The sequence below is a fragment of the Sorex araneus genome, chromosome 3, assembly GCF_027595985.1.
Source record: "Sorex araneus isolate mSorAra2 chromosome 3, mSorAra2.pri, whole genome shotgun sequence".
Lineage (NCBI taxonomy): Eukaryota > Metazoa > Chordata > Mammalia > Eulipotyphla > Soricidae > Sorex > Sorex araneus.
The window spans coordinates 69,759,100-69,903,278 of record NC_073304.1 but is presented as its reverse complement, the minus strand read 5'-3'; the positions used below and the strand labels follow the sequence as shown (position 1 = coordinate 69,903,278).

Below are 144,179 nucleotides of genomic sequence, written 5' to 3'. Positions count from 1 at the left end.
CATATTGAATACGCCACGGGTAGCTTATCAGGCTCTGCTGTGCAGGTGAGATACTCTCAGTAGCTTGCCAGCCTCTCCAAGAAGGGCCGAGGAATCTAAATATATATATATATACAATATATATACACATATATATGAGTATATACATATTTTTACATTTGTATATAAATATATAAATAATTATAAAGTATATATAATTTATAATTTTAGAAAGACTGGAGTGATAGCACCACGGGTAGAGCATTTGCCTTGCATGTGGCCGACCCAGGTTTGATTCCTCTGTCCCTCTCAGAGAACTTAGCAAGCAACCGAAAGTTTCCTGCCCACACTGCAAAGCCTGGCAAGCTACCCATGGCGTATTTGATATGCCAAAAACAGTAACAACAACTCTCACCATGGAGATGTTTACTGGTGTCTGCTGGAGCAAAGCTATGAACAGTGATTTCATAGCAGTAATGACAGTGCTTCAGTGCTACAATTTTAGAAAGTAGTAATATACTAATAGGATTGAATTAACAGGTAAGTCTATTTATTTATTTATTGTTTTGGGTGAGAGGGGCTTTCAACTGAAAATAAGCTCTCACTTTCTATTGCCTTTGGACATTTGTTATTCCCCTACAATATTTCTTTATATCTTACCTATGAAAAAGATCATTCTGTGTCTATTCCTTGCCTCTGACTAACTCTACTCGATGTAACTCTTCAGATCCATCCACATCTATATAGCAGTAACTAACATGGTTTTGTCTTTGCAGCATGTAGTACTCCATTGTGCCTGAGTACCAGTTTCTTTGTCAAATCTTCTTACCTTGAACATTTGGGTTGTTTGCGAATTTTGGCTTTTGTGAATAGTGCTGCAGTGAACATTGCAATGCAAATGTTCTTCTGAATAGTTTTTGGGCCCATGGGGTAAGTGCCAAGAGGTGGATCTGCTGGATCATGTGGAGCCTAATTTTTATTCTTTGGAAAGAACCTCACTTTACACTCCAGAATTAGTGTAATGCTTAGGGGACCATATAAGTTCTCAGAGGGAGAACAAACCTGAGTCGACTTGTGCAAGGCAACTGCTCTACCTACTGTACAATCTCTGCAGCCCTGGGAAGAGATTTTTTTTCTTTTTTGGTCATACCTGTGATGCTCAGAGGTTACTCTTGTCTCTGCACTCAGGAATTACCCCTGGCGGTACTCAGGGGACCATATAGGATGCTGGGAATCGAACCCAGGTTGGCCTCATGCAAGGCAAACGCCCTACCTGCTGTGCTATCGCTCCAGCCTGGGAAGAGATTTTTTAAAGAGGGGGACTTCTATAAACAAAATTCAGAGACACTCTGTATTAAAATGAATAATTAAATATATAGATTACAACATTGAATTTTAAAAAAGAACAAGGAAATAGGATTCTAAGTACAAAAAAAATGGTCAAATGAGTTATTGAATTTAGAAGGTATCATCATTTTGCAGCCACCATAGAATATCTATTCAGAAAAAATAGTCATCAGTTAATGATAAAAATACTGCATAAAGTAAATTCAAAAAATGTATTACTCATACAGGCTCCATATATTTCACAAATTATTTACTTTAGGAAGGGAAAAATAATTTCAATAAACAAATTTTTGATGATCATTTAAATCATTTGAATCAAATACCTAAAATTAATTTTACCTTTAATGTTACAAATTAATATCACATGTTTAGCTACCTTTTTAGCATTCCGACTTAAATTAAAAAAATATAAATGGCTGTTGATTTTTGTTATGGAGCCACACCTGGGAGTGCTTAGATCTCTTTCCTGATGGGTTCAGTGGACCTTATGGGATGCTTGAGGTCAAACCTAATCTGGGCACTATGCAAGAAAAGCAGTCTACTCTATGTCCTAATATTCCAGCACTCTAAATTTCCTAATGAAAATATAATCATGACAAGAAAGAGAAACAATTAAAATTCCCAAACTGAGACTTATTGTAAATCAGTCTGGAATAGAACTTCTAAAATGTCATTAATGGTCCCTTCGTGTGCTAACTGCACTCACTCCCTCTGGCTCTCTCCCTTGATGGCAGCTTCCTACCATGGACTTGCCTGGCCCTTGTTTCTACTATGTTAGCGTATCATTTACATACATTGTGTTTTCATCAAATAAATTGCAAATTATTCTCATCATTCTATGTTTGTCCCTCTCCCTCTGATTTCATTCAGCAAAATACTCTCCATGTTCATCCATGTAGAAGCAAATTTCATAACTTCATTTTTCTTAACACCCATGTAGTGTTCCACTTTGTAGATGTGCCATTGATTCTTTATCCACTCATATGTTCTTGGGCATGAAGGTTGTTTTCAGATGATGGCTATTGTGAACAGTGTTGCAATGAATATAGGAATGCAGACAATGATAGTTGGAAATGATGACTCTGAATACAAACTGAGTGCTGAAAGAAAGTAAAGTCAAATGCATGACACTGGGGATATTGTTGGTGGGAAAAAAATGTGCACTGGTGAAGGGATGGGTGTTGTAAAATGTTACAATATTGTTGTAAAATAAGACTGAGATTTGATCATGAACAACTTTGTAACTGTATTATATGATACTTAAAAAATAAAAAGTCAAAAGTTTTAGTTAATAAAATGAGGAAATAAATGATGACTGCATAGAATGTACAGTCCTTATTTGTATCATAAATCTAAAAATATTTATAAAATATGTTATTGGTATAATTAATAATAGTTTAATATAATTTGTATTAGATATTACTGTCATGTCAATGTTTAACATCACTTCTATGACAATTTCATTATGGTTAAGTAAGATAATATTCTTATTCTTAGATGATTAATGTTTTATATTGAATTAATTAGAGCTGAAGTGTCACAATATTTGTAATGAATCCTGAAATGGCTTATTAATGAATAAGAGGGAGACATGGAGGAGGGAAAGAAAGAAAGAGTGGAAGTGAAAGACAGAAGGAGAAAATGAGTAAGCTATTAACAGCTGGTATATACATAAAAAACAGTACATGCTGTTTTTTTTTTTTTTTTTTTTTTTATTTTTTTAATTTATTTATTTTTAATTAGAGAATCACCGTGAGGGTACAGTTACAGATTTATATACTTCTGTGCTCACACTTCCCTCATACAAAGTTTGGGAACCCATCCCTTCACCAGTGCCCATTCTCCACCACCCGTAAACCCAGTGTCCCTCCCACCCTCCCCAATCCCATCTCCCCCCCACCCCACCCTGCCACTGTGGCAAGGCATTCCCTTCTGCTTTCTCTCTCTAATTAGCTGTTGTGGTTTGCAACAAAGGTGTTGAGTGGCCGCTGTGCTCAGTCTCTAGCCCTCATTCAGCCCGCAACTCCCTTCCCCCACATGGCCTTCGACTGCAATGTAGTTGGTGATCGCTTCTCTGAGTTGACCTTTCCCCGGAACGTGAGGCCAGCCTCGAAGCCATGGAGTCAACCTCCTGGTACTTATTTCTACAGTTCTTGGGTGTTAGTCTCCCACTCTGTTATTCTATATACCATAGATGAGTGCAATCTTTCTATGTCTGTCTCTCTCTTTCTGACTCATTTCACTCAGCATGAAACTTTTCATGCCCATCCACTTAACTACAAAATTCTTGACCTCCTTTTTTCTAACAGCTGCATAGTATTCCATTGTATAGATGTACCAAAGTTTCCTCAACCAGTCATCCGTTCTGGGGCATTCGGGTTTTTTCCAGATTCTGGCTATTGTAAACAGTGCTGCGATGAACATACATGTGCAGATGTTGTTTCGATTGTACTTTTTTGATTCTCTGGGATATATTCCCAGCAGTGGTATTGCTGGGTCAAATGGGAATTCAATATCTAATTTTTTGAGAGTCGTCCAAATTGTTTTCCAGAAGGGCTGAACCAGTCGGCATTCCCACCAGCAGTGAAGAAGGGTCCCTTTCTCCCCACATCCTCTCCAACAGCGGTTGCTTTTGTTCTTTTGGATGTGTGCTAGTCTCTGTGGTGTGAGGTGGTATCTCAAAGTTGTTTTGATCTGCATCTCTCTGATGATTAGTGATGCAGAGCACTTTTTCATGTGCCTTTTGGCCATTCGTATTTCTTCCTTGGTAAAGTTTCTGTTCATTTCTTCGCCCCATTTTTTGATGGGGTTGGATGTTTTCTTCTTGTAGAGTTCAACCAGTGCTTTATATACCATTGATATCAACCCCTTATCTGATGGGTATTGTGTAAATATCCTTTCCCATTCTGTGGATAGTCTTTGTATTCTGGTCACTGTATCTTTTGCGGTGCAGAAGCTTTTTAGTTTAATGTAGTCCCATTTGTTGATCTCTGTTTTTACTAGATTGCTTAGTTCCGTGTCACCCTTGAAGATACCCTTATCTTCAATATCGTGGAGGGTTTCGCCGACCTTGTCTTCAATGTACCTTATGGTTTGTGGTCTAATGTTGAGGTCTTTAATCCATTTTGATCTGACTTTTGTGCATGGTGTCAGGTCAAGGTCTAAACCCATTTTTTTGCATGTGGTTGTCCAGTTGTGCCAGCACCATTTGTTAAAGAGGCTTTCCTTGCTCCACTTCACTTCTCTTGCTCCCTTATCAAAGATTAGATGGTCATACATTTGGGGTTGTGTGTAGGGATATTCCACCCTGTTCCATTGGTCTACGGCTCTGCCTTTGTTCCAGTACCATGCTGTTTTAATTGTTACTGCTTTGTAGTAAAGTTTGAGGTTGGGGATGGTGATGCCTCCCATCATCTTTTTCCCAAGAATTGTTTTAGCTATCCTTGGACGTTTGTTATTCCATATGAATTTTAGGATTGCTTGATCCATTTCTTTGAAGAATGTCATGGGTATATTTATAGGGATCGCATTGAATCTGTATAATGCTTTAGGGAGTATTGCCATTTTGACAACATTGATTCTCCCTATCCACGAGCAGGGTATATGTTTCCATTTCCTCATGTCCTCTTTGATTTCATGGAGTAGCGTTATGTAGTTTTCTTTGTAAAGGTCTTTTACTTCCTTGGTTAAGCTGATTCCGAGGTACCTGATTTTCTGGGGCACGATTGTGAATGGGATTGCTTTTTTCATGTCCCTTTCCTCTGCCTCATTGTTTGCATATATGAAGGCCATGGATTTTTGGGTATTGATTTTGTAGCCTGCAACTTTACTGTATAAGTCTATTGTTTCTAAGAGTTTCTTAGTAGAGGTTTTAGGCTTCTCTAGATATAGTATCATGTCGTCTGCAAATAGTGAGAGTTTGATTTCTTCCCTTCCTATCTGGATGCCCTTAATCTCTTTTTCTTGTCTAATAGCTATCGCAAGTACTTCCAGTACTATATTGAAGAGGAGTGGTGAGAGTGGGCATCCTTGTCTTGTGCCTGATCTCACAGGAAAGGCCCTTAGTTTTTCCCCGTTGAGGATAATGCTTGCCGTAGGCTTGTGATAGATGGCTTCGACTATCTTGAGGAAAGTTCCTCCAAACCCCATTTTGGCGAGGGTTTTCATCATGAAAGGATGTTGGATCTTGTCAAATGCTTTCTCTGCATCTATTGATATGATCATATGGTTTTTATCTTTCCTTTTGTTGATATGCTGGATTATGTTGATTGATTTCCGAATGTTAAACCATCCTTGCATCCCTGGGATGAATCCCACTTGGTCGTGGTGTATGATCTTTTTGATGAGTTGTTGGATCCTATTTGCTAGTATTTTGTTGAGGATCTTCGCATCGGTGTTCATCAGGGAAATTGGTCTGTAATTTTCTTTCTTAGTGGTGTCTTTGTTTGCTTTTGGTATTAGGGAGATATGTGCTTCATAGAAACTGTTTGGGAGAGTTCCTGTTTTTTCAATTTCCTGGAAAAGTTTGAGGAAAACAGGCAATAGGTCTTCTTTAAATGTTTGGAAGAATTCGCCAGTGAAACCATCTGGGCCTGGGCTTTTGTTTTTGGGGAGGTTTTTGATTACCGTTTCAATTTCCTTAACATTGATGGGTCTATTCAGGTATTCCAGGTCTTCTTTCTTCAGTCTTGGGAGATTGTAGGAATCAAGGAATCCATCCATTTCTTTTAGGTTCTCCTTTTTTGTGGCGTAAAGACTTTCAAAGTAGTCTCTAATGATCTTTTGAATCTCACTGGTTTCTGTTATGATGTCCCCCTTTTCATTTCTGATTCGATTTATTAGAGTTTTCTCTCTTTCTTTCTTTGTGAGACTTGCTAGCGGTTTATCAATCTTATTTATTTTCTCAAAGAACCAACTCTTTGTTTCATTGATCTTTCGGATTGTTTTTTTGGTTTCGATGTCATTAATTTCTGCTCTAATTTTTATTATTTCTTTCCTTCGGTCTGGTTTGGGGTCCTTTTTCTGGTCCTTTTCTAGGGTCTTGAGTCGTAAAGTCAAGCTATCTATGTGGGTCCTTTCTTCCTTCCTGAGGAATGCTTGGAGAGCTATAAATTTTCCCCTTAACACGGCTTTAGCTGCGTCCCATAGGTTTTGGTAGCTCGTGTCTTCATTCTCATTTGTTTCTAAGAATCTTTTGATTTCTTCCTTGATTTCCTTCTTGACCCACTCATTGTTCAACATGGAATTGTTTAATTTCCAGGTGTTTGATTTGATTTTCCGTATTTGTGGGTGGTTAGCTTCTATCTTCAGCGCATCGTGGTCTGAAAAGATGGTTGATACAATTTCTATTTTTCCGATTCGATTGAGGTATGTTCTGGGGCCCAGTACATGGTCTATTTTTGAAAATGTTCCATGTGCACTGGAAAAGAATGTGTATTCTTTCTTTTTGGGGTGTAAGGCCCTGTATAGGTCTATTAGGCCTCTCTCTTCAATTTCTTCATTCAGGGTCAGTGTTTCCTTGTTGAGTTTTGTTCTTGTGGATCTATCTAGAGGTGATAAGGCCGTATTGAAGTCTCCGACTACAATTGTGCTGTTAGTGATGTCCTCTTTGAAGTCTGTTAGGAGTCGTTTTAAATATTTAGCCGGTCGTTCGTTAGGAGCATATACGTTTAAGAGTGTGATTTCTTCCTGTTGTACATATCCCTTGATAAACAGAAAATGACCTTCGCTGTCCCTTTTGATCTTTTTCATCCTGAAATCTATGTTGTCGGATACCAGGATGGCCACTCCAGCTTTTTTCAGGGGGTTGTTTGCTTGGAGGATTGTTTTCCATCCTTTGACTTTGAGTCTATGTTTACTCTGTTTGTTCAGGTGTGTTTCTTGCAGGCAACAGAATGTTGGGTTTAATTTCCGGATCCATTTAGCCACTCTGTGTCTTTTGATAGGTGCATTTAGGCCATTGACATTGAGAGAGATTATTGTGATGTGGTTTTGTGTCATCTTTCTGTGGGATTTGTTGTTCTGATGGGGCTCCTCCTTGTCTTACAGTAGCCCCTTTAGACCTTCTTTCAAGATTGGTTTTGAGTCTATGAAGTTCCTGAGCTGTTGTTTATCCGAGAAATAGTGTATAGTTCCTTCGAGTTTGAGTGAGAGTTTAGCTGGATAAAGTATTCTTGGTGAGGCATTCATTTCGTTGAGTTTTTTCACTATGTCCCACCATTGTCTTCGGGCTCGGAGGGTTTCTTCTGACAGATCGGCCGTAAATCTGAGGGGTGCTCCTTGGTATGTGATTTCCCTCTTTGACCTTGCTACTTGTAGAATTGTGTCTCTATCTACAGCATCCGCCATTCTGACTATGATATGCCTTGGAGTCTTTTTATTTGGGTCTCTTTTTGCTGGCACTCTTCGGACTTCTTGTATCTGGACGCCTGCCTTCTCCAGCTCTGGGAATTTCTTAGCGATGATGTCTTTGACTATGTTTTTTTCATTGGGGTTACTTCCCTGTGGTTCTGGTAGTCCAATGATTCTTATGTTGTTCCTCTTGAAGTCATCCCCCAGGGCTCTGATTCGCTCTATAGCCATTTTGAGGTCTTTGGCCATGATTTGTTGCTGTCTGTAAGCTTTCTGCAGCTCATCCTCAAGCTCGCTGATTCTGTCTTCGGCTGTAGTCATTCTGCTGTTGAGGGCATCTAGTGAGATTTTTATTTCATCTACCGATAGCTTTATTTGTGAGACTTCGTTTCGAAGGTTTGAGATTTCTGCTCTCATTTCTGCTCTCATTTCTTCCTGTATTTTCTTGGTAGACCGTTCGAGCGCTTGATTCATCTCCTCCCTTAATTTATTGGATGTCTGTTCCATATTTGCTTGGAGTAGGTCGACTCTCCTCCATATTTCCTCTCTGAATTGTTTATCTGAGAGGTCGTAGATGTTGGGAGACTGTTTTGAGGTTTCTAGTATCTTTTGTTCTCCCTCTCTTGGTGGAGGGGATTTTCGCTGTTTCTTCATATTGTCACGGAGGTGCAGAGTTGGAACCTTGTAGTTATTTATTCCTCTTCCTTTTTGTGGGAAGAAGGGGCTCCGATTGTGCTAAACTTCCCTTATTCACTGATAGGTTTTATACTGTCAGCCTAAGCTAATGGGTATTTTGCGTAAATGTTTGAGATCGCAAAAGTGAGTTTTCAAAGGAATACACAGTAGGGATTGAGCTGAGGTAGCAAAGAATAACTGCGGCCGCGTTAGCGGCCGCCGCTCCGGAAAGAAGCCACGCCCACTTTTTAGGCCACGCCCCCTGAGATGAGGACACGCCCCTAAGCAGCAGAGTGGGGATTGGTCAGGATCCGACGGCGGCGGCGGACAGGTGCCAGGCAGGGGCTTCAGGAGAAGCCCCGAGCCGCGGCGGGCAGGGGGCGGGGAGGGGACTTCTCCGCGCTGAGGCAGGCTCTCCAAGGGATTGCCTGTTTACCTGCAGGATGGAGATTGGTCAGGATCCGACGGCGGCGGCGGCGGCGGACAGGTGCCAGGCAGGGGCTTCAGGAGAAGCCCCGAGCCGCGGCGGGCAGGGGGCGGGGAGGGGACTTCTCCGCGCTGAGGCAGGCTCTCCAAGGGATTGCCTGTTTACCTGCAGGATGGAGATTGGTCAGGATCCGACGGCGGCGGCGGCGGCGGACAGGTGCCAGGCAGGGGCTTCAGGAGAAGCCCCGAGCCGCGGCGGGCAGGGGGCGGGGAGGGGACTTCTCCGCGCTGAGGCAGGCTCTCCAAGGGATTGCCTGTTTACCTGCAGGATGGAGATTGGTCAGGATCCGACGGCGGCGGCGGCGGCGGACAGGTGCCAGGCAGGGGCTTCAGGAGAAGCCCCGAGCCGCGGCGGGCAGGGGGCGGGGAGGGGACTTCTCCGCGCTGAGGCAGGCTCTCCAAGGGATTGCCTGTTTACCTGCAGGATGGAGATTGGTCAGGATCCGACGGCGGCGGCGGCGGCGGACAGGTGCCAGGCAGGGGCTTCAGGAGAAGCCCCGAGCCGCGGCGGGCAGGGGGCGGGGAGGGGACTTCTCCGCGCTGAGGCAGGCTCTCCAAGGGATTGCCTGTTTACCTGCAGGATGGAGATTGGTCAGGATCCGACGGCGGCGGCGGCGGCGGACAGGTGCCAGGCAGGGGCTTCAGGAGAAGCCCCGAGCCGCGGCGGGCAGGGGGCGGGGAGGGGACTTCTCCTACATGCTGTTTTTTAACATCAAAATATTTCTGCAAAGTTTTGTTAGTCTTTCAATGTAATATTTGTGAAAAAAAGTTTTAGCAATATTTTAAGTGTTCTATGTACATCAAAAATTAAAAACAACTTTAACAATGTTGTGTGTATTGCTTGTAATATGAGAAAACAATATCTAACAAAATACTGCAATTTGTTATCAACCCAAATAGTCAGAAATGCATTGTTAAGAATTTTGAGTTAGAGAATAATAATTTACTATTTACAGTGTGTATCTCTTCATTTGTTCTCACCAGTCATCATTTAACATACTGTAGTTTCAGTCAACTTAAAAAGTAAAAATTAATCATTGCAAATTGACTTTTGTTGATTTAACTTTGATAATTTCATTTGCCATTTAAGTTTTGTTGGAGCAAGCAGCATGAAATAAATTTGTTATATGCCTGGCAAGGAGGACCCTGAGGACACTGGTGGTGAAATTAATGTTGGATGCCTGAAATAATTTGGTTATGAGCAACTTTTGAAATCATGGTATCTTAATAAAAAATAAATAAATATTTTTTTAAAAATGGAAAAATTAACCTTCCAGTCCAACCAAAAGTCTGCTACAGATGCCACTTACTCTGCTGTCCTCTTTGTCATTTAAGCTTCTGCTTTTAAGACCTAAGAATCCTTTCACATAGGGTACCTACACTCTACTAAAAAGACTTATCAATGGCATCAATGAGTCCATTGTTGCTTGATCCAATGGGTAATTTATAGGCTTTTCTTGCATACCCTCTATAGATCATTTAACAAAGTGAACTTCCTCCTTTTAAAGGTAAAAATATCAAAGTGAAAAAAAGAGAAGAAAAATTTCTTTGGCTTCAAGACTTCTCATTATTGCACATTTATCATTATTTTAGGTCTCTTAAGGTCAGCAGATTTGATTCTATAGGTGCACTGTTGCTTAAATGTTTGTGATCAAAAATGTCTGTTCTAGCGATTTTTGAAATTATATTTTAGCTGATCTTATGTTTTCAGTAATCATTTATATGCTGATGACTATAAAATAGTAGGTCTCTAAAAGAAAAAAATTTAAAAAAGGGGCTGGAGCAATAGAACAGCAGGTAGGGCATTTGCCTTGCATGTGGCCAACCGGGTTTGATTTCCAGCATCCCATATGGTCCCCCGAGCACCCCCAGGAGTAATTCCTAAGTGCAAAACCAGAGTAACCCCTGAGCATTGCCGGATGTGACCCAAAAAGGAAAAAAAATGAAAATAATAGGTCAATAAATATCTGTCTAATTAAATACTTTTAGTATATCAGAAGCTATTTGATAACATCTTACATATATTTCAAATTAAAACTCTTATTGTGTAATAAAATTTTAACCAAAAATATCTATAAAGACCTTATATATACTATTTTCATTCATTCATATTCTATTATACTCCTAGTTATTAATTTCCAAACTGTTTTGATACATAAAAATATAACTGATATTTCTATATTAATACTCAGAGAAATTAAATACATTATGTAACAAAGATCAGAATTATTAAATTATAATATAACCTGGGTTGCTTTTAATTTGTTAGTTTTTCTGTGATTATGATATACTGCAACCATTTTTTTATAGCAATAAGCAATCATCAGAATCAGTTTAAAACCCATTGTTGCATGCTTAAGCCTATGCTGATTGATCATTTAAGTTCATATCAGTGACTATACTTCTGAAATTCAATTAGCACTTTCCAACACTGAAAATCCATGCCCCTCCTATTAAAATTCTCACAATTTTCACACAGTTTGTTTTTCCTTCTAAAATCTCATACGGGATCAATTATTTGCTTTATTCAAGACACTTCTTTCTTTATTAGAAAAAATAAAGCACAAAATTATTTTCTGGTATAGAATGATGAAATCTTTTTAAATTTCCATCTTTTTAAAAAATTTTTTTAAACTATGCGTATATATTAATCATATACACCTGAGTTATGCAACTGCTTCTTCATGGCTTCACATAGTATTATCTTTTCCCCTTAAATATATTCTTTAAAACTCAAGTATTTGAAGGCAGAACAATAGTACACCAGTAGGGTGCCTTCCATGCACTTGACCAATCAAAGTTAAATCCCTGGCATTTCGGATTGTCCTTTGAACCTGCTAAGAAAGGCCTGAGCAATTCCAGGTATGTCAGTGCTCCAAAATAGCCTCAAATAATTTTTTCTCTGGTGCCAGTATTGACACCAGAGAATATTTAAAACAGGGAAATATAGGCATGCTGAGGAAATTGCCTAGGAGTACAAGGAATTAAGTTAAGTATAGGACTATGAGGACTTAACTCTGCAGACCATATTATATAGCACAGAGGACCAGATAATAAGTATCTTAGCATCAGTTTGCTTTTGTCTTGACATTGAAGTTTAAAGGGACACTGGAGACTGCAGACTGATTATCGTCTGGGCTCAATGAGAAGATAAAGAAGTGCTGGTTCATCTCCTTATTACAAAAGGTATAAAAAGTAGAGCACAGCTCCTCCACACAGGATTTTCTGCTCTATGAACCAAACTCCTACACAATGGAGATCTCCTGGCATTTGTTCTTTCTCATTCTAATAAAAACTGAACTTGACCATTTTATTTTGTCTGTCTTGTTTCCAAACTCAAGTGGATAGAGATAAGATCCTGAATGTGTTAAATGCATTACCTCAAAGATTAATCCAGGCAAACTCATTACAAGAAAATGTGATTATATATCAGTAAACTTTATGAAAACAGATGCAGAAATTACCAATAAAATACTAGCATACTGAAACCAACAAGCTATTAAAAGGATTACATACCATAGCCAAGTGGTAAGTATCCCTCAGGATGATGGACTAGTTCAGTGTACGAAAATCAATCACCCATAATCTACATCAATAAAATAAGTGGGAAAGTAAATATATTCAATTAAATTAAAACAGATAAAACATTTGACAAAACCCTGACTATTTTTATTATTAAAAACATTTAAAAAGCTAGAAATATGAGATAAATACTTTGATTCTGTGAAAGAATCTATGGAAGACCATAGATAACATGTTCCATGTGAATGAGTAAATACCTTCCCTCCAATATTAGGAAGAAAAGAGATGTTCACTCTACTAGAGCATAAAAGATGTTTACTTGCATTTAATATTGCACTTGATGTTCTAGCCAGTACAATTAGTCATGAAAGAAATAAACAGCAAGAACATTAGAAAGAATAAATTAAGCTATTTATCTAAAAATGAATAATGACATTAATTTCACAAATACCATTCAAGGAATCCTTAAAATAAAGTTTGAAATGAGTAAAGAAGCTCAACAAAGTTTTAGGGCATAAAACATATATAACCTATCTACATATATAATGTTACACAATATACATACATTATATATAATCAGTGGGATGGAGTGATAGCACAGCAGGCAGGGTGTTGCCTTGCATGCAGCCGACCTGGGTTTGATTCCTCTGCCCCCTCTTGGAGAGCCCAGCAAGCTACCGAGAGCATCTTGCCCGCAAGGCAGAGCCTGGCAAGTTACCCATGGTGTATTCGATGTGCCAAAAACAGTAACAACACGTCTCACAATGGAGATGTTACTGGTGCCCCCTTGAGCAAATTGATGAGCAATTGACAATGACAGTGGTGGACTTGGGGCAAAATCGAGGAATAGGTGCTGGCAAGAGAAGCCATTACAGTATATTACAGGATAATCCTCACCTGCTTTGCCTAAAAAGACCTTTTTCATACCTGAAAGTGTGTGAACTCTACATGGAACAGAATTTGAGGAGAGAGATCAGTTGGGAAAAAAAACAGTCCAGCTTTCAGTGAGTAATGAAAGTCTGTGCTGTTGGTAAACACAAGCCTGAGATAAATAACAAAAGCGCGTCCTCGTGCTTTAGGCTAGCTGGTTCTGCTCTTCCCCAACACTGGGGATTAGTTACCTCCAGAGACTGTGAGGTGGGGGACTGTTGGCAGGAATTCTGCAGAAATTGAGAACAAGAGTGGCCATAGAGGCCAAGAAGCGGTGTTGATCTTGCCCGCTGGCGTGTACCTAGCCAATCCCTCTCCAGTGGCCCTGTGATCAATCTAATGAAGTTTTAATTTTATTTCCTCATTGCCATTGCCCTACACCTCTTCACTCCTGCACCACAAAATAGAAAGAATGAATCTCAGCACTAACATCACAGCGCCACCTACAGGAGAGCAAAAGACGCTGACCCGGATGTGTATGCAGAAAAATTGTGTAGGCAACTCCTTTATAAATAAATGGAATCCGTCAAAGAAAACATGTTTCCAGAGGGAGAGCATAGAGACAGACAAAGATTTAGAGGTGGAAATGAATGATAAAGATCTATCAGAACAAAACTTAATGAACCTTGAGAATCTCAAGTAAACATATGGCAGCAAGTATAAATATAAATATATATATATACACATATATGTATAAACCTATAACAGCATTGAGTATATCAATAAGAGACTAAAGATATTAAAATACTTAAAGAAAGAGTTCACAGGGGCCAGAGCAATAGCACAGCGGGTAGGGCGTTTGCCTTGTACGCGGCCGACCCGGGTTCGATCCCCGGCATCCCATATGGTCCCCCAAGCACCGCCAGGAGTAATTCCTGAGTGCAAAGCCAGGAGTAACCCCTGAGCATCGCTGGGTGTGACCCAAAAAGCCAAAAAAAAAAAAAAAACAAAGAAAGAGTTCACAGAGCTAGTAGCTAGTAAAAGATTGAAACACTTTGCTTACACACAACAGATCCTAATACATTCCCAGTTACCACATATGTACATCAGCTCCACTAGGAGTGATCCATGAACCCACAACCAGAACTAAGCAAAGCAAGGAGGTGTGCCACTTCCCGCTATTTTTTTAAATTTATGATAGTTGTGGCAGGGGATAACATGCTTGTCTGGTATGTGGCTGACTTTGGTTCTATTCTAGGCAAAATATATAGTTCCCCAAGCACCACCACAGTGACCCTAAGAACAGAGCCAGGAGTAAATCCTGAGCTTCTCTGGGTCTGGCTCAGAAAATAAAAACAAACAAAACATTTTCTGGTTTTGAAGGACACATTGAAAGAAATTAATTTAACATAGAAGGCATACCAAATAGACTCAATGGTATGGAGGAAAGAATATGAGAAATTGAAGATGAAGTCACAACAATTTTTCAGTGGAAGAGCAGAAAATAAAAACAGAAAATAGAAGGTATAAGAAATATCATTTTAAATAGAAGGGTGAATATCAGAGTTATGAGAGTGTCAGAAGATGGCAAGGGCTGTGGGGAGAGGAGAGATGGAGAAAGCGAGATAGAGAGAGGAAGAGAGAAAAAGAAGGAAAGAGGAGGAGAGAGAAAGACAGAAAGATATTATATGTGCCCCTTTTAAAAATTAGGCTTGACTGTAATCTTGTAAGTCAACAAGTTAGGAAGTGCAGGGATAACAAGTTTTTTTGTCCTCTCAGATATTCGAACTTGATGGGGAATGGCTCTCCCATTGCCGCACTCCTATGGACCAGCAATCTTGGTGGTAATGCATATCAAGTTCAGCCTCTTTCCTAAGAAGCAGTAAGTGGGGCAGGTTTTGAATATCAAACTTGGCTGTGTACCTGTAAACTCAGGGAGGTTTAAAGATTGCTCAGCAGATCGGCTGTGCTTCCTCTAATCTTCACTGTGCAGGAGGAAACTACATTTAAGACCCATTCTCTTGGTTATTCTCTTCCAGAGTGTCCACAACAGCTCTCCCCATGGTGCAGTCTTCCAGCCGTGCTGCCAGAGGCAACCAAGTTTGTCTGTCACCTCCTTCTTCACAAGACTGCTTCCTGTCATCCTCATAGCTCACCTCTCAGATTTCCTACTGAAGAATTTTTTCATCTGCCACACTTTGGGCTAGTGCTCTGCTACCACCTGCTCCATTTCCTCTCCTTGATTAACCTTTGTCCTGCTCCATTTCCTCTCCTTGATTAACCTTTGTTCCTGCCCCCATATGGGTTTCCAGCACCAGTGGAGTTCTATGAAGCAACCCAGTCCAAGCTTCTGGACCCAAATTCTCCCTCAGTCTACCATATTTCACCACAAAATCACTACTAACATCATAATGTTGCACTTTCTCTTTTCATAAGGGCCAACACCCACACACACACACTTTACATAATAGTTGCACCTACTTTTTCACAAAAACTGTCATAAATCTACAGTGATTTGTGAGGGACATAAGTCTGAGCTGTCCTTCATATGACCATCTTGTCTCTTCCTACAAAACAGCCATTAATAGACCTCAAGGGATACAGTCGCTTGGGTGAAGATACTTGTAAGTTATGACTATAAACTTTTAACTATAAATAACTTGCAACTTACAAATGTCACTTGAAAATACCGTAGTTAAAAAATATATGAGCACCAAAGTAGGAGTGTGGGAGCAAATGTATGAACACCACAGTTATTTCCAGTAAGTAATTCAACCAGAATTTGGAGAAGCACCACAACTGAGTGTGTCAGCTAGCAAGAAATATTTGCAGAGAAAACCAACAAACCACTTGAAGCAATACTCAGATTATACAGACAGAAAGCCAATAAATAAATAATGGCATTAAATATATAATTAAAAAGATAGACATAATGAACTGAAACTTCTGTCTGATCAATAAATACATACATTTTTTTCAATTTTACATTTAATATTATCAAGGACACATTATATGTTGAGAAACAAAAGCAATAATACGCAAAGATTGAAATGATACTGATATTCTTTTCAGGCCACAATGGCACAGCTAGAAATCAGCAACAAAAAGGAAATAGAAGAAAGTATAGAGATTAATAATAATAAAAAGCCCTTATGAATAATGCCTGGGCAAAAACTCAATTGAGAAATTTTTAATAATTACCCAGAGAACAACAAAAAAGAAGGAAGAAATTGTCAGACCCTGTGGGACTCAGCAAAAGTGATATTTAGACAGAAGTCACTATATTCAAGTCCAAACCAATCAACAATAAATGTCTCAAATAATATCACCTTGACACTGAAAGAGCTAGAAAAGTTGGGACAAACAGAATTAAAAAGTTAGCAGAAAGAAGAAAATAATAAAAATTAGAGCAGAAATAAATAAAGTAGAAATTTAAAAAGGCAATATAAAAGACAAAATAAATTAAAAGCTAGTTCTTTTAAAGCAAAATAAAATTGAAGAACTCCTTTATAGCTAACCAACAAATTAAATCAAAAGAAAATAAAGATTAAAAGAATTGGAATATGGTGCTGGAGAGCTCGTATAGCAGAAAGAGCACCTGGATTGCACATAGCCACAAGTTTGATCCCTGACATCCACTTAGTTCATCAAGTCCCAATAGGAGCAATTCTGAGCACAAAGCCAGGGATAAGACTGAGTAATGACAGATATGGCAACACAGCAAAGAGAAAAACTAGAAATTGAATATATGTGGTTACAAGTGATCATATAGAAATACAAAGGATAGAGCCAATGATAAACATGCAGACAATCTAGAAAATGGACATATCTGTACAATCAGACAAATGTCTAAGATTAAACTATGAAAAAATAGAAATCTTGAACAGGTCAGTCACAGGTACAGATAATGAAATCGTAATTAAATGTTTTCTTAAGAGCAGAAGTCCAAGACCAGATGATTTCATCAGTGAATTATACCAAGTCTTCAATCAAGAGCTTATATCTACATTGGAGGAATGGAAAGATAGTACAGAAAGTAGGCACTTGCTTTACACTCGGCCATCCCAGGTTTGATCCTGTACCTCATATGGTCCCCAGAGTCCAACAGAAGTAATTCCTGACACAGCCACGAACACTGCTGAGCATAGCCAGGTGTGGTCCAAAAATTAAAATAAACAAACGAAAACACCCAGTGCCTCCTTATATCCATTAGTTTATATAGGAAAATGATGTGTTTCCAGACCACCTAAATAACTGACTCCCAAAGTCCCCTATATAATGATCTCCATTTATATTGAGGGAGCCTGTAATAAAAGCATCTAATATTTTCCAGGTGAAGTTATGTTATTAAAATTGTAACACAGATGGTTGGATAATAATTTAAGAACAATGGGCTTTTATGTAAATAAAGAAACTTACTAATTATGCTTGATTAGTAGTAGTCATTTGTTAGGTTTTGCTTGGTTGGTGATTAGTTAATGTGATATGTTCACTTATGGTATACTAAAGTTTACCACATAAAAAAATCAATTTGATATAGAATCAATGGAGAAAGTCATACAGACATAAAGACAGCAACATTGCACAGATTGATTGGTCTTATTCTAAGGAATTGGTTCATGTAACTGTGAAGGTTGATGAATTCTAAGATCTTTAGCTGTCAAGCTACAGACTCAAGAGAGCTGATGTTATAGATCCAGTTTCAATGGCAGCAATCTTAAAACTTAAAAGATCCAATATTTTAGTTTAAGGAAAAAAAAAACAGTAGCCAGATTGAAAGTAGTAAGTAGTAAGGTAGGAAGAAGTTTCCCATTGTTAGGCATAAGTCTGTGTTTTATTTAGGCTTTTGAAGAATTGGATGAGGTCCTCAAATTAGAAAAGAAAATCTGCTGTAATTTATCACCAAATAGACTCACCAAGCACCTGTAATAAGTGACCAAATAACTGGGCACCCATGGTTAAATCAAGGTAACACATAAAATTCACCACCATGACAAGAATTAGTATATGCATCTATTAAGCTATTTGGGGGGGGCGGTAGGAGTTTCATTCTATTGTTATTAGTTTGCATAGAAAATGTTGTGTTTTATTATTAATGTTGTGTTCTAATACATCTATTATATATTACCTTTTTATTTCTTTTTTGGAGGACAATTGTTGGCAATAGGTGAGTTTCCTAGTGCTTCAGTTTTCAGACTAATATATATGGAAAGTAGGGTTATAAATTAACCCTCAATGAGCCAAGCCATGCTCCCCTCGCCCGCTTTTCTAAAACTATATTTTGATCTTGAGTGTGAATTGTATTTGTGGCTTTCTTCTGGTCCATTTATTATGACAAAAGGAAAGTGAAAGTAACTTCCTGGACAATGTTGTTCTGCATCATAGTCTGTCTTAGCTGACTGCAGTAACAATTTCTCCTTGCAGACCTTCAAGAAGTAATCTTAAAGTAGAGAGAAATGTCAAGGAATTGTGAGGGTGTGCAGTGACTGAGAATATGACTCTACTGAAGATGGTAAGAAAGCAGAGACTAATCCTAGAACTACAAGAACTCAACATTTTTAACAACTGTGTGAGCAGCCTGGCAAATCAGAAGACTGGAACTTTTAGAAACTTTGTTTCTCAAGCAGAGGACTCAGAGAAACAATGCCTTGATTTCTGACCCATCAGAACCAGAAAAATAAATGCATGCTGTTCTAAGTATCATGGATTTATAAAAAAAAAAAATGTTAAGCAGCAATGGATAATTAATTTAGTATCTATGCCTCCAAAAATGCTTTTGTAACTTTAGTATTTTAAAACTTTTCTGGGGCTCAAAGAGAAAGTAAAACAGGCAAAATGCATGCCTTGCACAATCCCACCCCAACCCCAAACTCAGGGTTCTCTTCTCATAAGAGCAATTAGTCTAAGCAAACAGAAACAGTTTTCAGGTCCCTTAAGAAAACAATTTCTCACTTATGAAAACTGAGATAGAGTACAACAAATTTTGAGACCCCAGTATCACTGTTAGTTTTAGTTAAATTTGGGTCACAGATTTCTGTTTTCATAATCTACAACAAACTAATTTCCTTGGCATTTAAACATTACGGCAAAAGCTCTACAGTGAAACTCAAAATAAAATACAAAATCACAAGAATGAATAAAATAGCTCTTTGATTCCTTAAAGCAACCCATGTGTTTTATAAAATTCAAACTGGTCTGGGAGTTTCTGGCTGCCTGATTGTCACTGAGTACCCACATCGTGTGTCAGAGTGGTGAGAAAGGATAAGAATTCTGCACTACAAGACAGAATTGACACCCAAGTCCTTGGTGCTAATGTAAGCAAAATGTTCTGAACAAAATCGAAACTTTTATCACAATATAACCTAATGCTAATGATGGTCAGCTGCTCAACTCATCCCTAACTGAATCAGTCTATTTAACATTTGTCTCTCAAATTTTTAACTACCCTCACCTTATTGGTTTGTCAGATACTCTTACCTTCTTTACCTTTGTTGGATGAGCAACCCTAGAGTTTCTTTGGCACATTTAGTTTTACATTTTCCTAGTTCAGGAAGCCAGAAACATTCATTAACATGTTTACTGGAACATGTTGATAAATGTTCACTTTGATAAATGTTCACTGAGAAATTCTCAGCATAAACTTAGTATCGAATACTCTCATAAAACCAAGATAATACGTAAACAATATGAGAGAGCAGGCACATCGGGATGAAAACAAAACAAAACAAAACAGGCTAGGATAAATTTGTTACGTTAGCTCTCCCTGTCTCAGGTCAGACTGTTCCAGGAAGAGCAATTTCTTTCAGAATCTGTTAAAGAACTAAAAATGTGAAAGGATTTAGATGAGAATAGGAGGGTTATAAAGGGTGATAATGAGAAGATGGAAAATTTTAGCATTATCAGCACGTAAATATATTTAAACCCATATCTTTCTGAGTGTGAACTTTCCCTACTGATTCTCAATACCTGTTTACAATGCCATCCATATTCCACTGACAACTCTACCAATATCTCTTCAACAGAATTCATTGTTTTATCCTCATATTTAGTTTTACAACTTCTTAACCACCTCTCACATTTTTATGAACATCTTCCAAGTAATTCAAGCATAAAAAGAGAATTGTTTCTAGTTCCTTTCCCTCTTTCTTGCTCTCTAAATTCAGTAAATCAGTTCCATAAGAAATAACTTTATATGCATTGTCATCATCTTCCTTCTATGGTATTATTTCTTATAAGGCTGTTGAAATTATATTTTAACTGATTCTTTTCTTTCTAATACTCCTTGTCTAGTAGTCAAATTAGAAAAGCAATAGGAAAACTTCTTTTAAGGCCCTATGACCTATTTCTGAATGTCTCATCAACCCATTGTCATCCTGCACATTTGTCTCTCAAATTTTCAGGTGTTCCTGCTTGCTTCTTAGTGGCCTTTAATTTCTATGCATGAATGCCATCGTCTCCTGGTTAAAGAGTTTCCTTGACTTATGTTTACAAAGCTTACTTTTTGTCTTTAGTTTATACTATAAATATGCTTACTTAGTAATAACATAATTTTTAACATATCTTGTAAAATATAATTTTAACATATCTTTAACATATATATCCACTGTATTTTTTTTGAATGAAACCCAAAAGTTGATTATTGTAAGTGGCCAACAAAATTAAGACTTTAAAAATAGTTATAATAAGTTTTTAATTTCCCCTCTAACTTTTCCTCTTATGATCATTATTCTCACACTGTGGGTAAGAAAACACATGTGGAAAGTTAAGTACCATATTTACATAAGCTTATGTTTAAAAAAGTATATGTTTTAGAGTTGATAAACTGAGTATTCTGACTGTTTCAGGAAAATTATTCCTTGTGTATGTACTTAGGTGTGCAAATAATTCATTCAATTTATTCCTCATACGCTAAAGCTCATTAGTAAGAATAAGTTCCTCATATAGTAGTTATTGAATATTATAGAAAATATTTCACTTTTTTATAAAGAAAATTCTCAAATAATTTATCTATGTTTAGTATAACAAAAACTGTGCTAAAAATATCTTTTCATAAGTGTTCACTCCCTCTGTACTCCTGAGTACAAAAATAGTCACTCTCTATACTAAATTCATGGTCAATGGGGACTGCTTCTTTTCAGAATTTTCTTATTAAGATGTCATTGGTGGCAAGAAGGCAATTTTTTAAAGGGTAGTGTGTTACTTGAAAAGTTACATGATTTGTCTTATGTACATATATTGACTTATGTAAAAAGGTATTTGCAGTAAAGGAATTGTGTACTTAAGAATGCCCTATTTAAGGGAGGAGATTAGAACTTAGAGCCCAATGTTTCTAGGTGAATTTCTGATATGCACAAGTTTTTAAGTGTTATCTTAAACGACATCTGTAGAAGATGTAGGTAAGTCTATTTAGCTAGCTGTCTACACCGGTGTTGAACCTTTTGTGAATCATACCACTGTTTTTAGAGCTACGTAAAATTTTAGCAGGTTTCCAAGTAGCCATTGTACAGGACAGTCAGACTATCATTTCAATGATTGTGGACATGATTGTTTCTCCATCATATTTGAAAAATTGTATATATATGTTTGAGTGCATTTACTGGCACTAGGACTTTATTTAGGAAAGGTTTATTATCTATATTTTATGTATTTTTCATAAATAATTTCAACACTTTTATAACCAATAGTGGCAAAATATTATATTTTAGCTTTTCTTTTTATTCAAATTTTTTGTTAGAATTGCATCGCAGAATTCCAGATGGAAAGGGACTGATTTTTGGCTCATGCATGGAAGACTGCCAAAGAAGGAGAGGCTGCATTTTAAATTAGTCTTTGAGTGGGGTGAGGAATACCTCACAATGCCCTAGAGGATGCAAAAAACATATTTACACCTCCTGCTTTGCCAACAGTGACAGCAAAACAAGTCATTGCTCTGTACAGACAGAGTAATAGAAGCATATTTAGCTGATGACAAGTTAAAGACAATGTCTAAGATTACAACATTTCTTACCCTAATTTTTTCACTATTCACAGAATATTCCCTATGTTATTCTCCACCTCTTCCCCATTCCCAGAAAAAAATACACCTTATTTTAAAAAAAAAGGCTTTTCAGTTCATCTCCTTTCCCTTAAATTTACTGTTATTTAAGATATATTATAAACCAACAGCAATATATATTTATGACTGAAAGTTTTAGTTTTTTAAATGGAGACACATTTTAATGACTACCAAGTGCTGCTGATAAAAAAAATCAAGGCCTTAAACATAAACATTTATGTATTCCTATTCACATAGGAAGTCTTTCTTATATTTCTTTATGCTATTATTCAGTCCATATAATAGCTCTTTTTAGCAAATCCTCTCTTTAAATAATATTCTTGGTTTTTATCAAGTTTTAAATTCATAAAACTGTAGTCCATAAAATACAATCAAATTAGGGAAATGTACTACTTAACTAGTTATTTTCAAATATGCTAATTATGTATACATGAAGAAAATTTACATTGAATATAACAATTATTTATCTAAAATGAATTATTATGCACTTTAAATAACTTTTTCTGCAATTGTTTGAAAAGTTAAATCTTTCTGACTAACTCGCATATGTGCTTGGTGGAAATGTTGTCTGATTCAGCCTCTATGGAAAGCAATATGGGGATCTATCTAAAAAATGTGAATAGAACTACCATATGACCCAGATCTTGTCATCTATCCCCCAAATACAAGAAAGTTTATTTTAAAGGGTATATGCATGTAAGTACAATAGCCAAGGTATGGAAACAACCCAACTATGGATGAGTAAATTAAGAACAGTGTATATGTACACTGTACATACAATGGAGTACAATGCAGCTCTAAAATAGAACAAAATCATTCAATTTGACTTCAAATAGGTAGGATTAGAGGATAGCATGCTTAGTGAAGTCAGAAGGAAAGGGATAAATACAGAAAGATCTCTTTCATATGTGGGATATAAAGATACACAGCAAAATAGTAACAAGAGTTCAAAAAAAGCAAAAAGGGGAATAACTGATCAACAAAAATTTTGTTGATTTCCTTCAAATTGCATGATTTCCCCCTTCTTCTCTTGGACTGCTACCTATATCTTCTTTGCTTCTAGATTTTAGAACACTGAACTCAGATTAAGATATATACTACTGATTTTGCTGGATTTCCACATCGGAGAAGACAAATCATGGGACTTCTCAGCTACTATAATTATATGAACCAATTTTTCATAATCAATCTCTCAATATCTTTGTCTCTACATCTGTTTTTCTATTTCTCTGGAGAACTGTGACTAATGTGAATGGCAAATTACTTCAGAAATCTGAAAAGACCATTTGTACTTAGCAATCAGCAAAGCTGATAGAAAAAAATTCAATATACTCTGGAGAACTTCAAAGGACACCAAGAACCTTTAGAAGTGGTAGAAAATGTGGACCTAAAAACCCAAAGATTGTCGAATATTTAAAGTTTAATACTTAAAGCTGAACCTTTCCTGTTTATTGTGAGCCAGTACTCAGATGCCAATACTATTTACATAGTCATGAATTATATAAAGTTCACATATATAGAGCATTGATGTAACTTGAAAGACAAATATAATCTGACAAGATGAAAATGAAGTTTTGGGAAAGGATAGTCAAGTAGTGACACTGAGCAAATAATCAGGAGGTAAGCCTTGAGCAGCACCAAGTTAGACCACCTCTCCCCCAGAAGAATGAAAATGCTTACAAGTAATAAGTTTAAAAATGAATAACAACCAGGGACAGAGAGGGTGGAGCAATATTTCAGCAGGTAAGGTGCTTGCTGACTTGAGTTTGATTCTTGACATCCCATATGGTCCCTGAACATCACCATGAGTAATTCCTTAATGCAGAATCAGGAGTAACCCCTAAGCACTACTGGTTGTGACACCAAAACCAAAACAAACAAACAAACAAAACCAACAGGGGCTGGAGCAATAGTACAACAGGTCAGCATTTACCCTGCATGCTGTGACCTGGGTTCAATTCTTGACATCCCATATGGTTCTACAAGTCCACAGCAGTGATTCTTGGTGTAAGAGCCAGGAGTCAGACACATGGGTGGGTATGGCCCAAAACCAAACCAAAAAAAGGTGAATATCAATATATGTTTATTTATATACATAACTATATACCAAAAGAGTATATTAAAGTATAAACTAAAACTGTAAACTTTTTATACTACACTTCAGTTTAAACTAGGAAAGTAGTTGTCTCTGGAAAGAAGCAAATTGAAATGCAGTTTAGGAGACTGATGCATTTTGTCAGAAATCTTAGTGTATCCCTTGATTCTTTCACCTATGTGCTGCTATTGTTGCTTTGTAGTACTGTCGTCCCATTGTTCATTGATTTGCTCTAGTGGGCACCAGTAATGTCTCCATTGTGAGACTTGTTGTTACTGTTTTTGGCATATTGCATATGCCGCAGGTAGTTTGCCAGGCTCTGCTAAGTGATCAGAATATTCTTTGTAGATTCCCAGGCTCTCTAAGAGGGACGGAGGAATTGAACCCAGGTTGACCTAGTACAAGGCAAACACCCTACCCGCTGTGCTATCACTCCAGCCAAAATGGATTCAACTTGGCAGTGGTGGGATTTGAACCCACACCCCCGAAAAGACTGGAGCCTTAATCCAGTACCTTAGACTGCTCGGGCATGCTACCTCCTATTAAATTAAAAGTACATGAAAAGAAATAACATCAAGTTTTCATTAATTGATTTTCTCAGAGAAGTATATTTGAAGTGCTGGTATTGCATTGCATTCTATTAAATTTTAAGTAAATTATTGATTTAACATTGGTTTATAACAATGTTGAGGAGTAGAACTTTACTCATCTATATGTATATAAACTGTATCTACCACCCACGGTTATGCCTTAACTGTAAATTTGTATCCTTAGCTATCACCTGAACTAAAAGTGCATTTCTGCCCTTATTTGAGTCCTCTTGATTTCTCTACCAATAAAACTAATATAACCATGTGCAGTAATATAGGTCTTGCATTATACTCGACATACCACAAGATAAAATTGTAATATTTTTAGATCAATTGTAAATAGTTTAACTTTTTATATCATTTTATCAATGTTGAGAGAAAAAAATACTAAATAACCTTTAGAAGTTAGTTATTTGCCTGAGGAATTTCTACTAGCAAATAATTCTAATGATTGGGACAATCCTTTAGAACTGTCCTATGCTTTAAAAAAACCAATTATAATTTATTTTATTATCTTATTAAATCCAAATAAAAATAGGACCTGCACTTAAATTTTAATTCAGACTACTTTCTTGGAGATGAAACAACACATCTATAGAAGTGATTGGAATATTTCATCAACATCTTATTGTATGACAGTTTCATGAGCTTAATTTAAAAGTGTCAACATAGGGTCAGAGCTACATTACCAAAGTTAAGGCACTTGTTTTCTATAAAACTGTGGCCAGGACAATGGTTCAACTTGGACTTTTTATGGTTTCTTGAGCACCACGAAGTGTAACCACTGAGCATTGAGATGAGTTTCACTCCTGAGCACCTGAGTGTGACTGGGCACCACACTCAAACATCTCTGATTAATGATGTTCTTATAATAAACCTAAGAGACTTTTTTGATATGTTATTGTTATATTCATCTCTCAGTACCTAGCTAAGTGATGGCCATCAGTTAGTGAAACTAGCTAAAGATCCTCCTTGATCTTCCTACACACATGCTCAATAAGTTTCCTTTATCATCAGCTTCAGAAAATACTATTTATCAAAGCCTCATTTTAGGGGAGAATGAGGCCTAAATACTCCTTAAGAGTAGAGAGAAAATCTAGTAGAAATAAACACTAAGGAGAATTTCAAAAGAAGATATAGACCACAATGTGCTTATGTGAAAAAATAGAAAAATATAGAAAATATGACTTATGCTGTACAACTAAGGCTTATGAATTTTAACTCATTACAGAGGGAAATGTAGTTATCTCAACTTCTCTCCTTAATACTTCTATACATGCTACTTATTGGTAAGAATATTTAATTTATTCAACCATATGATTTCGTCTTGACAAAGTAATGTTATTATGTATTCAATATTTCTACCAGATGATTGAATAAATGCATTTTTCCTTATCTATAAACAACAAGTAAACTGTACTTACAATTAGCAGAAAAGATTGGCTAAGGTTAACCCTCTTTCTTTAAAGGATCAGCGAACAAATATTATCAGTTTTACTGACTCTATAATTTATTTAGTACTTTACTATTGCAGCATGAAAGCAAGAAGAGGTGATGTGAAAACAAAAGGATATGTTTAGGAGCCAACAGACCTTTATTAACCATGAAGGCAATCAATAGAATTTGGCTTACCATCCATGAGTAACCCATAGAATTCAAAATATTACACTCTAAGAGTCAGATATGGCTAAATCTTGCTATTATATCCACTACTTTCAAGAATCCCTCAGAAGAATATACACAGTAATTATAGATATACGATGATGGGCATTTTTCAATGCAGAGTAATGAATGATAATCCATGAATTCAAATGAATTTGTTTTATAGAGCTTGGTGATTGTAACTAGCACTGAATGTAGATTAACAGATCATTTGCCTTTTGATCATTCAGAGGACCAATTCTTTTCCAAAGAGGTGAGATAGAATAGGATGTGCATTCGAGACCTTACCTCAGCTTTAATCACAAATATCTTTTATTTGCTCGAGCTTATGCTTACAAATACAGAAGGAATCTGTGAGCTACATGTCCTTGAACAGTATATCTTAGAGTACTTCAGAGGGACGACATTAACAGAAACTTTCAGAAGGAAGAAAATTAAACCATTTTGTGCCAAGATGGATCCCAGGATTCACCCTTCACTGACATTTCTCGATTTTATACTGTAAACCACACCCAGGGGTGGAGAGTTAATATGCTAAGAAGACATGAATCCAGTGAAGACTCATATTCTAACCTTGTGACTGCATGCCGAATTTTTTTATTTACCCACCTTTGCAAGCTTAGAGGTCACGCCTTTTACAATTTTTCCCTTTGAAAGCTTTTTTTTGTTGTTGTTCAGGGAACCAGTCAAGACTCACCTTTCTGTGCTATCTCCCTTGTGCAAATCTTCAAAATAGTAAAGACAGACTGAGTATTTTTCCTTTGTATCTTGTCCATTTTTATCAATATTGAAAACAAAAGAACTGGAAAGAAAGAGAGATAGAGAGATAACAAGATTACAAGACAAAAATAGATATTTGCAAGGAACATTTGAACACAATTCCCAAAATTTGGTAGTTCTCAAAAAATAGTACATTTTATTCTCTTACTCTAACCTTGACCTCAAACAGATATGAGAACTTCACAAATATTCCTAGATCTAGTTTTGTCATATATAAGATGTGATATTAATCAATATTACTAAATAACTTTTACCTTCACTCCATGTCAAATTCTGCAGAAAATCCTGGCTTGGTCACTTCCTGATTAAAAAAAAATAAGTGTAGCATACATTCTCATCATTATATCTATAATTATGTAATGTATCTCTGTTTTTAAAAGCACACAATTATCCCAATGTTGCTCCATACTCAGTTATTTAGTTATTTGATTAATCTTTATTAATTTTAATAAAGTAAGATACTTTATTTCCTCCTTAAAATAGATTTTTAAAATTTAATTCCAAAATAATTCTAAAGAATTATTGTCTAGATTTTCAAGATCAAAAAAAAAAAAACTATGATTTTTTTTTAGTCTATTATACATTCATGTGTTCTTTCATCTTGCAGTGGTGCCTGGCTGTCTTCACCAGGGCCCCCTTAGAGGGTGTGGGTTAAGCTTTCCTCCCCACCCCAGCAGAGACCCAGCAGCCGAAGACCTCCAGAACCCAGCCACATCCATGCTCAAGGGCCCTCTCCACACATTCTGATGAGCCTCATGCATGAAGGAACTGGCAGAGGAACCCAGGTGTGTGGGACCTGGGACTGATCTCCAAGCCTGCTCGGATGGGGACTGGGTCTCTTCCACCCAGATCCCCCATTTTCCAGTAACCAGAAGGTCACACCCAGAGCCATGTAATCCCATCAATGACCAACATCCAGAGACTATAAAACCAAGCTCCCAGAAGTGTGCAGTCACTTTGGGCCGTGCAACATCTTATAGCCTAGTTCTCCCTTTGGAGAACCTGGCAAGCTACTGAGAGTTTTCCTGCCTACACAGGATAGCTTGGCAAGCTCCTCGTGGAGTATTCATATGCCAAATACAGTAACAATGATGGGTCTCATTCTCCTGACCCTGAAAGAGCCTCTAATGTAGCACCGTTCGGAAGGACAAGTAAAGAGAGGCTGCTAAAATCTCAGGGCTAGGACGAATGGAGACGTTACTGGGCCCATTCGAGCAAATCGAGGATCAACGGGATGACAGTGATAGTGATAGTGATAGTGTTCTTTCATGTTTATATGCATTAATCATGGAATCACTTCCACTTGTATGAGGTTACTAACAAACCATGACCCTTATGACATGGGCATAGATCAGTGGAATAACACTATCTTTTGGAGCATAAAATCAAGAGTAAAACAGCAATACATGTTAAGGCCAGAAAAATAGTACAAAGGTTATTGCACTTGCCTACTATAAAACTGGCTGCTATACCGGCTTCAATCCCAGCTTCACACAAGATCCCCCAAATACCACCAAGGGCACCACTGGGTGAGGCCCACAAACAAAATTAATATATTAGAGTATGACTTAAGAGAAGGAAATAGCTAATATATGTTAATATGTAAACACAGATTTTGAAATGATTTAAGAGACAAGTGTAGATTTTTGTTAGCATACATAATTAATATATTAGCAGATTAACCTAGTTTGTGAATGATTTGAGCAGGCTTTGAAGAGGAAATGGCATTTATGGTTATATTTAAAGGATAAAATGCAGTGGTGAAAAGGCTATGAAATGAACAGATAGATTATAAGTACACAGAGTACATACAAACATGAACAGCACCTAACATATTTTCCATAAATAACAATGAAAAGTCTAAAGTGTTATTAAAAAGGCATTTATAAGATAGTTTTAAATTTTATTAATAGAAAATAGTTTATAGCTTAATTGATTTTTCCAACTCCCTATTTTAGAACCTTTTATTGTAGAAGAACCAATGGTCTAAATTTCTGCTTTCTGAATTTTAATAGGGATAATTTGAGATATAGTATTCTCCGTTCTTTAGTTTCTTTTTCTCTCTTTCTTTCCTTCCTTCCTTCCTTCCTTCCTTCTTTCCTTCCTTCCTTCCTTCCTTCCTTCCTTCCTTCCTTCTTCCTTCCTTCCTTCCTTCCTTCCTTCCTTCCTTCCTTGTTCCTTCCTTCCTTCCATCCTCTCTATATTTTTCCTCTTTGAGGCATAATAAAGAAAGAATATTGGCTTCCAACAAAGTTTTTAAATTTTGAAAAATTCAAATACTTTGAATTGAAGGGAGGCCAGTCTAAATTGTACACTATTTTAATATAATTAATTTGTGTTACTTTTTAAACTATACTCAATGACAAATGGAATGTTGGTACTCTATGTAGGATATTTCTTTAAGGACAATACAGGAATATTCTCTAAGTAGAATAATTTATAAGATCAAAATCATTTTGAAATAGTTAAAGTGGGTATTCAAAATTACTTGATCTAATAATCTATAATATTTATTGTTACTAATCCTTTATATACAGGGAATTTTTTTTTTTTTTTGCTTTTTGGGTCACACCCAGCGATGCTCAGGGGTTACTCCTGGCTTTGCACTCAGGAACTACTCCTGGCGGTGCTTGGGGGACCATATGGGATGCCGGGGATCGAACCCGGGTAGGCCAGGTGCAAGGCAAACGCCCTACCCGCTGTGCTATCACTCCGGCCCCGAAAATTTTTGCATAATTAGTAAAAAACTCATATTTAACTTAATATTTTGAATTATCTGAGTTATAACAAATTTTTACACTTGTAATTTTTTATGTTCCCACTATAGAATGTCACCTTTGGTAATTTGTTTGAATAAAAACAAGTGATTTTAATGCATACATGATTTTTACCAAATAAGTTACTAAAAGTCAACACCGTTTGACAGTTTTCCTGCTTTGTTTAACTCTGGCTCTAAATATGGACATTTTTTGATGGCTAACACAGATGGCTTTTTTCCTTTGAAGCAAGTGAGTCATTGAATAAAAAATACAATTTTGTTTTCACTTTAAAGTAGCATTTTGTAGGCTTTATAAACAAACCTTGGGGAGAAGAAGATGCCCCTGGGTGCTGAGCTGTCAATCCAGAGATAATAATACATGTATGTGGAAAACTGCTGGCTCAGAGATGTTATAATGTATCAGACATAAACAGCCTAACTCATTCTGGTAGTTTTATTGCTTCTGGCATGTTATGATTAGGGATGTGTGTGGCTTTAAAACTAAAAAGATTGAAATGCTTAACACACTATGTATTGGAAGACCTGGCCAAATGGAAGCTTAATCAGCATTTTTCTTCCTTCTAAATGTAAATGGTATGATGCAGTGTACTGTAAATGATGCTGTTTATCATATACTGTCAGAAGATGCTGCTGAAAGATGCATTTCCATTTGTTTCCTTACTTGAGTTTGATTTGTAAAATCTGATTTAAATAGTGGATGAAACTGAATCTAAATTTCAAGGACAGGCCACCTAATGTTATTTATCATAACTAGAACCAAGTTTAGAATTAGATATCCCAACTTCAGCTTCTAGGATTTGAAAGAACAATGTGTCTTTATTTTAATATCTGAAATAATTAGACTCCAAATATAATGAATTTATGATAATTATAGGAATCAGCATTGAAGGCCTACTTGCAGCCAAAGTGTTCATGTGCGAACAGTAGTTTATATAATGGGCTATCAGGCAACCTCTTATTTCATTTTACATATTTGCTGCACCATGAAAAGTGTTGAATATGATAGGTATATGATTTTGAAATTTTAGTGTTTATATAAAGGTTACACTACACTACAGAAATGCCAGACTGGAGCGATAGCACAGTGGGTAGGGCTTTTGCCTTGCATGTGGCTGACCCAGGTTCGATTCCTCTGTCCTTCTCAAAGAGTCTGGCAAGCTACAGAGAGTACCCCGCCCACATGGCAGAGCCTGGCAAGCTCCCCATGGCGTATTCGATATGCCTAAAACAGTAACAACAAGTCTTACAATGGAGACATTACTGGTGCCTGTTCGAGCAAATCAATGAACAATGGGATGGCAGCGCTACAGTGCTATATAAAGGCTATAATTCTTATTTTCATTATTTTTGTGCCACATCCAGAAGGATTCACTCAGTTTTGGGTTCATTCCTGAAAATACTCAGGAGAACATTCCTGGCAATGCTCAGGAGAATATGCATTGGCAAGGACTGAAACCAGGGCCTCACACGAGAGGCAAGTGCTCTAACATTGAAATACATCCCTGCCCTGGATTATAGTCCTTTCTTATGTGTATTCTTTATTAGCTGGAAGCAAACATGGTTATATATATATATATATATATATATATATATATATATAAATTATTCTGACTTGTGAAAGCAATCTGAAATCCATAATTTACCTTATGTTTTGTTATACCCATTCTGAATTTAATGGATATAAATTTTGCGTTTTAGAACACTAAAAGACTTTGGCATGCATTTTGCATTTTAGAACACTAAAAGACTTCATTATGATTTTTATTAATATAACAAATATATTTATACTTAGAAGTTAGCACAGTGCCATTGTGTATGTATCTGTAGCAGCAGCAGCATACTTTAGAGATCCTCTACAAATCACAAACACTGAAACACAAAGGCATTTAATTAATTTAAGAGTGTTTATTTTTATGGAATTAGGGCCAAGGAGATAATATGATAGGTAAGGTGCTCATAACACACATGATTTCATGAGCATGACTGGGAGTAATTCCTGATCAGAGAGCCAGGAGTAAGCCCTAAGAACAAAAAGGTGTGTCCCCCAAATAATATATAGTACTGTAAGTAAAAATAAAAATATAGAATGGTACACAAAATGAAAAGATATTTCATGCTCATTGATTAAATCCATATGATTAAAATGGCTGCATTACCTAAGGCAGCATTACCTAAGGCAAGATTTTTATAGAAATTTTATTAAATCTGAATGTTGTTGACAGTATTAAGGATTTAAAGACCAGTACCATTTGTTTGGAAAAATATCAGGGAAATGTATATTTTATGCAAATGAAATCTGTTAATATAAATTTCAACTAATATTTTCTAAGATGGAAAATATAAGAATTTTTTATCTAGACATTCTTTTGGTGAAACTAATTTTTCTATATTATGCAGTTTTAGAAATTTCAGAATTTAAAAAATTCAATATTTTATAAATTTAAATTATGCTCATAAATTTTATTCCCATATGTAAACCACATCAACAGGGTTTACATCATGTATTTTAAAATATGATATGGATGCCTTGAAATATAGGCTTATATAATAATGAAAATACAAATATAAAGTACAATTTATTTCACAAGCATATTGCCTACAATGGTGATAACAATTTTATCTTTAGTATTTTATGACACACAAATAATGAAATAATATAAACATATAAAGAATTGGATAATTTAGTCAAAAACTAATAACTGATTCAATGCTCAACTATAAAAGAGCCTTGAGAATTTAGAGAAAGGAATGACATCACTTGCTTAAGAGGAATCCTGAAAATATTGTCTGTTGTCAATAGAGTTGATGTTGGATATACAAACTGCTTTTGCAAAGTTAGAAAAAGTGGTAAATCACTAAAAAAGTAGTCAAACACCTCAGAACTTTTACTGCTTTTTTTATATTTTGGGACCACACCCTGCAATGCTCAGTCTGGCAGTTCTTCGGGGACCCTATGCTGTTTGGGCAATCCAACTTCTGTTGACCATGTGCAAGGCAAGTGCCCTGCCAACTGTACTATCTCCCTGACACCCCTTCAGAACTTGTTTAAAACTGTTGTGTCAAAGAAAGCTTGTCAGGAAAACTGAAAATTTTAATTTGTTTAAAACTAAGTGGAGGGGAGTATGATGGAGGGCAGTAGATAATAGTGAGACATGAAGGGGAAGGCATCAACAAGGTGGGTTAAGATCAGAAGATGGCTATAAAAACACAAGACAAGTGACATGTTTTTCCCATGAGCCTTGTCACTTGTCACTTGTCATCCCATTGCTCATTGATTTGCTCGAGTGGGCACCAGTAACATCTCCATTCATCCCTGTCACATGCTAGTGTAGCCCAATGGTGTCTGCTCACTCCAGGAATATGAAGAGCCTCAAACCGTTCATTCAGGGTCTCGATGAAGAAGTCTGACCATCTCGTAGGTGAGTGGCCAGGCATTCAGGATTTAGGAAAATATTTCTCAATGGAGATTATACATAAAATCAATGCAATGTCATACATACATATGAAAAAAAAATATGAGCCTTGACAGAGTATATAGCATTAATTAGGTAGTAACAGATCAACCACAAAGAAAACAATAAAAGTATATGGTGCTATTCAGAAAAGAGGCTGTGAAGACTTGAGGTTAAGCAGTCACAGTCAGTTTTGGGGGAAAATATAGTATTTCACTTGTTTCGTTAAAATCATTTATAGAAAGTGAGTCTCTGTGGGCTATTCATTGTATAAATGTGGTACAGGTAGAGTTTCAATTTTAAGTTATTTATAATGTAAGTTATTTACTCTGGAATATTTTGAAGATAAAAATTTAAGACACCAGTAATGGAAACTCTGTGTGCTCACAGAGAGGATTAGAAAACTAGAAATAATTTATTTCTAAAATTAGGGTATTGGAGAAATAGCTCAGCATGTTGAGTAGATGTTACGCATACAAAAGGTTGGGTTCAATCCCTAGCACTGTGTGGTCCCATCAGGCCTACATGGTTTCCCTAGCCCCCCTGGGGCCAATCCCTAGATCACAGAGCCAAGAATAGCCCTTGGGCACTGCTGTGTGCAGATTAAAGAAAAAAAAGTCATAATTTTTGTTTGGAAGACACAATTTAAAATTTTGCATACAGAAGTGAATTTTTTAGAGGAAGAAGAAACTGTTCATTTAGTGACATGTTTGATGTTACCTGTGTGTTATAACATGTCTCTTTTAGGTCCAGCAATGAATTTCACTTTCTTTCAGGAAAATGATTGGAGAAAATTTAGATTTGGAAGTTAATATCTTAGCAAGTGTGTGCTGACTTATAGCATTAGAAGAAAATTACTTTGGAGGATATATCAGTGCTATAGTCAATAAAATACCATTGTTGGGTACACAGAGAGAGGGAAGGGTAAAAGTATTTCAAATGTCAAAAAAAATCAAGAAAAAGTGTTATGACAGAAGTATAATAGGGTTTGAGAAACGTAAAATATTCACTGGATACCAATGGTAGATAAAGCATATTATAATAAGAAAAATATGAGATCCTTGTTCTGAACAAGAATTGTTTGGTTATTTAAGCAAAAGTAGATATAGCTTTAATGAGTAAAGATTCTCCTCCCCTCTCAGAGAACCCGGCAAGCTACCAGGAGTATCTCGCCCGCACGGCAGAGCCTGGCAAGCTGCCTGTGGCTTATTCAATATGCCAAAAACAGTAACAACAAGTCTCAGGATGGAGATGTTACTGGTGCCCACTCAAGCAAATCCATGAGCAACAGGATGACAGTGACAGTGACAGAGTAAAGACTACAAGAAGTTCAAATTTTATTTGCTCAGAAATCTATGATTATTTATGCCACCGGGAGAGAAAGATATAAAGAAACCAGTTAGAACAATATTGATAAAAAGGCTGGTTTGTTTTGCTTTTTTTTTAATTTTAACAGGAGAATTGAACGTGATAGAGAAGCCAGAGATGATGGCAGCTACCAAAAAAGGGAGGTATTATTAACTAGACAAGATCTCAGAGGGATGGCTGAACAGAATAAAGTCCAATGAAAAGGTTTACTAGAAGTAAAAAGAAAAAATCACCTTTCCTTTGACAAAAAGAAGCATTAGGCAGAGATCATTTTAATGCATTTTAATCTAAAATTCATAGAAATGTTACTGAGTAAAAACAAATTGCCTTCTTTAAAAATGCTCGGAGGCTGTTGACATCCTATTCCAGCTACACAATTAAACCACATTATAACAAGGACATAGGCTATGGCTGTGTTGAGACCTTTATATATGCTCTCTCAAATGCTGGGATACATTTTATGTATTAACGCATGCAGAATGAAACTGCATGTAAGCCAAGATTTCATTAGCTGCTAATGAGAATTTATGTTCACACCTTCCAAATACTACTTTAAAGTTCATGATTACATTAGTATTAATGGGAGTATAGGAAAAATATACAAGATGATGATGCCATTTTGCATAATCCACTGCAGCAATAATAAAACTAGGAAGCTAAATCTGAATATTACTCATTTGGTAAAAGTCTTTTGATAAAAAAAATTGAAAAACCATTTCCAAACATTAAGTGTATTTTTTAAAGTTATCACACTTAAAAATAGTTAGACATGGCTATAGGGATACAAATATTGTCATGTAAAAAAAACTAAATTCACAAAAATTCTGTAGTTCTGATGTTATTATAGCACGAGAGACCATCAGTTACTCCATAAATGGCTTCATTGAAGTGACCTACTGCACTTATACTTCCATAATTTGCTTTTACTTTGTTTTCTTTTATTGCATATAATTTTTTACCTAAGTTCATTTTTAAACAAGTCAAAAATAGAAATGAATAAAATAACATGCTTGTATGAGTTTTGCATTCAATTTATGAATGCACATAATGTTATTTATTCATTCTAATGAAAGTGAAGATTGGTTTATATCAACATTATAAATAATCCTGCTGTGAATATTTTCTCTACACATCAAACATACATAGACATTTAATGTGTTATTTTAATATCACTAGAAATTTATGTACTATTTTTCAAAAGTAGCTTTACCACCTACAGCGTGTCACAATCATTCCCCTACCTTACCAACACCTGAAACTGTATTACTTCTTCATTTGCTCTTAAATTGGTTGTGTTGTAGTGCCTCATTGAAATTTTAATTTTTATTATTATGAAAATAACAAATGAGATACATGCAATTTGACATGCTGCTTTTCTTTTAATTTCAAGCACTTACAGAACAACGGAATTTGGTTTAATTTCAGATTGGTGAAGTTTACACATTCTAGAGATTCAACTGTAAAAAGGTCTGCCATTCTGACAAATATCAGATGACTTTACTCATCTGTGGACTATGGAGGTATAAAGCAAGGGATAGCAAGTATTAATTCATTACAATCCCTTGACCTTGAAAAACAAGATTAATTTGCAATCAGAATAAGAATTATTCCAATTTGCAATTTGGAATAAGTTGTAGGAATGAAGATCAAACAAGAGATAGTAGTGGAAAGCTGTGGATACTTTGGAGGTGATGGGGTGCCATAATAAATTTTTACATCCATATCATATACCTTAACACTAAGGTAATTATATTGTCTAAAATTAATAAAAATTAAAAGTAATAAAGATTATTAATAATTAGCCTTCCCATTCCTCAATTAGCCATTCCCCATACATATATTTTAAGGTTGATTAAATTAAGGTTTTTCACTCTCAAAGACTATACCAGTTCCAATCCTTATCACTTAATATTATTTTCTAGAACGTGGCTCGGATTAGATTACTTCCTTGATTCATAATAATAACAAATGGGTTTAATTTATGATCTAAATGAACTTAGTTCTATAATAAGTTCCTCCCCAGTTTGAGATTTATTTTCCCCTATTACTTCTACTTTCTAATAAACCTTTCTATATATATGTTTATTAGATATAATAAATATTATACAATATTATACAATATAATATTATACAATATTATACAATAAATATTATACAATATTATACAATTATTATATACAATTTATAATACCACCTGTATCACCTGTCATCCTGTTGATCATCAATTTGCTAAAGCAGGCGTCAGTAACATCTCCATTTGTCCCTATCATATGCTAGTGTAATCCAATGACGTCTCTGCAAGCTCCAGGAACACAAAGAGCCTCAAACCGTTCATTCAGGGTCTTGACTAAGAAGTTCAAACATCTAGTAAGTGGGAGGCCAGGCGTTTTTTGACATCCCATGGAATCCAGTCGGTAAAAGCTCCAGTCCAGCAGTCTTCTCCAAATCACATTACATGTCTAGCCTATCTGATTTTCGATGCCTTGGAAAACGAGTCAGCATCCCTGATCTTCAACTGTCAATGGAGGTTTGAACTTCTGATTCCTTCTCTCACTTAAGTGAAACGTGATACTGCAAGCATAGCTCTTTCGATTCCTCTTTAGGAGACCCAAATAGCATTCTCATCCTCTTTTCATAGGGCCCAGGTCTCTGAGGCATATATTAGTGCAGGAAGAACAGTGGAGTCAAGAAGATATGCCCAGAGCTGGAGGTTCTTCGTCCTCTTAATAACTTCTTTGACACTCTTGAAGGTATTCCACTTGGCTCTCTTCCTCCTGCACAGTTCTAGTGCCAATTTGTTAGTCATGTTGAGTTCTCAACCTAGGTACACATACCTGCATTTAGAGATGTTCATTCTGTTGAGAGCAAATGGGACATCAGGAACTACTCTGTTTCTCATGAACATTGTCTTCATGAGATTCAGCCGTAGTCCTACCTTTCCACACTCATGGTAAAGTCAGCCAGCATTTATGCTGCATGGCTAATGTTTGGTGTTATTAGAACGATGACATCAGCGAAGTGGAGGTGGTGTAGTTGCTGACTGTATATCTTCACTCCCATTTCTTCCCACTCCAGTCATCGTCATCACATGATGTTTTCGAGGGTGGCACTGAAGAGTATTGGTGAAATGGTATCACCTGCCGAATCCTCTTTACATCATTGATCGTTCACCTTGAAGAATGGTGAGATCCTGGTGGTGAATCTTTAACACAGCTCTTGAAGGATCCTGATATACTGAGTTTGAACGCCCTGTTAATCTTGGGCTCTGATGACCACTTCAGTCTCAATAGAATCATAGGACTTCTTTAAATCGATGAACGTTAGAGTGAGCGGCATCTTGAACTCTCGAAAAACCTCAATGAGCTTGATCACAGTGTGGATATGGTCAATCATGCTGAATCCTTTTCAGAACCCAGCTTGCTTGCATGGTTGTCCTTCATCTAGTGCTCTGCCTATTCTATTCAGGATGACTTGAGTGAACAACTTGTAGATGATGGACAACAGGAAGATTGGGTGATAGTTGCCGATGTCATGGATGTCTCCCTTCTTGGACAATAGGACAGTACTGTTGGTTTTCCATTAGGACAAAAACTTGCATTCAGACAAGAGTATGTCAGGAGCCGAGACAGTGTATTGACGAGTACTGGCGGCAGATTCTTCAGGTGTTCAGGTCTGACCTTGTCTGGAACTGGTCTGTATGCTTCTTTACCAATGAAATGGCATATTGGATATTGGAAGGGAGAATGCTGGGAATGACATATTCATCCTGTGTAATTTTGTTTCTGGGCTGGTGAAAGGGGCTACCAAAGAGATTCAAGTAGAAGTTATGGATAACCTCCATTGGCCTTCTGGAAGATATGATAGATCCATCAGGAAATCTTGTTTTTATAGTTGGAGAAGGACAAGGGGGCATTGAGAATATTTTTTTGGCATCAGCCAACACTGTTGTTCTTCTCTCTTTGAGGTCTTCCTTTATCACTTCTCTATAGAGCTACATGAGCTTGGATGTTAGCTTGTGATTGCCTGAGGCTCGCTCCAAACCACAGTAGCGAATGAGCTCGAGAATTTCCTACGACAAGAGTCTTTTTGTGGCTTACTTAGTCTCAGCATTCCTCACACAATCATGGAGGTGCTGAACCAGTCCATTGTATTCCTCGTTGATGTTGTCAATGATGGCATGCTCCCGTATTGCTGCAATATTACCAGAGCTCCCAGTTGGTGGTCGTTCTGGGAGTTCTCATCTTAAACTTTGCTGCCCTTTCTCCACACTCCAGTGGAGTAGAATTTCACACAAAGGAGATGGTGTCTGATCCCGTTTGGAATTTTGGGACAACAGAGACATTGGTCAGGCAAAACCATTTGTTGAATATGATACGGTCAATTTCATTGTGGAGCTGTCCACAGGTAGACTCCCATGTCCAACGTTTAGATTCAGCATTCTGGAACTCTGAGTTACCATGGATGGCCTTGGTCGAAATGATGAACTCAGATAATCTCTCATCCTGTTTGTTCCATTCTAGGCCATGGGTCCTGATGTGGAATTTTTTGGGTGACCTTCTAGGTCCTGTCTTGGCATTAAAATAACCAGCAATGACCTTGTAGAAGGTGTGGTCTTCTTTATAGAATTTCTCCAGCCCCATGTAGAACTTTTCAGTTTCTTTTTCATTGTAGTTGGATGTTGGTGCATAGATGACAAAGATAGAAACTGAGGGCAATGAACCACATCTATTCAAGTCTAAGTGTCTGATTCCGGTTATTAGGCATTCGAATGAATGGATGCTCGTGGCCAAGTTCCTATTGACAAGGACACAGAAATCACTGATGCCTCTACTGTTGCATGTTCTGAGGTACAGTTTTTCTCATATGTCGAAAACATCATGATGTGTTCGATGCCTTCTTGTGTCTGTCAATCCAATGATGTACTTGATCTTCTGAGCTTGTAGCATCAAGTCCTCAATGGATGTTTCCAATGCCAGCATACATGCATTAAAATTGCAGAAAGTCATTTTAGTCCTTCATTTTGGCATCCTAGTTTGGCCCTGAGATTTTAGCAGCCTCTCCTTACTCATCCTTTCAACGCTGCCGTGTTGAGGGCTCTTCCAGGATCAAGGGAATGAGGTCCATTTATGTTACTATTTTTGCATATCGAATACACTGTGGGTAGCTTGCCAGGCTCTGCCATGTGAGTGGGATACCCTTGGTAGCTTGGCAGGCTCTCTGAGAGGGACAGAAATTTTAGGGATAGCCTCTAATCACCCTAACAGGTGATTCCAGTCTACTGAATGCAAGCTTTTGTTCAATTGTCATATTGAATCGATCCGCACATTGACAAACACACACATGCCTGAGTCTCTGGGCAGTAACTATTGGTTCACTTTTTGCTGGTTGTCCCTGTTGCCATCCCCCTGCCATGATGAAGTGGTGAACCATTGATATATATATATATATATATATATATATATATATATGCGTATATATGTATATATACACATATGTATATATATATTCCCATTGTTCATCAATTTGCTCGAATGGGCACCAGTAACATCTCCATTTTGAGACTTGTTACTCTTTTTTGGCACATCAAATACACCACAGGTAGCTTCCCAGGCTCTGCTGTGTAGGCAGGATACTCTCAGTAGCTTGCTGGGCTCTCTGAGAGGGACAGAGGAATCAAACCTGGGTCAGCCGCGTGCAAGGCAAATCCCCTACATGCTGTGCTATCGCTCCAGTCCATATATATATATGTAGCACTGTAGCACTGTCATCCCATTGTTCATTGATTTGCTCAGGTGGGCACCAGTAACATCTACATTGTGAGACTTGTTGTTACTGTTTTTGGCACATTGAATTTGCCGTGGATAGCTTCCCAGGCTCTGCTGTGCGAGCCGGATACTCTCAGTAGTTTGCCGGGCTCTCTGAGAGGGACGGAGGAATCAAACCTTGGGTCGTCTATGTGCAAGGCAAATGCCCTACCTGCTGTACTATTGCTCGTACTATAATATGTATACTAAAACATAAGAAAGCAAATCAAGGTACAATGCTTATAATATTTTCATTCAAGAAACTCTAAATTATAATAATAATATAAAAATATTACTCAATATGAAGTAAGATTAGAATAATAGATCCTATACACTTTATAGAAAATAAAAACATGAAGATAAGCAAACTGAAATGATCAAAATTTTTTAAAAATGTGGACTTGGCCTGAATGATAATGAAATGAACAAGGTCCCTGCTTTGCACCACCCCATCTGGCACTTCATTACAAGCCTGAGCCCTTCCAGGAGAGCTCCTTGAGAGCAGGGCCAGGAGTATGCCCTGAAAACTGCCAAATCTGGACCAAAACCAAAAAAAAAAATGTGGGTGTAGCCAAAGATATAGCTTATTAGTCCTGAAAAATATCAATAGATGCTAGATGCTAGTAACTAAGAGATAGTAGAGGTAGGTATATGAATTGGGGTTGGACAATAGAAGTATTGAATCCATGAAGGAGTAATAATGTACCTTACCTTGACACCTCTCTTCTTGTCTGATCATGACAGAAAATAAGAAACAGAAATAATAAAAATAAAAAAATAGATCTCCTCAAAATTCCCTAATGAACAAATAAGGTTTTGGGAGTAGAATAATGTGGTATCTGCTCCATAGACTAATAGAATTTATATGGTGTTTTATTTATATTTTGAGTTTTGGAATGTTCTATGTGATAACTAAATTCATGCTAGCTCACTGTTGGTTAAAATCCAGGAAACTGAAAATCTTACCCTTTGTAAAAGTGGAAGGATATTCAAGAACTAACATGTTAAAAAAGCTTCCTTTTTATTTTCATTAAGAAAATTTGAGGGGCTGAAGTTATAGCATAGCAGGTAGGACGTTAGTCTTGCATGCTGCTGACCCGGGTTCAATTCCCAGTATCCCATATGGTCCCCTGAGCACCACCAGGAGTGATTCCTGAGTGCATGAGTCAGGAGTAACCCCTGTGCATCGCCAGGTGTGACCCCCTCCCCCACAAAAAAAGAAGAAAATTTGACCCTAGAGTAGAAAGGTAGTATAGCACATACAAGACTTGTTTTGCATGCAGATGATGTAGGCTTGATTCCCAATATTCTAAGAACCCGCAGAAGTAGTTCCTGAGCACAAAGCAAGGAGTAATTCCTGAATATAGTTGTTGTGACCCAAAAGTCTGAGAAAAAAATAGTTGACTCTTAATTCTAAATGATAATCCAAACATTGCAGAAAACTTTATCTAATGATGCCATCAAAATTAAAATCTAGATGGTATATTGCTATAAAAGAAGTAATTTATGAAATGTCAAAAATTGAGAAAAGAAAGAACTCTTAAATTTGGAGAGTTAAAGCTATAGTTCATTATGTTAAGTAGAAAAATAACTCTTGGATAACATTAGTTTATCTTTTCTCCTCTGCCGCTGGGAGAAGTTTAGTTGTATTGAGTTACACCCATCACTGTGCTCCTGAGGCACTCCCATTTCTCTGTGTTTATCTTTAACTTCTCCTCTGTACTCAGTTCTTCCCCTATCTGTTAATCACTTATATACCCAAATCAGACCCTGCTACTTGTAAGGTCAGATTATTCTAAAGTGTCTGGATTTTGTATTTGTAAGTGAAATATTACATTTCTCTTTCCCTTATGCCCTTTGCATAGTTTACTTTAGAGCAATCTCTTTTTTGTATAGACACAAGAAGACAATTAATGCTAGACTTTTGTAACTTGGGAGTTAATTGACTCCGAATAATATTTACTCCTAGGCATCTGTTATATTTAGTCAAATTAAGCATCAGTTGCCCTTAGTTCCTAGGACTCCCCCCAAAGAGTGTCCTAGCGAAAGACTTGGACGTACCCAGGGCAAGTTATAAGCTACCCTGGCATTGGAAAGGGACAGGCCAAGAGCCATAAAGCTCATAATAAGTTCAGAGCAAGGTCGTGGACAAACTCTATCATGACCCAGAAAGAAGTAACTGGATGAGGACACTGCTGGGGTTAGGAAGAACTAACTAATCTGGCCTGAGGAGTGTAGTCTGGGATCTATAGTGAGATATTCCCAGGAGAGCCACCCTTTAAGCTTAATATATCTCTTGCTGTGTCCATACAAAATGACTAAAAATATTATTAAGAAGTAAATTTAAGATGACTATTTAAATTGATTTGGACTAAGGGAAAGGAAAAGGACTAGATGAAATTCCAGAGGATTCTTGGGCAGATCTTCTAGCAGAATGAGATTTTGTCCAAGCTTCCTCAGTAAGGGCTTTACATATGCTGATTATGACACCTCACCTATGTGTATTTGCTACCCCCAACTCTGGGGATTGGGTGGATGACTAAGGCAGTAAGACTGGGCGGAGGGAGAGGGAAATGGGGAACAATGTGAGACTGGATTGAAGGACAGAGTAGGACTGGAATAGGGCACACAGTGAGACTGGAATGGGCTGGCAGGGAGAATGGAATAAACGGTGGGTGGGGATTGTAATGAAAGGCAACTCATCACCAACCAGCTTGGCAGCCCTGTTCCCTCCTTCATGTGACTGTCTGCAGCAGTGACGGAGGCCAGCCAGGGTAGGGAGGCAACTCATGGACACCGAATGAACGCTATAAGCCCACACTTTTAAAATACACAATAACAATTTCTAAAAAAAACCTGAAATATAGTGTGTATTGTAAGAAACTTCAAGGTAATAAATCTTCTTACAGAAGGCTTAGAATGGCAGAGACTTAGGATGAATCTCTATCTCTGGGGCTGGAGAGACAAAGCAGATAGGGCCTGCCTTGCATGTGGCCCACCCAGATTTGATCCCAAATCTCCCATATGGTCCCCTGAGCACTGCCAGGAGTAATTCTTGAGTTCAGAGCCAGGAATAATCCCTGAGCATCTCTATATAAGGCCAAAACCCACCCTCCTCCCCCCCTAAACTCACACATACACACATACACATACAAACACACACAGAAACATACAAATATTGACTTAATGTTTTCACATTAACATTTCATTGTAATATTTATTATATATCATGTCTGATAAATATAAGAAGTAACTTTTTGAAAAAAATCCTGAAGCAAAAGAACACAAAAAATGCCAAAATATAAAGTAAATGAATAATTAGAATGGCATCAGAAAAGAAACGGTTCCTAAAAGATAATAGAAAATGACTACTAACTTTTAAAGAAAAGTAATTTTCTCTTTAAACTATATTCCCATTTTACTGATTTTTTTAAAATTTTTGTTTTATTGAATCACTGTGACAAAAGTTACAAAGCTTTCAGGTTTAAGTCTCAGTCATATAATGATCAAACCCCCATCCCTTCACCAGTTCACATGTTCCACCACCAAGAACCCCAATATACCCCCTCCCACACCCATTCCCCCACCCGAGTGGTAATTATCTTCACTTTATTCTCTCTATACTTTGAATGCATTCAATATTTCAACAGAGAACTCACTATTATTATTTGAAAATTTCCCCCAACAATCAAACCTGTAAAAAGGCATCATTTGATAATTTGTTTTCCATTGCTGAGAATGAAGATTATATGAGTTCGTGCAGCCGAGACAGCGGCAGCAGGCAGCACAGTTTTGGATTTCTGTTATTTTATCTCAGTTCACAGTCTAGATGCATTTCTATCAGAAGCCAAGGTGTGCCAAAAAGGGTTAGTAGACCTTCCAGATCATAGTCTTTAAGGAGCAGAGGGGCCTGTGCTGTGTGAGACTTCTTCGGATCTCATCTGGGCGGGGAGCGTGTATATTTCCATTTTAAATTAAAACTCAAAAGCATAGGTAAGTATATGAGTAAGTGTATAAAAGTAAATGTCAAAAATATTATCAGCTTGGGGCCAAAGGGTTAGGACAGATAGTAGGGTTTTGCTTTCACGTATGGTTAACCCAAGTTTGATCCTGGAAACCCCCATATGGTCCCCAGAGCACTTCCAGGAGTGATCCCTGAGGCAGAGTCAGGACTAAACCCTGAGAACTGCTGAGTATAACCCCCAAACAAACCATCATTACATGGAAAAATTGCTTGCAGGCACACACCACAAAATGAAAGAATAAATAGAAAAGGAGAAAGATAAGGTCTAGAAAAGAGGAAATAATAACCAGAAGAACAATAAAAGGAAAAAAGAACTATAGATGTGCAGAGTTACTATCTAATTAAAAGCAAAAGAAATAATTTTTTGATAGTGTGGGGTTTTACATCATTAGGATAATGTACAGTGAGAATAAAATATAAAATAAAGCAATGAGAATCTATGAAAATTCTATTAAAATTACTTAATTTTATATAACTCATGAACTATCAAACTTTATTTGAATCATGTATGTATGTATAACCTTAAAATTGGAAACTTAAAACTATTTCCATTACAAGCATTCTAACAGTATCTTTTCCTGATGGTGATGGATTTGTATATTTACTCTCTGGGCAAATTATGTAACTAATAACTGTTACATAATAAATGTTTATCCCTATATTGTTTTTATTATTGGGGAATTCCTTGTCATTTCCATGTTTTATGATCCTAGTGAAATTCTGTTTATTCAGATCACTATGAATAAAATGCAAAGAGAAATGGCTTCATCTGTAGGTGTACATGGTACTGTGGGTTTAAACTTTCTGGATTAACTTTTGACTTGTAATCCAAGTTTTGAGTTTTCTTTCTCTCTTATACCCAGGAGCTCTTTGTTTTATCTAATGATATTCTATTATGCTACATCCTATAGATATTTAGATATTCATTTCATTCTCCCAATGAAAAATGAAAGTGAATGTTTAAGAAGCACGGAATTCTCATATTTAACATCTTTTATACAATAAGACATTACTAAGTATGAATTGAATTGATTTGACTCAGACAAAACCTCCTTAAGCCTTGTTTCTATATGTCTTATGTAAGACTTTCTAAGTCATAAATTCCTAAGAGGATTTTTAAACAAATCCCATGAGTCTTTCCTTATTAATTTCATAAAAATAAATATTTATTATGTCTAGTTAAGCTTAATTTTATGTTATTTCAAATTCAGACCCTTTAAGGAATTCGGCTACCCTTTATAGCTATTAAAAAATACTTAGTTTACTACTTAAGATATTTCTAAGAATTATATAATTACATATGTAATTTTAATAATTTGTTTATATATCATTGCATTTAGTAGATATTTTAAAAGTGATTTAATAAATTAATGAAGTGTTTTGGAATAGAGAGCAAAGCCTGTCTTCTTTCAGTTCAAGAAATCACTGATGTGCAATGAGTAAAGTCAAAATTCTTGTTTCACTTTTCAAAATTCTTGCCACCCCCACTCAGTAGGATGCAATGAAGATTAATGAGGCAATGTGATAAAAAAATCCTTTAAGTTATTCATATGAATATTTTCTTACAGAAGAAATTTATTGCAATTATTCTGTGAATTTACCTTTAATGCCGCAGGAAAAAATACAGTGATTTTTAGCATACAAAAGTTCTTCCAAAGATATCTATTCCAATCCTGAATGTTAGTTATTTTTCTTAATTTATTTTTCTTATACAATTTATGTTGTTTATTAATGCAATTAACTAGGCAATTAATTATGTGAAGTAGCATATTTAAAGTGCCCGAGTCTTTGTAAGAGCCTAATTAAAACTTGTTTTCCTTATTGTTGTTGTTTTTAGTCAAAAAGAGTACAGTACAATTTTTTTGGTAAGTTTTCTGAAAAATATTTACAGAAGTATCTGGGGAAAAAAATGAAGGCAACTTGGGAAAGCTAATGAAAGGATTTTGTCATTTAAAAGATAATCAAGATCAGAAGGAACAGGACAAATATAGAATAGCTCCACTAATTTGTGGGATATATATATATATAAAATAAACTTTTATGAGACTAACACCCAAGGACAGCAAAATCTAGGGTCACGATGAATGGTCTACATTGGAAAACTGCCTCAAGGGCAGTTGGGATAGAGAAGGGATCATTATGGCAATGATGGTTGGAAGGGATCGCTCTGGATAGAAGATGTGTACTGAAAGTGGGTAAAGGACCAAACCTGATGGCCTCTTAGTATCTGTATTTCAAACCATAATGTCTGAAAGGAAGGAGGAGGAGAAGGGGGGTAATAAAGGGAGAGGGAGAGAGAGGAGAGAAGGAGAGAAAGGGAGAGAAGAAAAGTGTCTGCCATAGAGGCAGGCTGGTGGTAGGATCCGTGGTAGGAGGGGACACAGGGGATATTGGTGGTGGGAAATGGACACTGGTGGAGGGATGGGTGTTGGAACATTGTAAGACTGAATCTAGATCATGAAATCTTTGTAACTGTATCTCATGGTGATTTAATAAAAATAAAACGATACTCAAGAATAGAGATCATATTCATGGATAATAACTGATGGTTACTTATTTACTCTTCATGTATTGGATGACCTATTGTCCACTCAAATCATATCTTAAAATTGAACTGTCAAAAATAGTTCATACTGATATGAGCTGATATGAGTTCATACTGATATGAGATAAAGCTATTCAATAAACAATTCATCACTATGTAGTTATTATTGAAGATTTTTTCTTTTTTTTCTAAAACACAAGATATATAACCTAAAAGCAGACTTGTGTTCAATGAATAATGCTCATAAAATTTACTTTTCTACAGTAAGTGTGTAAGAATATGTAATGGGGAAATATAGAGCTTCATTAAATACTGCTGGAGGGACCAAAACAATAGTACAGTGGGTAAGGCATTTGCCTTGAATGCAGCACATCCAAGTTCAACACCCAGCATCCCATATGGCTATCTGAGCAAGAATCACAAGGAGTGATTCTTGAGTGCAGAGCCAGGAGTATGACCTGAGTATCACTGCATGCATGTAGCCTTAAATTTTAAAATAGATAAGTAAATTTCTGAAAAAGTGCTGCAAAAAAACCTATATAATCCACATTTGATTAAATATGAAAAAAAAAAAAAGCAGAACAAAGAAAAGGTAACAGAACCAAGATAACAGAAAAGGGTGTGACTTTAAAGCATTCTCAGGATGCCACAACAAAAACTTCCCCCAAAACATTATAGAAATTGTATAAAAATAAAAAGGAAAGGCGCAGGTGAGGGAAGGGACGCCTCACCGCACCGAGCCAGGCACAGGGCCTAGGGCAGCAGCTGTCTCTCCCGCCACCCGAGTTCGGTAGCCTCCGGCCACTTCCCCCACCCCGGGGAGGTTGATGGCGAAGATGTGGCAGGCGAAGGAAGGAACGGAGCCATGATGGTTGGTCTCACTTGCAGTTTATTCCAGTCTTCCTGATGTCGGTGGGCCCCACGGGTGACTTTCGTGAAGCGGGGAGGAGAAAGACAGTCACTTTCTCTCCAACCGCCTCAAACACCCGGGACCCAGGGTTACTGGGTTCTTGTCTCGCTCGCGGAAAAGAATTTCAGGAGTAGACAAGCAGTGAAGTAAATAGATTTTATTCAGAAGTTTCTGAGGGAGGGAGGAAGGGATAAGTGAGAGAGTGATAGTAAGAATAACGCGCTCAAGGGAGAACGCGGGCTTCTCCAAGGGTGGAGGAAGCTCTACACACATCCTAGCACTGGACACGAAAGCATGAAAGTACACATCTCAAGGGGGGAGATGCGGGCGACACATGTGCTCGGCCACATGGCACAAGCAGCACATGGGCTCAGGCAGCATATGCGCCCGCTTCCTTTGTTCAAGGTGGCCTTTATAGGGTTTCTCCAACCTGCCCCCACGTGGGGGCTTCTTCCCAGGTAAAAGTCCGTTGCTAAGGAGGTTACCAGGGAGGTTGGGAGTGGTGATGGCCTTCTTTGGGGAACCCCCTGGGGAGGGGTCTATTGTCCTCAGGGTCTGCTGATGGTTTCTTCCTGGTCTTTTGTTTTCTTGAATCTGCGCATCTTAAGAGTCCCCTTCCCAGAGACTCTGTTAAATCTCAATTTTCATTGCCAAGGGCCTTTCCCTATCTACCTGCCTACATCATTCCCTCTATACACTCTCCATCCTCTCTACACCTTTCCGCCCCTATACACTTTCTGCCCCTCACCTTCTCTCCAAACCCCTTTTATTCCTCATGGCCCTTCCAAAGGGCGCAATACATTGACGTCACCAAAAACACCAAAAGATCTTATCAGAAGAACATTGAGGCAACATAATTCTCTTGTATCTGCAGGCCCTTAATCTAGCCCCCCCCCCCCAAGAAGATACAAAAACAAAACCAAAGCCTTCTTTGGGCTGAAAGCACTGGGATTTACATCCCAAAGACCAGGCTGGGCTACAGCAAGAAATCTACATGTCAATTACAAACTAGACAGCACCTGAAATTTACATCCCAAAGACTAGGCTGGGCCAGAGCCTGGAATCTACAAAGTCAAATCATGCCTGGCTAGCACCTTAGATCTGTGGGTCAAAGATCAGCTAGGTTTCTGTGACAAAAGGTTTCTGTGACAAAACTCCAGAAGGCAGCTGGAAAAGGGGAAATATTCCAACAGAAATTTTTTATAGGACCCCACTGAGAGAGTACATTGGAGAACCTAGTCACTGTTTCTCAGAAATTCCCCACTACGATCCTTGAAAGCTAAGGGTATCAACCACAAGGAGGGGAAGATGTAAATATATATGTGTGTGTGTGTATATATATATACATATATATGCATATGTGTATATATAATATACATATATATGCATATATATATGTATATAATGAATGGGTCTCATTCCCCTGACCCTGAAAGAGTCTCCATTGCGGTATCATTGGGAAGGATGAGTAAAGAGAGGCTTCTAAATCTCAGGGCTAGAACGAATAGAGACGTTACTGAGACCGCTTGAGAAATTTGATGATCAATGGGATGATGATGATGATGATATATATACATATATATATAGTAGAGAGAGAGAGAGAGGGAGAGAGAGAGAGGAGAATGTGAAGCATTAAACTTTGCTGTGGGAAAAGGTAATATGAGAAGTTCCTGATCTAGAATCCCAATCTGCTGCCCATATCTGTGAGGCATTGGTACTATGTAGGCAGATAGATAAGGGTAGCCATGCCCCCCACACCCCACTGCCCATGATGTCCATGAAATTTCTGGGAAGTAATAAAGCCACCAGTCCTAACCTTGCGGATACAGAGAACAAGATCTCATAATACCTTCTCCAGTAGAAGACCCTGAGGAGACTAGACCCCTCCCTACAGAAAGGGCCTGAAGGGAATTATTCGAGAACCCTCCTTTCCTTTCTTTAATCTGATTAAGCCTCAACTAGCCTGGACCAAAGAAGGCTGGACCCACACTCAAGAGAAGATCTAGCAGGACCTAGGTCAAGAAAAGGAGTTTCAAAGAAGACCACTCCAACTCTTAAACAACCCTTGGATAGGGGTTCTTATCTAGCTAGAAAACCCCATGTGGTGGCACTTGGAAAAAAAAACCATAAAAGCCTTGAACAAAGGAAGGGTGAACATATGCTGCCCAAGCCCATGTACTGCTTGTGCACACATGGCGAAGCACATGTGGCACCCAAGCACTTGTGTCACCTGTATCTCCCCTCTTGAGATGTGCACTTTCCTATCTAATGCTAGTGTGTGCAGGCTCTCTCTCTGCCCTTGGAGAAGCCTGAGTTCTCTCTTGAATGCGATACTACTCTCCACTCTCTCTCACTTTCTCTCCCCCTCCCCTTCAAAAATCTCAAAATCAAGTCTGTTTTTCCTTCACTGCTCGTCTACTCTTTAAATTCTTTCCTTTGAGGTGAAACAAGAACACAGTTACCCTGGGACCAGGGGTGGCAGAGGTGGATGGGGAGAAAGTGACCATCTCTCTCCTATCTGCCTCACATAAGTCACCCCTGGGGCCCACCAACATCAGGATCAGGTAACAGTAAGTGCGGGATGTAGCAGGTAACAGTAAGTGCGGGATGTAGCACTTTTCTGTCTTTATTCTGATGGAGTCTTTGCTCCAGTAAACCAAGAGAGCCTGTATTTATCCTGTCTCCCTGATTGTTTTTTTTTCAGCAAAGGAGGAGGTATGTTTATTTTCTTTTAGAGCATGACAAAGATGGGGGGAAAACAAAGTGGAGGGCGAGGGAAAAAGGAAAAGGAGGAAGGGTGTGGGGCTGGAGAGACTTGCACTTGCCTTCCACACAGATGACTAGGTATCCTGGCACCTCAGATGTGGCCCTACACTCGCCAAGAATGATCCCTGAGCTCAGAGCAAGGAGTGCCTCTGAGTGCCTCTGAGTGGGGCCCCAAAATAAAAAGCAAAAGCAGGAAGGTTGTGGAGAAGAAAGTGAATGTCGATAAGGAAGAGAAAGAAAAAGGAGGGAAAGAAAAGAGAGAGCAGAGAAGAGAGAAGAAAGAAGGGAGAGAGCCTCTGAATATCAAAGACTGGAGAAAAGAAACGGTTAGACAAAATTTGAATATATCACAACACATTTCCATTATAAAAACAGAAGCAACACTTCTCTGGGTGATTTTTCTATATCTTTTGAACTTTCTATATCTATTGAGCATCATAAATAGATTATTTGAAAATGTAAAGTGACCAATAATAATTTATTCTTTAGGAAAAAAGAGATAGCACAGCAGGTAAAGCACTTGCCCTGAATGCAGCTGTTCTGGTCCTCCGAACCTTGCTCAGAGATAAGCCCTGAGTACAGTCATGGGTGGCCTCAAACCAAAAACAAACAACAAAAATGCCATTTTCTCTTTGAAATTCAGCTTTTTTATCTATAATGTGGAGAGAGAAGTGGATAAAAAAAAACAGAATAAAAACCACTTTTGATTCATAGAATTGTTAAAATGAACTGCAAAGCCTTGAAAATCTTGAATATTTTCAAAGCCTTGAACTTGAAAATCTCCTAAGCAAGCAAAAACAGTTAAACCACTCAAGTTAACACTCAAGTTAACAGTTAAGTGTTAACTTAGCTCATTTTGTGAGACAAAGGTGACAACTTCACCTGGGTCATGTTGTCTATGAATGAAAATTCATATCTGAAAGCCAAAAAAAAACCACCTTCTCTCTCCAATTAATATGCAGTCAACTTTAGCTAATTCTCTATCATTTAATAAAAATTTGATATAAACAATCACTATGAAAAATAGTTTCTGCCTCTTTACTCCAGAAATGGTGATAATATACTTCAGAACCTCATTTAATGTTTGAGTTGTATTTCTAGCATGTGTACATCAAACTTTTTCTAATTACTACTTCAGTGACTCATTGGCTTTCCCCCCTAATGTTTCTCAAATTATGACAGCTTTGAAGTTATTGGACTTAGCACAAGAATACACTTTTTAAAAATACTGATACATTTTTTGGGGGAGTGCATTCTCTGCAGTGTGCAGGTCTTACTCCTGGCTCTGCTCTCAGGAATCACTTGAGGGAGTGCTTGCAGGGGGAACCATATGCAGTGTCTAGAATCAAAGTCAGGTTGGCAGTGTGTAAGGCAAGCACCGTACCAACTGTAAGGTTTGTTTGGGACCGAATGGCAGTTGGCAAATGTAATATTGACACTCCCAGAATCAAATATCACTCTGCTCCCAGTGCAAAAGACAGGACTTAAGGCCCACCTGGACAGAAGGCCACCTGGCTGCATTCCATACTTCCTTGCATCCATCCCCTACAGATTAGACTCACTGGTTCCACTGGTCTTTGTTCTCTTCTCCCCATTTCTCCACCTAAGGCAACTTAAAAGCCCTCTTGGTCTCTCCCAGGGCACGGCTCTACCCCAGCCTTATCAGAGTTTTATAGAGTTATGTTGAGGAGTATACCCCAATAAACTCCTTTTTCCTTCACTTTACTCTTCTCAGTCCTGTCTATGCCAGACAGGGTTCTCAAATCTGTCACTAACTGTACTATCTCTTGTACAGAGCTCTGTTTTAATACTCTTCCTTTTGATGAGTTAATTAACAATTCTCAGAGTCAGAACACTGCATGACCTGGTTGTTGAAAGGTAATTTATGTACAGGATCATGGAACAGGCTCTTCAGATTCTCCAAACAGCAAGATCCATGGATAAGAAATTTTTGAAACATAACCATTCCTTCAATTCACCAACAGCATGGAAGAAAGATATAATCATTAACTACAAAATAGTCTCTCAGATTCTTCCTTAAATAATTGGGAACTTTGATGCCATCCAACTCTATAGATGTCTTACATGTTTTTAAATTATATTTTAGAGGGAGAAACTTGCCACAAAATGGAAAACTCATTGACTATCTTGGGAGAGAAAAGTAACTCTCAAATTATGAAAAGAAAAAAGATTTACCTTTTTATAATCTTAATTTCTAGACAGTTTTGAAGCCACCATTAACGATAATAAAGAAAATTACTCAACATTTAATACAATAAAATTTTATAGTAAATAAGACAAGTAGTTTTATATCATTAATAAACAAAATTTCATTTAACAAATGAGAGGAATATCTGTAGCTAATTTAGCTGGGGATAAAACAAAGTCTTTTGTTTGCATATTCCAGTACTGAAACTTAACTGAGCAATGCTTAGCTGAGAAGTGCTCAGATGAGAAAAACTTGTCCTATTTTCTAATTGTTTATGTATTTAAGTAAATACACTTTTACAAAGAAAAACGTATAGCTTTTTTTTCAGGTTCATAAATCAAATTAAATGATCTATGAATATCTTATCTGGGAATCCAAGACTTCTTATTCTGATAAAAATCTTAGAACTTTTTCTTAAACTACTAAAGTGCAACACAATGAAAAGAATTATGATCACTTTAAGCCTGGGCTGCATTCATCAAATGGTAACCCCAGGGTGAAAGGTCCTATATCCCATTTCCAATCCCTTGAACCATCCACTGAACTAATGTGTTTTTCTCTTTAAAATGACCCAAAAGATATAAGATATCCCTGTGCTTATAGGATTTTGAAATTTTATTTTAAGAAATCAAAAGAAATTTGCGCTGTGAGCAGGTTTTTAAAATTTGGCTTGAGGCCTCTGGTTCAGGGAACAAGCAATCTCCTTCCAACTCTCAACTAGAGAGATGTCCCCTTTCAACCTGCCTCTTGGTCCAATAGAAATCAATGAACTCAAGACCCAATATACTATGTCTTAAAAATCCATTTAGAAAACAATTGCTCCATTCAAAGTTCATCTCTTTCCTGTATCAGAAATTGCTGGAAATGTAATTTTGCAGCAGGCATTTCATTTCTTGTCTTGAAATAGATTGAGGTAAATGTAGAGTCAATGATTAGATAAATGTAATGTCTTGGGTTGATGCCACAATGCAATATTCGATGGTGTGGTCAGTACTGATGGATGTTTTGTATAGTTACTCAGATGTATAATGGGATGAATTCCCAAGACTCTATTTTAAATACCACGTGGCTCCTCTCAATTAATATTACCAAAAGTACTTTGGCACAAATTCAAAATGCTTGAGGGATTAGTGCTGAGCATAAAAGTGCAGTCATCTTTGCTCTGTACAGATCTCTCCTTTATACGATAAACTATATTCATGTTCGATTTACATAAGACTTGCATTGTATGCATTAAATACCACAAAAATGATTATTTTTCCTTCCAAAATACCTTTTATGATATTATAAAGAGAAGACTGCACTAAGAAACCTACTATATTATAGTTAAGGTTGAAGCTAACATACAAACACACAGGTGCCCACAGGCATAATAAGATTATAGAAATATAATATTTGTCAAAGTATTTTTATTCTAATGGCACAGAAACATACTTCTCTATTCTCTGCTATCAGATAATGTCACTAAACATAAAATTGGGGAAAAGGAAACAGATGATATTCTTTTGAAAGTATAAAAAGCAATATTATTAGTGCCTTCAGAAAATATTATTTTGGAAGTGTGAATATCAAATTTTCTGAAATACCAGTATCTGTAGTGCATAATTTAAGAATGAATCAAGTAATAGTTATAAATACCTCTTTAGAAGTCCTGCTTGCTATGATTGTTGTTCCTTTTTTATTTTTATTTTATAGTTCTTGAGAAATCCATGGTTATAATGGATGATATCCAGTCACGGTCAAGCTTTTCAGTGATCACTGTCATCCTGTTGCTCATCGATTTGTTTGAGCGGGCAGCAGTAACGTCTCTCATTGAGAGACATATTGTTACTGGTTTTGGCATATCCAATACGCATGGGTAGCTTGCCAGGCTCTGCCACGTGGGCTCAATATTCTTAGTAGCTTGCCAGGCTCTCCGAGAGGGGCAGAGGAATCGAACTCGGGTTGGCCTGGTGAAAGGCGAAAGCCCAACTGCTGTGCTATCTCTCCAGCCCTTTCAGTGATCAAAAAGGAAAATTTCTAAAATTTACTTCATTAAAATTAAAATTTTTAACATATGTTAGAGTTATAAGATCACTTTTAGTGAGTTATATAATTATAAAAATATCACATCTTATTTTCTAGTGTTCAGGTTTAGCACAAGTTAGTGATTTAGAAAGATTTGTGCTTTCTCCTGTTAATGCAACAAGTGATCACTATTGGCAAAATTTAAAATAATTTTTATGCCTGAACACAGCCAGGTGTAATAATAGGTGGGATGCCAGGTGGTACCCTACCATCAAGATACAAACATGGCTGGCTCCTGCTGGCTGTATTCTCCTGAGAGTAGACTGGGTTCTCCTAACATTGTTGGCTGTAACAACTTAAAATAATGGATTGTACGATGTTTTTCAGTTATAAGTTTTCAAATCAATCAAAATTTTACAGTAGAGCTTGCTATGGGAATACATACACAAATGTATATGTAGAAGAATTATAGGCAAATTCATGAAACATATAATATACACAACACAAACAAATCCTCTATAACTTCTTGTCCAAAATCATTAAAATAATTTAAAACAGTTTTGGAGGTATGCAATTATGATCATAACTATAAATATAAATAAATTTTGAAATTTTTGTAAGTTTTTTCCATTTAAAATTTTTCTGTATAAATTATGAAAGAAATTCTTGGCACATTCCTTTTATAAATGTCCATATTTCATTCTGAGGTATGCTATTCCTAGTTTGTATATCTACTTCCTTTATTTCATGGGGTTCTCTCCTCCCTCTGGCCAACTCTGTATTTTCTCTTGAATGCATTACCTTTTCTCTTTCTCCTTTTGATAAAATTTCTTTGCATCACAAAGAAAAAAGATAAAGAGAAAAATTTTCTTGGAGGGAGCTATCTCAATGATCTCAATTAGTAGAACATTCATAGCATTTGTGAACACCCGAGTTTGGTCCCAGACACCCCAAGTCATGATCTGGTGTAGGCTGGTGATGCCCAGGTACCACCTATGTGACTCAGATTTAAAAAAAAAATTCTCCTGCAGAAATATTTTTACTTTTCTTTATGATTCTGAAACTTTTTAATCCCTCGTATTTTTTTTTCTCTGACAATTCCCTTTCTCATGTCTAGTGTTATAAAAAATAACAATATGTTGGTAGATACATTATTTCTGCTTTTTATGTCATAAACATCAATATATTTATTTGTCCCATATCATTTTTCGAGAATCAGTACCAGGAGCCCTTTATCATAGCTTTCTCTGCCATTGGGGTTGAATTAGCCAGGCAAAGGGGCAGGTAGGAGCAAGTAGCAGACATTTTGCAAACTCTGGCCATTTCTCTACTAGCCCTTCACAAGGGCAGGAAACCAAAAACAGGATTGTCAGATTTGAAGGGTTTTTGTTACCCGAAGCTTACCTTACAAGGACAGGTCCTGTGTCACTACCTGGAAAACCCCAAGACAGGTTTAGATAAGCCCACCAGAGAAGCACAATTTTGACGGCCTTTCTTGCTCCTTCAGAGATGGCCTGGTTCTCTCCTCAAATGTTTGTTTCCCTTGGCTTTATAAAAAATAATCCTGCTTTTCATGAGTCTGAGCTCCACAACATAATTCTTTGCACATCACAGAGCAAGAACCCACTAGCTATGGAAATTTCCTGTCAACAATGCTATTTTTAATTCCTTGTGTGATACTTAGTGAATGAGTTTCTTAATATGGAGTCATTTTTTTTTCTTTCAAGGGACTCTCATTAATCATTCTTTTTGGTTAATTTACTCTACTTAGTTTTCTCTACTAGCCTATATCTTACATTAGAAAGTGTTTACAAATGTGGATTTTTTTTCATGCATTTTATTTGATTTTTTTAGGGGATCTTCTGTCTTCGTGTATGTGTGTGTGTGTGTATACACATATATACTGAAATTCTGTGTTTTACAATGTTGTTAATAATGGTTTCTCATATGTGACATTTAAAAAAGTGAATCCTTCTAGCCAGAGCAGCAGAATAGTGGGTAGCGTGCTTGTTTTGGATATGGGTTGGAACCCTGACACCATACCACCCCCCAGTCTCACCAGGAGATGAGAAACTTGAGTGCAGAGCCAGTAGTAAGCCCTGATTCCTGCTGGGTGCATCCCCCCTCCAAAACAAAGGATCTTTTCTTTACTATTTCCATCTCTGTCTCTTTTCTCTGTTGTTAATAGATTTCCTCTATGCCATCATCTACTTTTTTCTTCAAATTTCCTGCACATTTGTTATTGTGGATGCCATAAATGCCATCTTTTTTTCCTCTTAAACATTTGATTTTTTGGTCATGTCTTGTATATTGCTTTTGTTTCTTTCCTACTTTATCCCAGTTTCTTCTTTCTGATTAAAATGAAATCATTCAATTCTTTGATTTTCTTGTTGGATAGTTCACTAACAGTGGCAGTCAGACAAGTTTCAATTGCTAGAGAACCCTGGAGGAATCTACAGTTTATTGAAGTAAAAGAAGCAGACAAAATGGTTGAAGTAAAGAAATGCATCTGAGCCAAAGGCTGCGTGGCAGCCGCAGAGCAGGAGAGGGCATCTGCATGAATGGAATCCGTGTACTTTTTCTCTCAAATCAAAAGCTTCAAACACAGAACACCTGCATTAGGAACGAGGAGAGTAAATGAAGGCATTTTTCTTGAGAAGTAACCAACCTCAAAGGAAGAGCCATCTGGAGGTTTCACTTAACACAGGCATAACCCATCTTACTGTCATGAATAAATCTCTCAAAAACCCTACAAACTATCAGAAACTCACCTGAGTACCAAGGTTGAAAGGCAACACGGTCAAAGTATGAGTCCTGCTATAATTGGGAGACAATAATGGTACATCTTTCATCTTGGTCAAAACAGCTGAAACTGTAGAGTTGCAAAAAATGTACTTGCCTAGCCAGAGGCTTTTCTTAAAGAAAATTGTGCAACCTAAATATTAGCCAGGTATTCCAAATATGTATGCATGGCTGGGTCATGTCAAAATCCTGGTGAATAGGTATTTGCATTAGCTAAATTCACAATGAAATTTTCAGAATTTTTTTTTGGGGGTGGTCACACCTGGCGATGCATTGGGGTTATTCCTGGCTCATGAACTCAGGAATTACTCCTGGCGGTACTCGGGGGACCATATTGGGTCCTGGGAATCAAACCTGGGTAGGCTGCCTGCAACGCAAATGCCCTACCAGCTGTGTTATTGATCCAGCCCCTCCTCTTTCTTTCTTTCTTTCTTTCTTTCTTTCTTTCTTTCTTTCTTTCTTTCTTTCTTTCTTTCTTTCTTTCTTTCTTTCTTTCTTTCTTTCTTTCTTTCTTTCTTTCTTTCTTTCTTTCTTTCTTTCTTTCTTTCTTTCTTTCTTTCTTTCTTTCTTTCTTTCTTTCTTTCTTTCTTTTCTTTTTTTATTTGTTGGGAGGATTGGCCTCTGTAGTGGTATTCGCATTGCTGCATTGCCTGAGTTCCCTCCCTACAGCCAAGCAAACATGAACCAATGCAGAAGTCTGAGGTTGTCTTTACTAAGGTCTTTCTATGCTAGGAATAACCAGGCGGGGCAGTCCCTGATGCTTAGGGGCCACCAAAGCTCCATCTAGTGATTCCTATGGGTTCATGTGTTGCTTGGGATGGAAAGGAGCAAGGCAAGCACCTTAACCCTTGTGCCATATCTCTAGATGAAAGTCTATTGTTTGAGGCTATTCTTTAGAGCAGAAATTTTTATTCTCTTTTTTTTTAATCGCAAGGAGAGTTTTTAAATTTTAGAATGTTCTTCTAGGGGCTAGAGAGATAATATAGCGGGTATGGTGCTTGCCTTCCACATGGCCTTCCAGGGTTTGACCCCCAGCATTAAATATGTTCCCTGGAGCTTGCCAGGAATGATATCTGAATAAGCCTGAGCAGCATTGGGTGAGCTGCCAAAATCAAAACAACAAGAACAACAGTTTAATATCCTCCTAATACTCCCAATATCTGCACACCAGACCACAACCATAACAATGGCATCAGGATCATCTGTGAACAGAGCCAGGATCCTAGTACAGTGGATTGGGTGTTTGATTTGTGTTGGTCCCCACCTGAGTTTGATCTCCGGCATCCCTGGGACCTTCTATAAGTGATCCCTGAATGCAGAGCTAGGAATAAGGCCTGAGCCCCACAAGGTGTTTCCACCCTCCCAACCCCTAAAATAATCATCTCTGAAGCCAGATGATGATCTCTGAAGTATGTTTCACTACTTAAACATCTGTTTAAGGCAGTACGGGCGATTCCAAAGTGTAATCAATTGAGAATCCTTGCTCAACAAAGTGATGCTTTGAAAAAATAGAGAAAGTTCATGAGTTAACTTTCCACATGAAGCATCTTCTGGGAATACAGACACCCTCACAATTTTGTTCTTCAGCTTCTGCCCTGGCTAGTGGAACCACAATCTCTGCCCAAAGTTTCAGTGGAATTGCCTCAGTGTCAGTTTTTTTTTTCTTTTTGGGTCACACCTGGCGATGCACAGGGGTTACTCCTGGCTCATGCAGTCAGGAATTAACTCCTGGCGGTGCTCAGGGGACCATATGGGATGATGGGAATCAAACCTGGGTCGGCCGTGTGTGAGGCAAACGCCCTACCTGCTGTGCTATCTCTCCAACACCTCTCAGTGTCATTTTTTTAGGGGATTTTTTTTCAGCCCCTGCTTCGATGACACTGTTGAATGAAGACTTTTCATTTCAGTCTGAGGCTGTCCCCAGATGTTACAAATTAATAGATAGATTAATTGTTTTGTATACAGTGAACTTCACGAGAGACAACTGGCTACCTGTTTGGAGAGGACTTACACAGTGTTCAACAGTGAGGATTATTATTCGCATCGTTAGGGTTCTTCCTTGGTGAGATTTAAAACTGGCTTCTACATTGAGAGGGCAAGGAGAAAATGAGGGAGTTGACCACTGCAGCCAGAGAGGTAAGTGGGACATTTACTCATGAAGCTGGTCTAGGGTGGCAACGATTCAGGACAGAACTCACAGCCAGCCAGAATAGAGTTTACACAGATCTGTTTGCTCTGCTCCCAAAGTAGCCCAGCGTTCTCAACAACCACTTTACTCTCACAGTTATACCCTGAAGAGGCTCCTCCTGAATCAGCAATGGGTTGCCCATATTCCAAGAGCAGAGAAGTGGATAAGGTATCTCCAGTTGTCTGGTTCCAGAGAGTAAAAGGGAAGCCATCTCTGAAAAGCCTTGACCAAGAGTGTTAAAGCAAAGTGAATCCTTCAAGAACGGTGGCTTCAGTCCCTGCTACACTACCAGCCTGGCTAGAAGTAAACTGCACTGTTTATAGAGCCCCCTGTCTGTTGAGAGACTTCATTTCTGCCATGGCCAGGCAAGTGAGCATAAGGGATGTGCTCAGGATTCACAGTGTGACAAAAATGGGCAGCAAGAAAGGAGTGTATCTTTGCGGTTTGATATGTGCGCTATCGCTACTCGGTTCAAAACTGGCCTATGTTTCACTACGACATTGTTGGAATAATTTAATTGATTTAATTGTATTACTTTAAAAAATAACACAAAATGCCCTTTTGTGAAGTACTAACTATCATCTGTCTCTACCAGGGCATATTAGTCTGGATTTGGTGTTTTCAGCAGAGGATAAGGGGAGGATTTAAAACTCTCTCTTGTAGATTTTTTTTTTTAATCTTTCTATTTTCAGCTTGTGCTTTGTTGCTTTTGTTCCTCTTCAGGGTGAATTTCAATTATGTTCCCTCTAGTCCATTAATTAGACTATTGGTTTGCAAGATTTTTCTCTAACCGTTCAGATTATATTTATTCTTGAACTCATGGAACAAACAGTCTCTTACAACTACTCAGCTATACATAAAAGCAGCCATACACAATATGTAAGATGCAGATAGACTATGATCAATTAGCAATTTGCAAAACCAGTGATGAATTGGATTTTACCAGTGAGCTGACAGATTTTATGATCTGTGGTACAAAATGTAAATCTCATGTTTGTGGGAAGAAACAATATGGAATTTTAGGTGGAAAAATTGCTTATTTTCTAATTACTACTCAAAATATGAATTTTTACCAGATAATCCATAATGAGTTTGGTTAGTTACTAGTTCCTACGCTTTTTAATCAACTCTTGGATTTTGCAAGAATTTTCTGTTTTCACTTCTAACAACTTATGCCCACATAAGACCTTAATGTTAAGTCTTCTGAGTTTTTGTTTTTGAAAAGGCAGTCATTTTTTTTCACATGCTTGTTTTGGGCCTTTCCTAAAGGATAAAAGTGGACAACTTTTATTGATTGTTTTTATCTCTTTACCCTTTGAGTTTGCTCTTTAAACTTGAGCTGTGTTTTATGCGTTTCAGATAGAAGGAGAAGTAAATGCATGTGTTAGCTGCTATCTTCTTCTAGAAGTTATCTCCTCATGAGTCTTAGATTTATAGTGGTTAATTGTCTCATTTTTTGCAACTTATTTTCACCAGTAATAATTATGTGTTGTGAAAAGCCTAATATCTATATAAAGTATTTGGGCTGGCATGATAGCACAGTGGCTGGGCGGTCACCTTTCACGCAGCCGACCTGAGTTCGATTCCTCCGCCCCTTTCTGAGAGCCCGGCAAGCTACTGAGAGTATCAAACCCATGTGGCAGAGCCTGACAAGCTACCTGTGCGTATTGGATATGCCAAAAACAGTAACTATAAGTCTCTCAATGAGAGACAGTTACTGGTGCCTGCTCAAACAAATCGATGAGCAACAGGATGACAGTGACAGTGAAAAAATAAAATCCGAACCAGCATGACATTCTGCAGGTATTTGGTAGCTGAATATGAGTTGTCTCTTATCCAGAAATTTGTCGTACTTCTATTAAAATTGGAGAAATATGATAAAAAACATAACTAGATGTTGAAACTCATGTGGATATCTTCTTTATTCAAAGATAAATTATGGCTATACTCTATTTTGCAAAGGCATATGTCAGTATTCTAATAATTGGATAACTGTAACTATAGTAAGCAACTGAAATGTTTCAATTTACTTAATTTTTTTAATATCCTTTACACAATGGGGTATTTTTACTTATTGTTAAAATCAAATATTTGATATTGCTCACCTTCAATGTGATCAGGATATACTTGAAGTTTGTATAATGAGAGCTATTTATTAATATTTTTTAATTCTACGTCAATTAACTATTTAATTTTTAAAATATCTTTGCATTGTATTTTTTCATCAAGCATCTTATTCTCAGATAATATAAAAGAGAAACTAAGTCTATTTTCTCTAAAATTTTATTTACCTTTAATAATGAGTAGAGTGATACTTAAGATTTTTTTTAAGGGTTACCTGTTTAACTGTAAGGGGGAGTTAATGTACATCTTGAGGTTTTTGTTTCATGAAAAATAAATAAGATAATTTAATATAAATTATTTAATTTAATCTACTTTCTACTTTTAATGGGTGGTATATCCTAGGAATGGCATAATGGGTCTACTTACAGTCTATCTTTTTTATTCAGCTATATGAGAAAAAGAAAAAGTATGCTTACATTCAGGTATATTTATGATCTGAAAGGAATTTTCCCATCTCAGCAAGCTGTGAGAGCTGATAAGTCCTTGAGCTAGTCACCTATAAACCACTGTGCAGTGACAAGTTTACTCTCAATGAGATATTCTCTAGCTTTCTGTACAGAAGCCAGGGTACTATAGATAGACCTGAAAAAAAACAGTAAGCTCAATCATGAGACCAGTTGCACTCATGTCAAAAATCTGTGAGATATCTGAATACTAAAATCATTGAATTTTTATCTGAGCAGAACACACATACATTGTCAGGTAATTCAATGACCTGCAACATAAACTAGACATCACACCATAATCATATTCCTATGGAAAGCCTGGGGCCCAGTGAATTTCTTGTGGTTTTATATGCATTTCTATGAATGTGCTCATGGCTTTCTTTGAAACTAAATCTAGGGTATAGGCAAAGGATAATCATATTTCATCCAATATTCTCATAACAAAGGATGTAATTATAGAAGATAATTAATGAGGCAATTTGTTCACTCTTAAGTTTCTACCCTTTACGACTATATATCTATATTATAATATTGTGTCTCTGGCCTTATGGAATGGTATATTGACCTATAGAAGACTTTGTTAAGATACTTACTGAAAGTAAAAGATGTCCTACAAAGTGCAATATATGCTTTAAGCCAGCAGTCGAAAATGTATCCTTTCTTCTATAAGTGAAAATCTCAATCCAGGAAAAAAGAATAAATTCCATCTATTAATTTCATTAATTTTATCAATGTTACCCAATCTCCATAGGGTCAAGTAATTTTGTCATTACTGATATTTTTGTTTGTTTTTGTACCACACTGCTGGTTCCCAGGGTTAATCCTGGCTGTGCTCAGGTGATTATATGGAATACCAGTGATTGAACTTGGGTTGGACTCATGCAAGGCCAATGTCTGTCCACTGTACTCTCTCTGGCCTCAGTACTATTGATTTTAAAGTAATAGTTTTTAAAGAATAATATTTCCACTAAGATAATATTTCATAAAACTATTCGTTAAGACTTCTTGATACTATATATGTTTTTGGTCTTGGTGGGGGTTGGCCCCTACACAGTGGTGTCATTAACTCTCTGCTTGAGTGATTCCTGGTGCTGCTTGGTGAACCATATCCAAGGGACAAAACTGATATATCAATTGTGTGCATTACAAAGTGAGTACCTAAGCTCTTGTAATATCTCTTGGGTCCTATATCCTGATTTCTTATGGCACTGAAATAATGGTGTTATAAAATGAACTCTAGTACTTCTATATTAATGAGTCAATAACCTTATTTATATTAAGCATGCATTCGGTTGTACCCTTCAATATCTTATTCATTCTGTTCTGTGATGTTAAATGGTATAAAACATATAAACAATATTTGGTTTTAAGCTGATTTTAACCACTTAGAGGAGTACTAGTAATATACATGTAGGAAGGAGAAAATGGAGTTTGTTACATGCTAACTATTCCTCTGTACTTAAAGCTATTGCTTCTTTGAAGACAGCATTAGTACGTAATTACAGATATTTTGACTTTTATATTCACTGCACTTCTTTGCCCTTTCAGATTTAAGTGTAATAGTTCAATTACTGCAGGACCATAGGTTAATGCTTTATACATTTGGGAGATGATGAGGGTTAGAATGTCTATTTGTCTAGAAATATTTTAAGGATCTTTACATTGTAATAGTGAAGAATTATGCAAGTATTATAATTGTTATTATTTGTAATATAATATTATCTGGGAAATAAATATGAATTGAAGGGTCTATAGAAATGCTTATAGCTAAGGTGGCAAATATGCCATTGATTGATTGTTGTCTGGCAGTTCAGCTGCATTATCATATAAGAAAAGGAAACTTGGGGAGGTGGAGCCATAGTAGAACAGGTATAGTAGACCTGATTGTCTTATCCACAGCAAACCTGCGTTTGATCCGGCATGCATATGGTCCCAGGAATGATCTCTGAGCACAGAGCCAGGAGTAACCCTTGAACCCACCTGGATGGAGGGAGGGAGGGAGGGAGGGAGGGAGAGAGGGAGGGAGAGAGGGAGGGAGGGAGGGAGGGATGGAGGGAGGGAGGGAGGGAGGGAGGGAGGGAGGAAGGAAAGGAAAGTCAGAGGGAAGTATGGGAGATAGAGAACTATTTTGTGATAGCACAGCGGGAAGGGCTTTTCCCTTGCATGTGGCCGATACAGATTCTATTCCTTTGTCCCTCTCAGAGAACCTGGCAAGCTACTGAGAGTATCCTGCCCGCATAGCAGAGCCTGGCAAACTATCCTAGCATATTCAATATGCCAAAAAAAAAAAAAAACAGTAACAACAGGTCTCACAATGGAGATGTTACTGGTGCCTGCTTGAGCAAGTTGATGAACAATGGCATGACAGTGACAGTGGCAGATTTTATATTTTGTAATATATAAAAGAAGCAAGGACTGGAGCAATAGCACAGCGGGTAGGGTGTTTGCTTTGCACGCGACCAACCCAGGTTCGATTCCTCTGTCCCTCTCATAGAACCCGGCAAGCTACTGAGAGTATCCAACCTGCATGGCAGAGCCTGGCAAGCATATTCGATATGCCAAAAATAGTAACAACAAGTCTCACAATGGACACATTACTGGTCTCTGCTCCAGCAAATCGATGAACAATGGGACAAAAGTGCTACAGTGCAGTGCTATTTGTCAAAGACACTATCTTCATTTCATGTTCTTGGTGACTTTGGTGTAAGTTATATGTCTCCACATCCTGAGGCTTGTCTTCTACTCTTAGATTTTTACTTCATTAGTAACAACTTTCCAATAATAATATACCTAGAAATATGTTTTATTTTATTTGTTTTTAATAAATGATGATGCTTTATTAATGAAACTTAAGTTTACACAGTCTCTATGTTACTGGTTCCCGCTCAAGCAAATTGATGAACAATGGAACTACAGTGCTACAGTGCTACAGTGCATAAAAGAAGCAAAGATTTTCAAGTTTACTTCAACAATTACAGGTATGGTCATGAGCATCACCCTACATGCTCTACTATATTTCCAGTCCCTAAAATGGGTTTTATTAAAAAGTTGTCTCAAGCTCTCTAATCCTAATTGTTTATGGCCCTTCCCATATTTTTCTAAACATCTAATTTTCTGTAAATTTTAATATAAAAGTAATCAAGTACCTTCTCTTATTCCAGGTATTTCTGACAAACACAGCTGCCTTATATTTTCTTTTGTTTGTATTTAGATACACGTTTCATATTTATGTATGCATATGTATAAATAATATACATTTCCAGCATAAATTTACTATTTCATCTAATCAATAACATACAAATATAAAATATTCTATAAATAGAACAGCTATAATTTAGAAATATGCCTAGTTTCTGTGACTGGAAAGCAGTTTAGTTAGAATAATCGAGTTTAGAAGTATCAGGCAGTGGTTACTCTAAGTTAGTTTTAGCTAGGTTTTACTATATATCAAAAATTAATCATGTGAACAGGAAGCTAAAGGTGGAGAAAAATTACAGGAATTGTGGCACTGAAGAAGAGCCCACTGCATGAGAACTAGGGGCAGTTTAATATTGCATAGATATTTTAGAGTGGTGGAAGATGATGATGGGCTCAAGACATGTGGAAATGTATTTCCATTTTAAAGCTCTTGAACTTTGTTCTCCGTGACAAGCAGGTTTCTACTAATAGCATGCTAACAATTTCTTTCGTGCTGTTATATTTATTTTATTAAAAAAATTTAGTCTGAAGACATGTTGATTGTCTCTTAAAATCATGCATATTATACATTTTATACAGTTTATACATGAGTAAAGGATGCCTTCCCATAACTCTACTATAAATTAGGAATGGACTGTAGTAATGAAATATGATAGCAGCACTTAGACTTTTCATAGGCTAATTAAATTTAAGTTCTATTTTTGAACTTTTGCTTTAGTTCGCCATTCATCACAATTATTGCAAGACATTCAGAAGGGAAATAGTTCAAGCTTGAAAGCTCTCATAAGATACTAAGTTATACTTTAGACCATCAATCTAACTTGATGGTACAAAAGTTATTTTGAAGTCTATTTAAATATATATCACAAATGTTATTCTTTGAGTTTTCCTTTTGCTCATGTAGGCAAAACTATGTTTTTCACCAAATACTTTGAGATAAAATAACACCGACTTAAGTTTAAAAAATTATCTACAAGAGAGGGTTTAAATATGCAATTGTTTTTTCTAGCACTTTTTCAGTTAAATAAAGAAAAAATAAAACAAATACTGTTGTCAAATCTGAAAATAAAATTTTCTTTTTTAATTTATTGTGTGTGTGTCTTGTGTTGGGGGGATGGTCACACGCAGTGGTTCTCAGAAGTGACCATATAGTGTATTAGGTATCAAACCTGAGTCAGCTGTTTATAAGGCAAGCACAGTAAGCACCTTACCACTGTACCATCTCTCTGACCTGAACATTTTTTTTTTTTAATTTAGGAGGAATTCATGACCGCAGTTCCCCACTACCACAAATTATGCAGTTGATTTTCCCACATTTGGGAAAATCACAGGAGTCGGCATGTCTGGAGTTCAATGAATGAACATTGCCCTGGGAAATCTATCTCATTATCATGTTATCAATTTCTGTTTTTAAGTGAAGGAATTTTTGTGCCTGTGTTCATGGTCTTTCTCTTGCAGTTCAAGCAGTGTTCCTCCTTGCAAGCAACCCCACAGTGGTTGGTTCTTCATTCACTCATGGTTATGTCCTTGTTGTGATCACAGCAGCCAGGGTGCCCTCTGCCTTGGAGGGGAACAGGGCTGACTCTCTCTGTCACTTGGGGTCCACCCTGGAGATGCTTAGCAGTGTTGTTGCCTTTTTGTTTGAAGGTGAGAAATCAGATCTTAGTCTCGACAGTTTTCAATGGGAGCTGAGGACATGTATAGCTTGTTTTGGATTTTTTTGTTGATCTTCTTGGGTGGAGAAGATTTAAGTTGCTCTCTGAGAGAACACAAAACTTTTAGAACTTCTTACAGTAATGGCTGAAAAAGAGGCACTGAAAAAACGAGATGTGTTATCAAAGAGCATGGAGATATAGAAACCTCTTTAAAAGATGCAAGCTCTGAGAGGGAAAAAAATCTGTGAAAACTTGAAGACTGTCACTGTCACGGTCACTATCATTCCGTTGCTCATCAATTTGCTTAAGCGGGCACCAGTAATGTCTCCATTGTGAGACTCGCTGTTACTGTTTTTGGAATACCAAATATGCCATGGGTAGCTTGCCAGGCCCTACCATGTGGGCTAGATACTCTCGGTAGCTTGCTGGGCTCTCTGAGAGGGGCAGAGAAATCGAACCCAGGTCAGCCGCGTGCAAGGAGAATGCCCTATCTGCTCTGTTATCTGTGTTATCGCTCCAGCTTAAAGACAACCTCTGAAAAGCTAGAGAGATGGAAGGATGTACTTTGTTTTCAGAGAGAGGGTAAAGTGAACTGAAGCAGAGTTAAATTTTAACTTTTCTAGAACGATTTCCAGAAAAATGTGAACTTAATCAGAAAGATTTGCATGTCCTGGAGGTTGAAAATACATATTCTTGGGGCTGGAGCAATAGCACAGCGGGTAGGGCATTTGCCTTGCACGCGGCCGACCCGGGTTTGATTCCCAGTATCCCATACGGTTCTCCAGCACCGCAGGGATAATTCCTGAGTACAGAGACAGGAGTAACCTCTTGCATCGCCAGGTGTGACCCAAAAATAAAAATAAAATAAAATACATATTCTTGTAGAGAGAGGTATCCCCCTCAAGTTCACTCAGTTTTGGTTCACCCTACACATGAAGTGAGATCTGTTTCCTGTCCTCCAACAGAGCTGGAGGGAGTAAGAGGCTTACTCTCCTAAGGGAGACCCAAAGGGTCCTCTGGATCTCCAGATAATAAATCGGTAGTTTGTTATCTGCGTCTCATAGATCATCTCGTAACATGCACCTCCTTTTGGCTCCACAGGAATAAGACTATGGGATGATGAGTCCTCCTTTAGGGCCTAACCACATCCTGTCCTGCAGATCTTCTACACAGGCAAGCAGAATTTCATTCTAATTCTAGCAGACTATCCAGACCAGCAGACTAAAGTTTGACTATTCCTTCTTTGGATATGCATGGGTCCACCACTTCAGAAATGGAATCCCGTAGAAAAGATAGAGGACCTTTGTACTGAGAGCATGCCTAACTCATCTCTCGATGCTCAGGTGAAGCAACTGGTCCTAGGTCTATTCCGCCACCTCTTCCTTTAGTCTGAGATTCACTGTCGCCAATGCATATAAGAAGCTCATTCATGAGAAAAGATCCAGCCTCCCCTCCACCCCCCACTTTTCCTCAAACTGCCCCAGGAAACATGGAATTTTTCCAGATTATTTGCTACTCAGGGCTTTCTCTAACCCACCATTTCCAGTAATCCTGTGAGCAGTGTCTTCCCTGGGAGGTTTCCCTCATTATCCACCGCTAAGAGCTGGTATTTCCCTGTCATCACCACATCCTGCAGGTAGATGTGAAGCTCCCTTCAGGGGCGATGCTACCTTCAATAGTACATTAATGGACAACCAGGCACACTGCAAGGAAATTGTCTTTTTCAAGAGTAACTTTAATGCTGTCCTCATTATTAATTTCTGTAACTTTTCTTATTTATGTGATTATATTTATTTTTATTTTATTTTTTCTTGTTCTATGCTCAAATCAAGTGTCAATTCTTCATAATAATAAAGGTCAGTAGGAAACATGTTCATCATTGCTCAGAACTGATCCTCTACATGCACACATACACACACACACACACAAATACTTGCACTGTTGCTTCTCAGAACTAGATCACACATCAGACAGGCTGCATGGCCTTCTGATGCTCAGATTTGGCTATTTTCATCTTTGATCCACTTTCCAGGAGCAGATCTCAGAGGAGATTATACTTCTTTAATTGAAGCTTAATGGTTTTAGAATTCCCAACATGCATAAAGACAATTTATATATAAAAAAATAAAAGAATGTTCCATGCTTGGTCATAAAGAAATTTTATTTATTTATTTATTTGTGTGTGTGTGTGTGTGTGTGTGTGTATGTGCGGGGGGGGGGCTGTCAGTGGTGACCATGGATGGTTCCTGGTGGTGCTCAGTATACCATATGCAATGCTGGGAATTAAACTAGGTTGACCTTGTGCAAGGAAGCTCCTTGCCCACTATATTATCTCTTCAGCACTTAAATAACAATTTTATTTAAAAGTATACATTTGTCTACATATCTTTAAATAAATCCAAAACAAATTAGCAAATAAAAATGATCTTTACACTCCCTGGCATAATTCCAAAAAAAAAAAAATACACCTCTTCCTGAGTACTTGAAATAGAAATAAGAGTGATATTGCAATACTTTTTAATATTTATACCCAATACAGGAACATTTTGGTTTAAATAATCATTCTATTAGTTGCACACAAGTTTAGGTCTAAGTATAGTCTATTTTAGTCTGTTTTGCACATTCACAGTTTTGGAAATTTTATATAATTTCAGTCTTAAATAAACAACCACACTCTTATGGCAGTTATAAGCCAAAATTTTTATCTTCCAGTTCTCTGAAACATGAATTCTTTAACACTCCTTAAGTATGAGAAGAGGATACAGATCATTTTAATATTTAACAAATTCTGTCATGATTAAAAAACTTTTTAGTAATACATCTCATCTTTGAAACCTGCAGATAATTATAGAGATAATTTATTTGCTATGGAAATTTTTATAGTGAAAATGTAGTCAAAAATATTAAATTATTGCAAAAATTTCTTCTTAACTTAGGTTTTGTAGGATGCTATAAAAACATGAGCTGCTGGTCAATAAATAAATAGGTACATATTTCAAAATAATCAAATCATTATGGAATATTTTGATTGATCATTTTTAACGTGCATATTTTAGCAAAAATTTTGGTATATATTAATTATATAGCATGCTTGTTGATTTATTGGTTTTAATTTGCATGATTCCTTATAAATATGATTAAACTCAATAGGGATAGTCCATAGTCTCAACTGCATCATGTGAGAGCTCTATATCTATAATTACTGAATTTTTATTTTGCTTTTTTGAGTCACACACAGTGGTGATACATAGTGGCATTCAGGGTTCATTCATAGTTCTAAGGTCAGGGATCACTCAAGCAGAGCTTGGGGGATAATAGGAGATGCCAGGGATGGAACTCAGTTTGATCATGTGCAAAAGAAGGATCCAACCTATAGTATTATCCTCAACCTCTTGAGTGGGGTTCCTGGGCATAAACAAACCAAAAGAAATAACAAGGACCAAATGGAATATGCTCTTTATACTAGAGCAGGTATTTAAGTACTGCCACTGTCACTGTCATCCCATTGTTCATCGATTTGTTCAAGCGGGCACCAGTAATGTCTCTCATTGAGAGACTTATTGTTACTGTTTTTGGCATATCCAATATGCACAGGTAGCTTGCCAGGCTCTGCTGAGCAGGCTCCATATTCTCGGTAGCTTGCCGGGCTCTCCGAGAGGGGTGGAGGAATCGAACTAGGGTCGGCCACATGAAAGGCAAACGCCCAACCGCTGTGCTATTGCTCTAGCCCTATTTAAGTACAATGGGAGAAAATAAAAGAAGGTCAAAGATGCTAAGATAACCTTCATAAATACCCAAAAACCCATTTAGAAACATGGCAATAAATTCCTTGGTAGAAAAAATCACCCTAAATGTAAACTGATGGACTTACCAGTCAAGAGAAATTAAGTGGCCAGATGATACAGGAAATAAAGTCTATCCTTCTTGTGCTTATAGGAGAACCATCTAAATCACAGTCTCAAAAATAAAAGTCTCAAAAACAGTCATACAGAGAATTAATATCTGAAACACAGGTAAGAACAACTATATTTATGTCTGATAAAATAAAGTTCAAACTAAACAATATAAGATAGGGATTAATATTTTTTATTGATAAAGTGATCCACATATCAAATGATCTACATTGTCATATATGCCCCCAATTAAGGAGCCTCAAACTTTATACATTGACCACTGATTGCCTCAGAGCACTACAAACTGTTATGGGATTGGCACATCACGTTTACCGTAGGACACATTGTGTAGAAAGAAAATAAGGAAACAACAAATGAGTATGTTAACAAGCAGGGTTTTTTTTTCACTTTTCTTTTTGGGTTACACCCGAAATGCACAGGGGTTACTCCTGGATCATGCAGTCAGGTATTACTCCTGGCAGTGCTCGGGATGCTGGGAATCAAACCAGGGTCGGCGGCATGCAAGGCAATGCCATACTCACTGTGCTATTGCTCCAACCCCAACAAGCAGCAGTTTTTTTTATCTATATCTAGATCTAGATCTATATATATATACATGTATATATATATATATCAATGAAATAATACTCCTTACCTGTAAGAAAAGATGTACTCATATTTTTGCTACAACATGAATTAAAATTACAGGATGTCATGTTAAGCAAAATAAGTCAGATGGAGAAGACTTATTATCTCTCTCATTTATAGCACTTTAAGAAAGGTAACAGAGAGTATTTAAATAAAAAAAAAAGAGAGAAACTGATATATCTGAGTTTCCAACCATAGGAGAGGGACAGGAATCTCTCCTATACACAATGAGGAGTAGCTCTTGACATTTTGGTAGTGAGTTGAGTGTGGGGTAATAAATTTGTTCTCCTAAAATCTTATAAACATTTACATTTTTCTAAGTAACTTTACCTCAGTTAAGTATAAAACATTCTACTATTTAAAAGGCTATAAAGGAGATAGTCCCATTTATTTATCTTTGTTTTCACTTGCTTGGCCAGTGGCGGGTCAGCTTTGAAGATACCTTTGGCTTCAATGTCGTGGAGGGTTTTGCCGACCTTATCTTCAATGTACCTTAGGGATTCTGGTCTGATGTTGAGGTCTTTAATCCATTTTGATCTGATTTTTGTACATGGTGGTAGATGGAGGTCTAAGCCCATTTTTTTGCATGTAGCTGTCCAGTTTTGCCAGCACAATTTGTTAAACATGCTTTCCTTGCTCCACTTCACATTTCTTGCTCCCTTATCATAGATTAGATGATCATATATTTGGGGGTGTATGTCAGAGTATTCAACCCTATTCCATTGGTCTGCAGCTCTGCCTTTGTTCCAATACCATGCTGTTTTAATGACAACCGCTTTGTAGTAGAGTTGGAAGTTGGGGAGGTTGATTCCTCCCATTTTCTTTTTCCCAAGGATTGCTTTAGCTATTCGTGGGGGCTTATTGTTCCATATGAATTTCAGGAGTGCTTGCTCCATTTCTTTGAAGAATGTCAAGGGTATTCCTAAAGGGATCGCATTGAATTTGCACAATGCTTTGGGGAGAATTGCCGTTTTGACAATTCCTGGCAGACATTTCTCTGGACTTAGTTACTAACATACTAAAATACAGAAATCCAAAACTATGCTGCTGCTAGTGCGGCCTCCTGCCCTCATATCTCTTCATTCTCAGCAATGGAAAACAAATTATCAAATGCTTTCTTTTCAGCAGATCAACTTTAGGGGGGAGAAACTCCAAATCAATAATAGTGAATTTTTTGTTTAAATATTGAATGTAATCAAAGTAAAGTGAAAGTAAAGTGAAATTTACCAGTTACACATGCGGGGTGGGGGGCTGGGAAAAAATAAAATAAAAATAAAAGGCTATAAAGGAAAATTTGAAATACAGTATACTGAGATGGGAAAGTGTCCCTTCAAGAATTTCTTTGTCTGGAACAAACAGAAAATTTGACCAGATTGTGGTAACCATCGACATATCCCACTTGAGATTTGAGATCCAATTAAGTATTATGTATTTGACATTTTAGTCTAGGACACAGAGTTTATCAAAAACTATAGTATCTTAGCTACCATGTAATTACTAATAACTCTGTCTGATGCAACTTTTCTGATTATTACTGCTTCTCTGGTGAATTTGAAACTGTCATCTCCAAGAATAGAGATTCAGAGGCTCCCTTTCTGCCTTGCATAGTGGGTATGTAACAACTTACAATTGGTGTTAACAACATGGATTCCACTGAGCTACCCCACAGGCAGAAAAAATAGGAAGAAATCATGAGGGAAATTTCACTCCAACCCAAACCCGGTAGCATTTGTGCCAATTACTGGTTGGAATGGTGACAACATGCTGAAGTCAAGTGCTAATATACCTTAGTTGAAGTGATAGAAAGTCGCCATAAAAATGACAGCACCAGTGGAACCCTGCTGTTTGCACCTCTGTATGCATCCTGACAAAAACTTGTCCAGTTGACAAGTCCCTATGTTTGCCTTTCCATGACATCTACAAATTTGTTGATAGTAGTATCATCCTTATGTGAACATTTTGAGACATATTTTCAAACCTGGCACAGTAGTCATGTTTGCTCTAGACGATGTTACAACTGTAAATATTTTGTTGAAATTTTCCATCAAATAGTGAATGAAGCCCTTTCTGAGAACAAACCTGGGTTTCAAAATCAAGAACATATTTCAAAGAATTTAGGAAAAGGTTGGTGTGTCAAAAGGCAGAAAAGATGACCAAGAGTAAACAGCTGGCATGATGATTCAAGTGGTTATTCGGAACTATATGGGCCAAATTATTGCTCTGTGTGCATCTGAGCCGGAACGTCACAGTGCATGTATTTCTTGTAAGTTTTTGAACTTAAGAGGACTGTTGTTTTGAAAAAAAGTGTCTTGGAGATGGCCCCAAATATTTCAAATCAAGTGATGCTGTCATCATTGAGATGCTTCCTGGAAAGTGGATGCATGCTGAGAGCTTCTCTGAATATCCTTCTCTGAAACATTTTGTTGTTCATGAAATGAGGCAGGAAATTGCTATGTCATAAAAGCAGTGGACTAGGAGGCAGCTGGAGCTACAAGCTAGCAAGACCACTCAACAGTCTCAGAAGGCAAAATGAAAGTCATCTTCAATACGTACAACCCCAGTCTTAATCAGATATGAAGGATTTCAGAAATATTTGCCTCAACTGGCCACTTAAGTTTAATTGTAGAAGGCTAGTTAATGATAACAAAGGATTTGAAAATGTCAGTAGGAAAGGATATTTTGTAGATTTTGGTGGTGTGTTATTTTTAACTTAATCAAAATAACAAAATGTCAGAAACTTTAGACCCATTAATATAAAATTTATTGATAAAATATTCAGACATGATTATAATTTTTAAAAAACATGTCATACAATAAGGCTAATTAAAAATAAAAACAGAATATTTCCACAATAAACATTATAATTCTGCATTCTGACTACATCAATATAAGGCCAAAAATGTGGTTATCATCCTGATAGTACTTCTCATTGTAATTTACTATCTGTGTACAAGGGTGAGTAGTATAGTAGCTCTATGCCAATATATTCAAACACAGTAAGCATTAAGTTAGCTATTACATCTGGGACACTGTTTTCAAAATTAAGCTTTTCCGTGGCAAGCCCTTATTACTCTAGGAAGCAGACAAAAATGGATATGTGTATATTGTTATGAGGGTAAAAGAAGAAAGCAGAATGAAGGTCTTTGTAGAGAACAATCAATAGAAATAAAGTAACTGAATAAAAATCGAGGGTTTAAGCTGTCAAGTCATCAGTAGTTTTCTCTTGGTAATCATGTAATTTAAAGATGTGACCTTCAGTAGAACTAGATTCTCTTGTAAGTTGTTCAAAATTGAGAGTTATAATCCAAGGTCCTACAAGAAAAAAAAAAGATTACATCTCCTTTGTGTATATATTAAAAACTCACCTATACATACTGACTGTATATTTAATAATTTAGTTACAAAAAATTCAATGTAATGTTGTTTTTTGTTCTATTGATAAAATAAAGGGCAAATATCTAGAAGGAAAAATATAAATCAGATTTAAAAATTTTATGTGGAATCAATAATGAAACTTGTCTTATAGTTCCTATATAAAATTATCATTACAAGGGAAAAATGTCTTTTATTCATTAGGTCTAATTGTTTCATTTACTGTGTATTTGTCTATTTTGTTATACCAGTGAGTATCCTTGAAAGATATTCTCTAAATATTACATATACATATATAAAACGTTATTTAGTTTTTTTTTGAAAATTACTATATTTGCTCATATTTCAAATGATTTGCTAGTTCTAAAACCCTAAAGATTTGGTATTGCAATTTAAGAAACACAGCATGCTTAATTAAATGTCAACAGGATTCTATTTGCAGATACTTCTGCTAAGATATTTTACTTATAATATTTTGCATATTTTATTAAGATTTTGGAAGTGCCACTGTAAAAAAATTCTGCCAGTAGAATTTTTAATTGATGATAAATCCAACTTACATGTTAGTGCTCATGGTGCAGATAAAACTATCTTTTGGTGATTCCATGTTTCTTTATTTCCTGCAATAATTAATGAGGACAGGCTGTAGATAAAACAAATCTCTGCTATGAAATTAATCATTTTATGAATAATATTAATCCAATTATAAAACTGTTTTAATAATTATTTTCAGTAATTTTGGAGGACTGGAGCAATAGCACAGCGGGTAGGGCGATTGCATTGCACGCAGCCAACCCGGGCTCAATCCCTCTGTCCCTCTCAAAGAGCCCGTCAAGCTACCACCTGCATGACAAAGTCTGGAAAGCTACCCGTGGCATATTTGATATGCCAAAAAGAGTAACAAGAAGTCTCACAATGATAGGGACTGCATTAAATTTGTATAGTGCTTTGGGCAGTATTGCCATTTTGATCATGTTAATTCTCCCTATCCATGAGCAGGGGATGTGTCTCCATTTCCTTGGTGTCCTCCTTTATTTCTTAAAGTAGTGTTTTGTAATTTTCCTTGTATAGGTCCTTCACTTCTTTAGTTAAGCTGATCCCAAGGTACTTGATTTTCTGAGGTACTATTTTGAACGGGATTGTTTTTTTAATGTCTCTTTCTTCTCTTTCATTATTTGTATATAAGAAAGCCATGGACTTTTGGGTGTTGATTTTGTACCCTGTTGCTATGCTATATCGACTTATTGTTTCTAGGAGCTTTTCTCTAGAGTCTTTAGGGTTTTCCAAGTATAGTATCATATTGTCTACAAATAGTGATAACTTGATCTCTTCCTTTCCTATCTGTATGCCCTTGATATCTTTTTCTTGTCTAACTGCTATATAGCCAGGACTTCCAGTACTATATTGAATAGGAGTGGCGAAAGCAGGCAAACTTGCCTTGTGCCCAATGTTAGAGGGAAGGCTTTCAGTTTTTCCCAATTGATTATGATACTTGCCGTGGGCTTTTGGTAGATGGCTTTGACTATATTGAGGAAAGTTCCTTTTATGCCCATTCTGCTGAGAGTTTTCATCATAAACAGGTGCAGGATCTTGTCAAATGCTTTCTCTGCATCTATTGATATGATCGTATGTTTTTTTTATTATTTCTTTTATTAATATAATGGATTATGTTGATTGACTTGCGAATGTTAAACCATCCTTGCATCCCTAGGATGAATCTTACTTGGTCATGGAATATGATCTTTTTGATGAATCGTTGGATTCTATTTGCTAATATTTTGTTGAGGATCTTTGTGTCTGTGTTCATCAGGGATATCGGTCTGTAATTCTCTTTCTTTGTGGTATCTTTGTCTGTTTTTGGTATCAGGGTGATATTTGCTTCATAGAAACTGTTTGGGAGTGTTTTTGATACTTCAATTTCCTGGAAAAGCTTAAAGAGGATTGGGAGTAAGTCCTCTTTAAAAGTTTGGAAGAATTCACTACTAAATTCATCTGTGCCAGGACTTTTGTGCTTGGGGAGACTTTTTATTACCGTTTCAATTTCTTTGATGGTGATAGGTTGTAAATAACTAAGGCACGCAGAGGGGCGCGTGCACTCTCGGGCTCTCCAGGCGGCTCTGTATCACCACCCGCATTTGGTGCTCTGGAACCGCAGTGTGTGGATTGGATCAGGACGTCTGGTGGTCAAGGACAGGCGAAGGAAGAACGAGGACCATGCTGGTTGCTGATTAGTTACCGTTTATTCAATCTTCCATCTTTCTCATCTCCCGCACTCCCAGCTCCGGCCTCTCTCTTCAACTCCAGACTCTCTCCTTCTCTAGTCTCTCCTCCTACTTGTCTCTCCCACCTTGCCCTCTAGGCCCTTCTAGGCTACACCCATATAGGTAGCAAAATCAACATAGGAAAGTCCTTCCTGAGGGCAGGGCATTCCAAAGCCCTTCCTGACTCTTAAGGTTTTTTTTCCTTTCCTTAGTCCAAACACTTATTAACTTCTTAATACTAGTTATTTTTGTATGGACATAGTAAGAGATACATTGAGGCTTGCAAGGCAGCTCTCCTGGCAACATTTTGCCACAGGCTCAGACTACAGGACTCAGGCCAGATTAATCACTCCTAACCCTAGCAGGGTCCAAATCTAGTTATCACTGTTTGGATCATGACAACATTTTTCCATGATCAAGCTCTTAACTTATAGTTAAGCATCAGGCACTTTGGCCAGGCCCATCTCGATGCCAGGGTAGCACACAACTCACCGCTTGCTCTGGGTCCGTCTCGTCCCTCTTCGGGACCCTGCTTTTGGGAGTGCTAGGAAGTAAGGGCAGCAGAGGCTTAGACTGAGAGAAAAGATGCCCAGAAAATATTATGTAGAGCCAAATGACATAAGGTTACAAAAGCATAGCATTTGCTAAGTCTTCCTGTGTCCATACAAAAAGGACATGGCTCTGAATAAACTATGAAAAGGACTAAATGAGAAGAGAAATGCAATGTTTACAAGTCAACAGAACACTAAGAAATAAGCTACAAATAAACAAAGAGGAATGGGAGCACTGTAACGGGAGTAACCCAATAAACCTAAACTACCTGAGGCTATGTTATCCTACAATAGTTCTGTTCAGGTATTCCAGGTCTTCTTGGTTCAGCCTTGGGAGGCTATAGGAGTCTTTAAGGCAGTCCCTATCAGGATACCCATGACAATTTTCAAAGAAATAGACAAAACACTCCTGAAATTTATATGGCACAATAAACCCCCAGGAATAGCTAAAGCAATCCTTGGAAAAAAGAAGATGGGTGGCGTCACCTTCCCCAACTTCAAACTCTACTACAAAGCAGTAGTAATTAAAACAGCATGGCATTGGGATAAAAACAGACCTGCATACCAACGGAACAGAGTTGAATATCCTGTCACAGACCCCCAAATATATGGTCACTTAATCTTTGACAAAGGAGCAAGAAATGCAAAGTGGAACAAGGAAAGCCTCTTCGACAAATGGTGCTGGGAAAACTGGATAGCTACCTGCAAAAAATGAACTCTGACCTCTGTTTAATGCCAGGCACAAAAGTCAGATCAAAGTGGATTAAAGACCTCAATATCAGACATGCATCTATAAGGTTCATAAAAGAAAATGTAGGCAGAATTCTCCATGACATTGAAGCTAAAAGCATCTTTAAGGACGAAACAGCACAGACCATGCAAGTGAAAGCAAACATAAGCAAATGGGACTACATCAAACTAAGAAGCTTCTGCACTTCAAAAGAAACAGTGACCAAAATACAGAAAGAGCCCGCAGAATGGGAAAGAATATTTACCCAATACCCATCTATAAGGGATTAATATCCAGGATATACAAGATACTTGTAGAATTGTATAAGAAAAATACCATCAACCCCATCAAAAAATGGGGAGAAGAAATGAACAGAAGTTTCCTCAAAAAAGGAATACAAATGGACCAAAGGCACATGAAAAAATGCTCCACATCACTAGTCATCAGGGAGATGCAAATCAAAGCAACAATGAGATATCATCTCACACCAGAGAGACTGGCACACATTCAAAAGAACAAAAGCAACCAATGCTGGCATGGATTTGGGGAAAAAGGGACTCTTCTTCACTCTTGGTGGGAATGCCGACTGATCCAGCCTTTCTGGAAAACAATATGGACAGTCCTTCAAAAACTAGAAATTTAGCTTCCATATGACTGCGCAATACCACTTCTGGGAATATATCCTGAAGATGCAAAAGAGCACAGTAGAAATGACATCTGTACCTATATATTCATTGTAGCACTGTTCACAATAGCCAAAATACGGAAACAACCCGAGTGCCCTATAACAGATGACTGGTTAAAGAAACTTTGGTACATCTACACAATGGAATACTATGCAGCTGTTAGGAGAGATGAAGTCATGAAGTTTGCTTATAAATGGCTAAACATAGAGAGTATCATGCTAAGTGAAATGAGTCAGAAAGAGAAGGACAGATATAGAAAGACTGCACTCATTTGTGGAGTGGAGTGTAGCATCACATGAGGCTGACACCCAAGGACGATAGATACAATGGTCAGGGGGGTTGCTACATAGCTGGAAGATTGCTTCATGAGCGGAGGGAAGAAGGAAGATGGAATAGAGAAGGGATCACTAGAAAATGATGGCTAGAGAAACCAGTTGGGATGGGAGATGCATGCCGAAAATAGATAATGGACCAAACATGATGACCTCTCAGTGTCTGTGTTGCAAGCTATAATGCCTAAAATTAGAGAGAGAATATGAGGAATATTGTCTGCCTAAGAGGCAGGGGGAGGGTGGGAAAGGGGGGTATACCTGGGATATTGGTGGTGGGGAATGTACACTGGTGGAGGGATGGGTGTTTGATCATTGTGAGATTGTAACCCAAACATGAAAGCTTGTAACTATCTCACAGTGATTCAATAAATTAATTTTTTTTTAAAAAAAGAAGTCTTACAATGGAGAGGTTACTGGTGCCTGCTTGAGCAAATCTATGATCAACTGGACCACAGTGCTACAGTGCAATTTTGAAAGAAAATTGTCATCTGATTATTTAAAACACAATGCAAATAATTTAGAAGGTAGAGATAAAAACATTAAGAATTTAATGAAATGCATAATCAACATATCTAAAGATCATAATAAAATATTTTGTTATGGAATAGACTTTCACATGCCATATCTCACATGTGCATCAGAAAAAAATTCTTAAAGATGAATATACGTTGGATTTGGATAAATAGTACTGTGCTTGGATGTAAGGGTGTAAGGTAATGTTTGCTTTGAACTTTACTGACCTGATTTTATCCACAGTACCAGATATGATCCCTAAGCACCACTGGGAGTGATCACAGAGCAAAGAGCCAGAAGTAGACCCTGAATACTCACAGTTGTGACCACAATTCCTATATGCCAAGTACATATTGTAAGTCAAAATTATTGAAAGTCTGATAGTTCAGACTAAATACATAAGTAAAATATGCATTTAGGATATATGTAATCGCAATTATTTTTTTTATAATTTGCAACTAACATGCCATAGATCTTGATGTAATTATTTTTAGCTTTGTATTGTTTTACACAGTTCTTTAAACTCTCACCTAGGAGTAGCACAGGAATGACATTTCTTCAGGTAAGAATCTCGTCAGTACGGTGCTCTCATCAACTTCTTTAAGTCCTGAGATAGTCTGTACTCTAACTATTAAAGTACCTAACTATTAAATCAGTACTGTAAGTATTGAATATCTCTCTGGTTTATTCTGAATCCTAGGATTTGCTGGGAAACCAAAAATATAAAATTTCTAGTAAACAATATTTGAATAAAATATTTCAAATTTGGAGTTAAGTGTCACATTTTATGCATCACACTTTATGCCAAAAGCAGCATTTTTGCAAAGAAGAGGAAGAGAGAGAGCGAGAGCGAGAGAGAGAGAGAGAGAGAGAGAGAGAGAGAGAGCGCAAGAGCATGCTTACTCTTCACATGGTTAACTCTATTTCAAAAACGATCCAACATATGGTTCTCTGAGCACTGCCAGGATCACTCCCTGAGCATAGAGCTAGAAGGAAGCCTTAAGCATTACAGGAAGTGGTCTAAAAAACAAACAACAAATAAGCAAATCTAGTGTTTAGATTGTTTAAAATCTATAGAGTTGATATTTCTAAAAAATAATTTTATTGGGACTTCGTGTTAATGTATGCAAAACTAAGATTAATGAATTCTCAAACTAAAAAGTCAATTTTGCATCTCTTTCCTAGAGCTGATGAATTAAAATCTATAATTTTCTTGGACAGAATTTTTGTTGTTTCTTTTTTTTCTAGTTACTTTTGACCTGAGCATGCTGCATCCTCTGTTGGTGCATGATGTATTAGCAGTAGAGACTTCTCTTTTAGGTTTCCTGGCAAATATGAATGTTTCCTGAATGCGTTCCTATTAGAAGTTAGGTAGGATAATTTTTTAATGAAAAACGCAACTTTTATAACTTTTATCATTGCAGCCAATTATTTTGCTTTTCTTTTTCAGTGTAAAAGAAAAACAATTCCTCTTTTTTTTTTTTATTTTTGTATTGGGCAGCTGATGCATTAAGTCATACCAGTGATGAGTGTCTTGTGTAGCATGGAAACTTACCTCCCCAGAAAGGAGGAACCCTTACATAAATCAAACATTTTATGTCATGGTATTAATGATCAATTAATTCTCTAACCTCTATGGTGCAGTCCACTATAGAAGGATAGAAGGACGGAGTCCTTATTAAATCTTTTTTTTAAAAAAAAACTTTAGTTGTTTTGATCTGCATCTCTCTGATGATTAGTGATGCAGAGCGCTTTTTCATGTGCCTTTTGGCCATTCGTATTTCTTCCTTGGTAAAGTTTCTGTTCATTTCTTCGCCCCATTTTTTGATGGGGTTGGATGTTTTCTTCTTGTAGAGTTCAACCAGTGCTTTATATACCATTGATATCAACCCCTTATCTGATGGGTATTGTGTAAATATCCTTTCCCATTCTGTGGATAGTCTTTGTATTCCAGTCACTGTATCTCTTGCGGTGCAGAAGCTTTTTAGTTTAATGTAGTCCCATTTGTTGATCTCTGTTTTTACTAGATTGCTTAGTTCCGTGTCACCTTTGAAGATACCTTTATCTTCAATATCGTGGAGGGTTTCGCCGACCTTGTCTTCAATGTACCTTATGGTTTGTGGTCTAATGTTGAGGTCTTTAATCCATTTTGATCTGACTTTTGTGCATGGTGTCAGGTCAAGGTCTAAACCCATTTTTTTGCATGTGGTTGTCCAGTTGTGCCAGCACCATTTGTTAAAGAGGCTTTCCTTGCTCCACTTCACATCTCTTGCTCCCTTATCAAAGATTAGATGGTCATACATTTGGAGTTGTGTGTAGGGATATTCCACCCTGTTCCATTGGTCTACGGCTCTGCCTTTGTTCCAGTACCATGCTGTTTTAATTGTTACTGCTTTGTAGTAAAGTTTGAGGTTGGGGATGGTGATGCCTCCCATCATCTTTTTCCCAAGAATTGTTTTAGCTATCCTTGGACGTTTGTTATTCCATATGAATTTTAGGATTGCTTGATCCATTTCTTTGAAGAGTGTCATGGGTATATTTATAGGGATCGCATTGAATCTGTATAATGCTTTAGGGAGTATTGCCATTTTGACAACATTGATTCTCCCTATCCACGAGCAGGGTATATGTTTCCATTTCCTCATGTCCTCTTTGATTTCATGGAGTAGCGTTATGTAGTTTTCTTTGTAAAGGTCTTTTACTTCCTTGGTTAAGCTGATTCCGAGGTACTTGATTTTCTGGGGCACGATTGTGAATGGGATTGCTTTTTTCAGAGACTAGCACACATCCAAAAGAACAAAAGCAACCGCTGTTGGAGAGGATGTGGGGAGAAAGGGACCCTTCTTCACTGCTGGTGGGAATGCCGACTGGTTCAGCCCTTCTGGAAAACAATTTGGACGACTCTCAAAAAATTAGATATTGAATTCCCATTTGACCCAGCAATACCACTGCTGGGAATATATCCCAGAGAGGCAAAAAAGTACAATCGAAACAACATCTGCACATGTATGTTCATCGCAGCACTGTTTACAATAGCCAGAATCTGGAAAAAACCCGAATGCCCCAGAACGGATGACTGGTTGAGGAAACTTTGGTACATCTATACAATGGAATACTATGCAGCTGTTAGAAAAAAGGAGGTCAAGAATTTTTTAGTTAAGTGGATGGGCATGAAAAGTTTCATGCTGAGTGAAATGAGTCAGAGAGAGACAGACATAGAAAGATTGCACTCATCTATGGTATATAGAATAACAGAGTGGGAGACTAACACCCAAGAACTGTAGAAATAAGTACCAGGAGGTTGACTCCATGGCTTCGAGGCTGGCCTCACGTTCCGGGGAAAGGTCAACTCAGAGAAGCGATCACCAACTACATTGTAGTCAAAGGCCATGTGGGGGAAGGGAGTTGCAGGCTGAATGAGGGCTAGAGACTGAGCACAGCGGCCACTCAACACCTTTATTGCAAACCACAACAGCTAATTAGAGAGAGAGAACAGAAGGGAATGCCCTGCCACAGTGGCAGGGTGGGGTGGGGGGGAGATGGGATTGGGGAGGGTGGGAGGGACACTGGGTTTACGGGTGGTGGAGAATGGGCACTGGTGAAGGGATGGGTTCCCGAACTTTGTATGAGGGAAGTATAAGCACAAAAGTGTATAAATCTGTAACTGTACCCTCACGGTGATTCTCTAATTAAAAATAAATAAATTAAAAAAATTAAAAAAAAAACAAAAAAACTTTAAAGTACTCTTATGTACTTTAGATAAATTAGTTTGGATTATATTTGGTAGGGAACATAGGGCAGTTGGATTCCCAAACTTATTTTCCTTTTGCCATTCTATGATAAATCATGTTATTTACAAAGTCAATTCTCCTCTGGGGCAAATGTAAAATTGCTCTTAAAACATAGCCTAACTGATATCTATTTCTTTCATCAAGTGTTTCCTTTTTGAAAAATTTAGTATTAATGTGTCTTAGGTATACAAATAAATTTAGAAGTTTTTCTTACTTTTTAAAGGGCAATTTTATATTTTTCGATTGACAATATATGAAGATGTCAACTTTATAATCAGAGAGCTAAAAGAAAACACTTTGGTTATCATTTTAAATATAAATATAATGATCAGCTCTATGTTTTAAATTAAATCTATATTTTAACTTGTTTTTGAATCTATCTTAAACCTCTTTCAAAGAGAATGAGGCTTTTACTGACAACCACTTAATGAAATTAAAAACAGTAAAAAAATTAACACCAGTTTCTCTCTCTCTCTCTCTCTCTCTCTCTCTCTCTCTCTCTCTCTCTCTCTCTCTCTCTCTTTCTCTCTTCACTATTGAATGATGGATTCATGTTGGAAGGCATAAGGGTATATACTATGAAATTCCCACAGTTTTTAGTTTAAGATGCAATTATAAATAAAAGTAAATGTTTTATTACTTCTACTGAATGCATACTACGTTTGCATTGCTTTGTTTTTGGAATAACAGAGATTCATATTTCCACCCTAATTTCAGCATACTAGCTATATAACATAGTAAGTTTTATGAGAATTAGTAAGTTAAAATACTCTAAAATGCCTAGTGTACTTTTTCTTATTTTAGTTAAAAAATCTTGTATTGTCACCAATTTTCCAAGCCATTCTTTCACCACAGTTATGGTTCTACCAGCAAGAATCACTGTATCACTGTCATCTCATCATTCATCGATTTGCTCAAGCGGGTACCAGTAATGTCTCCATTGTGAGACTTTTTGTTACTGTTTTTGGCATATTGAATATGCCACAGGTAGCCTGCCAGGCTCTGCCGTGTGGGCGAAATACTCTGGGTAGCTTGCTGGGCTCTCTGAGAGAGGCGGAGAACTCGAACCCAGGTCAGGAATCTAACCTGGGTCGGCTGCATGTAAGGCAAACACCCTGCCGCTGTGCTATCGCTCCAGCAAGAATACCTAAAATATTGTAGGTTTTCAGTGATCATAATCATAGGAATTATTACTAAAAGTAGTGCCTATGAACTATAAAATACAGTTATTATTCTCAATACCTAAACTATATCATGAAACACTGGTATGTCTAGTGATGTAGAAAACCAATATGTAGAGTAAGAACTGGAGAAACATCTATGTGAACCAGAAGAATAACATAGTAGCTAACATTGAGGACTTTATATTATGTCAATTAAAACAAATTGCCAAATAAACTAGAGCAGAAAAACTGAGTTCTCAAAAAAAAATCAAAACTGAAGAATTGTTTTATCCAAGTGTATTTGGTTATTGAGGGTTGTTGAACTGCAACACAAGAGAATCTGTTATAAATAATTATAAAATACTTTTTTGTCAAGATTCTTGGGCAAAAATGGAGAGACAGTTTAATTTTGCACATTAAAGAGTAAGAACAGTGTAAAAAGTAAAGACTGAACATGTGGTGAAATAGGAGCAATGAAAAGTCTCCAGTTTTAGGGAAGGTTATTGACTGGGAAACTATGGGAGGAGGATAATTGAGATAGTACAAACACACTTTAGAATTCAAGTTATGAAATAATTAGATTGAATGTCAACTGAATACATGCACAAAAATATATTCTATTTCATAAATTCTAAATAAGAGAGTATGAACTCAGCATGCTTATCCAATTCTTTTTTTTTAACTTTTTATTAAATCACCATGTGGAAAGTTACAAAGTTCTCAGGTTTATATGTCAGTTATACAATATTCAAACGCCCATCCCTTCACCAGTGCCCATATTCCACCACCAAAAACCCCAGTATACCCCCCGCCCCCACCCTCTACCCCCTACTGTATAACTAATGAATTTCACTTCATTTTTTCTTTGCCTTGATTACATTCCATAATTCAACACAAAACTCACTATAGTTGTTGGAGTTTCCACCCAAGAGAGACAGACCTACTACCTTTGATAATTAGTTTTTCATTGCTGGAAATGAAGAGATATGTAGCCCCACTGCTACAAGTACATAACTCTCTCTTTCTTTTTTCCTTTTTCCTTTCCCCCCTTTTTTTTTCTTTTTCCCCCTCATCCCCCTTCCCTCACCTCATAATATGGTGTACGCCACGCCGCGTCGTCCAGCGTGGGGCTTTTGCTTAGTTCACAGTCCAGAGAGGTGGCTGCTACATTAATAACCTTCAATATTTCAACAAAAACTTACTGTTATTATTTGGAGTTTCCCCCCCCAAGTCAGACCTGTTCAAAAGGAACCGTTTCACATTGCTGACAATTATAAATGTTAAGTTTGGATTTCTATATAAAGTCCAGGGAAAATTCTGCCAGAAATTACATAGCCCAGCTCACAGTCCCAGTGCATTGCTGTAAGAAGTCTCTGGAATCAAAGTCTTTAGGCGCAGAGTGTCCAATTCGCGCTCAGCGGCTCGGGATTTATCTGGGCCGAGGGTGTGCCGGTTATGTCCCCTTCCCATGAGTTCCTGGGAGCCCCAAAAGTAAAAACCGAATACCTCTGGGTTTGGAGTCTCAGAAGATGGTGCCTGCCACGTGGGTGCCACCAGCCCGCCGCTTTCCATGCAGGAAGACAGGGTGGGGAGGAAAAAAATCCACCCCCGGCAGTACAGAGTTGTAGCCCAGTTTGGTGTCCCAGTGCATTGCTATCGGATGCTGCGCTGGATGCCCGAATGTGTTAGATCTCTGGAATCAAAGTCTTTAGGCGCAGAGGGTCCGCTTCACGCTCCGCTTATCCAATTCTTTTGCTTCTCCTTTCTTTTGCTGAAATTAGCTGAAAGTGTCTATTATACTCTAATGAAATGTAGTGAACACAGTGATACAATTAATCACTGTCACTGTCACTATCATCCCGTTGCTCATCGATTTGTTCTAGCAGACACCAGTAGTGTCTCTTGATTGTGAGACTTATTTGTTACTGTTTTTGACACATCCAATACGCCACGGATAGCTTGCCAGGCTCTGCCATGTGGGCTCGATACTCTCGGTAGCTTGCAGGGCTCTCCGAGAGGGGCGGAGGAATCGAACACGAGTTGTCTGTGTGAAAGGCGAACGCCCTACCGCTGTGCTATTGCTCCAGCCCGATAGAATTAATATAGTAAATAATTCTGATTCAGTCAATACTGATTTTTTGGGTTTGTCTTTGGGTTACACCTGACTGTGATCCTGTCTTACTTCTTATCTCTGCCCTCAGGTGTCACTCCTATCAGGCTCAGGGACAATAACGGGTGCAGATGAGCAAACCCAGTTTAGACACAAGCAAGACTAGCACCTTGCTATATCTTTGGTCCAAACTTTACTCTTTTTTAACTTTGTAACTTGCGATCACAATTTCTCTGAACAAGCAATATAATAAAGTTCTGTTCTGTTTAAGTCTTTGGACAATATTTTCTAGAGTAGCAATATGCTATTTTTAAAATTAGTTTTCCATCAGTAACATTTAAGTAATATCTCTACTAACCACTACATAAGTATACTATTTACATATATATTGTTTTTTCTTTTTTGTTTGGTTTTTATTTTAGGGCCATAACTGTACTTGCTCAGGACTTATTCCTGACTCTTATGAAATAACTCCTTCCTGGTGGGATTTAGGAATCACATATGGTCCTGTGTATGTGATTGACTGTGTGTAAGCAAATGCCTTAACCACTATACTCTCTCTCTGGACCAAGTTATCTTTTATTTGGTTCCTGGAAAGTTAAGAGACTGGTTTGAGTAGAGGAGGAAAGTTCTTTGTTTAACAATTAATATCATGATAGAGTGCAGTGGATTTTGTCCATGTAAATAATGTAGAAATGGAAAGCTCAGATAGGATTTTCAAAGAATAATAATCTTAAATTACACTCTAGATACTTTCAGATTAATATAACTTTATAAAATCTAAAATACAATGTTAACTGCACATTTATCTGTAAGTGATTTCATTTTAATGAACTATTCTTATGTTGATTTCACTGCATGCTATCAGCAATTTTGGTTAGATAATCAAGCATGTACTCAGCCAGTGTATTGTAAAGGCAATAAATTACAAATATAAAGGGAAGAAGAAAGAGAGAGAGAGAGAGAGAGAGAGAGCTCTCCATAGGATATGGCTTATCTAAATAAACACTTTTCTTTTAGAATCTGTGCTTAACAACATGATTCGTAGTGTTTATTAATGCCTTGGTTTTATCCTACTTTATTCTATCATATGCTTTTTGTTTTAGAATGATAAATATATAAAATTTAATAAATAGGTATTAAAGTATTTCTATGTAGTAACTGTTATCTTAGTATTTTCTTAATTATAAAGATAAATTATTATATAAACACATAAGTTCATTTATGATACAATAAAATAGTTGCAGGAGGATGGGTAATTTCTCAGCAACATTAATCACAGCTGCTCTCTGATTTCAGAACAAAATGGCAAGATTATATTTTGCAGCAGAAAATTATTTGAAAGTATTTGCAGAACACTGTTAACTCTTTTAACAGCAATCTTTTAGATTAGAACTATCTGATTCTTAATGCAAATATAAAAACCCAATTTATATGTCAAAGCAAAGACAAGTTAGAGAGAGGTTGAAAGTCTAAATTAGCCATTTTGTATTTATAATTAGGATGTATTAGCACCTATAACACATTGCACTATGCATACATTCATATGAAAATAGTGATTATATCAATTTATGAATTTTCTTTAATAAAAGCTTCTTTCATTGGCTTCATGTTATTTTACTAATGAAGGGTGACATTATTGATGTCTCTGAAAAACTTTCTTCAAAATCAGCCTCTAGAAACTTATATAATAAAAACATTCCACTTGAAAAGCAATACCCACTCATTTTATTACTATAAGCTTAATGATTCTAGAGGAATTGCATTTAATATTCCTTTTAAATCTGATTTTTCAAAATCAATTAATTCTTAATTCTAATTTCAGTTCTTCTGGGCCATTGATTCTTTTCCTCATTAGGCTCTTTAAATCACTTGATTTCCTCAAAAAGCTACTGTTCAAGTATTTTAGATAAAAGTTTCCCATGGAAAAACTTATCTGAATATAAATGCAAAAGCCTAGATATCTCTTCCTCCATGGTTTTGTAAAATGTTAAACAGTGTACACCAGAAAAATAAAATGATTAACATCTCAAATTCCTTCAGTCTTTACTGGGACTCTTGAAGACACTAAGTACTCAATAATAAATACAATGCTATTATTTTATCATGTTTTATTATAGGTATGCTTTTTATTTAAAGCAATGGAATTAGTTGCATTATTTATTAGGAAAGAAGTAATTACTATCAAATGTTTGAGCTAGTACTTTTAAAGATATTTATAATCCTTTACTCAGTGGAGGTTTTGTGTGTGTCAAATTTTACTACTAACTTTAGTTGTATTTTTCTGGTTTTCAAAGTGGTTTCAAAATAAAAAATATTTATTTTGATAAGTTTAGAAGGTTGTTTTTAGGAGCTGGAGTGATAGCACAGCCGGTAGGGCATTTGCCTTGCACTCGGCCAACCCGGGTTCGAATCCCAGCATCCCATATGATCCCCTGAGCACCACCAAGGGTAATTCCTGAGTGCAGAGCCAGGAGTAACCCCTGTGCATCACCAGGTGTGACCCAAAAAGAAAAAAAAAAAGAAGTTTGTTTATAAAAGCTGTAGATTTTAATTCAACAATTTATAAGTTTACAAACTACCAGAAATTTTGTATTTTAAATATTTAAATATTTTTTTGTAGTTTTAATAGTTTTTTATGATTAGGCATAAGGAAACTAACAAAGTTAGGAACAATTGACTCAAACCAGGTTGCAGACATGCTAGGCAGGTGTATTATATCCTGGGTCCTATCTTTCATTTTAGCTGTGAGACTAGTTGATATAATTATGGTTTTCTCTATGTACATTTTTTAAAAATTAAGTTTCTACTTGTTTGTAAGAGTGTTTTTCCAATGTATTCATTTGAGCCTATGTTTTTCTTTGGCAGGCAATTTGTCTCCTAGAGACGGCAGAAAATCAGATCTATGGTAATATTCATGTAATCACTGTTTTTTGCATTTTTTTTGTTCATGAATTCTGAGCATTAACATTTGGTGAAATTATTGATGTATTTATTGTATTACTATTTTGATATTTGCATTCTCAATTTTTTTGCTACTTGAGTCTGTCCTTTGGTCTCTTATACTTGAGTGCGTTTGTAAATCATTTTGTGTAAACTTTGAATACCATTTTCACCTTCTTGATGCTTCTATTGTTGTTTTAAGGTTACCATAGAGTTTACATATAAAGTTTGAGGTCGATAACATATTTAATTTATTTTTAAAATCCTTCATAATCCTTTAAGAAGGGCTGGAGCAATAGCACTGTGGTAGGGCATTTGCCTTGCATGTGGCTGACCCGGGTTCGATTCCTCCACTCTTCTTGGAGGGCCCCACAAGCTACTGAGAGTATCTCGCCCACACAGAAGAGCCTGGCAAGTTACCCATGGCATATTCAACATGCCAAAAACAGTAACAAACAAGTCTCACAATGGAGACGTGCAGGCTATCATTGGTTTGTCCTTTTTCCCTTGCCACAAAGAGTTTAGGTTTATCTGGTAATAATCTCTAAACATTTTAAGACAACAGTGGTATGTCCTGTTCCCCTTGCCACAGGAAGCTTAGGTTTATCACAGTGCTCCTGAGTCACTCACATTTCTTTGTTTATCTGTAATCACTTCTCTATTCTATCTTCCCCAGCCTTTTCCCCTAATCAGACTCTGTTAACTTGTAAGGTCAGATTCCTCAGAAATCTATGATTTTATATGTAAGAGTGAAATATTGTCTTTCTCCTCTCTTTATGTCTTTTGAATAGTTTATTTTAAAGCAATGTCCTTCTTGTATGAACAAAAGAAGACCGTCAATATCATGCTTTATAACTTGGGATTTAATTGGCTTTGAATATTATTCAGTCTCGGGCATCTCATCTTCTTTCTCAACTTATGCCTCAGTTGCCCTTAGTTCCTAGCATCTCAAAAGCATGGTTCCTACGAGGGCCTGAAAGTACCCAGGGCAAGCTGTGAGCTACCCTGGCATCAATATGGGCCAGGCCAAAGTTTATAGATTCTTAGCTATAAATTGAGAGCTTGATCATGGACAAATGCTGTCATGAACCAATTGTAATGATGAGACTAGGACCTTGCTAGGAATAGGAAAGACTAATCTGACCTGAGCACTGTAATCTGAGATCGAGATGGTCCTAGGAGAGCAATTCTATAAGCTTAATATATCTCTAACTGTGTCCATACAAAATGATTAATATTATGAATGCTTACATGTTTGTTGAAGAAGGAGAGGAGAAACACACCCATGGGATTCTGCTGAAAGAGAATCTGTCCTAGAAGAAGCAACCCCTGAGGGAAAGAACTTTACCCCTATTGATTGTGACCACACCTATGTTTAAACCCCAACCCCTCATGCTGGGGGATTTAAAGAGGCTGTAAGAGTGGGCTGGAGGTTCTAGATCCAGGGATCTAGATCCAGAGCCTGGAGAAGAAGGAGAATGATGAGAGATCAAGAAGAATGAAGTAGCATGGGGGAGGAAGAAGCAGGAGGAGAATCAGAGAATGGAGATGGGAATGGAATAAACTGCATCTGAGACCAACCAGCCTGGGCCTTATTCATTCCTTCGCCTGCCCATTGTCATCAATTTCCCTGGGGTGGGGAAGCGGCGTTAGCCTACTGAACTCGGGCTTTGAAGGAGAGATAGAGCACCACAGCCAGCTGCCCCAGTTTTTGTGTTTACACAGAGATATTACTGGTGCCTGCTTGAGCAAATTGATGAGCAAGGGGACGACAGTGACAGTGACATTGAATACTTTAAGATATTGCAATAAATCTTATGTGTAATGCATTCCAACAGTCCTCATTATTTTCCTTCTCCATCTCCTGCCCCTACATCTCCTATAATGTTTAGGTTTCTTGCTAGATCTCCAAGTGTTTCCTTATTTTCCTGTTTAGTATTTCTTAAAAGGCTGGTTTAGTAGATGTGAGTCCCTTAAACAATCGTAAAGCTCATTATCATTTCTTTAATTTTTTCTGAGTCATAGCCTCCCTAGATATTCTTGGTTAGCACTTTTCCTTTCAGCACTATAAACATTTCAGTCTACATATTATTTCTGTTCAAAAAATCCTCTGCTAGTTTTAATAGAGGTCCCCTTTATGTCAGTGAGCCCCACGGGTGACTTATGTGAAGCAGGGAGGAGAAAGACAGTCACTTTCTCTCCAACTGCCTCTACCACCCGAAACCCAGGATTACTGGGTTCTTGTCTTGCTCGCGGAAAGAATTTCAGGAATAGACAAGCAGTGAAGTAAACAGATTTTAGTTATAGGTTTTCGAGGGGAGGAGGAAGGGATAAGAAAGAGGGAACAGTAAGAATAACGTGCTCAAGAGAGAACGCGGGCTTCTCCAAAGGTGGAGAGAGAGCTACACTCATCCTAGCACTGGACACGAAAGCATGAAAGTACACATCTCAAGAGGGAGATGCGCCGACACATGTGCTCGGGCACCGCATGTACTCGACCACGTGGGCGGGCGCAAGCAGCTCATGGGCTCAGCAGCATATGCGCGCGCTTCCTTTGTTCAAGGTGTCTTTTATAGGGTTTCTTCAACCTGCCCCCACGCGGGGCTTCTTTCCAGGTAAAAGTCCATTGCTAAGGAGGTTACCAGGGAGTTTGGGAGTGGTGATGGTCTTCTTTAGGCTGGATCACATTTTAATCAGATTAAGGGAGAGGTCGAGGGAATTCGAGGAACTTTATGAAGAGTGGTCCAACCTCCTCAGGGTCTGCTGAAGGACTTATCAGGTCTGTTTTCTCTAACCACAGGGTGGGTCAGTCTCAGGATTCTCCTTCCCAGAGACCTTGATAATCTAAGTTTCATTGCCAAGGGCCTTTCCCTATCTACCTGCCTACATCATCTCTACATACCTGTTCCAGTCTCTCTGAGATCCCCATTCTAGTCTCACACTGGCCCTCACTCTCATCTCCTCCTGACTCTCGGACTCGTCTCTCCGCACTCCGTCTTGCAGCCTGGGCTCTCTCTCTCCCCTCTCTGGATTCTGACTCGGACTTTGACCTCTGCTTCTCTCCAACGACTCCCTAACTCCCCTTTTCTGCCTCTGCCCCTCCCTCCCCTCCCCAACTCTTCTCTCCACCCCTCACCCTCTGGCCCAAGCTACATCCATCTGGTAGCAAAATCAACATAAGAAAGCTCTTCCTGAGGGTCCACCAGGTTCAAGTTAAAACCACCTAGAGGTATTCCAAAGCCCTTCCTCACTGCCTGCAGGCAAAATGCCTCTTAAGGTGTTTTTCTCCTTTCCTAGGTCCAAAAAAATCAACATCTTAATACTAGTTATTTTGCATGGACACAATAAGAGATACATTGAGGCTTGTAGGGCAGCTCTCCTAGGAACATCTTGCCACAGACTCAGACTATAGAGCTCAGGCCAGATTAATCATTCCTAATCCTAGCAGGGTCTGAATCTAGCTATTACTTTTTGGATCATGACAGCATCTGTCCATGACCAAGCTCTTAACTTATAGTTAAGCATTAGGCACTTTGGCCAGGCCCATCTCAATGCCAGGGTAGCACACAACACACCACTTGCCCTGGGGTCAACAGAGCACAAAGAAAGAAGTTACAAATAGACACAGAGGAATGGGAGCACTGTGATGGGTGTAACCTAAGCTACCTGTGGCAATGTTATCCTACATTTCTTCAATTGCTTTTTTATGGAATCCCTAGGATATGACTATTATTTCTCTTGGTGCTGTCCTATTTAGTACATATCTCTTATGTTATCTTCCTCATGTGTGTGCATATGTATGTTAATATATACATATATATACACAATGTGTTATAAATATATATTTTATGTATGAATTTATATATATACACATATATATACTTCTGTTATTCTTTGGTGCCTTCCACCAACCCATCTTCCAGCTCATCAATTTAGTTTTCTACTTCATCAAATATGCAAAAGCCTCTCAATTTTATTTCTCACTCAATTGTTATATTCTTTTGTGTTATGGTTTCTCTTTTAAACTTTCTTATATTTCCTTGGTCCTTATTGTAGTTTTCACTTTGTTCATCCATTGTTCTTCTAATTATAGTGATCAACAATATGATGGCTGCTTTCAAGTGTTTATCAGGCAGCTTACACTTTCATGTTGCATTAAGATAATTATTTTCTCCAGGACTTTGTTTTATCAAGTGGTGTGTCACTTCCTTAGAGTTTGGTGCTCTGTGTCTGTTTCTGTGAGTCAAACAAATCAATTTCCCTGTGCAGTTCTTAGGTAACAGTCTTGTGTTAGAAATGAAAGGGTAGGGCATAGGCGTAAGGACTGAGGGGCTAGGCTTTCTGGGGCTGTATAGAGTAAACCTTCATCACCCATCAGAATGACTAGCGCTCAGCTCAAGAGTCACTGCGGCGTTAGTGGCCCAAGAATCCAGAGTATGAAACAAATTGGTCGCTGCTATTGTCCTTCAAGGACACAGGTTTCCTGACTGAGGCATATACAAAAGCATCAGTTCAAGGCAGATTCTCTGGAGAAGCTTTCCCAGAAGCTTCAGTCTGCAAATGACCTCTCAACAGCAGCCTGACTCCAAAGCCGGTTTGACTTTAGAACAGGGAAGCTATAAACTCAGGTCGCTGGCACGGGCTGCAGGTAGCTGTAGTAATAATAGCAGGCAAGCTGTCCAGAAGCCTGCTGAGCCCAGTTTAAGGTAATTTGCAAGAGGGCATTCAGTTCTTGCCTAGCAAGTCCTATGGACACAGCATTCCCGAGAGATATGCACTGGTGCTGACATTTTCTAACATGAGTGGCTGAGCAGACCTGAGTAGGGGACGCACAGATGTTTCCCAGGGCTGTAGGTACTTGGAAAAACCCTATGAGGGAACTGACGTTTTTAGTTACACACTGCAAATTGTATTTGATGCTTTCCTTGGAAACCCAAATATCAAAATTTACATTGGGCTGATGTGGCCCTGAATTGCAAGTGCTGACTGGAAGCCATAAAAATTCCTGATGAGAACAGAGTGGGGAGACTTGCCCTCTGCCCCAGCTCCCTTTTTGGTCCATGTCAGCATGATCCTGACCAGTTAACATAGAAAGCTCAATGTGTCTTGCAATACATGCGTTCACAGACAGATCATACCTTCTTTCTGTTCTCATCATGGGGCTGTCACTGTCACTGTCACTGTCGTCCTGTTGCTCATCGATTTGCTCAAGTGGGCACCAGTAACGTCTCCATTGTGAGACTTGTTACTGTTTTTGGCATATCGAATATGCCACAGGTAGCTTGCCAGGCTCTGCCGTGTGGGCAAGGTACTCTAGATAGCTTGCCAGACTGTTCGAGAGGGGTGGAGGAATCAAACCCAGGTCGGCTGCATGCGAGGCATGCAGCGATAGCACAGCCCTATAGCTGCAGCCCATCATGTGGCTGTAGATCAAAAATTAAAAGTTCTCTAGTTAAATCTGTGCCCCCTTCACTTATCTCTAGGTTTCTATGTTTGCTAACAAAAATTTCTTCAGTTTCTACATTTGGATGTATACACTGTCCCATCCAATTCACTTTCAGATGTTCAGTCACCAGATATGGGGTACCTGGTAAATCTTAAGAGAGATTTCAGTTCCTTCATGTCCCTTAGCGATCTTGGATTCCATGGCATGATATCATTATTGCTAACATGATTGGGTCTCATGCTTACCTGCCTTTCCTGATATTGTCTTATATTTCCTTAAGAGGAAGCTCTTCAGTATGCAATTTTTGATAGGCAATTCCTATTTTGTGTGTTTGTATGTGTGTGTTGAGTGCGTATGTGTGTGCATGTATTTACGTGTGCATACACACACATGCACGCAAGATATGTATGCATACAGGTTTGAAAGTTTGTTTTGCTTTTAGGAAGAAGTAAATCTGGTACCTTGCTAATATGCTATCTTGCTGAAAACCAAAATCCTTCCCAAGACAAAATATTAGTGATGGCAATATAATCTCTGCTTTCTTGTTGCCAGATACTATGTGTTTTATACACTGTTTTTTTTTTCTCTTAACCACTCCTCTTGATGTAATAAGAAAAGGAGCTTGGAGACACTACTGGAAGGGAATCAGTAGACTCAAGGTAACAAAAGAGGACTTACTATTCCAGTGAATATACTGAACAGGTTTTATATCACAAAACAAGCAAAGGCATAGTCCTCCAATTTTGGAAGAGCCAATATGGACAAAGTAGTATTAAATAAATTCTCTATATCACAAATTTTGCACCCTGAATGTTTTCTAAACATTAAATTTCTTGAGAAACTTTGAGAGTGTGATTATTGCCTTATGCAAATTATGCCATGTTATCCTAGAGCAAAACTATAAGGGTATTATCTTAAATTTTCAGAAGAGGAAAATGACATCAAAGAGATTAAGGAATTTGCTTGAAGCTACACTGTACGTGAAGGACTCATAACACAATTTCTTTGACTCCAGATCTGCTTTTCTTTTTTTTTTTTGGAATGATTTGCATACTTACTGGGTTTCAGAGTTTTATTTTCTGAAAGTTAAAATTAGTTGAGATCCACAAACAAAGTTTTGTACTTATGTACCTGGACTGGAGTGATAGCACAGCGGGTAGGGCATTTGTCTTGCATGCGGCCAACCCAAGTTTGATTCCTCTGTCCCTCTTGAAGAGCCGGGCAAGCTACCCAGAGTATCCTGCCTGAACCTCAGAGCCTGCCAAGCTACCCGTGGCATATTCAATATGCTCAAAACAGTAACAACAAGTCTCACAATGGAGACATTACTGGTGCCCGCTCGAACAAATCAACGAACAATGGGATGACAGTGCTATAGCGCAGTGCTGCTTATGTAACTATATGCTAGTTTATAACCAACCCTATGTAGTAAAATTTTGTTCCTAAAATTTTATTTGTAACAAATATGTTTTACCAAAATCAGAGACTATAACTTTACCCTATCAGTGACTACTAATTATTATTCAGAACAAAAATCATATAACTGAAAAATTCTCAGTTCATATCTAGACATTATAATTTAATTGGCATAAAATGAGAAACTTTATCATGGAGATAGACACAGAAATTGATGTATAGCAAAACTTTTAATTCCCATGATTGAGTAATTGTATAAGTCATACAAATATTGTTGCAATGTAAAGTGGAATAAACCATTTAATTAAAGTTCTTGCTATACTCTATACTTAGAATAGACAATTGAAGTGTTGATTGCTATCTGTTTACACTACAAATACAAAGAATGAATTTTGAGTTCGGAAATTTCAGAGTTTAACTGTATCAGAAAACTCAGGCTATAATATTCTGCAATAATAACAACCCTATGTTTAGAAGTTGAACACAATAACTTATTTTTAATAGGTATTAAATCTGCAGTGGTTCCTACTATTTTCCTAAGACTTCATGCATGATTCGATAGTCCTTATCCTTTCTAAGTTTTGATCATTGCAAAAAGAGGATGAAGCATAAAGGGAGCTCAGCTTAGCTCCACTATTTGTCATACTTATGTGTGCTAATTGAAGTCCATTTGTTAGAACTATTCATAAATTATCACATAATTTTAGAGAGGTTGGCACTTTCCATGAAATAAATGTCTCCCAGAGTTTATGAACTGAAGGTACAGTTTTATTTGTATTTAATTGTAGATAGTTAGACAAGTAAATAAAAGAAAGATTTGAAGATAGAAAATAGAAAAAGATACTTAATTGCTAGAGTTGAAAGACTGTGTATTGCAGTGCACGTGCTGAATTGTTTAATTGATAAAATGTTCATGTTCAAAAAGGATTTAAATATTTTCTTTGTGGGCCCATTGACCCCATACAACATCCGCCATCAAATTGCCCCATATCTCTCTATCACAGTCAACTGGGTTTCCAAAGTAGTAGCATTTAAAATGCTATTCCTTATATTTTCATATACGGAAAGTATTCTCAGAAAATGTATATTCTAAGAAGTATTTTCGGAAAAGCTTCCCTCCACCCCATTATTATACTGTTTTTTGGGGTAGTGGCCAACTTAGCTATGCTCAGGACTTACTCTAGACTCTTTGCCCAGGGATCACTCCTGGTATTGCTCAGGGGAACGTGCGGGGAGCAAGGGGTCAAACCTGGACCTCTCACATTCAAGGTGAGCACCTTAACCCCTGTACTACCTCTCCATCTTCTAGACTACTATTTTTGTTTCAGTTTTTCTTGAAGCTTTAGTTAGTATTTTTAGATTGTTCTTCTATTTGGGTAAAATTGAAGCAAGAACTCCTTTTATGTTGACAATGTGGGTCAATAAGCACAAAAAGTCAGATGGCAAAAACATTGCCAAAATACATGTGAATTAAAAGTAGTTGGTCTCTTTTCATCTGTAAGCGTAACTGCTGATGAGAGTAGGGAAGAGTAATTTTGAAATTTAACCTGCTACTGCGTCTGACCCAGAAATAAGGCTAATATCTCACTGGTTAATGACATGATATGTAATAGGGAAACATTAAAGTAGAATTAAGATTTTAAGAAAAGTTATTTTGGATGTCAAGAGTGTCTATTTACTTCCTTGATTTTGTTGTTGTTATTGTTGTTGTTGTTTAAACAGGGGCTGAGCAATAGCGAAGCAGATAAGGGCATTCACCTTGCACACGGCCAACCTGGGCTCAATTCCTCCGCCCCTCTTGGAGAACCTGGCAAGCTACCGATAATATCTTGCCCACACAGCAGAGCCTGGCAAGCTACCTGTGGCATATTCGATATGCCCAAAACAGTAACAAGTCTCACAATGGAGATGTTACTGGTGCCCACTCAAGCAAATCGATGAGCAGCAGGATGACAGTGACAGTGACAGTGTTTAAACAGAGGCTATGAGTGATCAGTTTGGAATGGAATTATATCAGAGTCAGGGATGATTTAGATGACTGCTATATAGATAAGGGATAAGCAAAAGCATTATAGAAAATTCAGTTATATTAAAGTAACAACTATTGTAGTCCTTTACAAAGTCCTAAGTCAAGTAGCATAAATAATTTATCTAGGTCACTTTAAAATGTCATTTGATACAATTACTATAAGAGAATGCTTGTCAATGCATAGATGCATCACGTATTAAGTACAAAGTTGCATTTGTACTTATATGTGATTTCATACTATAACTTATTTGAAAATAGATCAGAAAATTTTAGCATTTTATTTCTGCTGCATTTGTCTACTTGTCTATGCATAATTAACAATGAATAACTGGGTCATAATCATTACTGGTATCAACAAAGTAAATGTATCATTATAGCCTGAATTTTATATTATTTTTCACATATGTGTTTTATGCTCAATTTGAGTAAATTTGATTATTTGAAAGATGGCATTTCTGTCCATACAACTCATATCATTCCCAGTGGATGATATTTATTTTTCACTGAATGACAGTCAACATGGTAGAAATTTAGTTAGAAGAATTGTAGGTCAGAGATCTTGGACATGAGTGACACTGGTAGCATAAAGAAATGATCAGGGAATAAGTTTTTTTGAACTTTGTCAGTCAATTTTAAAAGTCAGAACTCTTATAAAGTAACCTAAAGGAAAAGTTTGTCAACTATAGTTATATTCTGGAAAAATGGAAACAATAAGAAATGAATGTGACAGAAAACCAAAGAGGTAAGCTGAAATTCAGGTCACAATTAGTGATAAAGAGCAATATTTGACTCATTTTATTTTTATTTTGAAATGATTTTAGATATTTAATAAAAATTTACAAAAATAGTAGAAAATTATTGTGTTGTGAATCCAGTAACAGCTAATGTTAATACCTCAAAAATTTTGGTGCATTTATTTAAAGACTGGAGTGATAGCACAGCAAGTAGGGCATTTGCCTTGCACATGACCAACCCGGGTTTGATTTCTCAGTCCAAGAGGAGTGCCCGTCAAGCTACCGAGGGTATCCTGCCCGCACGACAGAACCTGGAAAGCTACCCGTGGCGTATTTGATATGCCCAAAACAGTAACAAGTCTCACAATGGAGATGTTACTGGTGCCCACTGGAGCAAATTGATGAGCAGCATATTAATATGTATATATTTGCCATACACAAATTGGCTCATTTTGTGCTGTGGATACAATGAAAGAAACAGACCTAACTTCCTACCTTTGTAATTTATGTTCTTTCTTTTTTTTTAGAAAGTCAAATATTTAAGAAATAATTATTCAGATTTTTATTTAACTATGAACGTGATTATAAACTATTTCTATCTCATAAAAAATGCTGACCTGTATGGAAGGTTATTGGATTTGATTTAATTAATAATACTTATGCTGATCTATGATATAGTTAATGAATACTGTGGATTAGGTTTCCCAATTCACATACTACATTTTGTAATTAAGAGCAATGTTTCCCAAAATGGGTAATGATACCTGGGGGTAGGGTGTGGGGGTGGGGTGCAAGCATGGTCCAGGAGAACAGTATATTTACCAAGTGCAATTGGGGAACACTTTCCCTTTGATTGCTTAAAGAAAGTGGATTTCTGGGAGAAAGGACACTAGGTACTTTATTATTGTTTTTCCCTCCTGTGGTCAAATAAGTTTGGGAACATTTGATCTAGAAACTGAAACTCTACTGAGAATTAGAGAGGTGGAGAGAGTAAAGGGGATACAAAGGAGAGGGATGGGAGAGTAGAGACCTAACACTGCACTACCTTTAATGCAATGGGGGTTAAAATGTCAATTGGTCCAGTCCATTAAAATCAACTTGTAAAAGGCCCATATACTGCAGCTGGAATAGAGAATGGATCACTAAGAAAATGATGATTGGAGGAATCGGTCGAGATGGGAGATGTGTATCGAAAGTAGATAAAAGACTAAACATAATAACCTCTCAGTATCTGCATTGCAAACCATAATGTCCAAAGTAGAGAGAGAGTATGGGGAATATTGTCTGCCATGGAGGCAGTGAGAGGGTGGAAAGGTGAGGGTATACTGGGGAAATTGGTGGTGGGGAATGTGAACTGGTGGAGGGATAGTTGTTTGACATGAAAGCTTGTAACTATATCTCACGGTGAATCAATAATTTTTTTTTAAGGCCCATATGAGCTTTGTTAAGTGTTTAACAATCCATTCTTTAGCTATTTGCGAATTGAGAGACATATGATTGTAGGTAATAATTGTGGTGTCTTGATTTTAAACTCTCGACATCTGAATTAGTTATAGTACTTAACATTCCTTTTTTTTTTTTTTTGGCATATCAGTTGATGTTTATTTTTTTTTTATTTTTTTATAGTTTATTTTTAATTAGTGAGTCAACGTGAGGGTACAGTTACAGATTTGTACATTTTTGTGCTCATGTTTCTCCCTTACAAAGTTTGATAACCCATCCCTTCACCAGTGCCCATTCTCCACCACCAGTAAACCCAACATCCCACCCCCCCTTCCCAGTCCCGTCTCCCCCCACCCCACACTGCCACTATGGCAGGGTATTCCCTTTTGTTCTCTCTCTCTGATTAGGTGTTGTGGTTTGCAATAAAGGTGTTGAGTGGCCATTGGGTTCAGTCTCTAGTCTATATTTGGCCCGCATCATCTTTCCCCCACATGACCAACAACCACATTTTACTTGCTGTTCCCTTCTCTGAGTTGCCCAGGATGAGAGAACAGCCTCCAAGCCATGGTGACAACCTCCTGGTACTTATTTCTACTATTCTTGGGTGTTCGTCTTATAGTCTATTATTCTATATTCCACAGATGAGTACTTAACATTCTTAAGATCCACTCTTGGGGCTGGAGTGATAGCACATCGAGTAGGGCCTTGCACTGGCCAACCCAGCTTCGATTCCCAGCATCCCATATGGTCCCCTGGGGTAACTCTGAGTGCCGAGCCAGGAGTGACCCCTGTGCGTGGCTGGGTGTGTCCTAAAAAGGAAAAAAAAATCCACTCTTTTTGTGTTGCCTTTGGAGCCGCACCTCACTTCAAAGTTCTCAGGACTTACTCATCGCTCAAGTTCAGGAATCACTTCTGCTGACGCTTTGGAGACCTTATGAAATGTTGGGGATAGAACTGGGATCATGCAAAGCAAGTGCCTTAAGCCCTGTACTATCTCTGACTTGATAAGGACTTGATAAAGATCTGACTTAAAACTGTTCTTGAGCTAAAAGATCCTTAGAGGGAATTGCATTTCTAATACTTTGGGGCTTGTTGTTGTTATCGTAAGTTTTACTCCCTGAGGACATTCTGAAACTCCAGTCTTTTAAGCTATGTTGGTGGCTATTTAGCTCAAACTCATCTCCTTCTTTATCAAAATACTACAATTGCATAGATACCTAGAACAACAAATCTTTGTTACCATAGTTGATAAAAAGTTAATAAGTATTCAGTTTGGTAGAGAGGATCTTTTGACTGTGGGAACAGGATATATAAATAACAACCCCAAAGGAGCATACTTTGTTTTAGCAAAGAAAATAATGCTTATGTGCCTTTATGTGCCTCTAGTGCTCATTCCAGGAAATAAATAATGAGTGCTTGGATATTAGAATATTACCTGAGGTTGTATTTTAATCTTTACATACCCAGAATGCAATGTGAGACATAAAAGTAGTTAAACCTGGGGATGATTGTTTCAAGGCGCACTGTAATGCAAGTGTGAGTGAAACAGACTTTCAGATTTTAGAATTGTGCTGGGACAAGGGTTATTATTAGGTTTTTTTGTTTCTTTGTTTTTTTTCTTTTAAGTAATGGCGCTTTACTTAATTTTTAAAGTAAAAATGGAGGAAATTTATTTTAAAAATTAAGATGGGAAGCATAGAACTGTTACTCTAATAGTTTTGAGAATTATAGGGAAAAGTGTCATTAAAAGAGGCTTGTAAGAATTTTAGTTGGTAAATTTGGTCAAAACAAATTCATAGTAGGGATACAGATAATTGAATATAAAGACATTTAGGGGTGAGAAAGAATCCATATTAATCATGCTGAATTTGAGTTCTACATAGAGAATTTAAGAATGAGGCTGACAGCTGTGTGTGGTTTCAAAGCAGGAATAAATGAACACTGGATTTTTAAACATTGCTATGTTTGCTACTCAAAACAATGAAAAGAATTGGCAAAAGAATAAAGATCATATTTCAAAAATAATTTTTGGATTGGTTATTAAATTATTAAATAATGAGCAGTGAGAGCAATTTAAAATAACTGACATATTTTTGAGTTCTATATTTTAGGTTGTTGTAAGAAAAACATCAAATAAAATTATTAAGTCCAAAAATAAAAATTATGAATCAGTACAGGTCAAATTTTTGGTTCTTTAAGGCATGGTAAACTGTTTTACAAGTAATAGTTTGGGTTTATATGAGTATTAGTTTAATAATAATTATGTACTGAAAACTACATGAAAATTTCAAAACATCAGAATGTTTAAAAAACCTGTATTTAGACTCAGCAGTGAAGAATCCTGGCCAGCGGGGACCACAATGCCAGAGAATGCTTTGGGCCCCAGAGCAAGCCAATAACACCAGGGTGCCATAAATGGAGCAGGTACAGTTTCTCCGACTTCTCCAGATGGAATCCTGGTGACCATGAGTTTCTACAAACATGGCTCCAGTATGTGGGGACCAGGACTATTCCTCTGAACCTTTCCTTATATACAAAGTGAGCAATGGAAAATAGATGATCTAGCATCTACCCCTAGAAAGTAGGGTTTTATGGTCGTGGGAATATCCAAGCAAAATATAATGCCCCAAAATATAGAGAGAACATATGAAGAATTGTCTGCCATAGACGCAGGGTAAGGACTGAAATGGAAAAGGAGGGGATAATGGGGATATGGTGGTGGAAGCTTTGCACTGGTGGAGGGATTGGTGATCGATCATTGTATTGCTGAATATCGAACATGCAGCTTTTGGCAGAAATGGTCTGGAATATGCATTAGGTTTCCAGCACAGGGTCACTCCAGGTGGGAATGGGTTTAGTGCCTTGACCTGTTTCCCCAGGTGGCTCGGTTGGTCGATGCTGCCATCTTCCAGAGGTCTAGGGACAGCCAGGGAGGGGCCCACAGTGATGAGGAAGGAGGGGGCTCATGGGGTGGAGGTGGGTCAGGCCCTTCCCCCCAACTCCCTAACCCTACGAGCCCCCGAGTTGCTGCCCATGAACTAGCCCTCTGGCCCCTGATCGATCTGTTTATTGGCCATAATCTCAGAAACAAAACACAGTGGCTTTTGGCAGATATCCCTCTAGATTTCACTGTATCACTGTCACTGTCATCACTGTCATCCTGTTGTTCATCAATTTACTTGAGCGGGCACCATTAACATCTCTACTACACTCAGCCCTGAGATTTTAGCAGCTTCTCCTTACTTGTCTTTCCCATGATTGGAGGCTCTTTCAGGGTCAGGAGAATGAGACCTAGTGTTACTGTTTTTGGCATATCAAATACACCACGGGTAGCTTGCCAGGCTCTCCAAGAGGTATGTATATATCTGTTAGTGTATATACATGTGTGTGTGTATACTGTATATATATAAGCCCATATATATATACATATATATGTATATGTATATATAAAATTTGTGTTTTCCAGTCATTTCATTGGTATGAGAAGGGTAGCTTAGATGAAAAGCTTCCAAATACCTGTCTCAAAAATACTCACCCATATCAAAACTCAAGCAAGAGAACAAAACTAACTTTATTTAACTTTATAGGTGACTGTGGAGAGGGGAAGGCAACCAAAACACCCAACAGTGCTCAGGACTTATTCCTGGCTCTGATTTCAGGGAAAATTCCTGGGAAGTTCAGGGGACCATAAGATTGCCAGGGAACAAACCCGGATCGGCCATATACAAGGTAAGTACCCTAACCATTGTACTATCACTCCGGTTCACTTAACTCAATTTAAAGAAACATGTGCTTCTTCCATTTTGGCTGCTATAAAAATCTTACTATAAAAGTGATGATTTCCATAGCATAATAATAAGCAGGCATACCCAAATATTTTTAATAATTAAATCTAAATTAAATCATTCCAGATTTAATTATTAAAACTTCAAAATTCTAAAATAGCTCAGCCGCCACGCATCATCATATGCAATTCATAATCAGCAATAGAAAACAAATTGTCTAATGTTGCCTTTTTGGCAGATCTGAGTGCTGGGGTAAAATCCCAAATTATAATAGTGGGTTTGGTGTGAGAGATTGAATGAATCAAAGTAAAGAGAGAGTAACGTGGAAATCGTCTGCCACACAGGTAGTGGGAGGGTGCATGATGGGGAGGGGGGATACTGGGATTTTTGGTGGTGAAGGATGTGCACTGGTGAAGGGTCGGGTCATTGCATGACCGAGACTTAAACCAAAACTTTGTAACTGCTCTCACAGTGTTTCAATAAAAAAATTAAAAAATTAAAATAAAAATTAAAAAAAACACCTGTATCTAAGTTTATGATTAAGCTCTAAGGAAGACTAGATTATTTCCAGGAGCAACTAAATAAATAAAAATTATGCACTCAGCTGTTTGATTACAAATCAAACAATCTTTTATAATAACTAAAACTGTAAACTTAAAGTAAAATGGAAACAGCACAAAAATTATTAATATAGAAAAATTTGAAATTTCTATAAAGATTAAAGCTAAATTTATATGTTGAAATTAACACAATTATAATATTTTAAAGTTTGTTCATATTTTCCCTGTTTATTTCTTTCATTTTATGTAGCAAAATAAAATGCCAGTAAAAAAAAAAATGAGATGATATCCTCTGTGCCTCTTGGTTAATGTTTGGTGTTATTAGAACAATGTCATCAGCAAAGTGGAGGTGGTGTAGTTGCCTACTGTCTATCTTCACTCCCATTCCTTCCCATTTTAGTCATCCATGACGTTCTCCAGGTGGCACTGAAGAGTTTTGGTGAAATGGTATTAGCCTGCTGAACCCCTCTCTTTATATCATTGATCATTCACCTTGTAGAAAGGTAATACAACTCATGGAGGATCTTGATGTACTGATTTTGAATGCCCTGTTTGGCTAGGGCTTCGATGACCGCTTCAGCCTCAACAGAATCAAAGGCCTTCTTTAAATCGATGAACATTAGACAGAGCAGCATCTTGAACTTTCGAGACACTAAAATGAGCTTGGTATGGATATGGTCAATCATGCTGAATCCTTTTCAGAACTTGGCTTGCTTGCATGGTTGTCCTTTGTCTAGTGTTCTGCCTGTTCTATTCAGGATGACCGGAGTGAACAACTTGTAGAAGATGGACAACAGGCAGATTGGGTGATAGTTGCCAATGTTGTGGCTGTCTCCCTTTTTATACAAGAGAACGGTCCTGCTGGCTTTCCACTGGGATGGATGGAACCTTGCATTCATACAGGTAGCATGTGAAGAGCCAAGCCAATATATTGATGTGTACTGGCGGCAGATTCTTCAGGTGTTCGGGTCTGACCTTGTCTAGACTGGGTGCTGTACGTGTTTTTACCAATGAAATGTCGTGTTGGATTTCGGAAGGGAGTATGTTGAGAACGACATATCCATCCTGTGAAATTTGGTATGTGGGCAGGTGGATGTGGCTGTCAAAGAGATCCGAATAGAAGTTGTGAATAATCCTCCCCATTGCCCTTCTGGAAGATGTGAGATCCACCAGGATGTCAGAGGGCAATTATCTTGGTCTCATGGTGAAGAACAGTCGAGCATTGCAAATACTTTCCTTGGCTTCTGCTGCATTGGCCAACACTGCTTCTCTTCTCTCTTTGAGGTCTTCCTTTATCGCATTTCTGCACAGCTTCACGAGCTCGGATGTTTGCTTGTGGTTGCCTGAGGCTTATGCAAAACCACGTTAGTGAATGAGCGTGAGAGTTTTCGAAGACAGGTGTCTCTTTGTGGCTTTCCAACTCTCAGTATTCTTCGCGCAAGTCAAGGGTGTGCTAAACCAATTGATCGTATTCCTCATTGATGTTGTGAATGACAGTATCTTCCCATGTTGACACAATAGTGTCAAAGAACTCCCAGTTGGTGGTCATTCTGGGATTTCTCTTCTTATACTTAAACTTTGCAGACCTTTCTCCCCACTCTCTGAAATAGAATTTTGCATGAAGGAGACCGGTGGTCTGATCCCATTTGGAATTTTGGGACAACAGCAGTATTGGTCACGCAACACCTTCGATTGAATATGATGTGGTCAATTTCATTGTGGAACTGTCCACCGGGAGACTCCCATGTCCAATGTTTAGATTTGGCCTTCTGGAACTCTGAGTTACCATGGATGGTCTTTGTCGACATGATGAACTCTGTCTCTCACCCTGTTCGTTCCATTCTAGGCCATGGGTTCCAATGTTGAGTTCTTTGGGTGACCTTCTTGGTCCTTGGCATTAAAATAACTGACAATGTTCTTGTACAAGGTGTGGTTTTCTTTATAGAACTTCTCCAGCTCCATGTAGAACTTCTCAATTTCTTCTTCATCGAAGTTGGATGTTGGTGTGTAAACAATGAAGATAGAAACTGCAGTTATGTGTACCTGGGTCAAGAACTCAACATGAGGAATGATTTGGTGCCAGAACTGCGCAGGAGGAAGAGAGCAGTGTGAAACACCTTCTTGAGCATTGAAGAAGTGGTTAAGAGGACAAAGAACCTATGGCTCTGGGCACATCTTTTCGACTCCACCGTTCTTCCTGCACTAACATATGCTTCAGAGACCTGGGCCCTACAAAAACAGGGTGAGAACACTATTCGGGTCTCCCAAAGAGGAATCGAAAGAGCTATGCTTGGAGTATTACATTTCACCACTTGATAGAAAGAATCTGGAGTTCCGACCTCTGTCGATGATCAAGAATCAGGGACACTGTCTTGTTTGCTAAGGTGTCAAAATCAGATGGGCCATACATGTAATGCTATTCAGAGATGACCACTGGATTAGAGCTGTTACCGACTGTATTCAACATGATGTCAAAAGACCACATGGCCACCCACCTATGAGATGGTCAGTCTTCTTCATCAAAATCTTAGATGAACGATTTTAGCTTCTTTGTGTTCCTGGAGCGAGCAGATACCACTGGGCTACGCTAGCATGCAACAGGGACAAATGGAGATGTTATTGGCACCCATTCGAGCAAATCGAAGATCAACGGGATGACAAGTGGTACAAATGTAGATATCCTCTGTACTGAATAAGTTGTGTACATCAAAATACATACTGCCAGTTATGTTCCTCATCTTTCAGAATGTAATTTTTAAATCATAAAACAATAATAGATTTAGAAAACATGTGCTCTTATTTATATTATTATTACTCATGAATTCTGAGATACCAATAATTTATATAAATCAAGGTGAACAAATATAGAATGCATACAATAATTAAGAGATTTCAGAGAATTTATATTTACTTGCTACTTAATGAATTTTTAATTAATGAAAGTTTTAATGAAGGAACATAACCAAGGCATTTCAAAATTTATATTGAGATATACTCAATTACAATTAATTTACTGCACCATTGGAGCAGAAAGTATTTGGCTTCTGACCGTTAAAACGTGTCTGATTGCATGGTACCATATATATTATATTTAATTATATATAATTAATAATTATATTAGTTATATTTAATTTCAGATACATTCTTTAGCATAAGGAAAATAAAAGGAATTTACATCAATATGAAAACATATGCACAATGACTATTTTGATGTAACTTAAAGTATTGTTTTTTATGGTTTTATGTTTTTATGTCATTTCTTAATTTGTGTTATTTTGTTATGCTTTGTATTAAATGCATTGGAAGAAATTGTAAATTAAAATTTTATTTAATTGTTTGAAGTTTAAATGTTGGCAAGCTAAACCACTTGTTGTGAAGATTAAAGGGTGGTGATTGTATTTCAGAATTAAATTGAATTATGGTACTTTTAATTACATTTCACATAAAATATCAATAATGTTTATAAGTTATAATTCACACCTTTTATATTACTAAATGTTTATAACTTACAAACATTTAACATTATAAATGTTTGTAAGTTATAATTCACATATTTTATATTATTACATAAGATACAATGTTGCAAATATTTTTGTTGTTGTTTTTGGACCACACCTGGTGGTGCTTGGTGCTTACTCCTGGCTCTGGGCTCAGGAATCATTTCTGAAGTTTGTTTTTTGTTTTTTTTTTTCACACACAGTACTTTATTCAAACCTTTTGACAACTTCTTAACCAGATACTATTATCATTGTTTTCTACATAAAGGACCTAAGGTATAATCTGAATTTTGGGGGTGTTACATCTAAGGTGACAGAGATGTAACAACCCAAGTACGAGGTATGTAAGATAAGTACCCTGCCCTCTGTACTATCTTTTTGACTCCAAACAGAAAAAATAAAGATTCTTTTTCCCTCATTTGAGGAAAGTTTCACTTGCTTTTCAAATAAAATGGATACAAAAAGTAGTTAAAGGGTACTGCTGCATTTTTCTTTTATTCTAATGCTGGTAATAATTACTTTCCTTCACATGTAGCTACAATATTCATTATCTACAATGATAAAATATAATGCTTAAGCATTTAAGTTCATGCCAGTCATTTAGAAACTATAATGATTTATAAACTATATAGTTTATCTGCCTTTACGGTTAATCAATTTACAAGTTATATCTGCATATCTGGGAAAACTTTCAAAGTTGAGGGACACTGAAATAATAAATTAGAAGTTAGTTGGTCCAGATTAAAATTTTACAGCATCCAGATAAAAAATAAAAGTTTTTCTTAAACTTAAAACTTAGTTTAATGAAGATAGCAACATCTATTATTGGCGAAGGTCTTAATCACTTCTGAAAATAGTACTGCATCACACACACTATATAAGATCCATAACTCAAACCAAGTTTCTATCTGCAAAAAAAGCAAATAAAAAAATAACCTGTGGTGTATAGCAACAAGCACCAGAGCTGATAAGATCTGCCCCTGCATAGCAGATAAGACCTGTCTCTGCATAGTAACCCAGTAGGGAGTTTCTGGGTGCTTTTTACAAGAACCAGATATCAGGCCTTGAGCCTCGCCCAACCCCTTAAAGAATTGTCACCTAATTGCAGTATCTAGCCCTAAATGGGATTGGGCCTGGAAAAGCAGAGTTGCGAAGGTCAATAATGCTTAACTCTATGTGAATAGACCATCCTCTTAAGCCAAGACCCCCTATAACACATGTGTGTATTTGGCAATTAAGTGAGCGGCCATCAGATTCTCCCAAAGTGGTTCCTCCGCACACCTGTTATCCTTTGCCCTGCGTCTGCCCCGGACCCGGTGCCAATGTGTCTGGGCACGATGGGAAAAAACAGTTCCCCAACAATAACCGATTATTTTATAGATTTAAAAAATTCCCCATTCAAATCTTAATAAAACTCCTCAAAGACTTCGAAGCGTCACTGATAAAATTTTTATGGAACCATAGAATATCTTGAATAGCCTAACCCATTCTGAGAAATAAGAAATTGAGAGTCATTGTACTTTCTGACTTGAAACTACACTAAAAAAAACTCTAGTAATCAAAACAGCATAGTAACAGAATAAGGGTGAATATTAAAAGACACCTAGTGATTAAAAAATATTTTGTGCAATATATTATATGATATGTTAATTTCTAAGGTATACAAAGCACTTACAAAGATTAATATCAGTAAATTCAATAACCACATTAAAAGATGGGGAGAGCTGGAGATATAGTAAAAGAAGTAGGGTGATTGCTTTCAGGAAGTTGGTGTGAGTTTGTTCCTCAGCACCATATATGATCTTCAGAGCACTGCCAGAAATTATTACTGAACACAAAGCCAAAAGTAAGTGCTGCACACCACTAAGTATGACCCCCCTCCATAACAACAATAAATTTTTTTTTGCTTTTTTTGGGTCACACCTGGAGATGTACAACGGTCATTCCTGGCTCTGTACTCAGGAATTACCCCTGGGGGTGCTCAGGGGACCATATGGGATGCTGGGAATCGAACCCGGGTCGGCTGCGTGCAAGGCAAATGCCCTACCCGCTGTGCTATTGCTCCAGCCCCCACAACAACAAAAATTTTGAAGTGGAAATGAGCAGATATCTTTCTTAATAAGACACCCATAGGTAGCCATCTTCACTTATTATAAGGGAAATCCAATTTAAATGACAACAAAGTATCAGTATACACAAGGGAGAATGGCATATTAGAATAGAAACAACTTGTGATGGCAGAATTGTTGTGAAACAGGAACACTCATGTACTGCTGTTGGGAATGTTATATAAGTAATTCTTTATTAAAACATTCTGAAAATAACTGAAAATAGCTAAGAACTGAGCTACCTTATAATATGGCAGTTCTACCCACCAGATGCAAAAACATTCATTCAAAAAATTATGAGCTATTTTCGTTGTGGCACTTAACACAATGGGCAGGATAAGGAAACAACCCAGATGTTCAATGACAGGAGAGTAGATAATGATGCTGTGGTATAGATACTCAATGGAATACTAAGAAGCCATTAGAAATGATGAAATCATCCAATTTGCTGCAACTTTGGTGGTACTAGAGGATTTTATGTTAAGTGAAGCAAGTTATAAGCAAGGGCAAATATCAGATGCTCTTCCTAATGTACTATATAGAATAACTACTCTAGGGAATGGTAGGTAACAAAGGTAGTCAAGATGCTGGCTTTAGATTATAGAAGATAACATGCCAGTTAAGGACAGAAATGCAGGGTAAGCAAGAAGATATCTGAAAATCACAGAAAGGCATGGGCCAGGGGCTTTGGGCCCCTCTCTGGCCAAGAGTCTAAATATCTGGATATATCTAAACTACAAATCCCTGATATTTTAAGAACTCCCCTTGAGTATTCATGACATCTCTTTTCTGTCATCCCTCTTTTAAAGCTGAGTAATCAATCAAAAATATTTGTCTTTCACTTCTACAGTGTAAAAGGTTTTGATAATGCTGTTCTAGCAATGTGTATTTTCAGTAGTTATACTATACACTCAATATTCTTCTTTGAATAATAATAGTAATGGTTCATATCAGATAATACTGTGGCCTTGGAACATTTTAAAATCATTTATCATATCTCTTCATACAATTTCTCCATGCATTTTAATTATGCATATATTCAAAATATTATATTATATACTTACAGGCATGTAATCTGGTGCTATGTAATCTCATCAACAGCCAAGATCCAGAGACTATAAAACAAAGCTTCCAGAGGTGAGCGATGCAGGATCTCCTGTCCCTGCGCCAGGCTGTCTTCACTGGGGCCTTCTCGGAGGGTGGTGGGTCGAGTTTTCCTACCCACTTCAAGCAGAGCCCCAGCAGTTGAAAACCTCCAGAACTCAGCCACAGCCATGCTCAAGGCCACTGTCCACATGCTTGGATGAGCCTCACCCATTAAGGAACTGACAAAGGAACCCAGGTATGTGGGACCCGTGGCTGAGAACTCCAAGCTTGCTCAGATCAGGACTGGGCCTCCTCCACCCAGATCCCCAGTTTTCCAAAAGCTTAGCAATCACATCCACAAACTTCCCCTGGTGCCATGTAATTTCATCAACAGCCAATATCCAGAGGCTATAAAACAAAGCTCCTGGAAGAGAGTGATGCAGAATCTCCTAGAGCCTCTGTCCCTCTCAGAGAGCCCAGCCAGCTACCAAGAGTATCCCGCCCATTGGCAGAGCTGGCAAGCTACCCGTAGCATAATCGATATGCCAAAAACAGTAACAAAAACGGGCCTCATTCCCCTAACCCTGAAAGATCCCCCAATACAGCAGCATTGGGGAGGATGAGTAAGGGGAGGCTGCTAAAATGGTTTGATGTTCTTCATGTTCCTAAAGTGAACAGACACCACTGGGCTATACTAGTGCACATCAGAGACAAGTGGAGACATTACTGGTGTCCTCTTGAGCAAATTGATGAGCAATGGGATGACAGGTGATACAGGTGATACAGTTATTTTCCTTTGTTCTTTATTTACTTGCATTTTAATATTTTGGAATAATCACTTCTGTGTGAAGACTGATTTAGTATTTACTTAGTATCTGTTTTAAGCAGTGAATTGTCTCCATCTTAAGTAAGCTGTTAGTACGTTGAGTTTTCACTTTTGATGGATAATTTTACTGGCTATAGAATTCTATACTTGTAATGATTTTATTACATTGTTCTAAAGCTATTATTTCTAATTTTCTAGACTTTGTTATTTTTCTTAAGAGACAGAAGTAACTCCTATTTCTATAAGATTGTAACAAATGTGGCTTTTCTTCAAGTATTTTCGTCTTGTCCTCAACCTATTGCTTTGTACAAATAATTATTAAATGCTGAAGGATGGGGTGGTGAGCCTCAACTAACTGCTCTGTGGTGCTTTTAGCATTTTGTCTTTGACGTCTCATTCATTTATTTTTATTAATCTTCACTTTTTGGGAGTAGCATTAGTATTGGTTTGAAGCAAAATAATAGTCATTTTTAATTCCTGAGAATAGATGTATCTATTCAGTAAGACAAATAAATCTGTTCTTAAAGATTTTCACTTAAGTTATGGTTAACTGAAAAACTCACTAGGAGAAATAAGAAGGAGTCTAACGATATTTTTCCCTTACTACAACTGATATTTTCAAATAATAACAATTTTGCTCCAGGCCATTTGTATTTATCTTAGATTGGATATGGGTTGCCTAATATACACTTAAATCTATTATTTCCATTACAATGACTAACTGGTGTGTCTGTTAAATTTTATGTTAATCAGGAGTGATTTTTAAAAATCATAGAGTTTAGATAATTGAATTATTTTAAATTAAAGTATTTAATTTAAGTCTATAATGCTAACCATTTTGATTATATCCTTTAAAATTGAAAATATCAACTGATGCTTATACTATGTACATAAAACTAAGGTTAATATTATCCTCAGAGATTATTTATCTTTATATATGATAAATAACATATCTATATCATATTGGCATTTATACAGCCAAAGTGTACAAAGTGTACAAAGTGTATTGTGGTAGCTAATTTTGTAAGCAGTTTTTATATGATTCCTATAGAAGCAGAATATAATATCACTCAAATTAAACTTGACACTTCCCTTTCCATATATTTTTTTTATATTTTAAACTAGTATAAGCCATTTTAATATAGCCATTATATTAAATATTAATTACATTATTCTAGAAGTAAAATACTTTTGTACCTGAAATTTGTATCATAAAGATATTTAGTTTTATGCGCCTTCTGTTATATTCTGTTATTTTTCTGTTATTCAGCTGTTTTCTTCATTCAGTGCTAGATATTTAAAAAGAATTGCTAAGCTAGAATTGCATTCATTGGTATCTTTATGAAGTACTGTGGTATAAAAATATCAATTTAGTGCAGTAGTTATGCAATTTCTATGCATTGAACATGAAGTAGCAGCTTTCATTAGCACGTTTTCACAGTCAAAACTGTTATTTCTCTACCAGCCTCCCTAATTCAAAATGCAAGCTGTTTGTTTGCAAACAGAAAAATTGGAACTTGCCAATTATGTTAATCATCAGTTATAAAAATGTTTGAATATCTTATGATCAAAGGAACAATTGAAAATTCAGTCTTTAAGGCCTTTCCACCTCTTTTTGTTTTAATAGAATTATGAAGGTATTTTATAAAAACAATTCTTTTCCATTAATTTATGTATATTACTTACTTTTAAGAAATTATCTTTGGTTGATCATTGAATCAAATTATTGTAACAATTTTATAGTTTCTATTATTCTAAAGAAGCCCAGATTACTCTATTATTTTCTTTAATGTATGGCCTAGAAATTTCACTGCACTAATTTTACTTCATTATATTACATACTAGAAATATTAAAAAGTACTAACTTAATATGATAATATGAGAATTTTATATGGTAATATTTTGTATTTGACTGGAACAGCAAATCATCTTTCAATTAGCATAATGGTATAAATTCCTTATTAGTTGTTTATAAACTAAATATTAAATCAAATAAATTACATTTGTGTTTTCACTTGTATCACATGTATCAGTTGTCATCCCCTTGCTCATCGATTTGCTGGAGCAGGTGCCAGTAATGTCTCCATTGGTCCTTGTTGTATGCTAGTGTAGCCCCATGGCGTCTGTTCATTCCAGGAACACAAAGAACATCACACCATTCATTCAGGGCCTTGATGAAGAAGTCAGACCATCTCATAGGTAGACAGTCAGGCACTGATTTGATGTTCATGGAGTCCAGTCGGTAACAGCTCTAGTCAAGCAGTCATCTCTAAATCGCATTACGTGTTCAGCCCATCTGATTTTTGACACCATGGCAAACAAGCAGCCATGTGACACATCATAAACACTTCCTACCTATTTTCCATAATTACCGCGCCATATTTGATTGGGTTAAAACATGGTGTGCAACATAGGAACACCTGTAATGGCAATTAGACGCCGCTCTAAAAGCCTCCATCCCTCTCAGAGAGCCCAGCAAGCTATCGAGAGTATTCCGCCTGCATGGCAGAGCCTGATAGGCTACCCATGGTGTATTTCATATGCCCAAAACAATAACAACAGGGGCCTCATTCCCCTGACCCTGAAAGAGTCCCCAATATGGCAGCGTTAAGAAGGATAAACAAGGAGAGTCTGATAAAATCTCAGGGCCGAATTAGGCTGCCAAAACAAAGAAGGACTATAATGACTGCCTGTACTTTCAATGCACGTATGCTAACATCAGAAGCATCCATCGAGTACAGGATGGTGCAAGCACAGAACATCCATTACGACATCATTGGTTTGACCAAGACGAGAAGGCATTGATCACATCACACCATTTTCAAAACTGAACTGTTCCTCTGAACATGCGACAATAGAGGTGTCAGTGGTGTCGGTGTCCTTATCAACATGAACTTAGCCATGAGCATTGATTCATTCGAATGTCTAACAACCCGAATCAGATGCTTTTGCTTGAATAGATGTGTCTCATTACTGGCAGTTTCTATCTTCATCGTCTGCACAAACATCCAACTATGATGAAGAAGAAATTGAGAAGTTCTAGACGGAGCTGAAGAGTTCTATAAAAAAGACCACACCTTCTATAGGATCATTGTGTCGGTGATTTTAATGCCAAATAGGACCGAGAAGGTCACCCAAAGAACTCCACATTGGGACCAATGGCCTAGAATGGAAAGAACAGGGTGAGTGAATGTCTGAGTTCATTATGTTGACCAAGACCATCCATGGTAACTAACAGTTCCAGAAGGCTGAATCTAAACATTGCACATGGGAATCTCCCAGTGGACAGTTCCACAATGAAATTGACCACATCATATTCAATCCACAGTTTTGCCTGACTGATTTCACTGCTGTCGCAAAATTCCAAACAGGATAGGACCACCATCTCCTTCATGCAAAATTCTATCTCATGAAGCAGGTAGAAAGGGCTGCAAACTTTAAGAAGAGAACTCCCAGAATGACCACCAACTGGGATCTCTTTGGCACTATTGCAGCAACATAGGAAGATGCTGTCATTGACAGTACCGACGAGAAATATGATAGACTGGTTCAGCACTTCCATGACCACTCGAGGAATGCAGAGATTGGGAAAGGCACAAACAGCTGCCTGTCTTTGGAAACTCTCGAGCTCATTTGCAAATGTGGTTTGACATGAGCATCAGGCAATCACAAGCTAATGTCCAAGCTCTCAAAGCTGTGCATAAACAAGACAAAGGAAGACCTCAAAGATAGATGAGCAACGGTGTTGGCAGATGTGACAGAAGCCGGGAAAAGTATTCGCAATGCCCACCTTTCCTTTGCCAACTATAAGACCAAGCCCTCCGCATCTTTCAGAAAGGCAATGGAGAAGATTATTCATGACTTCTACTCAGATCTCTTTGACAGACACATGCACCTGCCCACATACCAAATTCCACAAGATGGATATGTCATTCCCAGCATTCTCTCATCCGAAATCTGACATGCATTTTGTCAGTAAAGAAGTGTATAACACCCTGTCCAGACAAGATCAGAAACGAACACCTGAAAAATCTGCCACCTGTACTCGTCAATAAACTGGCTCAGCTCTTCACATGCTACCTGTCTGAATACAAGGTTCCACCCCAATGGAAAACCAGCAAGACTGTTCTGTTGTAGAGGGGAGACATCCACGATATTGGCAACTATCACCAGATCTGCCTGTTGTCTGTCATCTACAAGTTTTTCACTTGAGTCATCTTGAATAGAATAGGCAGAACACTAGACGAAGGACAACCATGCGAGCAAGCTGGGTTCCGAAAAGGATTCAGCATGCTTGACCATATTCACACAGTGAACAAGCACTTTGAGGTTTAGCGAGAGTTCAAGATGTCACTCTGTCTAAAGTTCATCGATTTAAAGAAGGCCTTTGATTCTGTTGAGACTTGAAGCAGTCATCAAAGCCCTAGCCAAATAGGGCATTTAAACTCAATACATCAGGATCCTCCATGAACTATAGTAGGGATTCACCACCAGGATCTCACCATTCTACAAAGAAGTGAAGAGTATTGACTTAAAGAGGGGGGTTCGGCATGGTGACACCATTTCACCAAAACTCTTCAGTGCCACCCTTGAGAGCATCATGCAAGAACTGGAATGGGAAGGAATGGGAGTGAAGATAGATAGTCGGCAACCACACCACCTCTGCTTTACTCATGACATCTTTCTCATAACACCAAATGTCAGCCAAGTGGCACAAATGCTAAACAACTTCAACTGCAAATGTGGAAAGGTTGGACTGCAGCTGAATCTCACAAAGACAATGTTCATGAGAAACAGACTAGTTCCTGATGTTCCATTTGCCCTCCACGGAACGAACATCTCCGAATGCAGCAGTTATTTGTACCTGGCTCAAGAATTCAACATGAAAAATGACTTGGCACCTGAACTGCACAGGAGGAAGAGAGCAGTGTGGAATGCCTTCAAGAGCATTGAAGAAGTTGTTAAGAGGACAAATAACCTCCAGCCCCAGGCACATCTTTTCTACTCCACTGTTCTTCCTGCAATAACCTACTGCCTCAGAGATCTGGGCCCTATGAAAACAGGACGAGTTGCTATTTGGGTATCCCAAAGAGGAATCGAAAGAGCTATGCTTGGAGTATTATGTTTCACTCAAGTGAGAGAAGGAATCCGGAGTTCCGACTTCCATTGATGGTCAAGAATCAGGGACACTATCTAGTCTGCTAAGGGGTCAAAAATCAGATGGGCCGGACACATAATGCGATTTGGAGATGACTTCTGGACTAGAGCTATTACTGACTGAATTCCAGGGGTCATCAAAAGATCGCATTGCTGCTCACATATAAGATGGTCAAACTTTTTCATCAAGACCCTGAATGAACAGTTTGAGGCTGTTTGTGTTCTTGGAACGAGCAGATACCTTTGGGCTGCACTAGCACTCAACAGGGACTAGTGGAGACATTATTGGCGCCTGTTCGAACTTATGGATGAACAATGCCATGACCAATGATACAAGTGAAACAAGTTTCTATAAGTAACTGAATATTATGATATTTCAAAATTAAAGTATTAGAAATCTCCATATTGTTTTCTACAGATGATAAACAGTTCACATTCTCACCAAAAGAGATAAGGTCTCTTTTTGCCTCCACGTCCCTTCCACCACTTATAATTTCTGACTTTTTTGATACAGAGCATTTCCATGAATGATGTAAAATCTAAATGTCAATGAATTTTGTGCTTCCCTATTAACACTTTTTGATGTGCACTTCTTCATGTGCCTATTAAAATTCTGTATATCATCTATGAAGTTCTTCCCATTTTTGATATGATTTGTTTTCTGTTGTTGAATTTTGTAAATACTTTACTATTTCTTTTTTGGTGTGGTAAGCTGATATTTCTCCCATTCAGTTTGATTTCTTTTTGTAATATTTTAGTAATTGTGTCTCTTAAATTACAAAGTTTTGTAGTTTAGTGCAGTTTGATATATATATAATATATATATATATATATATATATAAAGTTTTTCTTTATTGAATCACCGTAAAAAAATTACAAAGCTTTCAGGCTTAAGTCTCAGTCATATACTGATTAAACCCTCATCCCTTCACCAGTACACATGTTCCACCACCAAGAACTCCAATATACCCCCCTCCCCCTCCCCCCACCTAAGTAGCTAATGATCTTCACTTTATTCTTTCTATACTTTGAATACATTCACTATTTCAATAGAGAACTAACTATTATTGACTGATATATTTTTTAACCTGGATAATGACGAAAAATTACCAAAGATACCATTGAAATCTGTATCATTAGGTGTTTTGTCTGTATTGTAGATATATTTTAAGCTTTTCTGTCTATTGTCTTGTCTTATTTTCCTATTATTTTTGTCTATTGTTATCTATTTTTTATTATCCTGTTTATTGTATTTTCCGTCTACTATATTCCACCAGACTTTACTTTTGTGCATAGTGTGAACTACTGGTCCAATTTCATTCATTTGCATGTTATCAGTTTTTCCAGTACTATTTGTCAAAGGGACTGGAGCAATAGCACTGAGGCTAGGGCGTTTGCCTTGCACGCAGCTGACCCAGGTTCAATTCTTCTGTCCCTCGTGGAGAGCCGGACAAGCTACCAAGAGTATCTTGCTCTCATGGCAGAGCCTGGCAAGCTACCTGTGGGGTATTTGATATGCCAAAAAACAGTAACAAGTCTCACAATGCAGATGTTACTGGTGCCCACTCGAGCAAATCAATCACATCAATGAACAATGTGAAGACAATGTTATGGTGCAGTGCTATTTGTCAAAGACACTATCTTAATTTAAAGTTCTTGGTAATTTTGGTATAAGCTATATGTCTCCACATCCTGAGGCTTGTCTTCAACTCTTATACTTTTATCTTCATTATTAACAGCTTTCCAATAATAATATCACTGTCACTGTCACTGTCATTCCATTGCATATTGATTTGCTTGAGTGGGCACCAGTAACGTCTCCATCGTGAGACATCTTGTTATTGTTTTTGGCATATCGAATACGCCACGAGTAGCTTGCCATGCTCTGCTATGAGAGTGGGCGAGATACTCTCAGTATGTTGTTGGGCTCTCCGAAAGGGGCGGAGGAATCCAACCCAGGTTGGCCATGTGCAAGGCAAACGCCCTACCCGCTGAGCTATCGCTATACCTAGAAATATAAGTTTTATTCTTTTTTTAATAAATAAATAATGTCGCTTTATTAATCAAACTTAAATTTACACAATCTCTATGCAGAACATGAAGAATGCCATTATAGAAACAGGATATAAACACTGATTAGAGACATGAAAAATCAATCCCATTCATTGAGAATAAGCTGGTATTAGAACCCTGACAAAAGCATTAATGCTGTAAATGTTCAGTATGTTTTAATCTCTAGAAGAATGTCAATTAAAATCTTTTATATTATTAAAAACATCTCTTTATTTCACTACATTATATTGTATTCAAACTCATTAGGTTTCTATTATTAAAAAACAAGGTTTGGGGGGCTGGAGCGATAGCACAGCGGGTAGGGTGTTTGCCTTGCACGCGGCCGACCCGGGTTCAAATCCCAGCATCCCATATGGTCCCCTGAGCACCGCCAGGGGTGATTCCTGAGTGCATGAGCCAGGAGTGACCCCTGTGCATCGCGGGGTGTGACCCACAAAGCAAAAAAAAAAAAAAAACAAGGTTTATATTTTTATCCAACACCACTTTTTAATGAACAACTGACAGGTTATTTCAACACCAAAATCTCCATCTCTCTCACTGTAGCACAAAGAATGAGGCTATAAAACATTCTTATATATTAGCCGTGACATTATTTACTATAACTATCAAACCCATTTGGGATTTTTCTATACTCTCAACATTACAGGATCAATAATATTTCATGAAAAGTATATATGTGAATTTGTGTCAATTCACAGTGAAGAGTAACTTTCAAAGACACTGATACTAATAAAAACCAACATATTTTCACACACACACACACACACACACACACAAGGAAAACACACAGTACATATTGACTTGAAACATGCATCAAAGAATTTTGTTTTTGTTTTGTTTTGTTTTATCATCTTTTTCAAGACCAAAGAATTCATTCTGGTGGTGAGATATACAAATGTCCAGAGTTTGACAAATCTTTTTTACATTCTTTCAAATCTTAGTCAATATTGGATGATTCTAGACAAAGTTATATGCTCTAGTAGAGCACAGTCATAACACTAACCAGGCATTAAACTGAATCAGAATATATATTATATTTGTATGTTTTAAAGGATCAATGTTAGTTGTTTAGCAAAGTATATTCAGTGAATCATTTCAACCAAGCTGAATCAGGACTTTAGTAAAATTCTAGGGTCGGAGACAGATTGCAGTGGGGAGATAACTTGCCTTGCATGTGCCTGACCCATATGTTATCCTTGGCATTCCATATGGTACTCCAAACATCTCCAGTTGTGACAGCAGAATGCAGAGCTAGGAGTAACGCCTGAGTACCTCCAGGTATGGCCCCCACCCAGAAACAAAATAATACAAGTTTTTGACTAGACATTTTGTATGCCAATATTTTTTATTTAAAAATGCCTTCTAAAATTTTTATAATTATTGAATATTTTGAGAGATTGTTAAGTGCTATTATCAATATACACAATCAAATATTATACATAGGTTTTAACAGCTTACAGTAAAATTCAGAAAGCTAGTCTGTCCTTTTTTGTATTAGATGAAGGGACATTGGTTTATGATGATAATAATAATAGCCATTTAATATCTTCAATAAAAATGAAATGGCATATGATAGTTTTGATATATATTGGCTAAAATAAAAATAGACTAGCTCTTGTGGCCTTTAGAATTCTTGTTATGGTTCATCCAAAACTATGTTCTTTCACTTCCTTCAGTCAGTCCTCTACAAATGAATATCCTAGGAACATCTTTTAAGTGGACTTACAAATTGGTACACACATTAGTAATGGCATAAATGAGTCATTTGCTCTTATATTTTAACTAGAAATTATATAGCTTTATATATGTTTTATAATTTTTGTACATTTAGGATGCTATCTTTAGAAAAGGCTGTCAGGTCAATTTTCAGATGATTTATTTATAGGAACAACAGGTAAATTATAAGAATGGCTATAATATGTATACATTTTATTATAAGAGAAATAAGTATGGATGACAAGTTTATTAAAAACCAATGAAATGGATGATCTAGGTCTATAGTATCAACATTTTACATTATTTACTAAGGTGCTTCATATATATATGTCTAAATTTAGATTTATTTAAAAGTTAAAAGAAACATTATATATGGTGATATAGAAATTGGAGAATCTATTGCTGTAAATCCTATGATTTAGTTTAATAAACTAGAATATCACATACAAAAGATTTTCCACTGCTGTATTGGCAAATTGTCAAGCACAGAAAATGCTTCAATTTCAATGTTTCAGTCCCTCTGCTTGTAAAATGTCTGTCTTTTAAAATGTAAAACATTCTTGCTTTGTGACATCTGTAGTAGACAGGTAAATGTGAAACTGTAGTAAGGAAAAAAATCAAATCTTAAGAAGTGAGAAAAACACTGAATTCCTTGAGAAGTGTGATTTTTTTTTTAAGCACACGAAGAATAGTGGGAAATGTAATCAAGTTTCTTTTAGAAATATTTGGTGACAGGGACTGGAAAAATAGTTCAGCAGGTAGATCCTTGCATGGGCCTAACCCAGTTCCATCCCCAGCACCCTGTAAATGTCCCCTAGTTCATACCAGGAGTTATCTCTGTGTGCGAGCCAGGAATAAGCCTAAGCACCACTGCATGTGGCTCAAAAACAAACAAAAACTTTAAATGTCACTTCTTCTGTTGAGGTTTTCCTCCAAACTCATATCCCTGGGGCCTTTTTGGAACTGTGAGTTGGTTTCCTTTCATCCGGGCCCAGTCAGCTTCCGTGCTTCTTTCTGCTTACTCAACAGGCCCAAATCTATCACCCAAACTATGGGGCTGCTCTTCTTTAACCAACTCACACACTTGGTCTTCTGATGTAAAACCACAGGCTCTTACCGTAAACTCAGCCTGCACCAACAACCTCCCATCAGTAGAATTTGGAAGCTACCTCTTCATCTCATTCCAGTCCCTACCTGCGCAAAATTCCTCACAATGTGTAGGTGACCAAGAATCAATGGAGGCATTAATATAATGAACAGCCTACTGAATGGCTTCTCAGAAAATCTGGAATTTGAAATTCCACTCTTAGTACCCACAAAGCATTAGGAATAAGGAGAAGACAAGGGAATTCAGCAGGTTGCAGATGGGGATAGAAGTCCAGATAAACCCTCAAGTTTACCAAAGCTTTTGATAGAGCCTGAAGATAATGACAGAATAAGTTTGCACAATGGTAACATAAAATAAGAAAGCATTGGATAAGAAATTGACTTGGTTCAAAAAGAAATTGGTGCATAACCTGAAATAATTTATTTACTTAGAATTGAAAGAGCTACAAAATGCAGCAACATGTTATGGCAGGAAAATTTTGAAAGCTGAAAACTGAATCGGAATCAAAACAGGAGATATCATTAAAAAAGAAGAGACAATAGAAAGTTGTTGTAAAAACATAGAAGAAAATATACATACCTAAATTATTGAAGTGCCAGAAAGAGATGAAAATGTTAAGGGGAAAAAGGGCTAGTGGAAAAGACAATAGCTCCGGGAGTCAAGCCCACAGATTCAGGAAGTCTATAGGGAGTCAAACTAATCTCAGAATCACACCAAGATAATACATAATCAAAATGGCAAGAACCAAAGAGAGAAACAGATCATTTCAATCAGCAAAATGGAAGCAAGAACTTTAACTACAAGGGAAACAACATCATATTCACAATAAATGGTGCACAAGGAACCCTACAGGCAAGAAGGGAATAGAAGTGTGTATGCAATGTACTGAATAAAAAAAAAAAAACAATTTAGCATCTTTTATCTTGCCATGCTGACAGTCAGATTTAAGAAAAGGATAAAAACATTCTTAGATAAGAATAAACTGAAGACATTTTCTGCATCTAAACTAATTTTGGAAATAGGTAATGGGCTTCTTTAAATTGCTATCTTTCCAGACACTACAGATAGCCAGAAGGACTTAATATATAAGTTTTGCATGAGGGAAGCCTGGTTCAATCTCTAACACCTCATGGATTCCCAAGCATCATTGGGACAGACCTCAGTGCTCTATACCAGGATTAGCCCCCAAGAACCACCAGGAATGATGAATGATGCTCAAGCAGAAAAACTTGCTATCCTTCCTGATCTGTTTTCCAGATGTTGATTCAAAAGCAGTGTTTTAAATGATATCGGCAATTTGATTGTTGGGTGATAGAGACTGAATTTGGGCAAAAACTATTTTGCAATCATGATATCAGCCCTATGATAAATATTTAACATGGACCTGTGGCTGAGAACTCCAAGCCTGCTAGGATCAAGACTGGGCTTCCTTCATCAAGATCCCCAGATTTCCAATAGTTTGGCAGCCACACCCACAAACTGACCCCCGGCACCATGTAATCTCATGAACGGCCAAGATACACAGACTATAAAACAAAACTCCTGGAAGAGAGCAATACAGAATCTCGCCTGACAAGCTACCTGTGTCGTATTTGATATGCCCAAAACAGTAACAATAATGGGCCTCATTCTCCTAACCCTGAACACAACAGGGACGAATGGAAATGTTCCTGGCGCCCGCGCCAGCAAATCGATGAACAATGGAATGACAGTGATACAATGATACAGTGATGTAATATAAAAAGAAATATTTTCTCATACACAGATAGGTATAAACATGATGGACAGATAATATACAAATATATAAATATGTTCTTAACTATAATACTAGAATATTTATAAAAACTATGCATATCATCAAAAATATAGTATTCCTATACTATACTGACACTGACACTAACATTCACTTCTATGCGGTATTTTTTTGCTATGATAGTTTGAGTTATAGTTTCTTTTTATGATATGCTTTAGATATAGCTCTAGAAAAATCCAACTGAATGTATTTAAGAAAAAATTGATTTTAATAGAGATATCTTGATTTATTTTAATATTATAATATATATTGTTTCACTCTACCAATTAAAAATAATTAATGGAACATATGGATCTGTTAAAATAACTTATACACAATATAATTCAGAACTAACATACTTATATAAATACTGGGCATATGTTCAACTAACTACTGAAGAATATTAATTATAGAAGTAGGCAAAAAGCTTAGACAAAGATGAAGCATAAAGGAAAATAATCATAAAAGCTATTTCCAATGTTGCTGTGTATCTTTATGCACTTAGGAAAGTCATTTCCCCTGGGTTTTTACTAAAAACATCAATTTTTAGAAGTAAGATATGATGTCAAGTCACTTAGATTTTCCTTATACTGCCTCTGGGATTCTGAATTGCTAATCATGTCCTCTACCTTATTATGCATTTTCCTTTGCAGTTTGAGTAATAAATATATGGAAAAAAGAGAAATGGGATAGAGGTGGAGAACTATTGACTCTCTAATGGTGGGGTTTGTCATACTTGAAGCATTTGCTAGTATAAAACAATAACAGGAGAACTGTTATAAATCATGGTATCTCGAAACAAATAGGTAAAAGGATTTCTTCTGTCAAAATAAATAGGGTAGAACTAAAAAAATATATTTAATCTTTGTTTAAGAACATACTTTTTATTTAAAAATATTTTAAAATTTCAAAATGTAATGTTACTTGGTAGCTTTCAGTTAATATTAAGGAATATTTGTGCCAACAATCCATGTATAGGATTAAATAGTCCTCTATTGTATACTAAACATTAATTAGAAAAAGGGGACTTTTTTTTTGTATTTTCCTGCTTTCAGTTGAGAAGTAATTCTCTGAAATGAAAAATCACTGTATGATTCTTGCAAAGCATATATTTACACACAAACATATAGCAGTAAGATGGTTGTAAGGTGTCATGAGGACCATCAGTATAATGGATGTTTGAATAAATTTTATTTATATCGAAGAAAGTAATAACGGGAAGTAACAGCTTTTTTTAAGGACAGAATTATACCAAAATGAGATATGAAAAAAATTCCAGGCTTAATCTTATTAAAGTTACTAATCCATATGATAGAAGATTATATGTATCAGAAATAAATCCAGTATTAAGACATAGAATAATAAAAAAATACACTGAAAATGTGCTTTTAGTACTACTTATGACTGAGGGTTTTTACTCCGACAGCCAATTGATATATCAGAGATATTGTTTCAACTATCATTAACATATGCAAGTGTGATGCACTTTAATGACAATTCTCACAACCTAAACTAAAGTTACCAAGAATTATTTATAATATTTTTTTTCTAGTCCCTTGTCTGTTGGTGATATTTTTCACTTTGGAAATTAGATTTTAAAGCATAACTTATCATTGTTATGTTTTGGTCTCTCCTTAATGCACTGCAAGATAACATAAAACAATCTTTAAAGAACAAATTTGGACCTTGACACATTAGATCCATGGGTCAATTGAAAAATTTAACTTTTTTATATACAAGCAGAAGGAGTCAGACCATTATGAGATGTTTTCTGCATGCCTTTTCTATGTGTCGGTGCTCATGAGGAACATGCTTCAGCAGCAAAAGATCATTCTAGTGTGCCATACTAATCCTCTCTGTGATCCAGCCAGCATCACAGAACCAACTACCAGAGCCTAATGGAGCCAAAACTAATTCCATGCCAGACAGGACTTGCAATAAACTTTCCCTTCCTTGAACTCCAACTCTATTGACCTTTGCAATCAATAAGTTTTGTGTGCTGGTCCTGAATTAAGTGTTCAAGAAGGTAAAGGAACAAAAAAGCAGTTATATGTAATTTGGTGTATTAATATATTAGAATATAACTGAAATACAAATTTAATACACATTATTTGTGAAGGCCAAAAAAAAGAGAGAGCGTATTAATGTTTCATTCACAGACATATTAATTGGCTTCTTAATGAATATGATGAATTGGAAATAACAGTGAGATATGAAGTTCAAGCAAAAAAAAATCTTTTATCCTTGTATTTCTGCTTTATGTTCAGAATCTTTTGAGAAATTCGAATCTATTGAGACAATGAAACTATGTTCTGACCCTAACATCATTAATTTGTAGCTTTATTTTTTATATGAATTGTACTCAGGGAGTCAACTTATATTTAGTTAGAATTGATTTTGGGAGGATCATAAGACATGATATTACATGTGGAGATAAGGCTAACATTATGACTCAAGTGATCAGGCTTTTTAATTCTCTAAGACACACACGACTCATAATTCTCTAGTTCACAAGTCGTAGTAAATCATTAGGATGTAGCTAAAGATTTATTTTAAAAATCACCACCAAAAAAGAGATCCTCCGTGTGAAAAATATAATTTTACTTTACTATAAATCAGACCCACTTGGATTCTTATTTCTTATTAATTTTCTTGGTTTTGAATACTACGGTGACTTGGTCCTGTTCAGAAAGAAAATTTAAATATCAGTACATTCACAGTAAACACGCAACTCTAAAAACTCTCCTAAAGACTTATTTGACAAGTGAATATCGGTAATTTCCTTTAATTGAAAATATTTTATATGTGAGAACATTACTGTCATATGGTCAATTTATTATGTCTTTTTAATGTTTATATTTCCTTCTTTATGCATAATGGCACTTCATATTCATGGTTCTATTTTTGAAAATTGCAGTCTTACTTTATAATATATTATCAAAGATTAAAAATAAAATTCCAATCTAAGAAAATGAGGGATGTGGATAATATATAATTACTCAAATGATCATGACTCCTTTGATTTTAAATTGTAGGCATTGAAAACAAAATTCAGTGAAACTTAATCTTTTGGAAAAGTTTTATATAAAATCTGTAGTGAGAGTAACTGGAAAGGACTTTGTGTAGACATACACAATCCCAATGGTGCTTGGAAGAGGACAACAATGCTTGGGGGACTAGATTGTATCAGGAATCTAGCCAAAAAAACAGATATGTCACATGACACATTTCACATTTTTGTTAAAAAAGGTGAAAAAAAATGCCATGAAAGAAAAGAAGAGAAATAAGTTCAATTATAGCTTTTTTTTTCTGTATTTACCTTTTAAAACACTATTGCAGAATTTGAAGTACATTTAAAAAAAATGTTTATGGCCAAAACTAATAGTGTAGCAGGTAGGGTTTTTGTTTTGCATGAAGCTGACCCTGGTTCAATCTCTGTTATCACATAGAGTCCAGGGAATCCCACCAGGAGTGATGCCTCAGCAAAGAGGTAGGAGTGAAATCCTGAACTCCGAAGGATGTTGCCTCCCCTGTCCGCCCCCCCCCCCAAGTTTAATAGGAACACCAAGAAATGTTTTTGAAGACTATTTTATGGAGTAACTCCAAATTGTGGGTAGAATTTACTAAGAATAAAAAAGAATAATATTATTAAGTTTATAACTTTGGGAAGTGTAAATTAGAAAGGATGCTACCATTTAATCTAGTTTTCCTCCTGATCACCTATATATTAATGTTTTTTTGAAAATCAGTGGGGAAAAATAAAGTTTATAAAAATATGACAAAATCGAATGTGTAATGTTTCTAATGTGCATGCCTTTCTTTCAAGGAGTAAATATCATTTAATTTACAAAAAATAATAATTCAAAGGTCACAGACTACCTTTCCAGCCCCCCCACCCCATTTTGACACCTTTGTGCATTCATCTCACTGTTTGACTGTTTACCTCATGCATTCAGTAATATAAATTCCTTGGCATTTAGCTGGATCTTTTTTTCCTTTGTGATTTGAAGTTCTTTCCCTTTTTTAATTAGATTGACCTTTTGGTTCACTTGAATGCCCTCAACCTGACAAAGAATAACTGTTCTCTTCTGAGGCAACCAGAAATGAACAGAGAAAGAGTGAAACACTGACATAAAATGAAGGTTTTCGATGCAGTGATCTTGGTATTATAATTATATAATCATTACTTTTCATAGTCCCTAACAGAGGAATGCCTGGCTCTGCACAATTCTCAGTGTTTCGATGTAACGAGCTGCCTCTTATCTTCCTAAGTGGACACTTTTATAGTGCTCCTTAAGACTAATGCCTTTAAAGTACTTTAAAGTGTCTAATAATAGCTGACCTACCTTATCTTTCTAAAACGCAGCAAATAATATAAAAGAAATAAAATTCTGATTGGTCTTCTCATTATCATTATATGTACATGATATACTTACATATGCATGTGAATATTTGTGCATATGTCTGATAAACAAATTATATATATATATATAATACATACCTATACATTATAAAAAACAAACTGGAATAACATTGTAAGCTATAAGTATTCCAGTTTAATCCACACTGTCAATTATCCCAAAGGCTCTATAAAAATAAAATATTTATTATGCTTTTATTCACATAGGACCCAGAATGTATAACTCAACTCATGCGATTAAATAATAACTAATAATTTTTAGTAATGTCTTTGGGTGAAAACTTCAGATATACAGTAGATAAGAATTTACTCTGAAAACTTTTGTTGCTTATGGCAGACCTACAGTAATAATATGTAAGAATCTTCCACTTTTTAGTCATTTAAGGAATAAATCACTTTAAATTTCTTAAGATTGGTGTGAACTGACTGGTTCATGTTCAATTCTGAGTGGTAATTTTAGTAGTTACTGGGTCAACTCGACCTGAATACATGATCTTTGAATATGATCATTGAATTCAAGATTGGTAAAGCTATTTAAAAAGAACTTCCAAGTAGAGATATTCTGTTTAAATATCTCAAGTTTACCAAATTAAGTTTGAATAGGAACTGAAGGTAGAAGAGCTATCAAACAACTACAGAAACAATTCAATGACTTAAAATGTGGCAAGTAAACATTGTAGTCAGGGTAAGTGTGCAACCAACACTTAATCAAATTATATTAAGAACTCTATAGAACTCTTTTGGACCACAAGAACAATATCTATAATTACCACAACATGAAAATGTACTACTAATCATATTTTAGTGAAAAAATATTAGGAAACACAACAGATATTAAATACACACAAATAAATTTGTGTGTATGTAAGGTCTTTATCTTTTGTGTATGTATGTGTGTTTACATTTATAAGTTTATACACAATTCAAGTAATATTCAACCATTATAATTTGAATCTATAAAGAAATTTACATATTATAGAGGATTGCTTATATAATATTAACTGTTTTGAAAATAAAACTTATAATTATTCTAAGTGTAGGAGAAGTGGGTGCATCTCTTAAGTTTTTTTTTATTATGTTTTGTTTTGAGGTCACACCAGCAGTGTTCAGAGATTACTCATAGTTCTGTGCTCCAGGATCAGTCCTGGTAGTGATAGAGGAGTCAGATATGGTTCCAGGGATTAAATCCACATTAGATGTGTGCCAGAAAAATGCCCTACCTGCTGTACTATTTTCCTGGCCCACTATTTTGCTTTCTAAATAGGAACTAATAAAAGTGGCAACACAAATTTACCTGGGTAGTGACTCATTATTAAGGTAAGAGAGAATGCTTTAGACTAACAAAAACTGGATACAGTAATAACAATCCTACTTAAAACAGCATCAATGGACACAATAGAAAGAATATGTGGGGACTGGCGAGATAGTACTGCAAGGTGGGTGCTTGTCTTGCAAGAGGCCAACTGGGCTTGACCCCTGGCACCCCTTATGGACCCTCAATGAGTAATTTCTGAGCACAAAACCAGCAGTAGTCTCTGAGCATCGGTAGATGTGACTCCAAACACCTAACAAAGTAAATAATATGTAGTTGGTTACTTTACAGGTAGGTAAGTATGTTTACATAAGATGCTGGGCAATTTTAAGGCTACTCAGAGAAGAAAGCTTTATTTTTTCAAGAAAAGATACTGAGATGATTTATCCATATGCAGAAAAATATGCTTCTATATAACACATACATAAATACTCTTGAAATAAAATATTTAGCTTAATGTAAGCTTTAACTCTTAATGTAAGATTTATGTAAGATTAATGTAACTTAATGTAAGATTTAACTCAATGTAAGAGTTAAATCTATAAATTCTTGGAATAAAACAGAGACAACTTTCATAATCAAGTAAATAAAACAAATGGTTCTTAAGCTTGATTAAACTTAACACTTAAAGAAGAAAATGATAAGTTTGACTTCACAAGAACTATAACTTTCCCTTCTTCAATGAAAAAGCAATTGGAAAAAAATATTTGCAACTCATTTATCTGATTTATAAACACATTTATCTTGGGAAATAAATAACTCACACAATTTAATAATATAAATAACCAATTAAAATTTAATATATAGAGAAGTTCAATTAAAATGCCAGAAAATATATTTTAACTAAAAATAAAAACTTAAAAAAACCCTCATATTTTATACCATTTCAGAAATGAGCCAAAGATACAGTACAGTGGTGAAGAAGCTTTCTTTTTATGCAGACAGCACTGGTTCAATCCCCAGCACCATATATGGTTCCCTGAAGCTGGCCAGGAGCATGATCCCTGAGCACCAAAGTGTGTGGCCTCCAAAACAAATCAAACAGCAACAACAAAGACCAGAAACCCCAGCCAGATTGTGAAAAAATTGAACTTCTCATTCTTTTCTTTAGATAATATCAACTATGCCACTTGAGATTATAATTTGATGGTTCACAAAATGGTAGCATAAGTTTACAATATAAGCCAGCAATTATACATCTGATACTTATCCAAGAGAAAATGAGGCACACTATAACACAAAATCTTGTATGTAATTTTTATAGTGGCATTATTTATGGCAATCAGAAAATAGAAACAATCCAAAATTATATCATTTGTTTATATGAATGGATAAACAAAAGGAAATTGAAAAATAATTGAAGTCCACTAAGTCCAAAGTAAACAGAAAATAATAAAATAATAAAAATGGAGATCAATCAAAGGTAAAATATAAAACATAGCCAGAATAATCAAAAAGTGGTGCTTTGAAGTGATTAATAGAATTGACTATATTTTTGTTGTTATTGGTTTTTGAGTCACACCCGGAGATGCTTAGGGGTTACTCCTGGCTCTGCACTCTGGAATTACTCCTGGTGGTCAGGGATTGAACCCGGGTCCGCCAAGTGCAAGGCAAATGCCCTACCCGCTGTGCTATTGATCCAGCCCAGAATTGACTATCTTAAGATACTATTTATTTACTATTACTTAGGTTTGTGGTAGCTTACTGATTTTTTGCATCTATGTCCATCACGATTATTGACCTGTCACTGTCACCTGTCATCCCATTGCTCATCGATTTGCTCGAGCGGGCACCAGTAACATCTCCATTGTGAAACTTGTTACTGTTTTTGGCATATCTAATATGCCACAGGTAGCTTGCCAGGCTCTGCCGTGAGGGCAGAATACTCTCGGTAGTAGCAGGCTTTCCGAGAGGGACAGAGGAATTTAACCCCGGTCAGCTGCATGCAAGGCAAATGCACTACCTATTGTGCTATTGCTCCAGTCCAGGTCTTCCTATTGACCTGAAATTTTCTTTTTTCCCTATATTGTCCTTTACAGGTCTCACAACCCAGGCAATAATTGTCTTCTTGTACTGTGTTTGATAAATTTATTCTTCAGTTTTGAATTGTTTGGAAGTATGTGAGAAACACATATTTGGATCACTTTTTTAAAGCTTGTTAGAATTTACCATTGGAAAATATTGATTTGTACCTTTGATTTGGGACAGGATCCTTATTACTATTTCATGAATCTGTTCAAGTTTACTATATGCATGGTTCAGTTTTGAAATTTCATAAGTTTCTATAATTTGGACCATTTCATCTATATTCAATCAGTTGCAATATATTGTTGAAAATGCTATCTTATGAGTCTTTGTGTTTCTGTACTATATACGTAGAATAACCTCTTCCTTTTACTCTCTTATTTCTTTGTGTTTATTCTTCTTTATATTTTATTAATATATTCAGGGACCCATCTCTTGGTTTTATTGATATTTCAGATTCATTTTTGATCACTATTTTGTTCATTTTTGTTCCAATTTTTAAGGTATTTACCTGTTTAAGTAAAATAAAATCATAATAAAATCATTTTATTGAGAAAGAATAGTAAGATTAGGGAGAATGTACAATTCTCTGGAAAATGAGAGAGTGAGAAAAACAGAAATGGTTCCATAAAATAGGAGATTATGCACTCCAACGTGTGACATGGGTAGCCGCAGTCCCCTACTGAGTAAAGGAGACAGGTCATGCATCTGAGCTGGGATGTAGCCTTCTTCAAAACAGAGTACTGTTCCATTTTTTGTTTTTGTTTTATTTCTTTGAACTAACTTCTGCTTTTAATTGTTCTATGTGTTTATGTGTGAAATTATACATTTTTGATATTCTTGTTTCATAGGTTCATATTGCTATAAAATTTCTTGTCCTTACTGTTTATGCTAGAGCTCTTATATTTGGTTGTGTATTAATTATTCACTTATAAATTTTGAAACAAATTTCACCTTGGTTTGCAAAAATAACAAATAAAACTACTTCTAAATGAAAGTCTTTTTGAATAGGGAAAGAAATTTACATCAAAATAAAATAACATTTTCCTAAATTAGATAATATATTTGTTGTTCGCTTTCTTGATTATTAGAGCGTTATAGTATAACTTACATTTTCTTTCCCCAATGTTAAATTATGCTATAATTATATTTAACATCACCTCAGAAGAAACAAACTTTATATTGTTTATACCATTTTTTACTTTCAATGTCTTTTTTTTGATATATTACTTGTATTTATCTGATATAGGAATGACAAGTGTCAACATCATATTAATGATCTATATGAGGAAGATATCAACAAATTTACATTTACAGGAAAAATATTCCCTTTATGAAAACATTGGAAATATCAACAATTTACACAACATATATCCCATTAACATCTCTAGGCTTATATGAAAACTAGTAATTTCTCATTTTATTTGTATATGACCTGTCCTTTTTCATGTTATATCATGTTCCCTTCCACAATTACATCTCTTACATACTCATATACAATTTGGGGAGGGGACTACTATAGTCTGCAGAGAAGGTGAACATGTTACAAATCTTTCAATAATCTTAAAGGTGAAAACAATGATATAAAATTCATTGGAACCTAAAATTTGTTGGAGACATGAAAATTCAATAGGGAGGGCCAAGATATTAATAAATGGTTTCTAGCTTTATTAGATGGTCATTATAAACTTGTTATAGTAATCAGGGCCAGAGGGATAGTACAGCAAGTAGGGCTCTTTTCTGGCATGCAGCTCACCCTGGTTTGATCCCCGGGGTTCCATATGATTCCCTGAGTTCTACTAGGAGTGATTCCTGAGCATTGCTAGATGTAGCTCAAATCCCCCAATATGTGAATGGTAAAAATCACACCCACCATGCCAAGAAAACTCAGAATTGCCATGGCAACCCACAGGAAAAAATGTGTATTAAAACCTGGTGAAGCTTTGATATTAAGAAATAATCAACCCCAAAGCCTCCTTTTGCTTTGAAATATCTTTTCTATGCCATCCTGCCATCCATAAATCAAGTTATTCTTTTTCAGTATGGGTGCAAATTAGAAATTTCTATAGAAATGATGCTAATCTCTCTGGATTCTTTTAAATCGCCTCTGTGAGTGTATACTGTAGCTTTGGAATAGTCAATCTTAAAAATGATATTCCCCATTCTTTAGTATGCTTTCACTTTTATTCTCAAGGGTATAATATTTCTTAATAAACACTTTTCTCTCTTTCTCTAAGTTGCACTTGAATTCTTTTCAGTATTTGAATGGACCTAGTCTTCTGATCACGATTATCAGCTTTAACCCAAACAGTGCACTTCCTATATTGTACAACATCTATTTTATTTAACCAAGACAGAAAACAATCTAACCATATTTTTGTCATACAATATACACAGAATGTTCAATTTTAGAAAAATAAAATCTAAGAGAATGAGATTTCTTTTACCTGCATTGAAGATTAGCCTTCTGGTAATTTTGTCATATTTACCTTGCTTTTTGCAAAGCCCTGTATAAATATCAATCCTGTGTTATTTCCCCTTACATTTGATTTATTTGGTGGATTGGGTTTCCAAGCATAACTCAGAAGGTTTAGGGGACTATCCACTGGTCGTCTGCCAACCTTCTCATTGTTCAGTGTGAGGGGCAAAGGATGTGGTACTGCTCAGGCCCTGTGGTGATGATACTGATCTGTCAGTACCATCAAGACAGACAATGTTCCTGGACCTAAAGAGCTGCACCCAGCAGTGCTTGGAAAACCATGTGGCATGAGGGAATGATTTGGGTTCTAGGTATAAGTCCTGTGCCTTAACCTCTAATTTTTCTGGCTCCTCCCTCACATTTAAAAAACGAAATAAAATTGTTCACAGTTGACAAGGTGAAACTTACTTAGTATATTGGGAAAATTAGTAAAATCCTAGTGATTATTTTAAAGGTAATATTTTCTCAGGGTAAAGAGACATTGTTTTATTTTTTAAAATGGATCTTATATATCTTACTATCTTAGAATTTTTGGTTACTAGTCCAGGCAATGTTTGCTCTCTGCCTAAATTTAAATCCTCAAATTGTTTATTTCTTTTGAAGGCAAAATGATTTGTGTGAGTGCTTATTTTCCTCCATGTAGCTGATTCTTTGGGGATCAATGGCACAATTTCCTACTCTGGAAAGAGACACTGCCCATTAGTTTATAATATTTTATAAGCTTATTATGATGGTTTCTTTCTTCTTACTAGGTATTAGATTAACTAGACACATAGCATTACTCCAAATGATAATTTAGCGTTTAACATTTATTTCAGAATGCAGTATGCTCTATAGAAATTATTTTTATGATTTTATTTAATTAATTCTTAAAGTACAAGTTTGTTAACATTGACTAGATGAAGGAAACAGGAGTCTGGGGCTCAACACAATCTCATATTTTTTAGAATTGTTAATGAAAATCTAGATTCTTCCTTTTTTTAACCATCTTACTACATTAGTGATTTCATTACTAAAAATACCTTTGAATCCATTGTAATTAATATTATTTGTAGAAGTCCCTTCTAATTAGTGAGACCTACCTAGTACTTTGTTATAATAATAGTAATTGTTCTAGATTATTAGGATTCTTTTCATTGAAATTTGTTATTATGGCTAAAGAAAACTACAAAATTTTAAAATATATTCATAAACATATCAATCATTTTACTTAATTTAACAAACATGACAATTCTATTTATTGGCAATAAAATTACTAAAACTGGATATAAGTATGACCAATCTTATTGGCAATGAAGATGTAAATGACATGCTGTAGAACTCCATGCCAGGCTGTTTCATCCTAGATGCCCCAGAGAGGGGTGGATGAGATCCCTCCCTGCCCCAAGGAAACAGCTCCAGCAGCAAAAAACCTGGAGTACTCAACAGCGACCATGCTCATGGCCACTCTCCACAAACTCAGGCCAAGCCTCACCCAGAAATGAATGTATTTCTGAACCTCATGATAAGTAATACATTACACCACCCATCTTCCAAGAGTACCACACCACATTTCATGGGATTTAAAGTAGGAGGCAACCAATCTTAGAGAGAAATACGTTTTTACACACACACACACACACACACACATTTATATTTGTATATATATGGACTAGAGCAATAGCACAGTGGGTAGGGTGTTTGCCTTGCATGCTGCCCACCCAGGTCCTATTCCTCTGTCCCTCTCAAAGAGCTCGGCAAGCTACAGGGAGTATCCTGCCCGCAGGGCAGAGACTAACAAGTTACCCATGGCTTATTCAATACGCTAAAAACAGTAACAAACAGTCTCACAATGGAGACATTTCTGGTGCCACTTGAGCTAATTGATGAACAATGGGATGACTGATGGTGCTACAGCATACATATATGCATACAAGGCTCAACCTTTAACATGTTAGTGATCTCTTATAGAAGGGCTTAATGTCCCCTGGGTGAAATACAACAACTTCACACTCTTTCCCTCAAGGAAACTTTTGGAGCATTTTTAGTGGTTTTTCAAAACAAATAATATAAAACAAACAATTATTTCTATTTTGTTTTGGGGCAGGGGTTGGGGTTCAGGAGGGAAATATCCGAAATATGGTGGTGGGAAAGTGTAACGATGGTGGGATTGGTGTTCAAATATTAAATGTGATCAAATATTGTGAACTACTTTGTAAAATAAAAATATATTTTTTTAAAAAAGATGTGAATGATGAAGCTCATGTAAAGGGAGGAAAGCAGGTATACCATTTGAAATCTCCTATGTTCCAACTTGGAATGTGTAATACATTTACTGTTATTAGTGGTATTATCTCTTCATCTTTATTTTCTCTCTTGTTTTTTTAAATAATGCTACTTTACTTCACTAAGAAATAAATAAACCAATAACAATGAAAAGCAAACATAGTTGAGATAATTGTTTTGAGGGAATATTTTGGTATGCTTTCAAAGTGCATGACCAAAATCAGGTCAAATGAAAAGTAGATTAAAAAGCTTAAGGTGATCACTGAATAGAAGAACTCTTGAAGGTTAAGGATTATATGAGATGTTGTTGGACAATTTCAGAGAGAAGGAAGAGAGTTTCATGAAGAACTTGAAATCAAGGGAATTGCATACTCATTAATTAAAATCAAGTTGGTCAGATTTTAGTTTTGTCACAATATGTCCAATAGTCTTATCTATGACTTCAAGGGAAATTTAATCTTATCAGGATCAACAGTTTTTCATACACCCAGGTGGTTGCGGTCATAAGCTACAATGAAATAAAAAGCAATTTAATATCATGCATAGACAAAACTATACTATAAAAGCCTGTTACAAAGGTTAAAGATTAAAAAGAAATGATTTGATTATAACATTAAAACTCAGAAGTTAATGGATATTTTTCTTGAAAACTGCTGCTAAATATCTGGGGAGAGAGCTCAAAGGGTTGGACCTTATGCCCTTGTTGAAGTCTTAAGTTCAGTTTCTGGCACCCTCTGCCTTGCCACCTCTGGATGCATGATGAGTAGTCTCCAAGCATTGACAGGTTATCTGAAAATTCAGGGCCTCTGCACCACTAAGACCCAGGAGAGCCCTATCAATAGGCCCAATTAGTGAATTCTCAGGCTAGCACAATCAGGCAATGGATCTCAGTGGCTACTGCAGGGAGTGGCTTCCAGTTGAGCAATCATTAGAAGGCCCCCCGAAGTTCAGAAAAAATGAAACAGAGATTATCACTTGTATCACTTGTCATCCCGTTGATCTTCGATTTGCTTGAGCGGGCGCCAGTAACGTCTCCATTTGTCCCTGTGGCTTGCTAGTGCAGCCCAGTGATATCTGCTTGCTCCAGGCACACGAAGAGCCTCAAATCGTTCATTCAGGGATTTGACGATGAAATCTGACCATCTAGTTGGTGGGCGTCCACGAGGTCTTCTGACATCCCGTGGAATCCAGTCCATAAGAGATCTAGACCAGCAGTTGTCTCTGAATCGCATTACATGACTGGCCCATCTGATTTTTGATGCCTTGGCAAACGAGACAGCGTCCCTGATTCTTGACCATTGAAGGAGGTCAGAACTCCGGATTCCTTCTCTCACTTGAGTGAGATGTGATACTCCTAGCATAGCTCTTTCGATTCCTCTTTGGGATACCCTAATAGCGTTCTCATCCTGTTTGCGTAGGGCCCAGGTCTCTGAGGCATATGTTAGTGCAGGAAGAATGGTGGAATCAAAAAGATGTGCCTGGAGTCAGAGGTTCTTCGTTCTCTTAAACACTTCCTCAACGCTCTTGAATGCATTCCATGCTGCTCTCTTCCTCCTGAGCAGTTCTGGCACCAAATCGTCCCTCATGTTGATTTCTCGACCCAGGTATACATAGCTACTGCATTTAGAGATGTCCGTTCCATTGAGAGCAAATGGAGCTTCAGGGACCAGTTTTTCATGAACATCGTCTTGTTGAGATTCAGCTGAATCCGACCTTTTCACACTCATGGTCAAAGTTGGCCAGCACTTGTGCCGCTTGGCTAATGTTTGGTGTTATGAGAACGATGTCATCAGCGAAGCGGAGGTGGTGTAATTGCCAGCCGCCGTATATCCTCACTCCCATTCCTTCCCATTCCAGTCATCTCATGATGTTCTCGAGGGTGGCACTAAAGAGTTTCAGTGAAATGGTATCACCTTGCCTTATCCCTCTCTTTACATTAATGATCACTTCCTTGTAGAATGGTGAGATCCTGGTGGTGAATCCACAATACAGATCTCGGAGGATTTTGATATACTGAGTTTGAATGCCCTGTTTGGCCAGGGCTTTGATGACCGCCTCATCGAATGACAATGCACTCCATGCTACATATTTTTTTCTATTGATTGGCAGCTGAGTAGTTTCTTAAGAATTTGTGTAACTAGTGAATAATCCAGGTATTTAAATTATATAATTTTCTAATCTTATTCTATATACCCTATAGAAACACTACATTTATCTTCCTATGTGTCAGAAGGATTTAATCATTTTTACTAGACATAAGTGTAATTAAAAATATTGAATATCTCAATGAAAATTAGTTTTAAAAATTATACTTAGGAAATGAAGGTTGCTTTGGAACAAGGCTGTTTATTCATTTTAGTTACAATATAATAATAGTATACCATATATAAGCTTCACAAATTTGTTCAAAAATCGTTTCAGTGCCAACCATTACAATGGATAATTTGATATTTTTTGGTAGGGAGAGGATTAGGCCACACCTAATTGTGCTCAGACTTTACTTCAGTTTTCTATTCTATGCTCAGGAAACATTCCTGGTAAGATTCGGGAAACCACATGGGCCGCCAAGGATCAAATCCAAGTCAACTGAGTTCAAGGCATGCACCTTACCTGCTATACTCTCTCTCCAACCCCATAATTTAACGCTTACAGGTGATTAGTTTCTGATTTATTTCTAAGAATCTTACCTATGATTAGTCAAGATTAAATAACAGAATATATATGTATGTGGAGTATATAGTAAAATTGAAAGAAATTTATTGATTCTCTTATCATGAATATAAGTTTGGAAAACCTTTCATATATTGTTTCCTGTATAGCATAGACATACACATCATTTATCAGGTATAAACAGGGTGTTTAAGCACAAGATACACAGTTGGATGAGATCTTTTGTAAGTCCTATTTACCAATAAATTGGGTTTGGAGAATAGGAACATGGTAGTGAATAATAAGGTGAGTTTAATTTTAAACATTTAAAATGCTAATAGAAGCTATTCATCTACTTAAAATTTCTAATTTGAGGGTTCAAATTTTTTACAGATTATAGTATGGTGACTGTTACACTATTCAAATGGTGTCTTATATGGAGTAACAGATTCTCAGGACTACCTAACACTAATATTAACCTATGACCAACCTGCTACCATTTAACTTGTGTATGTGTTGGTGGGGAGTTTCAGGGAACAACAAAATGAACTCCTACACTTGGTGAACACTGTGGTGGCTATACTAAATAAAGGGAAGTGAAGGTGAGTGGGATGCTAGAGGGATCGTTTTGGTGGTGGAATAGAAGTAGAACTGTGTTGCAGAATGTGGAGATATTAACAAGTATAAATCTATTCCTTTCATATTCTATAGTATTGTTACACAATTATAATAAAAACAGAAATAGTGAGAAAAATAAACTGTGTTGACTGATTTTTGATCATGAGAATTGTGTCCTGAAATCATTAAACAATACTTTTGAGAGATCAAATTTGAGATCTTTTAAAAACACTCTTTTCTTGATTTAGAATAACAGAACAAAACATATTTTTTCTCATTTCACTGGCAACTGAAATAAGATGATGTCTGGGAAATTTTTCAAAAAGCTAAGGATTGTAATAACCCAATGTACCTTTTTGAATCATAATTAAAGAGCAACAAAAACATAGTTTTCCTATTTTATTTCTATTAGTTTGCCTTTGAAAGTCAGTTAAGCAGATGAAAAAGTTGGTGGATGTTTTTATTATGAGTTGAAGAATGTAGGAATGCATAAACTGATAAGAAGAGCTAATGGAACTTTAAATTAATAAACGTTCAAATAAAAGTAAGAACTTATTCGAAAACATCTAATAGAAGAGATCAAATTTTATTTTTCAACTATGGCTAGTAAATCAAAACCTGATGGAGCAATATAATGTATTGTTCTGTAAATTGATCACTTGAAATGAAAAACAATAGTGTGTCTGAAAGCATTAGTTTATTCTTAATTATGTATGGAATGTAATCGCTTGGAAAGTTAGGAGAGGAATATCAGAACGATAATATTTTATATGTTGTGACAGATTCAACAGCTAGAAGGATGCTGAGCAAAACAATATAAAAACAGCTTTGCCACTGAGCCACAATAAAAACCTATTAAAATAGTTCTTTATTCAAAGAATAATTCCCAGTCCAAACTTTATTTCTCTTTAAAGTAAAGATACACTTTACTTTCTGGTCTTTATTTTTATAATGTGAAAGTACAGAATATGCTTAGTAAAATGCATCATTACATACAGAGTTTAAAATTTATTGATAATAATATCTTAGATAGCTGTGATTCTTTTATGAAACATCATTGGGTAACAGTCCAATTGAGGAACTAGGAATTTTATAGAGGCTAGTTAGAACCACTAACGTTTGGGTTTTAATGTTATGAATTTCATCAAATAGAATTTCATACAAGTAGAATCACATCAGTTCTATAAATGTGTATATCTAAAATTTAAATTATGTATCTGAAATGATTCTGAGCTATTTTTCCATATATGTCTGTGTGTATGTCAGCTCATATATATCAGATATTAGCCAGTGACAACAAAGCTAATGTGTTCAAAAATGAATTTAGCAAGGAAATAACTTTTTAGAAAAACAAACTTAAGTGAATCAAGTGAGAAATTTAAAATGAAGATTGCCATCATTTTAACTCTCTAGAAAGGAGAACAAAGAATTTAAAACATGAGTATATTTAATATTGCTTTTTATTATATGGTACCTGATTATTTGAGTAATTTTAATTATTATGTTTAAAGAAGCATCAATATTTAAGAGACTAATATCAATGCATTATTAATAAAAGGGCATAAAAGAGAAAATCAAATGCTAATAAAAAATTAACCATTCCCAGTGTAACTCAAGTTCTCTAGTGCTAAAAATTTATTATATAAAATTACTTTTAATTGATGTTGGGATATAGCTAAAATGGAAGAGAACATTTACAAGAGGAAGGCCTTACATTCAATACCTGACACTAAATACCCCTCAACCCATTCCCATAGCACTGCAGGGTGCGACTCAGGGATGCTAAACATTGTCAAACTACATAGGGACTACTTCCAGGATTGAAGCTAGCACAGCTGGGTGTGACTTCTACAAAACTCACAAAATTAACTCTTACTATATTTCTTAAGTTTTCATTTCATTGTTATGTTTTAATCAAAGGCCCAAATAACCCCTTTTAAAGTATATTGCCTTGTTTTATTAACATATATACAAGAAAGTCCACAATTATAAACTTTAATTTCGTTGTATATCCCAATGACTTTATATAAGCCATAGAAATGAGAACAAGAAATGTCTATTAAGTTTTAAAGAGTAAACTCTCTCAAGTGTGTAAAATAATTTAGCAAGGTTATCCTATAAGATGAGGAGGAATGTAAACTAGAAATTTTCCACAAAATGTATCTTATTTTCATCAGCAAGTGGTCTTTGTTGTAATGTTCTTGAAATCTTTTCTGTCTTGAGGAACTATACAATTTTTAAAATCCCATTTAATTATTCTCTGTGGATTAAAGCATAATTGTCGTTGAACCAGCTGTGCAACCTTGGAGGAATACCATTTCAATAATAAAATCACTTTTAAAAAGCACAGGTGGCTATTATTTTATTCCAAACCTTCCTCCTGAGTAATGTCTATAGTTTTAAAACTGTATTTGCTGCTAAGTACTGCTTTCCCTAGTACATTCATAACAACAATGGCTTTTTTTTCCCAGAGTCTCACACAATGACTGGATAGACAACTATAAGTAGTCATGAAAGAGGCATTTGAAGAAAGGGTATCCTTGTTACTAAGATGGAATGGGATGTACAAAATCAGTAGCATAAGAAAAGAACAAGCATCTTAAAAGCAAGTGGGAAACTTTTTTTCTATGAATCTTTTCTACTTGAATATAAAGTGTTCATATATTTACAGTGACCTACATATGAAAAACTTGACATCTTTGAAAAAAAATTCCAAATAGTTCCAAATACTTACAGGTATTTGAGGTCACTTTTACCTATACTCTACCCACCACTACCCGACAATCTTTTAAGGGAAGTATTGAGATTCATTCAATAAATAACAAAGTCAGAAAGAAAAGGTTTTAAGCACCCTAAAGCCTAGCACATGATTGATAAATATGTAGCATATTAACCAATGTTTGAGCATAAAGCTTATAATAAATTAATTACATGGATTTTGGTATCAATTATA

The 144,179-nt window shown here is 36.8% G+C and overlaps 1 non-coding gene across 1 annotated transcript; it reads right to left on the bottom strand.

The window, feature by feature from the left end:
* Positions 1–69,635: 69,635 nt before the first annotated feature.
* Positions 69,636–69,711, bottom strand: LOC129404039 (small nucleolar RNA U2-19). The gene has a single exon (XR_008629647.1). It is a non-coding gene; the product is annotated as a small nucleolar RNA U2-19 (small nucleolar RNA).
* Positions 69,712–144,179: the final 74,468 nt, after the last annotated feature.